The sequence below is a fragment of the Ischnura elegans genome, chromosome 8, assembly GCF_921293095.1.
Source record: "Ischnura elegans chromosome 8, ioIscEleg1.1, whole genome shotgun sequence".
In the NCBI taxonomy this organism is placed as follows: Eukaryota; Metazoa; Arthropoda; class Insecta; order Odonata; family Coenagrionidae; genus Ischnura; species Ischnura elegans.
Window position 1 is genome coordinate 83,026,902 of NC_060253.1, and position 144,179 is coordinate 83,171,080.

The 144,179-nt window shown below is 38.2% G+C and overlaps 3 protein-coding genes across 4 annotated transcripts; 1 reads left to right on the forward strand and 2 right to left on the reverse strand.

Moving 5' to 3' along the window:
• Nucleotides 1-12,301: 12,301 nt before the first annotated feature.
• LOC124163406 lies at nt 12,302-16,977 on the reverse strand. The gene is made up of 2 exons (XM_046540291.1): nt 16,315-16,977; nt 12,302-13,286 (listed from the first exon to the last, which is right to left on the reverse strand). Exons 1-2 carry the CDS (start codon nt 16,771-16,773, stop codon nt 12,957-12,959), a joined length of 789 nt encoding a protein of 262 aa, XP_046396247.1. The 5' UTR covers nt 16,774-16,977; the 3' UTR covers nt 12,302-12,956.
• Nucleotides 16,978-17,046: 69 nt separating this feature from the next.
• On the forward strand, nt 17,047-91,826 carry LOC124163408 (E3 ubiquitin-protein ligase MIB2). The gene is made up of 17 exons (XM_046540293.1): nt 17,047-17,167; nt 20,912-21,205; nt 27,667-27,838; nt 29,046-29,161; nt 29,968-30,156; nt 31,665-31,879; nt 34,788-35,003; nt 39,662-39,836; nt 48,180-48,313; nt 53,763-53,911; nt 57,598-57,754; nt 58,104-58,258; nt 63,981-64,173; nt 68,729-68,884; nt 75,896-76,104; nt 80,034-80,482; nt 87,963-91,826. Exons 2-17 carry the CDS (start codon nt 20,980-20,982, stop codon nt 88,193-88,195), a joined length of 3,144 nt encoding a protein of 1,047 aa, XP_046396249.1. The 5' UTR covers nt 17,047-17,167; nt 20,912-20,979; the 3' UTR covers nt 88,196-91,826.
• A 10,548-nt stretch (nt 91,827-102,374) lies between these two features.
• On the reverse strand, nt 102,375-104,434 carry LOC124164187 (prostaglandin E synthase 3). Of its 2 annotated transcripts, none has more exons than XM_046541395.1 (4): nt 104,304-104,434; nt 103,514-103,700; nt 103,235-103,420; nt 102,375-103,163 (listed from the first exon to the last, which is right to left on the reverse strand). In XM_046541395.1, the coding sequence occupies exons 1-4, from the start codon at nt 104,417-104,419 to the stop codon at nt 103,050-103,052; spliced, it is 603 nt and encodes a 200-aa protein (XP_046397351.1). In that variant the 5' UTR covers nt 104,420-104,434; the 3' UTR covers nt 102,375-103,049. The 2 variants fall into 2 exon arrangements, with proteins under 2 accessions (XP_046397351.1, XP_046397352.1); XM_046541396.1 differs by lacking the exon at nt 104,304-104,434 and adding an exon at nt 103,921-104,140.
• Nucleotides 104,435-144,179: the final 39,745 nt, after the last annotated feature.

A 144,179-nucleotide genomic window follows, 5' to 3' on the forward strand; every position in this document is an offset into this window, starting at 1 on the left:
TGAAGGGAAGTTTCCTTAAAAGAACGTAAATTGCTTTAACAATGACTGGATTTCCAATAGCAATGGAAATTTGCAAGCACATTGAGACCATTGTAATCTTGGATTTTTTTTCTTTTTATGATGAAATTATTCTAATTTCTGCGTGATTTGACAAGGTTCTGATTGACATATTGGTATAAGATGCCAGTATGTGTAAGAACTACTATGTCAAGTATGATCTAAATGAAAACCTGACTTTACCAGCATTTTGGCAGAAAACAAAGTACGTACATAGTAACTAGTTAACATATAATGCCTAATTTGACCAATATCATTCAGTTGAAGTATTCATTGTATCATACATAAAACAACAGCTCGAGATCAAACTAGTATGGTTGCAGTTAGAGCCTTGTCAAATTACTGCAGCAGCTGATGGTATGATGAATTAAATTAGGGCACATGGATAAAAATTCATCTCATACATCATGAGGATACACAACCATGAAGTTCAGGTATACATTCAAACTAAATGTATTAAAATGTTCTGTCCTATAATAAATGAAAATATGCTGATATGTTCATAATCTAACCATACTTAAGTGACTGCAATGGAAGTGAAATCTTTTCACTCATAGACATGTTCTTCCATCAGCAATCATGGAGGGTTATCCATAACAGAATTAACAGCTTCTGTTCACAATTTTTCACTCCGTTTATTCTGATGGGAACAAAAAAATTAATAGGAGTTGATTAAGTAAATGTATTGCACACAACGATTCCTGCGAATCTCCTGCTCCATCTTGTGTACAAGTTCCATATGGGACTCACTTTGCGCATATCAGTGGTGAAGCTATAGGAGTGATAGGGGGTGTTATAAATCATTGGCCTCATAAAAATTAACTCTCATATTTCATGTGTGTAAAATAATAACCATATCATCACAATTACGTGCTATTTTTGATCAGCTCATCTCTCTGGTCAGTTCATCAGGGATGTGGTTATATTTTTGTTTAAATTATTATAATTCCAAGGAATCATATTGAATAACAGGCTGTAAGTAACCATAAGTACCTATGCGACTCATCTGAAATCTCTATAAAATCTCATGATAAACTAGTGCATTAGTAACAGATCATAAGGCCTGGCCACAAATTCTGGCTCCCTTGTGGCAGCTCCTCCTCCCTCCAACTATATAAACATTGGAGTAAAGATAATTTGTCAGCGAATAATGAAGTAGCTACTGCATTGCCTGAGTTCATTATAACAATAATAATAAGTTTATTCCACCATTGGCAGTACATACGTCTGCAAGGCTTAAGTCTTATAATAGATTAAATAAAATTACATGCATACATGAAAAGTGAACATCATCAAGTTCTTAGGTTTCCGAAAGATATTAATTTAACTAAGGTTGAAACATTGATTGAACATTGAAACAGAGTGCAGAGGGTTTACACCTGGAGCAACCACTAACAGGGCATGGCAAACACAGAGATTCCAGTTACTCTCCACGAGTTAACCTGTAAATGCATCCTCCAAATATTCTGCAACACTATAGTAGCAATTTTCAGCTAAGAGAAGTTTGAATCTCTTTTTCAACAATGAAAGTGAGGTGCTATTTGGTGCATTTATACTCAGCAGCTGACTGTGGACTCGAGGGGAGTGAGCGGTTGAGTGCAGCCACACTCGGTTAACGTTCACTGCCGCTTCCGTCATAATGACCGAAGCATGTAATTCATTGCATGGTATGATGTACTGAGGAGGCGGCCGATAGCTGAGGTCATTTGTGCCATGAGGGAAGGGTATGGAAGGAAGGATGGAGAGAAACCCGGCATTGGCATTAGCCTGCTCTCAACGAGAGGCGCCAAAGGGACCACTGCTTAACGTCCCATCCGACGGACGGTGTGTTACGCTTGAAATGTCCTCCACACATCACTCAAGCAGGGACCGGCAGTGTCTGAAGTTCTCTGCCACTGCCGGGATTTGAACCCGAGCCCACCGGGTGGGAAGCCAACACTATAGTCACCACACCAATCCGATCCCCATGTAATTCATCTTCACGCCTTTTCGATCATAATGACCAATGAATGAGTCACTTTTTTGGTCCTCTCATAGCATGCCATTGGTTGGTACTTCAGTGCTGCATACATGGTGTGACCGACACGGTACACATAGCTGAATACGCATGAAAACTTACGAATTTAAAACAAAAAATCAATATTTTTTTGTTGTAGAAAAACTTTACTTTGGAATTCAAATGGTCCATAAAGTAACAATCGGGCAATTAAAGTCAAATTACTATGGTAAAATGGGAGATGAAGGCAACAATAGTATGGGAAACCATATCGATGGCTAAGTTCTAACAACACGTATCACAAAAATAGCAACTTTTCAGGAGAGCAAAAAAACTATTAATTATTTTTTTACTTTTACACTGAAATTAAAAACCAAAAGTTCATAAAACGGAAAAAGAAGCATTCATTTGCAAACAAAGTTGTTTTTTTCTTGTATTTTATTTTTTTAATGTTATTACACTTTGTTTAAGATACCTGTCGAGATACGAGTTGTTAGAACTTAGCCATCCATATAATTCAGAATTGCATTTATCAATTATAATAATATTTACCTAAAGTGCCACGCCACATCACTAATTATGAAGTACCATGCCATAATGGCAGAAGTGCATTGGTCATTATGGCAGAAAGTTAAAAACTATTACCTAATTTTTAGGTCAACAGACTTATCGAAATACACTCAAAGGGAAAGGATCCGAATATTAAAGCAAAAGGAAAAACACTCTGGTGCAGTAAGGGAATACATATGTCTAAAAATCCACAGCAGGAAACATGGCAACTTGAGGCTGGATTGTATACATTTGATTTCACAGCCAATCCCGCGAAATTTGTTGACTTTGGAAGGTGCTTTGCAGGGTTTTAGACAGAGAATGACTTCCAAATATGAATTCCCACTTGGTGATACAATTTCTCTGACAATGTTATCAATTCATCACCTTGCCCTCCAAGCGCAAAGGTATTATTCTACTCTCGCTCTCTCTAGTTGTTGGAATTTGTTGAACAAACGAAACTCCTTACATGAAAAACTGAAGTGCAATGATTTGGCTAAAAAAACTAAGGGCCAATCAAATGCATAACAGGCACCATATTTTTGTTCAATTATGAGACCGGTGATTTTTAGCCAAAATGGGTAAATAGTGGAATACCTCCTTATTTTAAATCTTTGGCCAGGCCTTTAGGCTGCATACATACGTTGTACATAACATATATACCATAACCACATACAATGAAGAGTTTTTGTGGTAACATGTGGTAAGTTCATGTGTGCTTAACTGAATTACAAGGTAGTAAATTTGATGTACCTGTGAAAGTTAACTCTTTCAAACAAAGACAGGCAAGCCACCAACTTACTTGCAAGGCAAAAGTGAGGCTGGCTATTTGTTGTTTTCACTGTATGAGAATTGTTAAGTGGTACATATAGCATTTTACTACTAAAGCGATTTTTTTACCCGTACAGAAAACTATGGAATGTTAAATGTAGCATATTTAGTATGGAGTATTCGTAATTCAATGGTGCACGTAATAGTAATGTATTTTCTTATTTTATTTGAAGTTGATGATGCTAACGGCCTATTATTGCCATGATCAAGTGCATTTCTGTTTCTGCACCAAAACCCCAAGCAGTTAATGTGAATTATACGGAATATCATCACTGTTGTATTTTCGTAAAATAAATGGTAAATATTATTAAAATAAGCTTGCTTTTTTACTTGTCACTGAGAGAATATAATATGTAAATAGGTACATATGTGTAACCAGTGAAATCCTTTCCATTTTACAAACTCATTGGTGGTGTTGTAACCCCCAGCCTGTTTCTTGTATTTTCCTCATTATAGCCATAATTTGATGTTGAGTATTCTATCAAGATATGCATTTCCCTTGAAAGTAAACAGATCCCAATCATTACTATGAGAAATGACGATGGCAGGGTTTGGATTACAGAGGGGTTGCCTACCACATAAAAAATGACTTGAGAGCCTTCAAAAGTCTCCAATGGGGTCATTAATGCAGACTATGCAAATTGCCATTCATTCAAAGAATTTGTAAGATGGAAGGGTATGAAAAGTTATGATGGGAAAAAAGTCCTCAGCCGTTTTGCTGTGAGTGTAAAATACATAAAATGCACAAGTCGCAGCATGCTTTCCATGAAGTGAAGAGTTTGGGCCTCATGGATAGTAAGGGTCTAGGAGAACAGAGAGGCTCAAAATGCATTCATTTTACTGTTGCTAGTACACAAGATTCATACCAACTCCCCATCTTCAAATTCCCTGATTTCTAGTCCAAATTTTTAAAAATTTCCCTGACGTTTTATCAATGGCGGAGCAGTCGTATATAAGAATTTAAGGAAGAATGCAACAAGGTGTACATCTTCATACAGCCCGTCAAGCTGCCTCAATAGGCATGTGGACAGGATAATGGGACACTAGCCCTTTACGAAGAAAATGGAAGAATAAGCTATAGGTGCTGGGGTGATTTGACTAACAACAAGTCCCATCTAGCTTTATTGAAGCCCTTTATTGCCCAGGGGAGAAACAAATTTCTATGCCTTGGGCAAAATATATTAACCCCCTTGAGTGCTATTCTTCTTCCTGGGGTATTGGCAAGAAATGTGGAGGGTATTTTAATAAAATGTAGCGGCTACGAAAAATACAAAGCTATTTCATTACATACATCCATAAGCGGTTTTTTATAAATTGATGACAATAAACTGGTCAATATAGACAAAATATTTTTATATTTATTTAAAATAAGTTATAGAAATGAAGTACATCATAGCAAATTAAATGAACTACGTACAATAATGGACTACACAATATGAAATACGTACAATAATGGACTACGCAAGAGCCGATATATCGGCCTGCCACACTTTTCGCCCAAGCGGCAAAAGCCGACATATAGGCCAGGGGCCACACTAAAAGGGTAAATACCCCAGGGCCACACTAAAAAGGTAAATACCCCAGGGCCACACTAAAAGGGCAAATACCCCAGGGCCACACTAAAAGGGTAAAACACCTCTCCTACTTCACAGTTTCTGTCAATAAACGTAAAGAGGTTCTAAGATCATGCTCTCCATGTAGATCTAAAAGATGTAGGTAATAGCTCAAGCAATATAAGCCATGCAATGTAGCCCCTGAGTCTCTAGCTGTTCCCAAACTAATCACCCAGAGGTTTTTGACAAATTGCATCGGGTTCATTTATATTTCATCTATATTACGCTCACGGATCAAGTTTTTGAGAGAAAAAGTATTCTGTGAAACAAAGTCTAAATGCCAAGTCAGCACCAGCCTGTGCTACACTGCCAGGATGGCAACAAAATACCCACCCTAGCAGCGTGAACACAACAATGCTCTGCACATTAAACCACAATTTTTGTCTTTTTGCTCCGCCTCTGGAGTTTTTCCGTGACTATAATCTAATGTCCCTGATTTCTCCAGCTGGTATGAAACCTGGAACTCACATACATGTAAATTTTCAGCATTTTCATAAGAAGGGTGAGATATTTCTTGAGAGATACAAGTCATAAATAAAATATATGAAACAGGCGATGAAGGATATGACAGAGAAGAAATACATGGGTGTGAAAAGATTAGCTGATAGGAAAATCGAGTTGAGAGTGGTATACAATCAAACTATGGATTTTTGACCAGTGATGATAATTCATAATGACAAAGAAAAATTTCACACAATTTTTTATTCAAATTCATGTATGAAATACTCATCAACATTTACAAAATATACATTTGCATTCCCAACTACATGATATAGAAATAGGTAGGAACATACTCAAAGAGAAGTATTCCCTATATAATGTCACAGCATTCAAAGTAAACCTGATAATCCACCCAAAATTGATTATAAAAAACAATGTAACTGTAGCATTTGTTGCACAATTTTTGTGGACAACAGCTCTACCTTATAAATACAGATTGGCCAATTCATGATCACATTATGTCAAAATGTAAGCAAAAGTGCAGATACAGAGTGAACTAATTGAAGAAATTTTTGTTTCTCTTTAATAAAAAGCAATCTCCACAGGCATTATTCATATCATATAAATAAACAAAATTGAGAAAGCATTTTACAATTGAATTAGAATTACCCTCACTAACTCAGGCATTCAACCCATAGTTTGGTATTGAGAGGTGAGGGCAGAGCTCAACTCAGACTTAGAGCATTGCAATATTTACAGTGGATTTCTGGGGAAATATGCAATATCTTATTTAACTAATGTTACCTAAATATCTTCGCAATCGCAAGCTGAAAGTTTTGTGGGAGGAAATGGGATAAGGGCCCTCCATTCATCTCTCAGGAGAAGGCTTTGGTGACCCCTAAAACAAAAATGCTAAAAGTGCGAGGTGACACATGAAAGTTACCTATTTGGCCCCCCCATCTCGAAATCTTGATATTGCCATGCCTGTGGCTTATTCTGGGGTGAGCTCTATCCTCACCTATTCAAACCAACCTCGGGGTTTTATCACTAAGAGAAATTTCTCCTAATGATATAAAAATAATTCTGAAATTTTGAGGTAGCTTGTAAACAATCACTTACGGTAATGTCAAGTTCATACATAGTGTATACAGAGGAATAGTCCACATGGACACCCCAGTTGGATATGTATGTAAAAAGCAATGGCAAAGTGATCACATCAACAGGCATTTCATCACAAGTATTCCACCATGCCATGATATGTATTGCTTAAAGGAGCCAAAAAATATAGTACAGTCTATTTAAACAGTTGAACACTGATTATCCATCACTCTATCAGCAGTCATTGGAATACATATCTGCCCACTACATAGTTTCCTATCCAGTCACCCAAAACACTTTGAAAATCTCCCTTCCCTCCTTTTCTACGCTTCTCTTTTATTTCCCCACCTCCAAACAACTAATTTCTCATCGGAATGGATTCTAAGGATGCAGAAAAAGCCTAACAGAGAAACATTGGACTGAAAACTGCTGAGAATTTGAACGTGAATGGATTATCTGTCTCTTCCTATTATAATTACATATCTATGTATTCGGATTTCCTCCACTAAGAAAGATAATCAAAGCTCTACCATAAGCAAAGTTCAGCAAATTCCTGGATACCATCAATACATGCCGAAATGACCAACACATGATAAAAGACTCATTAATAATTATACTCATCTTCAATCCAAAATTTAAAAGTTTTCTCTTCCAATTTCAATGCACTGCTAAAATTATCACTGTGGATCGGTAACGACCATTCTTCAAGCTGATCTTAATAGAATAGAAACTTTCGAGACCTGGTGCTGGTGTTGAAGATCAAACAGATGATAGCTTCCCGCGAAGGTTTCCGTGGCAATGTTAACGATGAGAGCAGTTTTCTGGGTAAACCAGCCACGTTCGTCCGTTACAAGTGACGACAGTTTCTAAAGCCATTCTGCTTTCGTCTTCGACCTGAAACTTTTGTCACTCACAAGAGACGAATTTGGCTGGAGTACCCAGAAAACTGCAACCATCAAGACAGATAGCTTGAGAAATGAAATGGTGTACCGAAAAATAGGAGAAGGGTTTTGTGGAGAATCAGGAAGGACTATGGAAGGACCCCGAGGATATGCCATGTTATAAGTCACGGTGATTAGGTGAGAAACATAACAGAGAGAAAAATTTAAGCATAAGTCCCTAAAGGAAGGCCAAGATACCTGTAATAGGAGTATAAAGAGATATACATAAAGAGGAACAAAAGGGTTGTTCACCAAGACCTATAATCGTGATTTATTAAGATAATTCCATAGATGGATTGGAAAGATGAGTAGTCATAATGAAAACAGAAGTCTTCCTCATTTAACCATTTCCTCATAACTTTAAAATGAAAAACTGCAAAAGTTTTTGCCCACTTTTGATCAGTTAGCGATGTCATTTAACTTCTGGTTTATTAAGTCACTAGCAGGCCATATGCATTGCTCGGGGAGGATGTTACCCATAGATTCAGGATTTTTAAGTATATGAACCAAACAGGTACGATACTGGTATATCGATATCAATTTCCATACACTGCGCAAGAGATCAGCTTACACCCCACTCCACAAAATTGATCGTTATGTGTGTATGTAAATGCATAGACAAAAAAATGTCATGTAAGTGCATACCCCAGTAAAAAGGTTAGCACCGAGATGGTAAATTGGTGAGTGTATTATCCTTTGCATTGTTTTGCCTTTGAGAGAGTCAAGACGTGTGTCTACCTGGCAGGATTCCCAACCACAGAAGTTGTATAATGTACCATGAAAACAGTAATGAGAAAAAGACGCAAAGGACACATCAGACGCAATCGAAAATAGTACTACGAGGTTTGATAGTATGAGATGCACCTATGTACTAACTTTGGTCACAATGTGTGCAGCCGTATGGAAAAACACAATGGACAGACAAACAGACATCCTCTTTTGCATATGTATATAGATTCAGCGAGACCTGATCCTAGATAGAAAATAATCACTCATTTGGGTGTTAATGCCAACAAACCATACAAGATGAATGTGCAAGGCCAAGAAACAGTAAAGAATTGGTGAGCTATTCAGCAATACAGGAATATCTGAGTATACCTAGTTAAGTTCCTTTAAAAAGCAGTCTTGGTACATAGATGGCCAATGATCATCTCCATAGGAATTTGAACACATATCAATTTTGCATCAGCACATGAATGAACTGCAAGGAGTAATGAAGAGTAAAAGGACAATTATTTTGATTACAGGAAATAATTGTATGGAAATCACAAGAGCACATGCGTGCTGCTCCCTGCTTTTAATCAGAAATCTCTGATCAGTTAAAAATGACTACCAACAAAAATGGATTAACATATTTAAATTACAATTAAAATACATATTTTGGTACAAAAAGAAATCACCTCAATCACAAATACAATCTCATAATGAATGATTTTACTATTCTTTGGTAACCAACACTCAATTAGTACGCCCACGCAATGCTGATATCTATACCAAACCTTAACATATTAACAATTCCAACGAGGCCATTATCGAAGTGAAATATAAACATATAATGACTGGAACATGAAACAATTAAAAATACTGAGGGACCATTAATTAATTAAATAAGGCATTTAGGAGGGGGTCAAGCGGATTCTCACCTAACCTCACATAGGAGAAAGAGGGGGTACTGAAAAGTATCACGCAATTTTTTTTCTGCAAGAAACATTGTGAAATTGCAAGAAATCTGGGTTGAATTGACTAAACATAAATAAAAATAATCAAACAAGTCGTTTTTTTATAAATCCAAAGCAATTAAGCGTAGATTAATGTACTTACACTGAACATACACAACAATCAATTTGAACAATCTCACTAAGGGGAAAAGGGGAATATAAAAATCGCAAAAATCACATCACTTAATTAATGGACGTCCTCTTACAATTTACAGAAGAATGCCATTTAATTGGCAACAACAGAGCAGCAATCATGAGTTTACTCAGGAACTTTCATACAAGGAATGAAGAGACGGAGGTCACGAGTTGAAAGGTATGTGTGAACAGAAACTCCTGCAATGCCAAAAACGTTCTTAGAGATTGCAACAATGGGTTTTAAATACCTTTGCACACAAGCGGATAGGGCTGAAAAAGTCGAAGGAGAAAGAGGCCTGCGATTTTCCCAAAATCAATCATATCACAACAAACATGGCATTGGGCCTTGGAAATTCAGTCAATCTTAGACCTCCACTGCTATAACTTCATGATCCTACCGACTGTAATGTGAAACCTAAAATTTCCCATCAATGTTCTCTGACTTCCTTTGCTGTTTTTCCTTCTAAATCCATATTATAATTTACTCATTCAGCCAAGTTTCGCACAGACATGCCTTTCATCTACTCACGGTCTGGTTTAAATGGAGTTGCTGCCACTTTCCTGGATCACTGATCATCCTAACTTCCCTCCAAATAAGAGTCCTTGTGCACATGTTACTTGGCACAGGACCTCTGTCTTTTTCTTTCAGCACCCCTCTAAGTCCTCAGCTTGCGTACAAAATTGAAACAGCAGAAAATACGTCAACAATACAGGGATTTACTAAGAGTACCTCTAAGGAGGTGGTAAATGAGGTGAAAATACATAGAGGGAAAAAAGCAAAAATGTTAATGCAAATCAGGCCTAGTTCACAATCTTTCTCTAAATCTGCTAAAGGAAATTTCTTTTCGCGTTGAAGTGAATATTAGTGAAAAATTACATTTATGACAACGTTCAAATTAAGATAAAAATCATGTAGGTTCGAAGATTTCTGCGGGGTTGATCAAATGATCTCAGCATTTCTTTCCTGTTCTCACTAAAGCCAATGGACGCCATGAGAACCCGGAGAAAATGCAGAGATCATAAGTCATAAATCAATCAGTCAACTTGTGTATTATTTTTTCCTAAAGAGACAAGGAAATCAATGTGTTTCCAGGCTTTTATTAATATGTCCTGCTTTTGATAATTTTGATCTGGTGGCGTGATACTGATGGCAAACACAAAATTTCAATGCAAATGATGATGAATGTATTGTCTGTATTTATCATTATCAGTTTCAGCTTCTTTCACTATTACCACAGTTTATAGGTACTACGATGCATATTCCAATGAAAGAACTCCGTTATAAAGTAAGTCCACAAACGTACAAAGGCTACAGGTCATTACAGACACCAAGTTAACAAGCACATATGGTAATCAAAAGAACAGTATCGTCTAAATTCGTCATTTAGACTCCAAATATTTTATGAAAATCAAGAGAAAAAATTAACCTTGTTCGAGGTACTTTAATTAACAGAGAAATGTATCATACTTTGAACATATCCTACCTTATTTTACTTATAGTACAACTCATGAAAATAAACTCAGTGCACTGTACATTAAAATTCAGTCTTGTATTTTTATTCTGTTCTGATTACATATATCCTTTGGTCAAACAAAAGGTGAGTTTGTGCTAAATGCTTCCTTGAAACTTCTGCACGGATAAGTGGCCAATGGAGAATAAAATTGTTAGAGGGAACACATCAAGTTAACCACCAAAAGAAGTTGCACATATTTTCAAACTAGTTAAGAAACAACATAAGCAATGTCTTGGTAGAATCATTATTTCCATAAAAAATGGGTATTTTCAAAATGTACTGCAACCTGAACATGCTGTCTTGAACACACTGATTCTCGCCACACAAAACCTAAGTGGACTAGATGTTAAGCCTTCATAGACAAATTCATTGAATTACTGGCAGTTTCAATATAGAAGATTCATAACCTATTACAGGAACATAAAAACTAATGATATTCATGCACTGAAGTTTCTGTCTATCCAATAAATCATTACAAAATAAAAATTTCTTCTTCCTGTATTTTTTAACAAGCGAAATCAAATTATGACAATTTTTCTCAGCAACACATTAATGATCGATATATCTCATATATATCTTTGCAACGTTTTTACCAGTGATTACTAGTTCACATAGTGAACAATTCCCCTCCAAAACATCAAAACCGATCCTTTAGCTGGTTTTTCATTAAACCCAATCTTATGAATGTGAATTGCATATACAGTACACTCCCGATTGTCCAGGCTAATGATGGGGAGAGACGGCACGAATAATCGGAAAACACAGATAACCCAAACTTTCACTTAAATGTCATGCAATGTTCAAAATTTACCTAAAACAAACAATATATTATTATTTATGCAGTAATTCTGTTATTTTAGAGTACTTCCCGGACTCAATGAGAGCTTTCTTTGCCAGTTCGCGATCTTTTAAGCGGCGATAACAAGGTTGTACTCATATTATTAATGCTCCATGTAAGGGCTGGTTTCGAAAACCATACATCGGAGGCTGTGTGATCACGGATACAGAAAAGTGGTTGGCACGATTGCTTCAAAACCACTGCTCGACGTCGCAAACTACACTGTCGGGCAGCACGCCACGTAGTCGCGTCTCCCACAATTTGCCCGGGTTGCAACCGCTGCGGGACGTGTATCCGGGATCGCACAGCACGCACTGCGAGTCTCGGAAAACAGGAACATGGTGCTCCCGTGAATGCAGCTAGCGTGTGATTGCTTCCGCTTTATGAAGGGGAATCTAATAAAAATTATAAGCCCAGTGCATCCTAGCATTAATGTAGAAATTCCAATGATTGTGCATCCGATTTTATTTTTTTATAAAGACTGCGGAAAAATTGAGCGAGAGTGAAACTCATGCACGGATAATCCGCAACCCGGATAAACCGCAGCCGGATAATCGGGAGTCTGCTGTACTACAAGAAATGATGGTCGCATCTCATAGTCCAGGGGACTATGTTAGCCGTGTGGATAGAGCATTAGGTTGATGAACAAAGGATTCTGAGTTCAAATCTCACACCTTAAGACACCCCAGGCATTAAAAACCCTTGAGGTGCAAGATGGACACCATTGCTGGCCCCCTATTGTCTGAGAGAAATCCCATAGGCCTGCGGCTTATGAGCTTCACCCACACCCTTTCAAATCAACATTTGCACTGAAGCACTGGATATTAAACAAACTTTGAAAAACTTAAAGATACCATCATGAATATAAGATATTTCAATTAAGCGATACCTGGTGATCACATGAGGGGCTGAATCCAAGCTATTATTTCAGGGATCAAAATACTACCGATGCAAAACACTCTTCAATAATTTGTTTCCCACTTTAATATATACTGCAAAGAACAAGAGCTTGACTTATCTCTTGTGGTTAAGGAACTTCAATGACAGGAAAAGAAGGATTTCTTACACCTGCCAATACAATTACAACACAACTCGGAGGAGAGTCAGATGCTTGGGGAAGACAATACCTGAGGCTTGGATCATTTGGAGCTCATATTCTAGTCCCACAGTTAACGGATTTAGGCCATGGTAAACTCATTCCCCGTGCATTTATCTCCAAATTGACTCACGGCTCCTGACTAGTAGGAGCTGATCGAAATTTCAAAACAAGCTCATACATGATAACAGCAACTAGTCGACCCAAAATGGGCCTGTGGTACATCTGGTGCATTTCAAACCCTTTGCTCATCAAGAGCCTGCGTGCAGCATCGTGGCACTCGGAGGTCACTGCTTCCGTACGCGTGTAGCCACAGGAACGGCAAAACGACAGGGCAACCTCAGTGAGTGCCGTACCAATGCCGTGGCCTCGATACAAGGGGGCCACAGATAAGCGCCTGAGACGAGCGCAATCGTCTGGATGTGTTCGGCTCTTTGCAATTGCTACAGTTCCTACCACCTACAAAAATAATAATGGTTGATTAGTAACACATGGAAAAGAGTAAGAAAACTTGGTTTGACCCCACACAGAAATTAAAAACTGACACGTCCCCAAAATTTATTATCTTGGCAATCGCATAAGTAAATTGCTGAAATATGAGTTGGTAAATTTTGTACAAAGAAATTCGATAAATATTAACGTAAGCGCAAATTGGAGTGTTGCCCCAATGTTCAACTACACTAATTGTAAGTACACACATCCACAAGCAAGACTAACATCTTATGACACACATAAAGCAGTTCTGACAGTGAGTAAATTATTCTTGGGTCTAACTAGCCCTGAAGATGATAAGTGAGTCTTCCATCAAAAATACAGCCGAGATGGAGGGCCTGAACTAGTTAAAGGCCCAAGAGCAATTCCTCTGTGAATAATCCATGCAAAAGAAGTTTCTTCAGTCCTGAAATTGACAATACAGTTGAGGACCTCTAATCAGGAATCCCGAAACCCGGAAACCCCGAAATCCAGAACATTTGAAAATTCGTCTGCATAGTGTTTTGACTTGCCACCTCGTGGCACCACTCTCCAAGCCTTGTTCTGGGATGAGTAGGAATTTAGCACATACTATGGACATTAGGGTGGGCCGAAAAAAGGTTTTTTTTTCCTGATCAAATTTTCCCTATGCGGGAAAGTTGCGATATGATATAAGGATCTCGCACACAAAATTTTTTTCAAATCGAAGAATATTGCGATTGTTTCCATGATATTGAATGATTCGTGTAACAATTTTCCTACATCCAACAACTGGAATAGAGGATCTATGCCAAATGTCTTCAATGGCATAAGCCACTGTCTCCGCGATTCCCGGGACAGAAATAATGTAATTTTAACTTTCTTCTTCAATGTACCGAGAGTACAAAAACATTTTCATCATCTCTTCATAAGTGGGCAAATCATTACCCCTGAACTTTTCGGGTGCAACAAATATAACGCACTCCACTCCACACCTGGTACGCTTTTTCTCTATTTTCTCCATTGTGTCAATCCTCCCGTAATCGTTTGGAAGGTTGGTTGGAGGGACACGAGTGGAACTCGATGGTAGCCTCTTCCTCGTGGTGAGTGAGTTCTAGGTAGTTTCTTCACAAAACTAGCAAAGAGTTACTTAGTGAAATGCTTGGTGTTCAGGTTCTGTTCTTTCTCAGCCTTGGCTGAATTTCTTGCTGAAAATAGCTCCACAGTTACGCTATTCGTCATTATGATTGATGTTAATTTAAAATAATTTACCTTATTTTTACTTTTTGTGGGATTATTTACTACCATATGATGACTTATTTGCTAAAAAATTAAATTCAATCGAAATAAATATTATTTTACCTACAATTTAGCCCCCAACATGGAATTTTATAAACGTAGGCAAAATTGAGTTGTGTTGTGCGGGTGGTCTATACTATAATTTTGTTGTTAATTCATAGGCATTGTTTGAACCATAGATTTTGTCAAATAAACTTCAAATTTCATTTTCATAAACTATAAACATGTATCTACTCTTAGATATTATCCATTATCCCATATTTTCATAAAATTCGTCTTCATAGCCGTTTAATTCTGAAATCAGCCTGATTTTTCGCAAAATTTTAAACTTTAGAGCTCGGGCGGCAGTGGTTAATATCATTCGATTTGAAAAAAATTTTGTGTGTGAGATCCTTATATCATTTCGCAACTTTCCTGCATAGGGCAAATTTGATCAGGAAAAAAAACCTTTTTTCGGCCCACCCTCATGGACATACCCCAAGAACCTTGTCAGGGACACACAAGGATATCAAATATCAAGTACAAGAGCCTGAGCACATGTATAAATTAATTAATTTACTAAATATACTATGAAGACCAGAAATCCAGAAGCCCTTCGGTCCCAAGCTTTCTGGATTTGAGGTCCTCAACTGTACTTGATTCAGCTGCCATGAGAAGGAAATAAATGAGGCTCATGCACCCCACCATGGAGATTTTAGATGTTGAAGAGCAAGCATATTTTTTTTCATGAGTCAACAACTGTTTTCACTTGCGATGAGAAAAATTCATTACCCTCAGCCCATCAGTCTCCGTAAAGCATCAGCAAAAATATTAAAGGGCATGTGATATTTTTTATACTGCAAGGTACTTAATATGTAAAAAAACTTGAGTAACAACAATTTTTAAGTAGATTTCCCAAATCAAAAGTCCCTCTCCAGCAAAAAAAATTCCAAAGGAGTTCCTTCATGACAATTAAGTCAACAACCAAAACAGTGGCACAGATAGCATGAACTAGTTTAAAATTCATAATGGTTTTATTCGTAAGAATTGACAGGATAATACATTAAAATTTGCTTAGAGTTATGCAATGATGAAAGCAAATCTGAAAATATATAACATAAGAGGCATTTATTGGAAATAAATAATCAATACAGTGAGATACTAAGTGAGACTAAACAGACAATTAAAGCAGGCACACAAAATGTTTTCATTTATTCCCACAGTTTCGAGGACTTTTAACGCTAAACGAGTGAGAGAAGTACTACAGAAGCTTCTCCTCTCACGGCAAAACAGAACATGCGATCAGACAACTACAACTGCAGACTCCACTCAAATCTAGTTTCAATTTTGATGGATCGTTACTAGGGCACACTAAGACTAGTATATCTACACTGCTTTCATATTTAAGCAATAATTTTAGGAGCGTGCACACATCAAGTTGGATTGTTAAGAGTTAATAGTTTTACCTATGGTAGTCAACTTCATGTGAAAAGAAGAGGCGTTGTCGTAACCAGTCACTTTCCATGTCATGGAAATGATAATTAGAAATATAATTCGACAACATAACAAAGCTATTGGTATCAAGTAGGACGACACATTATACAAATCATCATTATTTAATTCACCCCACATTACCCACTATGAGTAGTGTACATGAATTTCAAGGTTTGAGGAACAAAAAACGTTATACAAATAGAATAAGCAGCATCATTTTCATACGAATATACTTTAATACGCCAAACTCGATGGCGATACATACCAATTTTTTTGAAGAGTTGACATTTATATTTCTGGTAAGAAACTCCTTTTCAGTGACAGTCTCGAACCTTAAATTCTTCTTGAGGCCACCAAGCAAAAGTGGAGGGTCATACACCTCAGCCACCCAAAATCCAGTATGTTTGGAGGACATGTACATTCTTGCAATATTATTCATTTCCTGCGTCAGTTCTATGGCCTTCATTGTATGTCCAAGCCAAATAAATATGTACATTAAAAACAGAAACACTGGTATCGCCGCCAGACAATAACTTAGAGGTACGCCGAGAAAAATAAACATGACCGCAGCACATATGACTATTCCCTGAAATGTTATTTCTTGAGTCAAACCAGTCATGAAAGACGCATTCACAGTGGACATGGTAGCTTCACGTACCAGCTCCTTACAATAAACATCATCTCCTGGCTGGAAGTCCCTAATTACAACAATCGTATTGGACATTATTGTAACACAGTAAAGTTTCGTTTTACTTCAAACCTATTCCGAGAAACATGAAAATGAGTTCCCATAAATACGTGGCATATAGAGAAATTAACAAGGCAGAGGGATTACAATTGTAATAGTCACTTAATCCAATCACTAATCCACAGCTGCATTAGATGTGAATCACAGTATACGAAAACCGACGTAAACAACCACCTGCTCTTGCAGATGACAACAAACGCGCGCTGATGGGCGGTCGAAATTTTGTTTCGAAACGTAACAGCAGGGTGCGTTACTTCAGCGCACAATCGTGGATTTTCGGGAGAGACTGGTAGCAGTTGTTACTGTCAAACTTCACGTTCTTTTGAGTTTTTGTTGTTGCTGTTGATTCCTTACGATTTCGAAGTTCAAGGTAAGTTTGAGACGATATCGAAATTTATTATTTTGACTCTTTAGCTTCACCGTCGTCCCAGAGATTGGTGAAATCGTCATTTTGTTACTTAACCTTCATCGTTGTTACACAAGTTTGTTTTAAGTTTATGTTGATTTATTCATTGCTTTCGTGAAATTTAATTATGCACGAAGAATATCTGACGTCAATACTCATGAAATATTTTCTAATCGACTTGCTATGTTGTCAAACGCTGGTATTGGTGGGACCTTTTGAACGTTTCTAAGTTCACCGACAAACGAATGAAAATGTTGTGTTTATTCATTGATTGTTAAGTTTTGTGCGATTAACCTGTAAAAATATATATATGATGCTTCTATTCAAACCTTAAGCAGGCTGTTCGTTGTGTTTAAGGCCCAAGTTCTCAGTCCTTAAAGAGTATCGGACTGCCACGAAGAGTTCGTAGACTTATTAGATCTTTCGAAAGTCACCTCAGGCTACATCGACAGCTTGTATGAATATTCTCGTTCCGTTGTCGTTTTCCTTGTGACTGCACCGTCTTACAAAAACAAGTGTTGCAAAGTTATACATTTTAGTCCAATAGTAAAGTTGCCAAGCACAGCTTACTGATCAGGACAATATTTTTACTCTTTGCATTGCGTCTGAATAGCATCTTTCAATACATTAAAATCGGTTGATATGTATTTTCTGTGATGTGAAACTACTGTTATTTATCATTACCGCATCTGCGTGTTTGCGTCCTCGAATGATTCTTACTGAATACTTAGTTTGAGTGTCGGGGCCCCTGTACTGTTGTCTTCCCGTTTATCTGCAACCTCATCTGTGTTTACAATCCTCTCAAACGCCATTCTCCCGGATTCTTTTTCTCCACTACTGTTACCCGGCCCCCTACAGATTTGCCCCGGTTCTTATCGCGAATCCGCCCCTAATAGCCATATAACTCGGCGAAAGGGGTCGTCTGGGTAGAAGACCCCCAAATCTCTCTCCCCCTTCGATTTCACCTACCCCTCTGCGGCAAGCACCGTTTACCCATTTTTTCGCACGAGAGGGGCTCTGGTTCCGTGTCCCCCAGAATCCATTCACTGTGCCTGAACTGTTGCTCATGCCTTTGTTTCTTCCCACTTACTGTTGAAGGGTCCATGTATACATAGTATCACTTAATGCATCCGAGCTGCAGGTTTTTCTGCTTTAGGCAAATGGAAAACTTCCCCCACCGCCTGATTAAATGTTTTAGTTCCCCCCAATTCTTAAGGGTTTCTATTTTGTATGAATTGTTCCCAGTAAGTATTAGCATCATGAGGAAGGTTGTATAGCCATTGGTTCGATGTATTTTAACTCTGGATTGCCAAAGAAGACGTTTTTACTATTTCCTCAGCCTTAATTATATTGCTGCAATTCAGCACTCTGATGTGGTTCTTCAAAGTTGTTTCTTACACTCCTACCAGTATTAATGAATGACTTTTAAAGACATATATAGGATTTCCAAGTCCTGAAATAGTCATTCCATTCTCATGGATAGGCTCCACTTACGTAAAATTATCAACATTTTAAGATTTTGCACTGCCAATATTTAACTCCTCTTCCTGTACAGAGAAATCAAATCCTGATTATCTGGCACAAGGGCCATCACATTATAACTAACCTATCTCTCTGTTTAAAAAATTCCCCCTCGGTAAGCAAGCCATAGAAGTAACATCAAGTAACTGGTCAGGTATTATATTTGTTATAAATTTCTCCTGTCTCGCTTAATGTATGGTATTTTTTAATATCTATGTGTTTGTGATAGCAGTTTTTTTAGGAAAATTTCAGTAGTATTACTTTTATTTTTTGTGCTGTTCTTATATATTAGTGATTGACTGATTACGCACTTGAGTCATTTACAAATCTGACTTAAAGACATTCTCTGGATTAAATTAAGAAAGAAGAACTTTGTACTTTCACATTAATATACATTAATGAGTACATTCTCTGGAGTCTAACTAATCTGTAACCTGCCGACTGCCAGTATTTTCTTCCTGCACAATTTTTTTATTTAGTGCAAATTATAACCTAGCTGCAGAAGAGAATCATAGCAATTTTCAACCTCCTTTTAACTTTACTAGTGGGTAATGTAGTGTGTCCTACTGGTAAAAGACATTTGATGTAGTTTTCAGGTTTGGATCCTTGCCTTCAGGGGATTCACAATGGGAATGCACTCATCAACTTGGTTAAAGTAATTAAGTGAAAGGCATTGCAGGAAGACTTAGCAATCGAATGAGTCTGAGTAACAGGAGTGTGGAGGTGGTTTCAGAGTCATTGATAAAGATAATACTGATGGGCCAGATGATTGAATGAGACCAGTGTTCAGCTATGATTAAGAAATTCTTTTTTATTGGTAAAGCTCAGCTTTTCTTTAAGTCCAATATTTTCAATAGGACAAAGATTTGGTCATTAGCTCAAAATCTGGCTGTTCTGAGAGTCAAGGCTAAGGCAGCTACTGAATAGGCTGCAGAAATAACCACAAACAATGGCCAGATTTATGAAATAATGGCAATTAGGATTAGTTTGGTGTTTTGTAATCACATGTGTGATTTTTCACAGTCTCAGATTTTCAAGCAGTGATGATTATTACTGGCAGTAGTTTTCTTTTGGTCAACAGTCCACGAGGTTTTCCTTGAAGATGATTTTAATGTTGATAACTGTCCTCAATAACATTCTGATAACCTCCACATAACACATTCTTTGGGGAGAGCATATTAAATCGATGGAAAATTTTTTATTGCTGCTTGCAATACCATTTAGTGCCCAGCAAACTTCATATTGCCTAACAATCAATGAACAGTTTAGTAATACCATTTATAAATCAAGAGTGGCTGTACTGATGGCAATAATGTTTGATTTATTATAAGGAAAATAAATTCAATAAAATTTTTAAAATAAGTATTACAATGGAGGAAAATTTTGACAGGAACGGGGCAAGTTTACGCAACCTATGCTTGACTGATGCTCAAAATTTGTGAGAATAACCCCTCCATTCCAATAATAACCAATCATTTGAAACAAAAATCTTCGGACATGGAGTCTTGCTTCCTGCCACTTGTGTTACTGAAACACCTGCGTTGTTGTGGAACTGAAACACCGATGTTCGAATTGGTTTGAGAGTAAAATTCTTTTTTCTTTTCGCTTTTTCTGGCTGGTGCTTTGAAACTACTTCTCTCTATACTACGCCTCTCTAAGGATGTTGTTATTCACCTTGCAGTGCTCTGATTGGGTAACTTCAATCGCAAATAGCTCGGAAATGGTGCAATGAAGCAAAAAAATTTTTAGGTAATTTGTTGTATAGGTTTATGTACTCTATAACGTTTATGGTAGTGTGTCACTGAATTTCTGACCACCCTGCATGTCGTGGAGCGTGGTATAAGCTGATTCCATGCATATCATACGGAAATTGATTTTTCCATTGTTTCTATTATCTTTGTTATTTTATTCCATTCAATTCCTAAATTTTAATTTTAAGGGCAAATGGCAACTAAAAGCAATGTTTCTGACGAATGAATATCCCACGTGTTAGTGTGAATACAATTCGATGAAATCAGAATCGGGATTCGATTTGAAAGAATCACAATTTTAAAAATGGAATAGACTCATCCCTACTAAAAACCTTAAAATAAAAAGGCAGGTCCTTCTTTTGTGATATTCTGCATTCCTCCCCGAAAAAAAACTTTAGTCAGGATTCTACTGTAATTTGTTTATTTCTCTTTGCAGAGAGGGCATTGTGGTGGGTCTCGCTTTGTGGATGAGCCAGCCGTGAGGGGTGTGGAGGGGAGGGGGTGATGTTAGACGTGGGCGTGCGGGTAGTGCGTGGCCCGCACTGGAAGTGGGGGAACCAAGATGGCGGCGAGGGACACGTCGGCACCGTCGTGGAGCTTGGCAGGGCCGGCAGCCAGACGTCTCCGGATAAGACGGTAGTTGTGCTCTGGGACTCTGGTACCAGGACCAACTATCGCGTTGGCTACCAGGGATCGTTTGACCTTCGGGTGGTAGACAATGCTCCGGCTGGTAAGGCCCTATCAACTCCCTGAGCTTTTCATACCATCTAAGTTCTTCATGATGAAAATTCTTGGCTAATTAGGTATTCTGTATTGTTGTTACACAGCATCTCTGTATGCGTACTTCTGTCTTTCATGTGGTATTATGTGTTCCATGAATTATTTTCTTGCAAATTGATACAATTAATCAATGTATGGCGGTTCAGTAGTTGAATTAATAGAATTCCTCAAGGCCCTTCACTTTAACAGACATGTCAAAGAATTGGGTGTAGAGAGTGGGATTGCGTGGAGAAGGCAAAATAAAATCAAAGTACGACAACAAGATTACAATCAAAACAAACAAAAAACTCAAACTTGCAATAACTCTCGCTCACCTACCAAAATTGCCCTAAAGGCCGCCATACACGGCGAATGATTTCATTCTCCTGATCATTCACCGTATATAACAGAACAGCTCGCGAATGAACCTTCATGCTCATGATCATTCAGTGAAAATTAGAACCTGTTCTATTTTGCTCGCATGATCCTGTGAATGATCACGTGATCATTCAGCATGATCATTCGCATGATCATTCACCGTGTGTAGCAGGCTTTGATAAATTTCCATGTGGGCCTCAAGCACACACATTCAGATTCGTGAGGATTTCCCCCATACTGATTACCATATTTTTATCAATTAAAAAATGTATGAAGGCTTCTGCAATGAGTCGTGGATGCTCTCATGTTCACCAGATTTCCACTGTGCTGTTGTATGCCTGATGCCTGACAGTCTCCCTTGCAAACCCTGCAGTATCTGAAGGTCTGAAGTGGAGTTCGATGCAACTTCCTCTTAGTTTGCATCAAACTCCACTTCTGACTTCAAGATATTGGCATGATTGCGTGTGAAAATTTGGACATCATATTATTTTTTGAGAATTATATCAACAATCCCGAGGATTCAAGTGGGCGAAGCGAATGAGCAACAGAACTAGCTCCAGCTGTTTATGCTGAAAAATGAAATCACTCTTTGCTATCTCACTTGTTTTAATCGACCATTGGCAAAAACCTCAACCGTGAACATAAACGAGACCCTTAATCACGCACATATATAGTGCTAATTAGATAAAAGATGGCACCACTTGTACCATCATGCACGGTAAAAAATTGGCATAGACCACTAAAACTCAAAGTTACGTATCATTTCAAAGAAATCTCAACTCAGATATGCACGAACTTGGTGAAAACCTGAAAACTCTGAGGGAAATAGAATAATACCAACGATGCAATATGAAAAGAACACACATACTCGCCTTTCAGTTTTTTTCTGTGGAACAAATTTCCTGGTGTATTTGTAGCATGCACATACCCAGCAGATTTTTTGTGGATTTCTATCATGCTAGTGGCCTCACTCAAACCACTGAAAATATGTTTAATATATCAAAGGAAAGTTGCACAATCGGAAAGTGAACTTGAGTAAGGCTTTAACTTTCTTTTTTTTAAATTTTGGTTATCAACTCTGATTACATGGAGTTGTATCTTTACACTCACCTATAAGAGCACTGGAAATGCAATGAATTCCTTGAGGAAAAATCAATTGCTTCGATTTGGACCTGGTGAGGATTTATTGATAGGGGCTTTTCAACGTATAAAATGGTATCCGGCTCGATTTTGTGGAAGTTCTTTATATCCATGATAAAAAGAAGGACACAATGGTAATTTCCACACTTTTAATGTCACAACTCAGCAACCGACCATGGTTTCAACACTTAAGTGTCATTTTCAAGGTTGCACAACCTTGGTTTTTCAACCTTGAAAATGACACTTACGTGTTGAAACCATGGTCGGTTGCTGAGTTGTGACATTAAAAGTGTGGAAATTACCATTGTGTTCTTCTTTTTATCATGGGGCTTTTCAAATTAGTGGAAACCCTATTAGAAACCTTTTTATATACATAATTTCAAATTTTCAAATCATCTCAATAGGCATTTAAGTTTGTAAATGGAAATTTTCAATGCAATTTCATACTAAGAAAGAGTAGAGATTCTAAATGCATACAATTCTTAATATGTACCTGTAAAATTATTTTTTTGTAATGTTAGAGATCTTTACAATCTTTACGTACATATATGAGGGCTCGTGATAAATTTGGGCATAAGCACTGTGTAATTGCATTTTAGGCTAGGCATTCTATCATTAGCAGTAGTGATGGGTCATAAAGAACCGTACTGCCAAAATGAACTGTTCACTGAAATGAACCAATTCGAAAATGAACAGTTCTTTAAAACTCCCTGTTCACTGTTCATGTCTGCTTTGAACGTGTGAGGCGTATATGGTCCTACAGGCATGCTCACCAAGAGGTATTTTCAACTGCAGATTACTCCTGCAAGTGCATTGTGGTTACAACAGATGGCGGTTACAATGCAGACCACCCAAGACTGCCTAAGTGCATCATAGACAACCAAGCCCCTCCCCTTTCTTCTCTACCATTCCCCTTCATCCACAAAAACAGTTTCACCGCTGAACATTTCTAATGCCCCAATATTTGGATTGGGTATCCAATTTTCTGAAGCTGTTTGTTTCCCTAGGGCGTTTATTTCTCGGAGGCCATTAGTTTCCTCGGGGTGTTCATTTTTTTGGAGGCTGTTAGTTTCCTCTGGCCGTTCATTTTTGATCATGCATTCATTTTGATTTCGTGTTCATTCAATTCATACAAAATACAAACCCTTAAGAATTGGGGGGAACTAAAACATTTAATCAGGCGGTGGGGGAAGTTTTCCATTTGCCTCTAGCAGAAAAACCTGCAGCTCGGATGCATTAAGTGATACTATGCATACATGGACCCTTCAACAGTTAGTGGGAAGAAACAAAAGGCATGAGCAACAGTTCAGGCACAGTGAATGGATTCTGGGGGCACGGAACCAGAGGCTCAGGTTCGCGGTCATTTTTACAGGTCACTTATCTGTCCATAATTTTTGCTATGGTTCTAAGTTAATTTTAACATTAGGTTAAAACTTTTTTAGGGCAGCATCGGTAGCGTAATCTGAACTGGCCTACAGTTAAGTGTTTTAATTTTAATTATACAGCGTACTCCCGATTATCTGGGCTAATGATGGAGAGAGGCGGCACAAATAATCGGAAAACACAAAAAATCCAAACTTTCGCTTAAATTTCATGTAATTTTCATAATTCATGAAAATCAAGCAATTTTCTACTATTCTTGGACTTGGTCTATTATTGCAGGTTGCTCTCCGGAATCATACATATGTATCTTTTACTGACCGAAATCATTTTAGCGGCGATAATGTGATTGTACTCATATTCTTACTGCTCATTGAAATGCCTGGTTTCCAAAAACCCTACACCCATGTCTGTACGATCACGGATTCAGCAAATTGGTTTGCGCAAATGCTTCAAAACCGCTGAACGATGTCTGAAACTACAATGTCAGGTACCACATTGCGGAGTCGCGTCTCGCGCAAGTTGCCCAGTATGCAACTGCTGCGGGACGCAGTTCCATGATCACTGAACGCAATCGCTCACCGTGATTTTTATATAACATGAACACTGAGCTTCCATGAAGGGCATGCAATCACCTCATCGCGCAGCAGCAGTTATAGGAAACCAGGACTTTTTTTCAATTTGTCTACGCAGGCGAGTGTCCGGCTATGAATCATGCTATCTCTACTCCCACTTCCCCAGCTGCCTACACTTCTGCTATTCCCTTCCTCTCCAGTTTGACCTTGACTAGTCGCGGCATTAATATGTTCAAGTGCGATGAAATCTCCGGTCCCTTCAGTCCATATTCAACTGATTTCATGGCCATAGCAATAATTGTGCATTTGCGATATGAAATATATAGAATCATAGATTGTAGGCAAAATTTATCTTCATTTGCGATTGGTTAACCATTGAAGAATATTCTAAATTCATTCAAATGTTTTTTTCCTGCCTCTGATCGTTGTCTGCATGCAAGAGCAGACGTCCAAGTAATCTTGAAACATTCCTTGTCAAAAAGTGAATAGAAAAAATTCAAAAAATTAGAGGATTCTAATGGAAATAATAAGCCTGGTCAGGGTTCCCACTCAACCGTGAAAACCTTAAAACCGTGAAGAAGCCGTGAATTTCATCTACCGTGAAAAAACCTGGAAATAGCCGTGAAATTTGTCATGAAACCTTAGAAATCTCTCAAACCTATTTGTAGAGCTACGATTGGTGGATTAAAAGAAAAATCCATCTTTCGATCATGTTTCAAAGTGGAGTCACGTGCAGATACAGTCCACACATTCATCTACACCCGTGTATTCAAAGCGCAATTATTAATTGGTCCGTGCGTGTCATGACAGCACATTGACCTTAAGCCTGCGATTGGAAGACTCTGTCAAAAAAATCAGGCACTTCTTCACTTCCCTGCCACCCTACTCTCTTCATTTTCCCACTTACACCCTTTTAGCCGGACATGAATTTTGCTAACGATAGGTGACGTCATGAGAGATAGCACTTCCATTGCTGCGTTTGCATTCAAGGCATCAGTTGCGTTTGTTACATTTTTAGTTAGCGTGCGGCCGATGATTGTTACGTGATCAATATTTCTGCCTAAAATGCCTTATCTATTCACCGTGAATTTGATGACATTTAGACCGTGAAAACCTGGAAAAAACCGTGAATTTTGTGATGTAGTTGGAGTGGGAACCCTGATTAATATTGCATGCCGATCGCTGCTAACGTATGAGGTTACTCTACACTCATTTCTAAGAAACCTAATCGGCATCAACGCTTTAGTCTTCGAGTGATGAAAAGCTAATTTTTACTTTTTAGCTCATATTATACTTTATTTGGATAAAGTGTTTTGTAAAAATATTTATATTCTATTTTTTATTTTAATTTGAAGAAGTGTCATTGGAAATTTAATGCAGGACTTTAGGTGACATATTTTCATTTCCTTTGTACCCCTGTGTTCATGACCCATATGTTTAGTTAGACCGTTGAATTAATTTTCTTTTGCCGCTATGCTCTTTCTGGTCGGGAGAGCGTGCTGAATTCTGGTAGCTTCCCCAGACGGTGAATTTCAATGTAAAAGCTTTTGATGCTCCGTGGTGTTTCGCATCTCGCGCCTGAAAGATCTTAAGTATGTCCTCCGCCCGCCAGAGGACGTCGCCATCGGAGCGCATTAGTGAAACTCGATGCGTCACCCGAGACCCTCGTTACTAGGGCATCTAGGGCATACGAGTTGACGTAAACACAAGAGCCAAGAGTCGTGCGCCAGCGAGCTGGTGTAGCCTTGCATTAAAATGCAAATATCCTGTTGCTTTTGCATCTGATTAATTTTTTTATAAAGATCGTGGAAAACGTGGAACGGGTGAACAAACATTAATGGACAAGCCGCAACACGAATAAACCACAGCCAGATAATCGGGAGTCTGCTGTACATTTTTTAGTTACAAAATACTTCCAAAATTCTATTACCAATTCAGAATACAAATTGTCAAAGTATGGATAATATTTATACAGTAAAACCTCTATGTAGTGAACCTCTTCACATCGTAAACCTCCACACTTCATACCACCCCTACGGTCCCGTCTGATTTACATGTAAATTTATACGAAAATCTCATTGTAGTGAACCTCTTTATCTCATAAAACCTCTACTTATCATACCGAGGAGATACCCCCAAGACGGCCTAACTACCTCCGCAAATCGTACCGAGGCAACAAGAGACCATTAATGCAGCCGTGATTACATACATGGAATGATATTTTCAGCAATAAATGTTTCACGCTTATTTTTCTTATATTCCTTATTTTGTTTTAATTTTCACGTTAATCATGTTGTGGCCATTTTGTTCCATATGAGAGTATACCTAACAGTAAATAAGAAAAAAGGTATCCAACTATCCCAATCATTTTAAGTGACTGTTGAATTGAGAAAGATCACATCATTTTCTCTTGAATCATGGTAAAAATTATGCAATAGCGTTCACTTTCTGTAATTATTAAATAATAAATACATGTTCACTAATGCATGCATGTTTGTTTAAACACATAAATATAATGGTTTAAAAGACAATAGTGCCTTCATTTCCAAAGGATATGAAAAAATGGTACCTATCACTAAAACCTCTCTATAGTGAACATACATCAAATTGCCCAAATTTTGGTCCCTTCCATTACGATGTAAAGAGGTTTTACTGTATCTAGTAGTTACATGTGTTTTTGGTCCCGCCCATCCCTGTGTTCCACAAGCATTAACAGAAGCTGGTACTGAGTCATCAAATGTGTATCGATCTTAATGGTGATAATTTGGAAAAAATTAGAGCTTATAATGGCACTTGCCCTTTAAATTTTAATTGGAAGGTGTTCCAATTCTAAAATATTTTGTACTTTCTTTTTGGGCGTTCCTTGTACTTTTTATTAGAAAGTGTATTATCCATCATCTGAATAATGCAGTGAAGTGAAGGTATTAAAATATTTTTGTGCATCTGCTTTCATTCACAGGAGTGAAGCATCCAAATATTATTTGTGATGCGTGCCGAAAGTGTGGCATTGCCGGAATGCGCTGGAAGTGTATCCAATGTGAAGATTATGATCTTTGTACAGCATGCTATATGAGTGACATGCATGACCTCACCCATGTGTTCCAGAGATTTGAGACGGCCAACTCCCTGGGGTATGCTTTTACACGTATTTGCTTGGCCTTCATTTTCATCATAGTGAAAATTCCCTCCTGGCCTAAGGGCTCATAAATCTGTTATTGGAAGTAGCTTGATGAAACAGTTGTGTTCTGTGGGTGAGTTGGTTTCAAATTACCAAAGGCTGCCTTGAATTAGTCTTTCCCGGGCTTCATAGTGTTATCGGATTTAAATTTCATTGAATATGTTTTAGGAATAATTACTAGGTTTATTTCTAAACTCCTGAACTCTATATCTTTTATCCTGTTACATATCAGCGGTGAACAACTAACTACTCACTCAACAATAAAGTACAAAGATACCATACATAGATACTAAACATAAATATTAAACATAAACTTATGACTGTCGCCACAACAACTATAGCAGTTAAAGAATGCTTTCCAATTGCGTATCTGCACTGATCTTTTTTCAACTGTTTAGCTCAGAGCGTGTTCCAATCGCAGGTGTGACGTCATCTGCGCTAAACAGATGGGAACACATCCTGCACCATTGTTTGTCTGCGCTAGTGTGTTTCAATCTGTTGCGATGTGAGCTCATCTGCGCAAGGTGATTGGAAAGCACCCAAAATATTGGCTGTTACCTAGATTTATATATTTCAACATATGTTTCATAACTTCTTCTGTGTGATGAGATAGATTCCACCTGGATTTCACGAAAATGGATAGTGGGTATCTAGAGAAATTGAATAATTACATTCAATCTATTGAGAATGGACTGGTGAAGTTTGTGACATGACAGATTGCTCGTCCTATACTTATTTTTCCAAATATAACCCACCTCTCTCAAAATATTAAGTGAAAGTGAAGTCATTTTACTGTCTCACCAGCGGAGTTCTTAGTATTATAGTTAACTGAAACTATATCATAAAACATGAAATTAATTATTGCAGTCCTCATATGCGGCTGTGTGATAATATTGAACCGGAATTTAACTTTCAAATTATGAAACTTATGCAGGGTGGTTGTATGTCCGGTTGTATTCTTTGGTTTCAGTTGTTGATGTAGTGTTTTTTTATCTTAAATTAATTTTTGATTGTATGGCTGTTGTTAAGTGAGAAAGAAGTGTTAGAACCATCATATTTTGTATCTCCATTTTTGGGGAAGCTGCCTTTAAAGGTACCAAATTAGTGTGTGCATGTACATATCTGATGCAGATAAATAATCTAAGAAATCAATTTTGCAGTGAGAATCAAGTTCCGAGGATGGGTTGCTTCAAAATGCAACTGAAGGGGATATTCGTTGGAGCAAAGGTGATGCGAGGCTTAGATTGGGACTGGGGTAACCAAGATGGTGGAGAAGGTGGGTGCCTCTCATTATTAGCTATTCTATGACTTTCATTTCTGTTTGAGGTGGATGGAATGGTAATTGCTAGTCTCTGTAAACCTATAGAATAACTGTTTCTCTAACATACTGGGTTCATGGGCATGGAAAATTGCGAGTTTGATTAAATAAAACTAATCTTCCAACAGAGGAATCCCGTGATGAAATATATATTACATGTTTGTCTTCCTTAAAACATGATTTGGCATAATTGTAATCTGTGACTTTTGCAAAAAATTTTTGTAAAGATAATGTTTTTGATCAGTGAGCTAGGATGATTTTTTTAGGGAAGCTTCATGATTTTGTGTTGTACATTGAATCTTACTTGGAATGAAATATGTTTTCATAATTGAATTTGCGGTAATTTATCTCTCCTTTTCCTTTAGACTATATGTTAATATGATATTTCGTAACTATGAAATATAGTATGTGGCATGTAACTTTTTACCAGCTTTTGACGGTTCTGGTCAATGTCCAATATGATGACAATGATACAAACTGTATCAAACCAGCTGTAATCAAGCCTTTTTATGTGGAAAATTGCCAGTCTTTTGTATTAATAAGTATTGATAGTTTGTCTTTAAATTGGTGAAATCTAAAGAGTACCAATTTTTGTTGAAATCAAAGTTGGTGGTGGTAAGGTCTGATTTAACTGACATGGAGTAAAAAATAGGCATAAACCCCAGTCTCCCACTTTTCAATCAGGGTATAGATTTGTTGTTACCATATTATGGTAGTTTAACATTTTGATAGCTCTGTAAATATCTCTATATTTTTATTTCCAGGGAAAACGGGTCGTGTGATTGACATTCGTGGGTGGGACAATGAATCTGGAAGGTCAGTGGCAAATGTGACGTGGACGGGGACTGGATCGACCAATGTGTACCGAGTGGGTCACAAGGGTAAAGTTGACCTCAAGTATGTCCAGCCTGGATTAGGTGGATTCTACTACAGGGACCACCTGCCCGTCCTAGGTGAGTCTCTCCTATTCACCTCTGTGCATTCTCTTCCATTTTGTGACACTGCCTTAGGGTGATTTAATTGCTTTCAACATTAAGTCTGAATCATGCGACACTTGATATTGGAAAAATCAGAAGATTCTGGTGACTTCAAGATTTCCAGTACCATGCTTAGAATTTTCAAAACCTACCTGAATTACATGATACTCGGACTTGCGTGAGGTTTGTTGTTATGTTACCATGAGAAGCTTTGTATTTACAGAGCAGAAAATTGAGAAGTTAAAATAAAAATGGGCTTTTAAGTCCTGTGAAACTTCACTTCATTTCCTTGCTATAAACTGTTTACTATTGTCATGCAAACACTAGGAAGAAAAACTTAATTTATTGACGGCTTTGGTGTAACCTTAGTTGAACAACCTTCAGTTGTATGACTCTCTCAGTTGTAAGGCAAAAGTCTGTTTGCCTTGTGTAAATACGTGATTTAATTGGGATGTCACTGAATAGTATGACCTTCAGTAGTTTGACTTTCCCAGTTGTGCTGTGCAAACAGTCTAACCATGCTAATCTATTTACACGTAAATCAATCTTAGTTGAATGACGCTGCTAATCAGCTGACAGAAATATGTACCTTAGAGTAGGTCTATGGTGAACTCTCATATGTTGTTTCAAGTCAACAGTCTTCAATCATGGATTATTTGAGCTTTTGTCAAGGAAGGTAGTCAGATAGGTAGGATAAATACTTTTGATCGATGCTCATTGCTTATTAAGTAAATGCTATTACTCTACAAATTGCTAGGCAAACTCCACACATACTGACTTATTATGAAAATTTTGACTTCCAATGTCATTGATGACAACTGTGAAGAATGGTAGTGGTGGTAGTTGCATTTTTTTCAAAGAGATGTCTTGTGAAATGTGCACTGTTTTTTTGGGGAAAGTGGTAGTGTATCTATAATTATTATAGTTGATAGTATAGTAACAATTGGATTATTCCATGTGTTATTTGTCTCTGTCAATTTTAATAGGCATCAAAATTTTCGAGAATCGTATTTTGAGCATCATTAACTTTTTAAATTATGCTGCTGAGCTTCAAATCTTTTATCATTTCATTTAAATTTGTATTTTAATGGCAAATATGAAATATTGTAAATATGTATTTAAATCGCTTGGAGTACTAACCAACTCAACACTGGGGCAAAGGCTACGAGATGTCTGCCTGGACCCATGAGCCTTTGCAAGCCAGCATCCTTTTGGTCATACGTTAAATACCCAAGTACAGATATGTATATGACATTCAGTTTATAGTCTGTATTTAATGCTTTGCTATCACCCTGCTGTTGGTGGCCCTGAATTTCTGGAAGAAAAGATAGGTAATTGCATTGGCATCTAATGAACCCCTTTGAATAAAATCTGATTGACTAATTAAACTGTGCAAATACCTATGTGGGAGGAGTTTGCTTTCCTTGATCTTTAAATCTCGATTTTTTAATGTCTTTTATATGTTTGTATGTGTTTCAATGAAGGCCAAGACGTGGAGCAGCAGTTGGTGAATGCCAGCATCCAAAGCCCAGGGGGTTTGTGCAGCGGCGGGGGGGCCAGCGGCACCCCTGGTGTGGGTGGGTCGCCCTCACATCACCCTACGTTCAGTGTTGGCGACAAGGTCAACGTGCTGCTGAGCGTGGAGAAGCTGAAGCAGTTGCAATGGGGACATGGAGGGTGGAACCCACGCATGGCTGAGGTTTGTCTATATTTAGGCAATTGGCAAGGAATATCATGAGAATATTTTATTTCATAAATAATTTTATTTCAGTTTATAATAATAGTAATAATTTATTCAGTCTAAAGATCTTTCAACCAAAGATAGGTTAGATTTGATTAGATTTTTTTTATTTGCCCAGAAGAAACATTACAAAAGATTTACTAATGCAAGTACATATATAAGGCATGTCATGAAAAAAATATATCCAAGTACAATCTTATGAAAAAATGTGTGTAAGTACAATGTAATGAACAGATGAAAGATAGTCATTTACTGAGTAAAAACACTTTTCGAGAAGATAATATTTAGCTAGATTTTTAAACTTGTCTTTTTTCATTTTTTGTAATGGGCGGCAAATGATTATACAATTCATATTATGGTTAATGGCGTCAGAAAGCAGCACATGCAGTGAAAAAATTCATGATTTTCACAAAGAAACAATTAGGAAATAAGCCATCTTGTTTGTCAGGAGGATGTGTAAACTGTGTTCACACGATCTCTACAAAGTAGCCAAAATGCCATGGGAATCTGCTGATAGACTTAATAAAATTGCTGGAGGGTTCAAAGTAACCTAATGCACAACACACATTCTATAGAGAGTTAACCCTTTCGCTACTTATTATTAAAATAAGACATTGTAATATTTCCACTGAGTATTATTATTACACAACTCATTTTGTCGTTACAAACAACATTATCAAGTGTGATGTTGTAATAATGACAATAATATTGTTTGTAACGATGAAGCGCGTTGTGTAATAATAAAACTCAGTGGAAATATTGCAATGTCTTATTTTAATAATATAAAGAACTTCCACCATATCGTGCCCAACATCATACAAGCCTTATCGCTACTAACGACGAAAATACGTGGCAGGATATCTCTTGACTTGGGAGAGGAAAGCTGAAATTTTCTGTTCTGTCATCTGAGATTTTCCTATGCCGGCGGGCGAATGCCGAAAATATACGTTTCCTTGCTCTCCTCCTTTTATGACATTCGTGGGTTTGCAAAGTCTTGGTTTCGGGACCCAACACAGTTGAACACAGGCAGTACCACTGAAATCCGGGAGCATGTACCCGAACCCCTCGTCTTATTTTACCCCTCTTTGTGGCAAGGGAATTCGCTGTCGCAATCGAAATCGCTGGAAATCAAGGGAAATCGCTGTCACAATTGTTCATTCAGTTAGTTTGAAAAATATATATTCTCTCAAAAAATATAACCGTAGAATTTGATTCTTTGTCTTTTGAGCACCGTTTACTATTTTGAAACCTAATTCTACCATAAATATTAACATGTATCTCGATTTCAGTATAAAAATCAACCTGGAAATTCTTAATCCATTAAATCCATTAATACTGACGGTAGAGCTTCGTTCAAAATTTGGAATTTCTCAGAATAAAACGAGGAATTTAATTGGAAGTCTGCAATATACGTGCAAGCAACAATTACCCATATAGCTAGTTCATATAAACAAGACATGAGTTTACAGCGAACCAATGCTGCTGGTAGGGTTATAAACCACGAAAGGAGGGAGCCCAACTACCCTCGGGGTCCGAGAGAATGCGAAGTCCCCACTAGGAAGGATTGAAAAAGGTTGGTGTGTTAACAGACAATAGAATAAATCTAAAAGAAGACAATTATTGTCAAAATAGTAATATTTCATTTGAAATTACAGACAGTAAAAGTAATTTCTCTCTTTTTGTAAGCTGGATATATGGATATGCGAAGGATAAAATATATAAAATAGGTGAATTCAGTCAATGCTGCATGTATATTATTGCTTAAATTATCCCCGGTTAATAATATCCCAAATTTAGGGCAATCGGTGGGCCACTGAAAGCATGGCTCTGAGTCTGCATAAAATATTTTTCCGTTAAAATAACACTGATTTCAGTACAAAACAACATCGCTTTTGTAAAAATATATCACCACTTCTGGCAATAAAATAACCCCACCTTTTGCATGTCCCTACTCATTACACATGGTCCTAATCAACTTTTTTTTTATTAAAAGTATACTCTTCACTCTTGAGGAAATTACTGAAAGTACGACACCATATGAAATCAGGGAATAAAAAGTACCATAATGAAGGCGGAGGCTTTCATGGGTTGAAGAATGTCTCTCTCTTCTTAAATTGGTCATTTTATAGTTCGGGAATTGTGACCACCTCTTTATTTCCCATGTAAATCCGAAAATACATGATTTTTATGTAGTATAGACTTTATATGGGCATTAAAAAAATACGCTGGAGCAAACGAATGCTGCATTGCCAAGTCTTGCGCGCAAAACTTTGCTTCCCGGTAACCGGCACTGTTCTGGGGTGGCCCCGTTTGGCAACATGACATTAATAGAAGATGTTAACATTCACAAATATCAATATTTTTATAGATTATGGATCATAGAGAAATTGCAAATAAATAAAGAAGTGTTTTTATCAATTTTATTTTTTCTTTCGGGGTAAACTTGAGGACTAGATAATGTTTAAACATTTTCGTTATTTCACAACAAAATATGCATTTTAAAAATATACAAAAGCCATTTTATTAGTCTAAATTAATGTTTGCAACTTATTATGGAAGATGAATGTGGTAAACGTTGTAGTTTTCCCTAGGTTGAGTTACAAAGTTCATGAAGTTGACAAAACGGCTAATTTTACGGTGTGCAGAGTCATTTATTGCACTCACATGTCTACATTTTTGATTTTTTCGTAAAACAAAAAATATATCCGAATTTAGAATAAAATTTCCTATAAAATGACTTATAATCCATTATTATGGCATGCACTGAACTCCAGATATAAATTTGCAAAGTACAGCGGCGCATCATTTTGACGCCGACAGTAGTGCTGGTGCAAGTACTTCTGCTAAATTCTTCCTTTGTTTATAGTATATCGGGAAATTCGGAACTGTGCACCGAGTGACAGAGAAGGGAGACATTCGGGTGCAGTACGAAGGGTGCAACAACCGTTGGACATTTCATCCTGCCGCGCTCACCAAAGTCTACTCATTTGCCGTGGGTGATGTTGTTCGAGTTATCTCTGACGTTGACAAAGTGAAGGAGCTGCAGAAGAATCATGGAGAATGGATTGATGTCATGAGGAGTGTAAGTATATGTCTATTCCCAACTTTATTATTGTCGCTCTGTCATGAAAAATTGTTACATCATCTATTAGGTTTCATCCCTTGTTGTTTTATATGAGGGTTGTACTAAAAGTAAGGTTCCCAATGAGCTACAATGTTCAGGGAAGGTGCTAGGCTAAATCCCACAACTGTGTTGTGTGCAGTGGTTCCCCTGTCCTCGAGTCCGCCAGTCCATGATTCACTGTGTCGCTCATTATTGGCTTAGCGACCGTCAACAATGAAAGTGTTGTTCCCCGTTCCCATTAAGTGTGAGGATTGAGTAGTTATCCCATTTCTCCACGAAAGATACCGCCGGTGGAGTTTCAATGGCAACTGGCTGCAGTTTATGGTGAAGAGTGCATGTCCATTCAGCACATCCGCAAATGGTGCAGGGCTACTGATGAGGGTCGAACGGAAGTTCACCATGAAGAACGGAATGGAAGACCACCGGTTTTGGATGCGATTGTCCAGAAGTTCAACGATGAGCTGCTCAAAGATCGGAGGGTGACTGTCCGTGAATTTTTTTAATACAGTGCAACCTCGATAAAACGACACCCCACGGTGCACCAATAAACACTCGCTATAGCGAATTGTCGCTTTACCGGAGGTGGTGCAAATAATAGCCAATATACCTCATATTACTCCTTTATTTTTATTTTCTCGCTTAGACGTGTTTGGTGTTTTTTTGGCCATTACGTGTTCCATCAAATGCTTTCTATTCATGCAACTCATGGACGTGCGGGTATCCTGACGACTGCTTTCTGCCGCCCAAGGAACAAAAGAAGATCAAGCATTCGCGAATGCTAATGCCACAATATTTTCACCAAAATTAACTACTTATTTATTGAACGACAGTTTACCACATAAATTTGAGACTGCGCACTCCATTAATTTCATTTCTAACAGATCGCTAACAATTACAGAGAATAAGGAGTCTTGGTGTAAGTTTTTCCGGCTGTGAAACCCTCGCTATGGCGAGAGCCAACATCAAAAGGGCCTTGTAAAAACGAAATTTTTAACATCCTTATTATTGGGTCAATTGACGGTGCATTGGCTATCTCTCGTAATAGCGGGGGTCTCGCTATAGCCCGTACTCGCTTTAACGAGGTTCCACTGTACATTCCTGAAGCTACCGACGGCACAATTGAAAGAACTTTAACAGAGACGTTGGTTTATGTGTAGAAAAATATACTAGCTACAAGCATTTAGTTTTCTGCATCCTATACCTAAAGCGGCAATAGCTGGCATGTAAAAAATTTTCTCGTGATGCTATTTGAAAGGTGAAGAATGAGGTCCTATGCCGTTGGGAGAAATATTGAGAGAAACATACCCTGCACCTTCTATGTAATGGACACATTGACCTTGAAATGGAGGAGATTATGCATCGCTTGGGGAACTACATTTTGAATATTGCCCTGCCTTGGGTGAAAGGGAACTGGTCAATGGACATTTGATTTGATTTGAACGGACATATGTACTTCATGAGCTACATTTAACCAGCAATGCTTGCAGCACTGCATGAAACAAGTGACTTTGTACACGGTCATGTGCATGGGTGTAAATTCATATACACGTGGGATGAAGTTTGCCATGAAAAAGTGTTGGCTTAGCCAGGATTCGAACCTGGATTTCCTCAACAACACAAATGAAAAAACGACTTCGTTTTCTTCCACTAATTTATTTTGACGGTACGACATGTTTCGACCGTGAGCGGTCATTTACGAGTACAAAATTTTGTCAAAAATCGGGTAAATTTATACCAGGAAGGGACTTGAGAAGGTTGGAGGGGGAAGTGGGTGTTAGGAGTGGGGGGGGGAGGGTGGGGGTAATGTTACTCCCACTCCTAACAGCCACTTCCCCCTCCAACCTTCTCAAGTCCCTTCCTGGTATAAATTTACCCGATTTTTGACAAAATTTTGTACTCGTAAATGACCGCTCAAGGTCGAAACATGTCGTACCGTCAAAATAAATTAGTGGAAGAAAACGAAGTTGTTTTTTCATTTGTGAACTTCAACTTCCACAAAGTTGAGCCTGACACCATTGAACGTACTGGATTTCCTGATTGTGGTATGTTTGCCAGTTACACCACCAAGCCAAAATAGGGTTTTCTTTCTCTGACAGTGTCTTAATAAGCATGACTTTCATCGCATGTGTCCAACAGAGTGGACCTATTTTGTCAACACCTTGCGTGGTAAAACCCCTCCAGAAGTCCTGAACCTATAGCTCTGAGAAGATGGCTTGGTGGTGTAACTGGCTAGCACACCTGACTGGCAATTGGGAAATCCAGTTTTGAATTGTAGCTAAGCCAAATGTTTTTTTCATAGCAAACTTCCCTCTCAGTGGATATAGCAAGCTTATGTTTAGGGGCGTAGTCCAGTACAAGCTACCAGTGCTCCGAAGCACTGGGAGCAAGTCTTTGCGTGGTCCAGTAGAAGCTACAAAAGCTACCGTGGCGCTCTCGTACGTCACGCATGACGTCACTATATTCGCTTCTCTCTCGCTACAAACGCTCCCAAGAAATAGGTCGGGCGGCTGGAGCGAACCGGTTTTCAGCGCGAATTTGAACGGGAAGGAAGGCAAAAGAAAATGGTGTTCATAACAATTGTGGACCTGGCCGGCAATAATATGACCATTTGGAGTTGATGGAAGAAGTCGCTAAGAGAGCCTGGATAGTAAATGCTAAAAACAAATGGTTAAAGAACTATTCGGGGGATATTACGGTGAGGCAAATGGCTGTAACTCAATGGTTTCACAATTCAGAGTCGCCACGGGCCAGATCGGGCGGCAAGAAATTGAGCGGCAAGACCAAGATATCTTATAAAATTTGTTGTGATAATTAATTATATATAATATTATTTAATTATTAGTGGTTTAAGCTTGAGCTAGCGAGAAGGGGAGATAGAAAATGGCTATTCGAAATTAATAAGACATGTAGTGAGTGAACTTTCCGGTCGAAGCATTCCGTCCGTTACATAAGAATTATGTTAATTTTGTAAGTTATATTGATTTATTTGTTATTTAGATCAATTATTAGTTATTTGAACTTGATATTGCGTGAAATTGAGATAGAATATGACTTCTTAGGTTAGGGTACGTGAACTTCTAGTTAAAGCATTCCGTTTGTTGCTTTTTGGCGGCCAACCTAGGTTTTCTTCAAGCTTTCCCCATGAAGATTGTATTCTCTGTTAAATGATGATATCTTCCTCTAATCTTCAACTGAAGTTTAATCAATTATTGATGTTCGGTTGTATTTTACTTATGTAATTTTCTTAAGGTCAGGTTGACACGCATTGCATTTATGCTTAAGGCTCGTTGTTGACGAGATTGGTTCAAGTGTAGGACTGCTTTTGAGACTGTCATACAATGTCATGAGTGCAAATGATAAATCGTATAAAGGACACTCCACTTAAGGCCTTTTTACACCTACATAAATCCGCACAAGTCTAAATGTATGAACGCGAGAAAGAACACGAAATGTACCGTACGGTTGCGTTGTTGCACGTTAAGTGGTTACACGTGTAACCACTCAACTTGTGCAAATGCATGATCGGCAAATTTAACCTATATTAGCTAGGTTCAAACATTCGTACATGTTCCGTTTCGGTCCACAAAAATAATTCACGCAAACAGGCATTAACTTGTACGTGTATCGTTTAAACGCAGGCTTTTAGGTGAGTTCATAGTTAATTAGGCTTTTTTTTTGGTTTCATTGAAATTTCTCTAATAAGGTATTTAATCAGTCTTATCTTCTTTCATATGTATCATATGATCTGTTCTTTATAGTTTAAGTTTATCACCTTGTTGTTAGAGGATTTGCAAACCAGTGGGTAAAATCTTCAGTACAAGCATCGGTCTGCTGTGGTGCCAGATATTGGTATCCAATGAAGATCTAATATTAAATAGGTTTCTTGTGGTGTACCCCATGGTCATATTCTTTGTGTCATTTATATTACTGACCTCTCTAACAAGCTAAGTAAAGTACAAGGGGCTATAACAATCCCTAATTCAGACGATCTAATATCCGAGCAGACGATACTAGTAAAACAAACGACTAACAAATGCTACAATCGCTCCAGCCGTGATCCAGTAGGATAGCACTGGGAGCGATAGGAGCGAAAGTGGACCACGAATCTGTAGCGTCTGAAGCGGGAGCATTGGGAGCGTGTACTGGACTACGCCCCATGTCTGATAGAAACCTGGAAAACATGACAATTCCCATGGAATACCTGGAATTCTCGGGAATTTTTAGATTTCCACACCATGGACTCACTGAAGTTAAAAAAAAATAATATGAGTGACCTGTTTTTACCATGTATGTATAAAATCCTTATCGAAATATTAGATATGAAGTGATACCAGTGGCATATATATGCCCCTCCCTTCAGTATCCAATCTACACGAGATAGAATGGTAATTTTGTTCGGACCTGCAATACTACTGGGAAATTACCCCCTTATAACCCCCCCTTTTGTCCCTATCCTGGATCCACCACTTAGTGATACTGCCACCAGGTGAAATAAAGTTTTATATGGAAAAGTGACGAGTATTAACACTTGATATCTTGTAATGGATCTCCACAAAGTATCTGCTTCTTCCATTCAATTTATTTTTGGAGAATGATTAATTTTTTTCTATTTTCAGGCCTTGGGAATGGTTGGCAGAGTTATTAGAGTGTATGGTGATGGAGACTTGCGAGTGAGTGTTGATGGGAAGACTTGGACCTTCAATCCGCTTTGTGTTCGCCTTGTGCCTGGCTCTGCTACGGAAGTGAACAACACAATGGCTACGCATCCCGAGGGAAGAATCGACAGGCCAAGTAAGTGGTCAACATTGCTCATTGAAGTATCATCATGACACTGTTAAATGGTCATGTTTCATATTGTGATTGCGTATTTGACTTGAAATTTCCATTCAGGCTTTAGGGATGTGCGAGAACTCAAAAATTTAAGACATTAATTTTCATTCATATCCTATTTCTGACTCAATTACCATCAATATTCCTCATTATATTTTCCTTTTTACATCAGGCTAAGCATTGAGGATAGAAAATTCATTAGGAGATTGGACAAAATGATAATATGTTGGTTGGTGTGCATTGTTATATTGTCTGGTTCAGAAATTGCCATACTCAGCTCGATATACATGGATAGTTAGAGCTCAACTCAAGAGATCAAAAAGGACTACTCACACACCCCTACAGGGTTCCTTAATTCCCATGGCAATTTTACCAAGGTTCGAAGCTTTACCTGTGTGGCCCTTGCGGTCTAACAAGGATGGGAAAGCAAGGAAATATGGGCTTACAAGGAGCCACTAACATAGTGGTTTCAAAATTTGCACTTCGTGGAATTTCAGCTTTCAAACTCGATTCGCTTCAATTTTGGGAGTGGGGACGGAGTGGAAGGAAGTGAAGGATGAGGGAGCCATAAACAGATGATAATAATAATAATTACAGGCTTTTTTCGTCTGAAGATTTTCACAGCTTCTTTTATCTATGTTGGTGGTGGTTCTCGGGTATAGCTGTGTAGAAAACATTTTCACTCAACGTTTCACTCCTCCTACTGGGAGCGTTATCAAGAGAATGGAAGGAATTTATTCTTGTCCCGAGCTTATATATGTTTTTCGTTACCCATTGTTGACCCGGATTTGAATTTTAGGCTATGGCCGTTGGTCATTATATTGGGCTAGGAACCCTCTCCATATATGGCTGAGGTTATACCCATCCTCCCTATTAAAGTTATTAGGTCTTTTCGCTATCTCGATGGATTCACGTATAAGACACGGATGATGTTCTTCCACGTTGTATTGGCGAAGACAAAAGAACATCATCCGCGTCTTATACGTGAATCCATCGAGATAGCGAAAAGGCCAAACAACTTTAATAGGGAGGATGGATATAACCTCAGCCGTATATGGAGAGGGTTCCTAGCCCAATATAATGACCAACGGCCATTGCCTAAAATTCAAATCCGGGTCAACAATGGGTAACGAAAAACATATATAAGCTCGGGACAAGAATAAATTCCTTCCATTCTCTTGATAACGTTCCCAGTAGGAGGAGTGAAACGTTGAGAGAAAATGTTTTCTACACAGTTATACCCGAGAACCACCACCAACAATAATTATAGGCACTGAATTTTTGCAAAAATCGAAATCTCTTGGTTCATATAGAAAACAATTTTTCTTTACACGATGGTGATGTAGATTACATGGAAATGCTATCCATACTTGCAGGGGGGCAGATTTCTGGGTTCCGTCTGCATTGTCATTTTGATGGTGCCATTTCACATACTGTGCAGTAGACATCCTCCTCCTTGTCCTCAGGCCAAGCTGAAGTCAGTGGCCTGAGGATGCCAACGTCACAGCAGGTGAAATGTCGCCATCAAAATGACAATGCGGACTGAACGTGGAAATTTGGCCTCCTCCAAACCTGAGCGCCGCAAAAACCTACATTAGAAGCTATCCATACTGTTTAGACATAGTTTTTTATGCCTTATTACAACTATGGATTCTAATATCGTTGAAATTAACCGAAAAAAAATTCACAAAATCATTATTAACTTTGTGGTATTCCATTATAAGTTTTCTTGGATATCACGCTATTACTTATACAGTAAAACCTCTTTACATCGTAATGGAGGAGACCAAAATTTGGGCAATTTGATGTATGGAGGTTCACTTATAGAGAGGTTTCAGTGATAGGCACCATTTTTTTCATATCCTTCGGAAATGAAGGCACTACCATCTTTTAAACCATTATATTTACATGTTTAAACAAACATGCATGCATTAGTGAGCATATATTTATTATTTAATGATAACAGAAAGCAAGCGCTATCGCATGATTTTTATCATGATTCAAGAGAAAAAAATGTGATCTCTCTTAATTCATCAGTCACTTAAAATGATCAGGATAGTTGGATACCTTTTTTCTTATTTACTCTTAGGTATGCTCTCATATGGAACAAAATGGCCACAACTAATGATTAAAGTGAAAATTACAGCACATTAAAGGTGTTTAAAGTGAAAAAAAATAAGTGTGAAACATTTATTGCTGAAAATGTCATTCTATGTACGTAATCGTGGCTACATTAATGGTCTCTTGTTGTCCGGGTATGATCTATGGAGGTAGTTTGGCTGTCTCGGGGTTGTCTCCTTGGTATGATAAGTGGAGGTTTTATGAGATTAAGAGGTTCACTACAAAGAGGTTTGCCTATAAATTTACATGTAAATCTGACGGGACCGTAGGGGTGGTATGAAGTATGGAGGTTTATGATGTAAAGAGGTTCACTACATAGAGGTTCTACTGTACCACTTCTTTTTTACATAGCGCGACCTGGGTTATGATGATAATTCATCGAAACCCGGTTCACGGTATGTAAAAAGAAGTGGTAAAAGTAAAAGCGTAATATCCAAGAAAACATGAAATTAGGTAACTGAATTTATTATCGCCATTTGTATAAATTGGTTGCCCCTGAGAATGATACATGAATGGTTTGATTTAATTTTGGGCAGTTAGTGCTTTACAGGGATCAAAAATGGCATTTGTTTTTGTTTTATTATTAATCTATTTGTTTATAATAGAGGGTGAAAGGAGAAGATGGCTCCTTTCACAAAAGTGTGACTTAGAGCTATTAGGTACTCTTTAACCCTTGTGGCACCTTGGTAATAACTTCAGGCATAGGGTGGTGTGTAATTATATCATGAATGCAATTTTTCTTAGTGGTATGAAAATCATTTAACTCCATCCATTATCCGTTTTAACTCAACCAGTTGCTTCAGTGATGCAGACTGGAATTAATCTTGTAATTATTGCATTTTTCGTGGTTCAACTTAAGTATTTGTTCCATCTTGTCATCTCAAGCAACTGTTAAAGTCTTTCCAGGTTTTACATAACTCATTGATTGAAATTCAGTGATGATTTTATAATTTAGTGCTTTAATTGGAATTCTTTTGGTCCATCATGCTGCTTCCATATGTATGCAATGTTTTAATCTGTTCAGCAGATTTCTGTATGAAAATTTGTGTAATTATACGCATTGGTAATGGCCTACATGCTATGCTTCTTTTAATTGTGATATTTTTCCCTTGCCTTTGTTGTTATCTAAGTTGCAATCTTTTATTCTTTGCAGAATACACCTTCGAAAAAGTAAGGGTTTAAAAAAATATATTTTCCATATTTTTTTGTTCTCACCTTTTGCACTATCCATTAATTCCATTTATCCCATTTGATTAATTCATATTTCGTTGCACATATTTCATACATAATTATTTATATTAGACATATCTCTCAGTCCAAAATACTATATCCTTCTATGTTTAAATTTACATATAGCATGAGAAGGTGATATACCTAATAGATAATCACCCTCAAAATGTATTTCAAAACCTTACCATTCACTTTTACCTACTAGATGAACTGTGCACCTGGTTAAAAGCTTAAATGCTTGTACAAACAGGAATACACTGAAATCCTTGCTTTATTTATCTTGGTCAGTGCTTAACTGTAAATAATAGAAAGATTCCCTTTTATTTCGTTCATCTTTGGTAGGAAGCGTTGTACCTAGTATTGCACTTTCTGTTTTAAATGTGATGAACTGCATGTAACAGTGCAATATTTTCTGACCTATTGTAATTCGTTGGAGTTAGAATGAACTTAGAATGTTTTTAAAGTTAAGCTGACTTCCGTATTTTTATGTAATATTAGAGGTCAAGGAAATCTAATTTCACCCAGCATTATTTTTTACTTCTTATTTTTCTAATTTGTGGTGACCTTGAGGAATGAAATAACAGTGATGGGTATACTTCTTAATGTGTTGTGAATGGCTAAAGTAGTAGTTGTTATCGAGAGTGGCCAGATCCAGCTTTTTTATCCGAATCTGGAATAAAATTGGAAGGTCAATTTGAAGAGTGTTCGTAATCCTCGAAAAATTCCTCTATAAATAGGTTATTCTTTATATCCAAAGGTGAAGGATGAACCCCATCAGTAGCCATATTAACACTTAATTATCACTTCTTCATGTCGGTGCTATTTCATAGAGGAATAAGATCAGTTTTTGCATTAACTTGCATATTTGTGTATAATTTTGCTAATTTAATTGGTAAAAAAATTTTTGGCTCTGGTTTACAAAAAGTACACGTCTGTGGCTACGTTTTGCATGATGTGTAGCGATGAGATCAAGGATCATCTGGAATTGGTAAGAAGCATCAAATCACTGTGCGACAGTAGAAACCGTATCAGAGTTCCCACTCAACCGTGAAAACCTTAAAACCGTGAATAAGTCGTGAATTTCGTCTGCCGTAAAAAAACCTGGAAATAGCCGTGAATTGCGATATACAGTGGAACCTGTTTAGTACGTTTCTGAAGGGACCACAAAAAATGAACGTACTAACCAGGAAAACGTGCTAACGAGGAAAGTAAAAAATAGCAGTCGGGGTAATTGCAATCTGTGGAAAAGTCGTCACAATTACAATTACTATCGGTAGTTCTCGTAGGATCGCCTTCCTGAACTCTTTTCACCTTTAAAATAAAGAAAATGGGCGCTACATTGAAAAACAATACCTTGTGAATAAAAAATCACTATGTTTCATAGATTTCCCGAAGACAATTACATGAAAACGGCGTCTTTCTCCCGTAATTTATCCCATATTTATTTATAGAAAGAGGACAAGTATAGCTAAGTCATTTCTTTTTTGTCACAGCATACTCGGAGAATATAAAAACAACCCTGAGTATGTCAACGGGTTGTTTTTAAACATCATAAAAATTGGACAAAATTATATTAACCTTAAATTACGGCAACAGCCGTACACATTCGCGCTTCTGGAATAAAGCCATATCGATTGTTATAGCGATCGATATATCGCATAATAACACGCAAGATTATTAGATTACGAGGTAATTACAAGAAGATTTTATATTATACAATCGAAATTTACTTTTAAAATTTGTTTAATGTCGTCTGCTTTCGTGCCGAGATCAAGTATTTTTAAGCTAAGCTTCGCATGGAGATCCAGAGCATCGTCTGCTCCCGCAGCAGTAGTCAAATACGCACGTACTACGTAGCATTGACGTCGTGCAGTACTGCTTTAGCTAAAGTGGGAATTGGATAAGACTCATTTCTTTATCATGATAACTCATGCAATAGCAACAATTGCCCACTCGTGAAATTTGTGCGCAGTGGGCACTGCAGAGGCAATAGAAGGTGAGGAGCTCGGGGTGGGGAAAATTGCGGCTTCTCATTGGCTGCAGTTTTGCATAGTCAGACATTCCTGATAAATGGCCATATTTTATTATTCATCGCATCATAAAAATTGAGAAATGCATTTGGATAAATCACGGTCGAAGAAAGATATGTGGAACGAATGCAAGAATTTTAATGGCTAGTAATAATAAATTAAATCATGAATTCGGAGCTTTCAGCCCCTTAAGAAGATACTGGAGAACGAATTGCGGGTTGCGTCACGGCTAGCAATTGAGCGTACTAACCAGGAAAGCGCAATTTTTTCAAACGTACTAACCAAATACTTTTACCTGTATTTTGTTCCGATGGTACCGGGACCGAGAGAAATCGTCGTACTAAGGAGGAAAACGTACTAAGGAGGAACGTACTAACCAAGTTCCACTGTATTACCTTAAAAATCTCTCAAACTTGATTTTAGAGCTACGATTGAAAGAGTAAAAGAAAAATCGATATTTCGATCATGTTTCAAGGTCAGTCATGCACAGACACTGTCCATGCATTAATCTCCACACATATATTTTAATCGCAATTATTGGTCCGTGTGCCGTGATGACTCATTGACTGGTAACCAAAGTGTTCATTAACCCTGGCGAAAATGCAGGCACTTCTTAATTTCCCTGGCACCCTGGTCCCTCCATTTTCCCACTCACAACCGATTGCGGGAGCTGAATTTTGCAAACGGTATGTGACATCATAAGAGATTATAGCACTTTCATTGTTGCATTTGCATTCATGGCATATGTCGCGTTTGTTAAATTTTTAGTTAACCTGCGGCCGATGATTGTTACGCGATCAATAGTTCTGCCTAAAATGGTCTATCTAAAAACCGTGAATTTGACAACATCTAGACCATGAAAACCTGGAAAAAACCGTGAATTTTATATTTTACTTTGAGTGGGAACCATGCCATATTCCAGACACTGCTCCAAACACAAAGTTGCATGAGGCTATCATAGTGGGATGCAGTTAAATGGGCATGCTGTTTAATTGCGCTGTCCGCGATACTTGGATGCTCATTCAGGCAAATAATGCGAGTTCCTGGCATTGTGCATTATCCAGCCACAGATGAGCGGAACTTAGATGCAGCCAGTTCAAGACACAGATACTTTCAAAGGCAGCATTGCCCTTCCTCATTGTTATCAGCCTCTATTGCCCAACTTTTCTTTTTACTCTTCAAGATTGAGAGTGACCTTGACAATTATGCATGGAAACACCTCCTGAAATCAGTACATGAAAATGTCTCTATGGCACTCATATTTTATTTTAACTTTCCTTTCTGAGCCCGAAGACTTAATTTCCGAGCTAGGATACTACTACGATATCATTTTCTTTATTTAACACTTTCAGCCTGAAGGTAAAAATTTCAACTTAGGTGTGATCCGAATTTTTTTTGTCATCATTTAGGCTGAGAAGTGTTATATTTTATCAGAAGTGATTGAAATAAGTCATTATGCTTAAGAAATATTTATGTTATTTAAGATTTTTTTGTCATCATCTATAGATGATGCTCAGATCTGGCTGAGTGAAAAGGCTGTGGTGCTCGCAGTAGTGTTGTGTATATCGTCCGTGGCACCTTTTTGAAGTCTTTTTTAAAACTATTTCACATTTTTTATTGATTGTTTCACTTGAGTGTGTTTTATGCCCTCTTGCATTCATTATCATTGCATTTAATGTTAAATCAATTTAATTTTTGACCCATTGCTTTATATTCTTTACATTATATTCCTGTCCATTATTTGCTATCAGTTTCTTTTCATTTTCATTGAAACAAAATTTAATACCAACTCTACTATTCTTAAGATAATGAAAAGTTTTTTTGGAGAGCAGGATGACTAGCTTTAGATTATGATTTTATGAAAGCAAGTTTGGATTAAGTGAGAAAGTGGACTCAATGTCCTCAGAAATCATGTGGAGTTTTTAAATCATGAATCCAATCGATGCGACACAGGCTTCGAAGTGTGACACTTGTTTATTTATTATCTCACCAAAAGTAACACTCTTTATCATCCAGATGCTAGTGTTAAAGTGCAATCTGTAACATCGAAGTAAGTGCTATCATAATGGGTTTTTAGCTGAAAATATTTCCTGCCACCCCGATTTTGGAATGCACTGTTGCAAAATATCTGCAGGTACACACTTCACCTTCTAGCAGCAGGGGGGTGAACTGCATAATCTACGTCGTACTTATCTCAAATATTTTTTCATGGCAAACTTCGTCCTTGGTGTATGTATATAGATTTGCACCATGTGCAAGACTGCATACAAAGTCACTTGTTTCAATCAGTCTAAAATAAATCAATCAAGTGAACTCACTCATGCTGAACCAAGAAGAAAAACTTTCTACACTTCCCCCGAACGATGTATTTTACTGCGTTGTTTCGTCAAACAGTCAGCATCACATCACTGATTGACGAAACCATGGCCGTGAAGTGCATCATCCTGTGGAAATGTACATGGTTTTTCTAGTTGGTTCAGCATAAATTATAGATTCCACAAAGTTATTCCAGATACCATCACATTAACTCATCATTGGCATCTACTCACCATTTTGATTATCCTATTTCAAGTACTGCCATCAAGAAAATTAGTTTACCCTGCTTCTGCTTGATCTTATTAGTTGTTGATTTGTGTGTGTGACTTGGTGATTTCCTTGACCTTAGAGATTAGCAGTATTTCTTTATTTCTATGTGTATCATTTTACTTATTGCAAAGTATTAGTCTGTAGGTGTGAGTAATTTGGAATGCAATTGATGAGGGACTTTGTAAAATTCCCTCTTCTTGTCACTGATGCATTTGATTCATTCCCTCCCTTTGTATGTATCCTCATGTTGTCCATTTGTTTCTCTCCCTCTCTCTTTCTCCTGTGCCTGACTGACCCCTTGGCCTTGCTCCCTGGATGACACCCCACCCCACTCTAGATCCGTTAGCATCATTGTTGTCAAACCTCCTTGAAAAGAAGTTAGAAAGCACCAGCATCGATATGTTAGTGAGGGAGGCGGCTCAGGGTCATTTGACTGTGGTCAGGGATTTTCTTCTCAAATTCCCTGAAATGGTGAGTACCTCAAAGGGCTAGTTACATTCTTAATTGATGTCATACAGGGTTACAACTTTTCTTTTTTGCAGAATAATTATGAGAGGTAATTCACTGGCCTTTCCTTGCTGTTAAGTTTTCATTTTTTTTATGCCTGTAGTATGATCCAACTTAAATGGAATTTATGTCTTACAGCTTTGGTATTTACTTTGTAGAACTTGATGGCATTCAATTTAGAATAGCTTTTACATCAATATTTCTTATTCCCATTGAAATAAATTCAACCAGCCCCTTTATATCATGCTCTGTTATCAATTTAAAATTTGTTTAAGGTTAATGATTTTTTTATTCATTTTTTTACAATATTTCTTCTTTTATTCCTGTACCTTTATATTATTTATTTTTTGATATTCTAGATTAATATTAACTGCACATTGAAAATGATATTTCTTGTTAATCTAAATAAAAAGATTCATGTAAACCTTGATGATTCAGAAAGGCACCAAAACAGGTTGAAGAAATAATTAAACTGTATAAGACTACAAAATAGTAAAAAGGAATGGCATGCTCTTATTTGCACAGTATTTCTTTTGCTAACCATATGGTTAGTATATATGTTCTTAAAAAAAATCTGCCATTTTCCAATCAAAATAGGGTCTGAAATTGGTTAAGTCAGATCTGGAACTGGTAGAATGTATGGAACAGATATGGAATATAACTGCATAATGTTCTCAATTTTTTCCTTGAATCCTATAAGTTCAGTATCTTCAATTCCATATATATTCCGAATCTAACCAGACTCTGATCTGATTTAATTGGTTTCAAGTTTGAAATATTATATCGGAAAATCTGATTGATTTTCCAATGAAAAGACTTGTGTTTTTTCCTTTTTCCGTGAGTGGTTGCATGCTATTTAAATTTCCTATCCATTGTAATTTTTTTTTATTCATGCAGAACTAATTGTCTGCTTTTGTCCATTCTGTTTGGCAAAATGGTAATGGCAAAAATAAATAGGTGATTCTGAAAGCTTGTAAGATGTTAGTTTTGTTATATAAATGTATAAAATGATGATATTTATTTGAATCTCTACAAGGGTTGTGAAATGTAAAATGTTCTAATGAGTAGCATGGATCTTTCCAATGATGCAGAACATAATTGCAAACATGGTAATGTAGAGAATTTGAATGAAACTAAGTGTAAAGTGGATGTTTTATGGTCTATGGATAAAAATTTCATTGTGAGACAACCAGCACTAGCCTGACCTCTAGGTGGCCGATACATATTTAATTGATGAATACATTTGTACTTTTTCAAAGTTAGGATTTTTATTGTCCTGTACTGTGTTCAATGTCCTTCAGCTTTTCATAGAAAAGAATGAGGAGTGTTAAAAAGAAGAGATTAGGAAGTGAGTTAGGATTCAATTTGTTAAATTCCCTGAAACGACCCACATACAGTGAGTCCTTGTTTAATATTGTTAATTCATTCCTGAAAAACTTGACACTAAGCAAAACTACATTAAATGATGCAGTATTTCCCATAAGAAACAATGTAAAAAAATTTTATTGGTTCTTAACAATCCATTTCTTTGTTAAGAATCCAGAATTTCCTGTGTGAGAATCCAAGGAGGCCACAAATTAGAGCTGTTACTTTAAACAGACATTGCAGTTCTTCTTCACTTCTTTTAATAATGTCTAGTTTTTGTTCTAACCTCACTGTTTTCCATTTTTCTTCACATCTGAAGAACCACCAGAATCGCCACTCCTCTTTGTGGACATGTTTTTCAGTTAGAAACAGAAAAATGTACAGATAATAGGTTAGTTTCCTTCATCAAAGAAAACAAAAGGCAACAATTGCGATTCGTTACCCACCATTAGTGTATTCATAATATACAAATTATTTCGTTTTAGGAATGCCGGTTTAAACGAATGGCAATGGTCCATTTTTATCCTCATTTGAAAAGGACCAGATTGGCGCCCATGCGATGCCACTCCACGTGACGTCACAGGGACCTAGTTTCTATAGGAGAAGATAGGAGTTTTGCATCGTCTGAGGTTACCAATGCATGCATGAGGCGCAGAGCTCAGGGAAACATGTCTTAATAGTCACTTATTAAAACTGGCTAAGGTCGGAAAGTTTTCCTCGTTTGATAAGGTATTAATAATCCTTATTTAAGCCAAGCGCTACCAGCCAGCAGGGTACTCAGCTACCCGCTAGCAGCCTGCGTCGTATCAGCGCTAAGCCTCGCCTCAAGGTCACCTCACCGGGTGGGAGGGGGAACCAGAAATACGACGTACGGAGAGATTTCCCGGCATTCATACTTATGCGTCGCGTTTTCGCGCGCTTGAAATTTTTCACTTTTCATTTAATCGGGAAAAATAGATATGGTCATTTAAAAATCTAAAAGCGTGAAATACGTACTCCAGGAGTAATAATCTTTCGATTTAGGCAATAAAAAAATAATAGGAAACCACCCTATTGATGATGAGGCAATAATTATTCGCTCAGATGAAGATTTAACATACCCTATACCCGCCAATCTTTTCTGTGGAATGAAAATCATCAATCGCATCGGATGCGCTGGTGTCCTATTCGCTATTCATATTTTTTTTTTTGGTCGCACATAATTTGAACAATGTCATTGCGAAGCACTGAGGACATTGAATGATCAAGGGTTTCAATTTTTGGACAACGTTATCGTGAAAAAACATGAACAAAATGGACGAAATGACATTAAACGAGGACACACTGTTTATTTACCCCGTGCACTGAAATGACAAGTCTAGCTCATCATAATCTCTCCATACCAAATCGCACAATGATGAGTTTAGTTTGTCATCAAATTTTCATAATTTTAGCACTATTTTGGGGAACAATTTAAATATTTTGAAAGTTTAATAATTTATGTAGATACTTAACCATATGAAGTAATAATCACTTTTTATTTCACTGTTCTCTGTTGACTACAAACTAAAAATTATCATTTCATTACGTAGCATTCCATTTGAAAGTAACCTCAGAAAAAAAAATAATTAGAGGATAGGAGCACAATATTCTGAAAATGAATTGAAGTTGAAGGGGTTAAGTTTGTAGCAAGTTAGTCTGTCTGCCTCGAAAGTAAACTATGCGCAGGAAGTGAAATCATGAATTGGAGTCGAAGTGCATTGAATGCAAAAATAAAATGCAGTCTGCCGACGGAAGATAGAGCGATGCTTGGGCAACAAATGTTCATCACATCACAGCAGTAGGAAGGTAATTCGTGGCTGGGTCGAAGTGGTGTGGTGGCATTGAATACAAACAAAAAATTCTCGCCCGTATTAGCATGCCATGAGAAAAGAAAATTTGTGCTCACATGGCACAATGCATGTTATCGAAAATACATCGCATAGTATGCGTTCCATGCAGAATCTCTGCGCACTTGTTATAGACGTGGTCCCAGTGCTGTAGCTCGACATTACGTAAAGTTGCAGGCGAAAAATGTGCAACACTGTGACAGGTGACATTGCCACAACGATAGGCAACAAGGCAACGACCGGTTGTGCGGCGGAGTCAGCCTGTCTGTGGAACAGGCAGGTTGGCACTGCCAGTTCAATTTGTTGAGTTGGGATACAGTGATGAGAATTTATGAGAGAATCGAAATGCAAGGGCTCTTAATGGGCCCTTGAGGTGATTACGGAGAAGGAGCTGGTATTAAGGGAAGGGGTATTTATTGCATTAGAGTGACTTAATTTAGAATATCAATAAGTAATTCAAGCTGTCTTTGACTCTCAGTCCATGGACAAATTATGTCATCAGTGTATCTAAAATGAAATAAAAGAGCAATCAGAACTGAATAGTCTTTATTTCTCAATTCTCTAGATGGTTGTCTGTATATATATTGGCTAGGAGATACTGATATAAACTTCAGGTAGGACCATAATTTAAATATAAAATAGGAGTGGAAGTAATTCAGATTAGCGGATGTTTCAAGGAGACTGTTGTGCCCTTTGATCATGAAAACAGCGGATCATTGCTGGGGCAAAATATTGGTCCTGACTTAAAAACTATATCGTTTGAAGTCATGATGATGTTGTCCTAGACCATTAGCATCATTGCCTTATGCTGCACATGCAGAGCACCAAAAAACTTTTCATAACTAAAACCATTTCATAAATGGGCTCCCTTCACGAAAATACAAGGGCATGTGTTTTTTCAACCGTGAATGGCCCATAAATAGAGGAAAACTTGAATGATTCAAATTATTTCGTAGCGTAAAAAATAGGCACCATTTGGCTACTTTTCAGCATGATTGCCTTAACAATTATATCTGTGAGCAAGCTATGATTGAAAACTAGACTATAAAAATTTCACTTTTTTTAGATTAAAGGGCCCTCAGATTCACAGGGCAGGACAAAGGGCAGTTGAAAGGGCACAAAGTCTCTTTGCAGAGATTGTTAGAAACTTCAACAAAGTTCATGGTGTGGGAAACAATATCTATCATTCTTATTTCGAGAAAATGCCACCACTTTTTTCTTTAATGAGATAGGCTTCCCCGAAAAAATGCTATCTTTCTGATCAGCCGTATTACGTATTTCTTGGATTAGATTGGATACTTAGATGAGTTTAAGGCTCATATTTCTTTAGCAATGAAGAACATATCTTTCAGAGTGAAAGGGAGAATATCATTTTGGAGCCACAGTACACTTCGAAGTACGCCAGAAAACGTACTAAAAGAGAAATTTTGTCAGGTGGATTGCTGAAGGAATTCGTTTTTCCAAATGCTAGGTCGAACTTTGTGTAATTTCTCACAATGTGCACCCTAATTATTTAGTATTCTTATGTAGATTAATTGCTGATATCCTTCTAGATTGTCAGAGGTAGCTGTAATGCACTTAAGAATCAGGTACACCACACTCACGCTCATTTCTTTTCACGGAAGAAAAATTACTGCCCAGTGGTGGTACCTGTGATTTGCTGCTGACAGTGAGGCATATCCTTCCCGAGTGTAAGCAGTACATTTTTTTGTTCTGAAAACACAAGCACTCTGCTGGAGTATATTTTAGGATATAATAATGAAACATTGACGCGTAATACATTTTTTGAAATAGTTAAATCTCTTCAATAGTGTATAGATGTAGAGAGGAATTGATGAATAAAAATATGGAACAAGTAAATATATGAGAGGCAGTGCAAAATGACTCATGGCGTTGAAGTACCTTTTAAATTAATTTTACTTCTAGTTCGTAGCACCTTTAGACACATGTGTATCGAGGCAGTTTTCAGAGTTGTGTTATAATGTAGACAAGAGGCCATAATGCCATAGGTCAGGTTGTGCACAATGCCCTGTATTCTTTGGTTGTTATGAAGCAGACTTTTGTAGTCTTAGTGCTAGTTAGTCTCACTTCCATATTTTATCTGATGGGTGTGTATGGGGGCATGTGAATGTGTGCATAAATGCATTATTTCACTGAATTTGTCTTTGCTTGTGTTGCAGCTTGATCAGAAGAGCAGCGGGAAGACATGTCTGCAGGTGGCTTGCCACCAAGGGCACATTGACCTAGTGAGGTTGCTGCTTAATGCTGGCGCTGTGCTGGAAGTGACAGATGACGACGGAGACACCGCACTCCACTACTCGGCTTTTGGGTAACTTTTCATGGGACAAGTTCAATTTGTTTCTCCTTCATTTTATGCATCCAATCATAGGCGGATTTGAAAGAATTCATCTACAGTATAAAAAACTTCACTAAGTAGGTTTTTTTGTTTCCTTTTAACCCTTAGGTGCACGCACCTGCAAGTATAGTGTCAGTGCACGCTTGTGGCTTTTTTGCCGCACTTTTACATTTTTGATTTTCGCAAATATACATTCAAATTTGAGGGTGTTTTAACATATTTGGGTAAATTTTAATAAATAAAAGCACTTTAAATATTTTTCCATTCATTTATAAACAAAAATATTGCATAATTATATGCAAACGTCTTGATAAATACTTAGACTAATTTTTCTGAAGGAATTGCAGACGATATTCTATGCACTATCTAGTCAAAAAACACACACAAAAAAAGGAAATGGATATGCCAAAATGTTAATGCAATCATTAAAATTATAAAAATAACAAACTTTATAAATAAAATTAATTTTTTCATCCTTATTGGCCATCACTGTCTCTGTAATGACATTCATGACATTTTTTGACGCAGGTGGAATAAAAAGCGTGCATAACTTATTTTTCGGTCACTAGTTAAGTGTAGATAATGCATTTTTACGCCAATGTAATTCATATTTGAGTATGAAGATGAAATTTTTAAATTACGACTTGTGGTTTGAGGTTGAGATAAATTTTACAAATAATAATAATAACAAAATAATAATGTAAATGCTCACAAAAAATATAATAAATACGAAACAACATATTAATATATTATTGAAAAAAGAATTATGCTTCCAAGTTTCCACGGTAGCGACAGATTATCAGAAGTTCCTTAGTATCGTGTGAACGCCATCTAGCGGCAAATCACACGAAGTCGTCGTCGTTCTCACTTTGTAAGATTCTAATGCAATAGTGGGTCGTCACATTGACGCAAACATATGTTCTTGGTAGAGGGAAAAGTACAGAAATAGAATACCAAAGTGTACCACCAGTGATCCATGCGCAATAAACGCGCTATTTTGAATTTTTGAAAAATGCTGCAAAATCCCCGCTTAGCGTGCATCTAAGGGTTAAACTGCCCAAGGGGTGTAGCATTCCTAATACTCTGTAGTAAAATGTTGTACAATTTTATTCCTTTATAATAAGGACCATCACTGCAGAGTTTTGTATTTCTCGGTAATACATGAAGTTTGTCACCAGATCTAGTTTTGTAGTTACGGCACTCTTTGTTTTTAACAAAAAAGTTTACATTTTTTTTTATAAATACCAGAATGTTATAGATTTGTAAAAAAAGGTAGTGTTAAGATTTTTTTGTTTTTAAAGTGAATTCTGCATGATTTTTTTATAAATACCAGAATGTTATAGATTTGTAAAAAAAGGTAGTGTTAAGATTTTTTTGTTTTTAAAGTGAATTCTGCATGATTTTTTTATAAATACCAGAATGTTATAGATTTGTAAAAAAATGTAGTGTTAAGATTTTTTTGTTTTTAAAGTGAATTCTGCATGATTTTTTTATAAATACCAGAATGTTATAGATTTGTAAAAAAAGGTAGTGTTAAGATTTTTTTGTTTTCAAAGTGAATTCTGCATGATTTTCTATTTGGTAAGATGTGCCCTTTCTATTCCCTCTTAGCCAAAGTGATCAACAAGGTAGCGCTACTTGAGCTCAGTCCCCCTCTCCTCAAGCCTACTAATGGCTTTTAATATGGGAATTTCTATTGGGAGTTAATTATTCAGAGTGTCCAGCAACTGGTAAAACTGGCAATAGGGTAGTTTCCTTCATCAAAGAAAACGAAAGGCATTGATTGCGATTCGTTACCCACCATTAGTCTATTCATAATATACAAATTATTTCGTTTTAGGAATGTCGGTTTAAACGAATGGCAATGGTCCATTTTTATCCTCATTTGAAAAGGACCAGATTGGCGCTCATGCGATGCCACTCCACGTGACGTCACAGGGACCTAGTTTCTATAGGAGAAGATAGGAGTTATGCATCGTCTGAGGTTACCAATGCATGCATGAGGCGCAGAGCTCAGGGAAACATGTCTTAATAGTCACTTATTAAAACTGGCTAAGGTCGGAAAGTTTTCCTCGTTTGATAAGGTATTAATAATCCTTATTTAAGCCAAGCGCTACCAGCCAGCAGGGTACTCAGCTACCCGCTAGCAGCCTGCGTCGTATCAGCGCTAAGCCTCGCCTCAAGGTCACCTCACCGGGTGGGAGGGGGAACCAGAAATACGACGTACGGAGAGATTTCCCGGCATTCATACTTATGCGTTCATACTTGAAAATTTTCACTTTTCATTTAATCGCGAAAAATAGATATCGTCATTTAAAAATCTAAAAGTGTGAAATATGTACTCCAGGATCAATAATCTTTTGATTTAGGCAATAAAAAATAATAGGAAACCACCCTGTTGTGCGTGAAATTTTAGTCCCTAGAATTATGCATGAATTATTCATGAATTTTTGCTCCAACCAGTAAATTTCAAAATATTTTATTTCAAATTCATTTCAAATAAAAAAAAATTGCCTGTTTAACATCCATTTTCTAGTCAAAATTGTTTTTGTCATAATTAAACTTACAAAGGGACACAACGTACCTTGCTCCGCCTTTTTCGATGAACGTATTTTTTATGACATTCGGAAAGGCGAACACACATCTGAACCAGTAGTGGTTTCCATTGAATGGGCCTCAGTTTGGCTGTTATTAATTAATTTTCATGCGGTACCTTTAACAAGCATTATATAATTCCAAAATAGCACGACTCACCACAGATGGGTCAGTTGTTGTAACGGTTAGCGTCGTCAACTCCCAACCAGGGTCCTGGATTTGGGGCTTAGTCACAGCAGTATATATTGTAGTCTTCATTTTGGTCATACGGCGACAATGTTTTCATAAATTTTCATTGCAGCAAGCATATGCGTGAGAGAAATTTTTTACCATCATAATGGAGTTTAGGTAATTAAGCAGTGTAATTTTGAACGCAGATATATGACGACTACACTAGCAAGGGTTGGTGTGCACAAGAATGTTATTTTTTTATTACTTATAGTGATCAACTTCCAATTTAAAAATGAAAACCACTTCGGACCAAAAGGCGGAGCAAGGTATGTGGTGTCCTTTTGTTGGTACAATTTTTTCAGCCACAGCAAAATGTGGAATGTCAGACAAGAAAACGGAATTGAAATTTATAGCACTCTAGACTCGGATAAGTTTAAAAAACATTAAGAATAGAATGTCAGGTGACGTGAACATCTACTTCTTAGGTCGAAGCAGGGTCTTGGCTTGCATTGAATAAAGTTAAATTTTAAATACGTGTGCTAACTAACGTATTCCTTGTCCTTGTAAATACTACATAATTATAATATCATTTAAATGCATTGAAAAAATGTGGGTGGTAAAAATTCTTATCTATCTCAGTAATCACTTAAGAACAACCTGGAATTTTGTCAAATTTACTTGGAAATCCGGGAATTATGCATGAATTTTTCTCATTTGATTGGCTCCACACCCTGTTATTGGAAAAATTAAGTGGAAATACTGTATTACTTGCTATTTTTACAAGTTTATATTGATTCTTTTTCTCATCCAATTTATTGCGTAACTTGGTCCATCACTTACACTGGATTAGATTGTGGCTACTTATGAAAAAAATGTAATGTATATTTCCCCAGTAACCAGCCAGAAATCATGGAGCTGTTGCTGTCGAGAGGAGCCAATGTGGATGCTATCAACAAAGGCCAGTGCACAGCTCTCCATGTGGCCGTTAACAAGCAGTATTTGGAATGTGTTTGCCTTCTGCTGAAATATAAATGCAATGTCAATGTACAGGTGAGGAATCTTTATCTTTTGAAGATGTTGTGTATGATTGATTGCTCTTAAGCTAGCGTAGAGGAAATTTCGCTTGAGATATCATTCTGGAGGGAAAAAAATAAGCGTGTGATTCAGGTTTAAGAATAATCTTGGTAACTTGGTGGTCTGAGCATCTGCCTGGAAAGCAGATAGTCCGTGGTCGATTCCTAGTTGAGGTGAAATTTTAACATGTGTTTTCTGTCACCATTCCATCTCCACTCTACCCCACTGTTAAAGTCATGTGTTGGTTTTCTTTTCCATCTCTATGTACGTGTATAAATATTTAAGAAAATTAAAGCAAGGGGTTAAATGCCTGCCTTTTTTTCAGGATTCATATGGTGATACAGCTCTGCATGATGCCATTAGCAAAGAGAGCCTAGAAATTATCAGGTTGCTGTGCCGTGTTCCTGGTGTGGACTTCACCTTGAAAAATGTGAGGGGCTTCAATGTCCTTCACCATGCAGCTCTGAAGGGAAACAATTTGTGAGTGAGAACAGTTAAAGAAAGAAACTGACAAGAGTTAATTTTCATTAATATTTGCAACAGATCAAGGGATAATGGCTTTAAATGTTTAGTTGGCTTTTTGGAAAATAGGAGTAGCTCAGTTGCTAGCTTGCTTTCTAAGAGCTAGCTTACTAAGTTCTAGTAGTCTTATTCATATTGTGTGGTGTGCTTTGTATTCTTCTGTAAGGCATCTACCCTGCCTTCTTTATAGAATGTATCTTAATTTTAGAATATCTTATGAAGGTTCATATTAGAAGGAGTGTTTTTTCTCATAGTATGCCCACTACGGAGTTATACGTGCCTATTTATGTCTTCTCCTAAAAATCTCTTTCAAATCCTCTAAAAAATTTACCCATTGGCTCTAAATAGACTTTTTGCACGTAAGTGTGGGAGTCTAAATCAATGGTGGATCCAGAGATGCGCTGAGGGAGCTATAATTTGCATTAGATAGAATGGTAATTTTGTTCGGACCCCTACTGCTGCTGGGAGTTTACCTCCAAATCCCCACCACCTATACCCCCTTGTCCTTATTCTGGATCCCCCACTATCTAAATCTACATGCTTTTCAGAGACATATAACTTAAGTTTTTAGTAATGAACTTAAACCCAAAAGAAGAAACTAGCAGCGTGACAATAAACACTGCCATATTTTTGCAGTACGCAATAATGAAACTTGTGGCGTGGATTAAACCTCTAGTTTTAGCATATACAACTTCGAGTCACATTATTGCCAACAGCCTAAAACAGTTGTGTGTACTACTGTGGGGCGATTTTGTTCTTTGTTGTCTATATTAAAAACTGAGCAGCTGAGAGTATCAAAATTTCCTTTCATATCAATGAATATCTGAAACCACTAGTTATTAAAACAATTCTTTAGATGGTAGGCGAAGACAATTTAAGATGGAAAATCATGTCTACCTTCTTATCCATTCTCTCGTTAGTTGATAATAAAAGAGTACGAAAGTTGCTTGTCCTCTTTTCATGAGTTGGTTACATCATTGGAGTTTTGGCTCATTCCCCCATTTGGATAGACCCAACCCTGGATGAAGATAATCACAAACTATAGTATTCATTGCTACAAAAAATGTGAAATGGATGTGCGACCTCTTGTAATAGGGAAGTGCACTAATTTTTTTTTATTGCTGAATTTGAAAGTTTAGCCTAAAAAAGAAACATTAGTATAGTCACTTTTATTTTCTGCATCTGGGGTATGCACTTTAAAACGTTTTGAAAGTCGGAAAATTTCATGTTGCGCTGAAACACAGTGCCTCCATCTTGATTGAGATGTGACGTCACAAGGCAGTAGTCACCAGTGGAGTATCGCTGTATTCCGTCGCCTTCTTTAGCGCGGCGAGAGTTTCCGGGAATCGGTGGAGTTTGCTTCCTAAAAATGTCGTCTAGTACCGAAAACATGAATCCAAAATAGAATTATAAATGATTTTTTGTTCCAAATTTCATCTCGACGTCGAAACAAAAGCCTGGAGAAGATATTCATTCCCGTGCCTTAAGCACAAGCTATACGGAATAAATGGTTCAAGGCTGCTCCTGACTCTTACCTATCGATGATATTCTGTTTTGAAGATCATTTGAAGGTATTGTAAGATCAAATTGATATTCATATTATAATAATTTACTTAATAGGTACCTCAGTCACATCAGTAAGTGTGTTGAGTCAAAATATAGCATCTTCCGCGTAGACCTACGTAATTTATAAACTGAAAGTAGTTTGGTTAAAGAATTATGGCGCGACTGTTTTTTTACGCGACCGGGCAAAATGCGTACTTTGCCCATGATATGTGCATATATGATAACAAACGATTTTTGTTAAAGTTAATCTTTATTTGTTGAAATTATTACATTTATAGGTGATACAGATATAAAGGTACACGGCAGGTCGCGCGGCGTAATTTGTACTCCACTGGTGACGGGTTCATCTTGCTGATCTAAAAAATTAGCTACAATACCTCGAACTTTGAAAACTCGCAATATAGGTAGTCAGAGTACATTGTAAGAATACACGAGACCATTATAGCCCAGAATGTACGTACAATGTCGAAATCCTTGGTTTTCAAAGACTAACGTATTTTATACGCCAGCGCGCCCGGTCCAGGGTTATCAACTTTTATTTCATCCTATTTGTTTGTTGACATTATATTTCAGAATGGTTCTTTTAGCACTGCTACTGAGGTAAACTGGTAGGTACTGAGTACAAGGTACTGAGGTATGTACTGAGTAAGTAAACTCCCTTTAGAGTAATGTGAATTACAAGTGTTCGAGATATATGGCATTTTATATTCGCTTTGTGTTCTTATTAATTATGCCTGTACGCATATTGTTGCTTGCCGCGAGCCTTTAATGGTATGTGCTCTTGCAAGAGTGGTTTTCATTTTTAACGTGGAAGTTGGTCAGTATAAGCAAAGAAAAAATTAACATTTTAGCGCACCTCAACCCTTGTAGTCATCGTATCTCTGCGTTTGTAATGACACTGCTAAAATACCTAAACGCCATAATGATGATTAAAAAATTGTCTCATGTCAATGATTACTGCAATTATAATTAATGATAAACTTGATGCCGTATGATCACAATGAAGACAACAAAAAATAATGCCATAACGTAGTCTTGAACCACGGTCCTTCGGGTGAGATCTTTCCTTTTAATCGTGCACGCTACCACTATCCCAAACGACCCATTAAGAAATTGTGGATATTTTGGATTTATATATATAACTTGTAAAAAGTAACGCATGAAAATTAATTAATTACAGCCTAACTAACGCCCTAATTGAAAAAGATGCAGCAAGGTACGCGGTCTCCCCTTGTTAGCCTTAACGTCTCGCATTTCTATGGAGCGTTGAACCTGTCCTCCACATTCAAAAATTCAGTAACCATAAATACATCAAAGTTTGGTATACCATTTATAAATCGTTGGAATTTTCCTTCTCCCAACCAAGATTACCTTTTCTTGAACCCATCCTGGACAGCGAACCATTGCAACAACCAGCCAGCTCGGAAATAAGGCTATCATCCCATGATTCTAGTTGCGAAGGGCGAACGTTCCGGCCGGCGTGAATACATACGCAACGAATAAGTCTTGCAGCAAACGTCTCAAATAGGTTTATTAGTTTGACTCGGTTCTTACAAAAAAAGTTTTGGCATGATAAACGGCATTGTGCCAAAATATACCCAGCGAAAAATAAATGCCATCATGCATTTATTAAAGATTCAATGTGCTATTCGTACTACTCTTTCCAAACTTGAAGTTGACACGTAAATGAATATTAATATATTACGCAATGATGAAGTCGTTTAATCAAAAGAGAAGCAGCCACATATATATTCTGAAGATATTTTATGACAGCAAAAAACGGATACCCTCAAATTCTGTAATTTTTCTATGCAATAATAGTGGTAGAACTAAACGGTGTAGAAGCTACCTTCTGCTACTGCCTTGTGACGTCACGGCCAATATTCAACATGGACACCCGTTTTCGCGGCCTTTGAATTTTTCCATATTTCAGGCGGTCATCTCGAATCAAGTATTCACTATTAGGATTTAAACTGTGGTTTTACGACATTATGTTATTCTGAACTCTAATTTAAAAAATGTGTTTGGTGCATTTGAAACACTAGTGCACTTCCCTATTGAGAAGAAGAGGTGATCTGCTCAGCTTGAGTCTGTGACATGATCAACTTTTCTGCAAAAGTGTTAGGGCTCTGGATTTTTCACCACGAATTGCCTGAAGAGGAGGCGACGGATTGAAAAAGGGAAAAGTATGGACTTATTGTTCGCTGTGTTCAGTAAACTCAGTGTGAGATTTGCTGTAGAATAAGATGGCTCTGTGGTGTAGCTGAGAGCATACCTGACCACCAATCGAGAGATCTGGGTTCTACTCCCGATTAAGCCAAATGATTTTTTCATGTCAATTATAATCCTTGGTGTATGTAATTGGTGTTCTAATGATCTCTGCAGTCTCTTCAGGTTATCACCGCATCCGTTGGGCTTTGGTGACAACAGTTTCGCTGACATTGTGGTCAGCGTCAAAGGTCCTTTGACCTGAAGATGCTGACTGCAATGCCAGCAAAACTGTTGTCACCAAAACCCAACGGACGCGGTGAAAACCCGAAGAGAATGCAGAGATCATCTGACAGATGGCCTCATCCAAAGTACATACCTTCACACTTCTACCTTCACAATTTACAAGCTGAGAACTTTTTCAATTTTTTTAAATCTTTTATAAGCACGTCTTTAATCATAAACGTTTTAATCAAATTGGATTTTTCCCATTAATTGACCCCTTACTTGACAATGCATCATTTCCAATGATGCCAACACATGTTCTAAAAAAAAGTCTGTGTTGCAATGTTGCTTACATCCAGGGAACAGATCTGTTCACTAGAAATCTCGTTAATCTGGTACACGTCAATCTGGTTCATGCTTTCTTGGTTGTCACTCTTCTTCTGTATTTTCTTCAATGTATGTAAATTTTAAAATGTTTAGAAAATTGCACGATAAATGGATCTGGTCTTCTTCTCGGTCTTCGTCCATCGGGGTTTTCTTTTACAATCTTCTTCGTCTTACTTCTGTCCTTATTTCTCTCCATATGGCCAAACCATTTCATTCTGTCGTCCTAATTTCACTAATAATATCATTACTCCAGTAGAGTTTTCTGATCTCCTTATTGAATTTTCTTCTCCACCTCCCTTGTTTTTTAGTGGGTCCATAAATCTTACGTAAAACCTTATTTTCAAATAGTATAAAATATTTTTCTCCTCTTTCTTTTTTAGAATCCACATCTCTGACCCATAGGTCAGTATTGAGTATATTATTTTTTTGTATATTCTTATTTTTGTTTTAAGGGATAGGAATTTTAAAGAGAACAGCCTATGGCTTGCGTGTAGACATCTGTTCAGTTCAGTCTATTTTGTATCTCAGTTTCTTCTGTATTATCACGCAAAATAATCACTCCTAAGTATTTAAAGAGGTCTATTTTATCGAACATATGTTCTTCTATTTATATGGGACCTTGATTACCTGTCTGGTATACAGTGCAACCTCGATATAACGACACCCCACAGTGCACCAATAAACACTCGCTATAGCGAATTGTCGCTTTACCGGAGGTGGAGCAAATAATAGCCAATATACCTGTTGCGAACAGATATACAGGAACAGGAGTGGTGCGGCGACAGATAAACATCTATCCGATAAACGTAAGCATAAATCCAGACGAAAGGCGATGTTTTTTTGCGTCACTAAATTTCCTTACTCAAATAACGACTAACTATTCAAACAATTTATAAGCGCCGCACTGAATAAAAATCATGCAAAGCATTGTTTCGTCAATCATTATATTTATCGAACGACAGTTTACCACATAAATTTGAGACTGAGCACTCCATTAACTTCATTTCTAACAGATCGCTAGCAATTACAGAGGTTAAGGAGTCTTGATGAAAGTCTTCCGGCGGTGAAACCCTCGCTATGGCAAGAGCCAACACCGAAAGGGTCTTGTAAAAACGAATTTTTCAACACGCTTATTATAGGGTCAATTGACGGTGCATCGGTTATCTCTCATAATAGCGGGGGTGTCGCTATAGCCCGTACTCGCTTTAACGAGGTTCCACTGTATGTAGCTTTTCTGACGTATAAAGCTTCTATATCTGTCTGATAATGCTTTTAATTTCATTTTCCCAAATAGTGCAACGGAACAGCTTTTGATGCAGGCTCGGCAGTTGGTTGATGTCAAGAAGGATGATGGTTTTGCTGCTCTCCACTTGGCGGCGCTAAATGGTCACTATGCAGTCGCAGAAACGCTGCTAACTCAAGGGCAGGCAGATGTTGACCTTCGTAACAATCGAAAGCAAACTCCTCTCCTCCTGGCCATCTCTCAGGTTTGTGTTTCTCATTTGAAATGATAATAATAATAATAATGATAATATTTATTAACTTCATTGGGATAATACATCCATGGGTTTCGTCAAGATAATACAGCATAAAATGTTAACATATAATAAAATACGATACAAACACACAGCTATCAGTGGGATTGAGGTCATAGGTTAATACACAACACCAGTTAAAAACTCATTTAGATTGTAGTAGCTCTTTTCAATTAACATATTTTTCAGTTTGGCTTTGAATTGGATTGATGAGGAAATGGAACAGATGGTGATAGGAATCTTATTGTACACAGTGGCAATGGAGTGGTATGGACCTTTTAAACAGACTCTGTAGGAGTATTGGAGGGAGTGTATGTTGTTTTTGGAGCGTGTGTTGTGATTGTGTAGGTTGGCGTTAACAGGGAAAAGATGAGGATTATTTCGAACAAACATGGCACAGGTAAGGATATAGATTGAGGGGAGAGTTAAGATGCTGGAACTTACAAAAAGTGGTCTGCCTGGTGTGCGAATGGGGACTCTATAGATAGCTTTAACAGCTTTCTTCTGGAGAGAAAAGGTTCTTGACAACAGAGAGGAATTTTCCCAAAACAAATTGCCGTAGGATAAATGAGAGTGTACTTTGGCATAGTACAGATCTTTGAGTGTGTTTTTGGACACTACAGGTGCAAGCTTTCTTATCATAAAAAGACCCACAGAAAGTTTTTTATTCAGTTCAGAAACATGTGATGACCAGTCAAGTGTATTTGAGAGGTGAATGCCAAGGCATTTTATTGTTGTTGAAAAGGTAAGCAGATGATTGAAGAGTAAATCTTCAGCTTGGTGAGGGTTATGGAGGGAATGGAATCTAAGGCTTGAGTTTTTGTCTTCAATGGAGACAGGTGTTAAAGAAAATTTATTGGAATTTAACACAATTGCTTTAACATTCTGTATTGATCTGTTATATCATTATGAAGGTGCAAACTAGGAAATGTCTGATATTTTAAAACTTTATCACAGTGTCGGACATGGTGAGTTGTCGATTTTATGCCATCAAAATTTGATATCGTTTAACTTTAAATTCCACTTTTCTGTAATTTATAACTGAAGTAATTTTAACTTTAGAAATGTAAATTAGTGAAGAAAAATTTTCTTGTGGCTAGTTTTTTCTAGTTGAAGTATGTATTTGGGAATTGTTTGCCTAGATATCATTAGTATGAGGAAGAACATTGTTTTTCTGTTCTTGGGCATGCTTTTAATGTTATTAGCCAAAAAATTTGAAATTGACCTTTAATCTAGACTATTGTTTTCCTTTTTTCATAATTGGAAGTGTACAGAAGTGGAGAATGCTCAATGTCATGTGTCAAACTTTATGGAAATACACTCTTGCGGCTATTTGTTCAGTACATGTCTCCAATTCAGACAGATATCGAAGGAAAAAGTATTTGAATGTAAATCAAATGTTTTAATCTGTTGTCTCGTTATTAAGGTACCAGCTTAACTTCAGCTTGAGAAGCATATTTCTATAGTTTTTACCTCTGTTGTCACGGAAAGAGTAGTCATATTTGTGGGTACTTCAGCAAAGAAATAACTTAGAGAACCCATAACTCAGAAACAAGACATACTACTACAACAAAATTAGAGTTCTGTTTAGATTAGAGATGTGCGAATAGTATCCGCGAATACTCGAATACCTCGAATACTAGAAAGTATTCGATATTCGAGGTTTCGAATAGTTATGCGAAAAGTACCGCCTCGAATACCTCTAATACAGTGAAACCTCTATTTTACACTTTTGAATGGACCACTTACATAAAGTGCAAAATTGAGGAAGTTGTAAAATAGAGTATCATTTATTAAAGGTGGTATTGTTTGGGACCTGATAAAAAGTGTGCAAAATCAGGGAAAACGTAAAATGGGGGAATGTAAAATCGAGGTTTCACTGTACTTTGAATTTCGCGTCATACACTGTCGCACGCACGTCGTTGGTAGTTGACTCGGAAAAATGTAGAGAACTGTAGTAATTTAGTGCTCGCAGCGCCGTTTTACGCAAGTTGACGAATTACATCAAATTCGTGGATTTTAGCGGTGAAAAGAGTTCGACGAGGGGAACCGAAAATGATCGGGTGAAAAAATCCGAAAATCCCCGATTCCCCCACCACGAGAACCTCAGTGCCGTGGGATAGCAACCTTAGGGCATTTCCCACGATCCGCTATCCCCCTCCATTCAGCACTCGCCTCACCCACTCTGCCGCTTTCCTCTTCTCCGAAATCAAAGAAAAGGTCCCAGCTCCCGCAGGGATCGCATTACGAAGACCCCTGCTTCGAAAAAAATATCGAGTTACGAGAACAATAAAAACGTGTTCTCACAAACTGACCTTTTTCTGGCTACCTGCTTCGAAGTTCCCCGTTTCTGGAGGTCAACTGCTGTGTGAGTACCGTGGGATACTTACATTAGCGCATTTTCCAAGATCCGGTATCCCTCTCCACTCAGCACTAGCCCCCACTCTGAAGCTTTCCTCTTCTTCGAAATAAAAAAAAAGGTCACAGCTCGCGCAGTGATCATATTACGAAGACCTTAGCTTCGAAAAAATACCAAGTTACACGAGAACAATAGAAACGTGTTTCGGGCCCTCCCTTTTCTCCCCCACTGACCTTTTTTTTCCTACCAGCTTCGAAGTTCCCCATTTCTGTGGAGGTCAACCGCTGCATGAGTCATCTATTAGCACAAAAGGTGTCTAAGAATGACTTTCATCAATTGATGTTACACCTTTATTAAATTGGAATATTAGTAATGTGCGCGTCATTTCAAAAAGAATAAGACCAAACACGACGTATTTCTGAGTTTATTTAAGCATTTTACGCAAAGAAATAAATGTCAAAATGCGACGTAGACTTAGCATTCTGGCGAAACTCGATATGAGCAGCAGAGCTTCTCGGAAGTTGATGCGGTATTTTTTTCCGAAAACATATATCAAGTTACAATTTATGAGTGGTGCTATAAATCTTTATTGTTACAGTCCCAGACAAAGGGATATTTTCTCAGAATATTTGGTTTCTCCCTGATAGCAATTCCAATTCATCTTCTTATCTCGTGAGAACTCCCAAAGATGGACTGAAAATAATTGAAGAAAATCCGGTGGAGAAGAGCTTGTATTTTACAAACTGCCTCAGATTGTCAGCTAACACTAGGCAGCAACAGTGGGGGTAAAGCGATGTTAGTTGAATTAATTATATGCCCAATTGTTTCCATAAAATTAAAATATTCCATTAATCAGCTTAATTCCTGTTCGAATCTTTTAAAGGAAATCAAAATTACTCCCCAAAATCTTGTGTTGCTTGCTGCATATTCAACCGAGTCAAACATTCCAGCATTCATCATTTAGTATTCGAGGTATTCGAAATTCGAGTTATTCGAATATTCGAGCAATGATTTAATATTCGAATTCGATATTCGAATTCGAGAAATCTGCTATTCGACCCATCTCTAGTTTAGATATACTTCTTTGCCACTCCTTTGCTACCCTCTGTTGCGGTTCTACTTCCCGCTTATTACGTAAATATCAATAGAAAAATTACCTCTAAATTCAAAATACTTAGTTTTTTTTTCTCAATAATTTGTTCTAGAGGGTACCTCTCTATGCTTGAGGCCCAAGCGTAGACTTTGTTGTTGGGAGATTTCGTAATTGGAGAGGTTTGTTACAGGAGGTTTTTCTGCACGCATTGTCCTTAGGACGGTCCGATGACTTCAAAAAAGGGAGGTTTCCTCGAAATTTCGCAGTATGGTGGTTTTTTGTTTACAGGTTTTATTTACAGTAGACTCCCAATTATCCAGCTGTGGTTTATTCGAGTTGCGGATTATCCGAGCATGATTTTCACTCTCGTTCAATTTTTTCCATGATCTTTATAAAAAAAATAAAATCGGATGCACAATCATTGGAATTTCTACATTAATGCTAGGATACACCGGGCTTATTATTTCTGTTAGAATCCCCTACGTAAAATGGAAGTGATTGCGCACTAGCTGCATTCACGGGAGCACTGTGTTCCTGTTTTCCAAGCCTCCAAGTGCATGACCACAATCCGTGAGCACAGATACATGTCCCACAGCAGTTGCAACCAGCGCAACTTGTGCGAGAGACGGCTACGTGACGTGGTGCCTGACAGTGTAGTTTCCTACGTCGAGCAGTGGTTTTGAAGCATTCGTGCAAACCACTTTTCTGTATCCGTGATCACTCAGCCACCAGCATTAATAGTACGAGTACAACCATGTTATCACTGCGAAAAAGATCGCAAACTGGGCAAGAAAGCTGTCATTGAGTCCTGGAAGCACTAAAATAACAGAATAATGGACTAAATAATTATATAATATTTGTTTTACATAAATAATTAATATTACAAGACATTAAAGTGAAAGTTTGGGTTATCCGTGTTTTCCGATTATTCGTACCGTCTCTCCCCATCATTAACCCGGACAATCGGGAGTGTAGTGTATTTTATTTCAAATTCTCCGCATGTTTCCACAATTAGTGAATGATAATGTTGTGTGTGTTTTTTATGCTATCCTCAGGGACATTGCTCCCTGGTGGAATTGCTGGTGTCACGAGGTGGTGCATCTGTTAATGCGGAAGATGAAGACGGAGACATTGGCTTGCACCTTGCACTGATGAAGAAGGCCTTTATCTCTGCGGAAATCAATGAACTGGAAGCTCCCTCCATTCATGAGGTAAGTCTATTGTTATCTCTGGTCACTATATGAACGAGCTATTTCACATCTCCAGATTCATGAACCAATGATAGATGGAGTTCAGCCATAGTTGTGTGTGGTGTAATCCTCATTTACTGCTGGCAATGGTGAAGTCAGTCTCTACTTCTCTCCTCAGAACAAAGTTCAGTGTCAGTATTGTGGCATCCCACCCCCGACTCGCCCGGATACCACAATAGAACCCGGGGGAGACGTCGCACAAAAAAAAATAAAAAATACAAATCCGCGAAGATCCCTCCCGCATGGGACCTACGGGACAAAACTATGCCACTCACTTCTCGTAATTCAAATAAATAAAGAAAATATTCCCCTTCTGTGAGGATGATTGCAGGTGGGGGGTCCCCGATTCAAACTGATGGGTGACGTTCGGGCGCTGATGCACTCGTCCAACACGCATTTACGGGAAGGAAATCAGACGGGGTGAAAGGAAGGACGAAGGATATTTTCAATGGGGTGACCTGTGGAGGAATCAGGACAAAAACACTCTCTCAAACACTTTCAATTAAACAAAATATAATTCACACAAATAAGATTGCATATGACAAAACAAACAAAATGAACCCTCTTATACGCTAATGAAATATGAATTGGTGAAAGCCACTTATGAAACATCGATGATAAATTACAATTAAAAAAAAAACAACAATATAACTTGGTTTCTAGATGAAAATCAATATAGAGAATGATGATAACAAATAAAAGTTCGGTGGTGAACACGTAAATATGATACAAATTCAGTGATTTCTTGACTGGGGAGGTAAATGATAGTCCATCCCGTCTCTTGTAAATTTGGGGTGCGAACGTTAATTGTACTTGGTGACTGATTTCACTTTCACTAATGTAATGGGTGCGTTCCGTGACTGTTTGTCTTAACTTGGCTTGGCAGGAGACACAAGGGGGCTTTGGGGGAGGGATAGCTGCAATCTTACTTTATCGTAGTCCGAGTCTGGACCAGGTTGGATCCAACACTCTCTCGTTCCATTTACTGCACTCCTTTCTCCCTTGTTGGAGGAAGCTGCATCCGGAACGGAGATAATGCGTCCTCTTCAACTGGTTCTTTGCTCCTTCGGACGGGGGGGGGGATTCTTCCGGATCAATCTTTCTGGAAACGCTTGGGCCCCTTGTCTCCTCCTGCCGTGCGTCGCACTGATTTTGGGCATAGGCTCCGCCCGACAGTCACTTTGGAATTCTCTCGTTCTCTTTCGTGCACCACCTTTTTATCATACCTCAACTAGGGGTGGGGTAATGCACAATGAAGGGAGGGAGGAGTATTACGCCACTCATTCAGGGAAAACCCGAGCTCCCCTCCTCCCACACACACACACTCACACACAACCATACAAAAATCGACGGAAAACACATTCATCCCCTCTGACTCAACCCACGCCTTCCTCCACGGGCCATGGTTTGGGGGTGGGGTTTTGGAAAGGTCGTGGAACGAGCGGGTAAACAGGTAGGGAAGAAAATGCGCCGAGTAAAATGTATTGTAATGGGGCTTGAACCATTACAGTATTGACAAAAGTAACATCCACAGTCCGATAGTTATGGGAAGTTTTCTTTAATTTTCTGGGAAATGTTAGAGAAATTATGGTCAAAGTTGGGAATTTTGAAAATTGGCATTTTAAAGCAAAAAATCCTTAGTTGCTACAATACCATTGTAATAAAGTCAACTGTTATCATTCTAATATAAAACTTATTTTACAACTGCTGGTGATGTCATGGACTAATTGTTGACGTGGATAAATAAATATATTGAAGGCATGAAAATAATGCAGCTCAAGATATCATTAATGTTATGTGGATCAGGGTTGTTAACTGATGTAATGTCTAGTTTTTTCCCCGGAAGGTCCTCCATATCTCAGTGAACTCTTCACAGGATTCATACTGGGTTAAATTCTCCAATAGTGGAGACCGAGCCAACCAAAAACAAACAAAACAACATTCAGCAGCCCTGAGGATGAGCCCCGAGTTGGGTGCTTGAAACATTGGGTAAAATGGAGAATTTAACCTGGTGGGAATCCCGAGAAGATTTTACCCACATAATTCGCTGGGAAAGTATCAAATCTTATTTCTCCTCCATATCGATAGTTAAGTTCTAACAACATGTATCTCAGATTCAGCTGGTTTGAGACAGGTATCTTAAACGAAGCGTAATAAAATTTAAAAAATAAAATACAAGCAAAAAACAACTCTTTGTTTGCAAATGAATGCTTCTTTTTAAATTTTATGAACTTTTGGTTTTTAATTTCAGTGTGCAAGTAACAAATATTAATAATTTTTTTGCTCTCCTGAAAATCTGCCATTTTTGAGATGCGTGTTGTTAGAACTTAGCCGTCGATATCTCCTTTCAATGTTTTGATGTTCAACTTGTCCATTATCCTCAGGGATTTAGGAATCCAATGGATTGGATTTGTCCGTTTGATTTTTTCTTTGATATGCAGTGGAACTTGGTTAGTACGTTCCTCCCTAGCACATTTTCCTCCTTAGTATGGCAATTTCTCTCGGTCTGGGTACCAACCGAGCAAAATACAGGTAAAACTATTTGGTTAGTACGCTTAAAATAGTGGTGCTATCCTGGGTGGTACGCTCAATTACTTGCCATGAAGCAACCTGCTAGTCGTTTCCTAGTATTTTCCGAGTGTGTAAACCTTCGAATTCATTAATTAGTTAATTATTATCAGCCATTGATCTTCTTACATTCATCTCACATCTATCTTTCTACGACCGTGATGCATCCTAATGCATTTCTCAATGCAAAGAGTATGGGCATCATTACTTGACAAGTATTGCGGGAGCAGATGATGCTTTGTATCCCCACGCAAAACTTAATGCAACAATACTTAATCTCAGTACAAGAAATAGAAAGCAGACAACATTAGACAAATGTTTTAAGGGGATATAAACTGGAGAATATAAAAATCTGCTAATAATAATCATTAAATGTCTTATTAATCGTCATATCAATATTGATATATCAATCGATAAATTCCTTGATATGGGTTCATTCTGAGAGTGTGTACGGCTGTTGCCGGGATTTATGCTAAAGGAAATGTTGCCCAATTTTTTTGATTTTCTACAACAACCAATTGACATTGGTCAGGGTTTTTGTCATTTTCTACTAGTAATCTCTGAGAAAGAAGAAATGACTTACAAGGGGAGACCACGTACCTTGCTCCGCCTTTTTCAATGCCGTATTTTTTATGGCCTTCGGAATGGTGAACACATCCCTGAACTAGTAGTGGTTCCGTTGAATGGGTCTTAGTTTGGCTGTAATTAATTAATTTTCATGCGGTACTTTTCACAAGCTGCCTATAGTTTCATGATATCGCACCACTCGGCAGGTGTGTCGGGTGGGGTAGTGGTTAGCGTTTACGGCTACCACCCAGGGGTCCAGGGTTCGAGGCTCTGTGAGGGCTTTATATTTTGTTGTCTTCATTGTGATCATACGGCGTCAACTTTTTCATTAGTTTTAATTGCGACAAGCATAGACATGAGACTTTTTTATCATCATAATGGCGTTTAGGTATTTAAGAAGTGTCATTTTCAACTCGGATAAGTGAAGGCTCCACTTTCTACTCTCCTCAAAGACATACCGAAAGGTTAACGGGTGGCTAAAACAGTGGCTTTTTTTCGAAAAAATTACATTTGTTGGTGGGCATCTTGTTATTATAATGGATGGGCTACGGAAGATTTTGGGAAGCGGCGAGCATAAGACACATTTGGTGTAATTGTTGCTTTTAACACTCTAGCGGGCGCGATTGTTATTTCTACACAACCGGGAGAATGGCGTACTTTGCCCATGTTATGTGCATATATGATAACACTCGATTTAAAAAAAAATTAATCTTTATTTGTAGAAAATAATTAAAATCTTGTACATTTATAGGTAATACAGATATAAAGGTACACAGGAGGTACACGGCCGGTCGCGCGGTGTAATTTATACGCCACGTGTGACGGGGTTCCTCTTGCTGATCTAAAAAAATTAGCTACAATACCTCGAACTTTGAAAACTCGCAACATAGACAGTCAAAGTACATTGTAGGAATACACTAGATCATTCTAGCCCAGAATGTATGTACGATGTTGAAATCCTTGGTTTTCGAAGATTGACGTATTTTATACGCCACCACGCCCGGTCCATGTCTTCAACTTTTATTTCATCCTATTTGTTAATGGAAATTATATTTCGGAATGGTTCTTTTAGCACATAGGTACTGTGTAAGTAAACTCCCTTTGGAGTAAAGTGAATTGCAAGTGTTCGAGAAGTATGGCATTTTATAATCGTTTTGTGTTCTTATTAATTATGTCTGTACGCATGTTGATGATCGGCGCAAGCCTTTAATGGCATGTGCTCTCGCAAGAGTGGTTTTCATTTTTAATGTGGAAGTTGATTAGTATAAGTAATGAAAAATTAACATTTCGGCGCACACCAACCGTTGCTAGTGTAGTCGTCGTATCTCCGTGTTTGAAATGACACAGCTTAAATACCTAAACGCCATTATGATGATAAAAAAATAGTCTCATGTCTATGCTTGTCGTAATAAAAACTAATGAAATAGTTGACGCCGTATGATCACAATGAAGACAACAAAACATAAAGCCCTCACAGAGCCTCGAACCCTGGACCCCCGGGTGGTAGCCATAAACGCTAACCATTACCCTACCCGACCCACCTGACGAGTAGTGCGATATCATGAAACTATAGGTGGCTTGTGAAAAGTACCGCATGAAAATTAATTAATTACAGCCAAACTAAGGCCCATTCAACGGAACCACTACTAGTTCAGGGATGTGTTCACCATTCCGAAGGCCATAAAAAATACGGCATTGAAAAAGCCGGAGCAAGTTTCGTGGTCTCCCCTTGTTAGCTTAACTTGTCCTCTTAGTGCATATACGACAAATCACTGGAGAATGATGGTGTTTTTATGTAATATCTTCTGGGAAATCTATGAAAACATTGTGATTTTAATTCCCATGGTAGTTTTTTGGCAGCTTAGTGCTAATTTTCTTTATTTTAAATGTGAAAAGAGTTCAGGAAGGCGATCATATAAGAACTTCGGACAGTATGTGTAATTATGATGACTTTTCCATGGATCGCAATTACCCCAACTGCTATTACTGACTTCCCTGGTTAGCACATTTTTTCTGAATAGCACGTTCATTTTTTGTGGTCCTTTCAGAAACGTATTAAACAAATTCTACTGTATTTGATAAAAGATTGTAAACATTGTAAGATCATAAACGCATGGCCTTAACCCATTTGCATCCACAAGCGTATTGGTAAGCGGCCTGAAGTGGGCCACAAACACCCGAAGCGTACCAGTACGCAGTGATATCTTTTAGTTGATCCTGCTGCTATCTTATGAGTTTCTTTGTAAGTTTTTGGCCAGATAATGTGCCTGATAATAGCTGCCATCTGGTGGTTATTTAGAAAAAATTTTCCATTATAAATCGCGTTAGAAATATTTATACGTCTATCAAATGCAAGAGCAGCTAACTCTCAACAACGCATCAAAATCAGTCAAAAAATACTCATATCAAATGTTTTATTTAAACCAACACTACAAATGTGTTCAAATTCTTTAAAAGTCTACGGTGTTTGGGGTCTATTTCAATGATGGTGATGGATGCGAATTTGTTAAACACCCCTAGCTGGTGCCAAACCTGAGAAGATTTTACCTTCAATATATTTATTTAATAGATACCTAACCCAACGTGAGACCAGAGAAATCTTTACTGTGAGGGCTGTTCTCTGATCCACTACTTTTAAGGACACCATCGATGCCACATTCAGCATACCTTGTTTAAAATGGTGGATTCTTGCATTACATCTACTGAAAGAAATAGGTTGCTAATAAATTGTAATGAGTATATGATTAAGTTTTTAATTTTAGTAAGGAATTTTTATAACTAAATCCATATTCGACGCTAAACTGAAAAAAACATCTCGTGTATCAATGAAATTATTGTGGATTAGTAAATGATGTATCACAAAGATAAATTATAACCACTAAACATTTTTTTAGAATTATGAATGCCTTTGGAGAAGCTGCAGGTGCTTGTTTGTGGAAGAGAAATTGACAATACATATTGGAAAATGTGGCAATTGCTAATGGAAAGCAAACCCTACTGTCAAGTGCCAGTTAAGCTCACTATGTGTGTAGTAGACCTGGAAATTCAACCATTAGGACAGCCATTACAAAATTTCTGTGAACAGCATTTTATTTTTATCACTAAAGAAATCACGTGTTTATTTACAGTTTTGCTTGTATTTAAATAATTAGCCTTCGTTGGCATGAATCAAATGCCAATGTTGCGTACCATCACTCAAATGTTGCTCAAATCTCTCAAAAAGCCACTCAAGGATGTATACTTGGTCTTCCCTATTCCTGTGATGTGGCTCACTGTATTACTGACACCACTGCCTGTAACTTGCATCGCTATGGTAATGACTCCAACTTCCTTCTAACCGCATCAAATGTGAATCATGCCAACCCAGTCAACACAACAATTGTGGCCACAATGTGGCCGTACTGTGGTCATAGTGGGTTGCCATTATGGCCCCATAGTGGTTTTGACCCCCGGCCATAGTATGGCCAAGTGTGGCTCGCCATAATGCGGCTTAAGTGTGGATAATACACTTTCTTTATATCAGTTGAATCAATCAACTTCCGTTTTAATAACTTACCAACTAACCTGTATCAATAGCAACCGTAATATACTTATGTTTACAAATTTTTGGTTTTCCGATCTGTGGCATTCCTGAGACAATCCACAGTTTGGCATGTTTGGCAAGCCATAAAATTCTCAATTGTTTATATATTTCCTGAGAATCTAATCCAAAGGGTCTTTCTTTCATTACCCATTGAAATTCAGTAGATATGATCTGATATGGTGATGTAAAATATTTTTTGTGGTGAAGAAATAGGAATGATTTCTGTGTTCTAGATTGTTTTAATTCCTTTGCAGATTTTCACACAGCTTCAGAATAGGACATATGAAGATGAGGATGGCAACACGAAACCAATAGAGAACAAGGTGGCATTTTCGATTGCGTGCTACCTAGTTCAACAGGGCTGTGATCTCAACAAGCAGAACCGCAGGGGACGCTCACCCTTGCAGCTCTTGCCTGTTCCTGCGCTCATCTCCATCCTGAGGGAGTACAGCGCAAGGAGAAGGTTGGTGGTGCTACAGTCATTTGTTTCCTCCATTTCCTCCATTTATGAGTATCGTAAATGACAGCATATAAGACCGTGCCAAAATAATACCACAAAAAAATCACCTGCATCTCATATGTGAAGGTCCAACTATGATGGGTTAAAGTTTTATACCAAATCCATTATATTTATACCAATTGTATTTACTAATATATATTTGTCATTCAATTGAAGAATGTTGTAGCTGTTATTGTTGTTATTAAGCTCATTGCTATTATTGGACATTAATTATTTTTTATTTATTTTATTTTATTTAATTATTGTTTTGCCCTCTTCTGTGATGTAGAATGCACGTATTTGTGTTTGTTCATTATCTAGTTCAAATAAGTATTTGAGGACATTGATACTTGCAATGATGGAAACTGTAGTTATGACGATTTTTTCATCTTTAATGACATTGATAATGATTATGACAAAGGTTTTCGTAGCTTTGAAAGTAACTGAAGTCTTATTTCGTAATTTTAAATTTTTTTCCCCAATTTTGTGCTTTGTTTTGTACCATGTGCAGTTGTTTTGTGTACTTTCATGGTCAAATTAATATATTTTTGAAGATTACATCAATGACTGTGCCATGTGTTTGGCTTTTCTGAAGCATAGTAACTAAAACGAACTAACTTAAGTTGTTGGGGTGCCGCCTGTTTGTGCGGTCTTTTTTTCTTGTGCGTGCCATACAGAAATAAGGGTGCCTCTCATATGCCGTCAATTATGATAATTGTCTTATCCTTTGAAGAGTTTCTTGTGTTTTTCCCTCCGAAAATGTTATGGATGTTTGGTGTAGCTTGTAATAACCTCCCTCATCTCTTTTTTATAACCTTGAATATGATTACAAGTGAAACTTTTTATCGGTGCTTAAGTTGACATTCCACTTCTAATATACAGTGGAAGCCCCTTATAACGAGTACGGGATATAGCGACAAGCTCGAATTAGCGACAGCTACCCAAGGAACCATTTTAAACCCTATGATTTAAATGTAAAATAAATTCGTATTAGCGATAATGGCTCGATTCCTCTCTTGCGCCATTCGTAATTACGACAGGTTGACTTTTTGACCACGTGCCACATCTCTGGAATTCAATGCTTTTAAAACGGCATTTTTTCCGCCAACGTCGACATGTTCCGTATTCTCCTATTCTTCTTTCCTTAAATTTTTCGAGAACACATTTCATTGCTCTTTTGTCATCTCCCTCCCGCGCCTCCACAGTGAGGTTAAAAATTATTCCACCCGTCTGCTAGCACCATGGCTGGTAAGCGCAAGTCCTTGGATTTAAAAACCAAAATGAGAATTATTGCAGATTGTGAAAGTGGAGAGTGTTCAAAGAGTGAAATAGCGAGGCGATTTGGAATTAATACATCGACATTGTTCACTATTTTAAAGAAAAAAGAACAAATTCGTTCGGCAGTGCTTAAAGAAGGGCGTCCAAGCACTCAAAAACACCTGCGGCCCGGAGAGCATCCGCAGCTAGAAAGTGCTCTTTTCTCGTGGTTTTGCCAGCAAAGAGCCGCAGGGATTCCTATCACCGGCCCAATGATGAAGGCTAAAGCTGAGTATTTGTGTGAGAGGCTTGGTGAAGACAATTTTAAGTGCTCGGATGGATGGTTTGCACGATTTAAAAATAGGAAGGGGATATCCCTTCACAAACTATCCGGTGAATCATCAAGTGTTGACGTTAATGCTGTGGAAGGCTGGGCTCCGGTCCTTAAAGACTATTTGGACAATTACAGCCCCTACGATATTTACAATGCGGATGAGACGGGCATATATTTTAACCTTCTCCCGGACAAAACTCTCGCCACTCGAACGGACCCCTGCAAAGGAGGGAAGAAAAGTAAAGACCGCGTAACTGTTCTTTTATGCGCCAATAAGGATGGTTCAGATAAGTTAAAACCGTTCGTGGTGGGGAAATCCGCCAATCCCCGATGTTTTAAGGGAGTTAAAACTCTCCCTTGCACTTACGAAGAAAATAAAAATGCTTGGATGATGGCTGCTATCTTCACGCAGTGGTTACGAGCGTTTGATGCCAGGATTGGTGGAAGGAATAAAAAAGTACTATTATTCATTGACAATTGCCCAGCCCACCCACCAATAGAACTAAAATACGTTAAAATTGTGTTATTGCCGCCTAACACTATGAGCATTCTTCAGTTCCAGTCAGCATTCCCATCAAAAAGTGTGCGCTACTGCCGCTAGAGGTCTCTACGTCCGCTGATATTGCGTCTGATTGCGTGAATCTCTACGAAACATAAATATTGCTATCAGACAGACAAAGAGTGGACTTCATTTATCATTTGTCCTTCTATTTATTTGAAACAGTTTTTCACCCTTTCCACCGAAGATAATTGATATGACTAATATGCTTTTAGATGCCGTAATGCTGTTCGGTTTCATGATTTCGATAGCATTTGAGTCGGCTGTTTTGAAACACGATATTAAACCATTCATAAGGCAGACTTGAAGCACAAGAAGATTACTTCCACCTTCATTCCGCCGTTAACCTGAAAAAGATAGAATTGCAATGCTCATGTGGAACCCTAAAATTTTATCACGCTCCTTTCGTCACCCAATTGCAGCAGCCACCCATCATTTTCATTACTACTCGGAAAGATAGAAGGTATGAATTTTTGAACAGATTCCGAAGTTTTAGCATTTAATAGTCAGATGCATAGCCATAACTGGTAGTTATGACATGTATATTTGGAGCATCCAAGAAATAAGGATAATAATAGCTCATAATGCACAGTTCAGTACGAGTGAGTCTGAAGCTGGGACTTTTAAAATCGACTTCTTAATGCCTCGGCATATAGCATCCTGCATAATTACATATGATTTGATCATAGATTGCAAGTGAATATGATCATTAGTGAATTAAATGTTCAAAATAATGATTTAAAACGGCTATCATGCCGCAATTTTCGCCTCTCGGCAGATACAGCCGTGGTGACGCCTGATGAGTGATTTTTTTGTGACGATGTAATTGCATTCGGTAACAATGACAACTCACTATAGCGACAGATTTCTCTGTTCCCAACAGCTGTCGTTATAAGGGGCTTCCACTGTACATTACAAATAAAAAGACGCATCAAGAACCATAACAAAATGCAGTTGTTGAACCCTCACTCTTGTTACCTTTAAATTTTTACACGTCGTTTTCCCTGGCGGGTGACATCTCATCACAGCGTAACTCGGGATTGTATACATTTCGCATGTTATTCATAAAAGACAAAAGACAGACGGAATTCGGAAGATATTTTGTGCAATATAGTTGCTGAAGGTTTAAATGACGTACATGAATGAAACAGCACTCAAATGGAAAAACACTATTAGAAAGAAGCATTTTTATTTCTTAATTTTATTGAATGCTGTGTGATGGCGTCTAGTCAACAATTTTGAAAAATGTCTCCAATGAAGGCTGAACTACAGCTTTCTTCTTTTCTTGATGTAGGACCTGTAGCAAGCAATATCTCTCTCAAAAAAATCACCTTGATTAAAATCATTACTGCTCTTGATCGTATACGTTCGTACTGTCCGCATGTACTGCCATATGAAACAGTTGAATGCTGGGATGCGCAGTAAACATGGCAGAAATTTCAAAAAATTACAATTAAATGTTCAAAGGCTGAATTTAGTGTACGAAAGACAAGTAAAAGGTTTCAATTTGGAATGTACGAAAGTGTGAATTGTACGAAAGTCAAGTGTCTGAAGATGAAGGACCACCTGTAGTGTGTAAAACTTTTATCTTCATAATTTCAAATGCTGCCCTATTTGGGAATATAATGTATCATAATATATTATTATGATGCAATTAGATTGCGCGTGGTGCTAATGGCCTTAATCGTCTACGTTCACGTAACCCCTAAACCTACTACAGAACTACTTTTGCCTTGTTTGCAGCATATCAGTGAATCCTTCGGCTAGCCACCCAACCACCAGCAGTACTCCCAGCCCTGCCCTGGCAAATAGGCAGCCGAGCAGCAGTGCGGCACCCGTGGAGAGGCAGATGGTGGTGCCCGGGGATGCCGTGGTCCCTCCTTTGCTGATGACAGTGGCGGTGTCAGACGTGGTGAATGGTGGGGGGGCATCATCCCGTGTGGGATCTCCCCTTCCTCCCCTACCTCCCCCCTCCATGACCACCCCAGCATCTTCCGCCAGTCCTCCCCTCATCACCGGGAACAAGTTTGGCCTGCTCACGTCGATTGAGGCGGAGTGCACCATTTGCTCAGAACCCAGTGAACTGGTGGTGTTGGAACCGTGCGGACACAGAGTGGCATGTGCCGACTGTTCGGTTCGAATGAAAAAGTGCCTGAAGTGTGGGGGAGTGGTGATACAGAGGGTTACCATGGGTGAGTAGTCCACCATCCTCGTCTCCTCTCAGCTTCCTGTTTCCTCTTGGTCATACCCTTTTTTCTTGCTGAGGCCCGTTTCACATGGACGCAGACGGTTCGCTCTATGTGCGCCGATAAGGTTCTATTGACGTTAATGGAAGCTTACTCACGAGTGCGGACTGTCCGCATGTCTGGAGCCATCCGCGTGGCTCCTCTGCCCCGGGGATCATCCGTGTGCTTACGGGCCACAGAGGCAGGTTTGTGCTTACACATGAACGTGGATGGCTGATGCGGACCAAGCAGATTGTTCGTAGAATTAGAGCGAGCTTTGAGATAACAGTGTGAGTACGTCTTTTCACCATGTACAGTGAAAGGGAGTGGACGTGCGAAAATAATTGAAAAACTTTCATCAGGACGAATCACGAAAGCTGGTTTTAATTTTCTTAGTGCCACAATAGAGTGCACCCTACACCTCCTTTTACCGGCACTTGTCGTCCGTTTTTTCTAACATGGTATACATCAATTGCTTGAAAAGCACTTGGCAGTATGGCATTCTTCTACCTAGGCAAGCTGATATTGCACAGATACAAACAAATTTCGTACGTGTACCGCGGCGACCGCTCTCCACACCCTGCGCGAGTCACATGGAACGTGGACCATCTGCATCCATGTGAAACAGGCCTTAGGTTGATTGGAAGGCTTGGTTGTGGATTGGATTGGTCATAAATCGGTGATGACGTATATATTTACTGCTATTAACCCTTATTGCGCTAGCGAGCCAATCCATCAGCCTGGGGGGTATGTGCGAAGAGTGCCTAGGACTGATCTATCGGCTGGGTTTTTTTTACACTCACACCTTTTATTTTTTGTGTTTCATGTAGCTTTGGTAACTATTTTTAGTATTTATCATGCTTCAACATACCCGTAAGTTTGCGGAGCAGATTAAAAAAAAAATAGTCTCTGAAAATACATATTAAGCTTTGTGTAAATTTTTAAGCTCAAACCTACAAATTTACCAAAAAAAGCCATGGCATTCTTCAGCATACCGAGAAAAATAGGCTGGCATTGACACGGAAAAATGATCTACTGGCCAAAATCTAGCGTTTAAGTTAGGTGGACAGTCGTAATTTGAGGGTGTGCTCTAATTAGCCTGTGAGTGCACGATTAATACAGTAGACTATCCTTAATATGATCAACATTATTACGAAGTTCTCGTTATTACTAAGCAAAAAGGACGAAAAGGCCTATCCAAGCTATAGTAAAAGAAACGTTATTACGAAATTTTCGTTTTTACTCAATTACGAACCTCAGTCCTGGTCCCGGCAGTTACAAAATGAACTTTATTACGAAGTTCCACAGATAAGGAACAGCATTTAGGTGGATATTCACTACACCAAGTTTTAATAATCGTGCCACGTTTAAGTTCTTCTCGTGTACTGTGCCCAAGAACGTCAATTATGGTTCTTTATTCAGTTTACACTCAACATCACATAATAAGCTTCTTTCCTGTGGACTCATGGTGACCCACTCATAAACGCTTGTAAATTGGACGTACAGTTAGTCCTCTTCCTACGCACATTTGATTTATGAATTTTCAGAGATACAAGCATTCAAAATTTCAAATTTCAAATTTGGCACGTTTCGATTTGGCCGATGCTACGCAGTGTGGCGTTGAGAAACTCTCACTGTGGGCACAATCTGAACGTAGTATCATTGAATCTGGTGTGAATTTAGGAACTGTTCAGCATTTTGCCCGTTCTTCATCACTGCGGGAAGTGGTTTTTTCAGCTCCGAATACGTCGTATGCCAAGCTAGATCAGTTCATCACAATCGTAGGTAGCGCATAAGAGTAATGCCGTGTTGCATTCTGCAGGATAACCATACTCCTGGATTCCTTGCATACAGTCCGGCCGGCGAGAGTTGTCCGATGACGGCACAATAGGAGGGGGAAACAACCCTGCGCCAGCACGGTTTACAGCAAATCGCTGTCCCCCAAATGCACCTCACACCCTTGCCTAGTCATACAACGTTGTCACATGCATATGAAGGACTGAAACAAGCCTGAGCTGCCAAATCAAGCCCTTTCTTTGAATCACCAAAAGAAATTATTCTTCCTCTGGGTCCTTCACGCTCGTCGTCCCTTCCGGCTCCTTTCTTCACAGAACCCTTTGTAGGCGTTTCCCATTCTTACCTGGCGGCCTTGCCCCCTACCCTGACCTAGACCATTCTGCCTGTCATCGGACAACTCTCAGCGACCAGACTGTAAGTTAATCAACTTAGGAACAAGGTCTTGGAATGCATCTAGTTCGTATATTGGACTTACTGTATTCGGGAAGATAACAACCCTCGATTGCGTCATGCTGCATTCTTCTGTTGGGAAACTGAAACGAATTTTCCTGTTTTGTATATACAGTAGAACTTGTTTTGTACGTTTCTGAAGGGACCACGAAAAATGAACGTACTAACCAGGAAAACGTACTAACGAGGAAAGTAAATAATATAGCAGTCGGGGTCATGGCAATCAGTGAAAAAGTCGTCATAATTACAATTACTATCGGTAGTTCTCATAGGATCGCCTTCCTGAACTCTTTTCACATTTAAAATCAAGAAAATGAGCGCTACATTGAAAAACAATACCATGTGAATAAAAATCACAATTTTTCATAGATTTCCCGAAGACGATTCCATGATTACAGCGTCTATCTCCCGTGATTTATCCTATATATATATTAACAGAACGAGGACGAGTGAAGCTCAGACAAGCGAAGACAAGTCATTTTTCTTTCTCACAGCTTACTCGGAGAATATAACAACAACCCGGAGTAAGTCAACTGGTTTTTTAAGCATCATAAAAATAGGGAAAAATTATTGACTTTAAAATTACGGCAACAGCCGTAGACATTCGCTTCTGGAATGATACCATATCGATTGATGACACACAAGATTATTAGATTACGACGTAATTACAAGAAAATTTTATATTAAACAGTTGAAATTTACTTTCAAAATTTGTCTAATGTCGTCTGCTTTCGTTCCAAGATCAAGTACAGTAGATTCCGGTTAATTGGGACATATCGGGACTTGTGCACTTTGCCCCAATTAAGCGGCTGCCCGGATTAGGCGAACTCTCTTGTATATGGGCATAAAAACTTTGAAATGGTAGAAAGAAGACTAAAGAATGGTTATAATGCAACATAAGTTTATTAAACTATTAATTTGATTAATAAATCAGCGAGTTTAGTTAATTTATTATCATTTTTAAGAATTATAACATTTTTGTTAAAAATATTTTTCACAGCCACGGGCGACGCTGAATGAATGTCTTTTACTAAGTCCTATTAAAGAAAAGTCCTATCCTCTTGCGGATACTATAACGACAAGAGCTTTCAAAATAGGGCAAGAATAGGAACATTTGTGAAAAATAAGAGTAAATCAAACGAGGAAAATATAAAAATATAGTATTCTGAAAACAAAAAAAATTAATTTCGTTGCGAGTATAGAGTGTATGTCGCCGACTCATGGCCCAATAAAGCAGCATGCTGCCCCAATTAAGCGGAGAATACTCTGGGATATTCCTCTAATGGGTTCTGTTCTTCAAGATCTGCCCCAATTAAGCGGCTGCCCCAAGTAACTGGTGGACCCATTAAACGGAATCTACTGTATTTTTAAGCTAAGCTTCGCGTGGAGATCCAGAGGATCGTCTGCTCCCGCAACAGTAGTCAAGTAAATACGCACGACGTCGAGTTTATGGAGCAGTACTGCTTTAGATAATGTGGGAATTGTCTAAGACCGTTAAGACTCATTTCTTCACATTTCTTCATCATGATAACTCGTGCAATAGCAACAATTGTCCACTCACGAACTTTGTGCGCAGCAGTGGGCACTCCCAAGCGCTCAAAAGGCAACAGAAGGTGAGGAGCTCGCGGTGGGGAAAATTGGGGCTTCTTATTGGCTGTAGTTTTTCATAGTCAGACATTCCTGAAAAATGGCCGCATTTTATTATTCAGCACGTCACAAGAATTCAGAAATGCATTTGGATAAATTACGGTCGAAGAAAGAGATGTGGAATGAATGGAAGAATGTTAATGGCTAATAATAATAAATTAAATCATGAATTCAGACGTTTGCGACCCTTAAGAAGATACTAGAGAACGAATTGCAGGTTGCGTCACGGCAAGCAATTGAGCGTACTAACCAGGAAAGCACAATTTTTTCAAACGTACTTACCATTTGCTTTTACCTGTATTTTGTTTGGATGGTACCGGGACCGAGGGAAATCGCCGTACTAAGGAGGAAAACGTACTTAGGAGGAACGTACTAACCAAGTTCCACTGTATTTTTGCATAATTTAATTGCATTTATCCTGTACGGTTTTTTTTCGACGATTCCTAAGAGAAACGTTCATACGAACTTCGTTATTACGAACTTCCTGTTTTTCAGTCCCGTGAACTTCGTAATAATGAGAGTCTACTGTAATAGCCTGAAAAATTCTTAAAAACTATGGTTTCAAAAGAATTTACACAAAAAGGTATTGAGGATACAAGGGCATTTGGCCATTGAGCTTGAGACCTGAAAATGGGAGCCATGGGAATATTGGAAAGTAACCGTGAAGTGTGTGTGTCTTGGTCAGGTGGGAGGAGTGAAGGGACACAATCTGTAGAGTTTGCATGAAAAGAAGATCATCATGTCCAGGGACGTGAAGTTTGTGGAGAATATTTTCCCCTATTGGCCCAAAATCCCCATATCCATGCCAAAACTTGCTGTAGGAAACAACACATGTGGGTCTGAAGACAATGAAGAAAGTGAAGATGATGAAAATCATTTCGATAGCAATACTTAAATATCCTATGACCAATGAGGGTGAAGTGATCAGGACATTGCTGTCAACTTTAGGGATTCAAGAGCTGTAAGTACATAATGAAATTAATGTTGAGGTGAATATGGATAAATCAGAGACCAAAACGTTGTGTAGATCACTGAGAGATAGAAAGTTGTAGGAGTGATCATGTTGTGAGGCTAATTGTTTTTGTGAAGGCACAGAGCCACCAGGTAATGTATTCTCTGAACCTCTGACCGTGGAAGAATAACTATGAAGAGATTATAGGGAGAAGTGGATAGCTGCAATGAGAAAAGAGGTTAACAAATTGGAAAAAATCGAATTTGAAAATTAACAGTATAACCTTGGTTATGCGACCCTCAGTTATACGATGACCTCACTTATGATCTGATTTTTTTTGGTCCCGTGAATAACCCCCATATGAAACCATGAATTTCCAACCTCTATTATGAAACTTTTCACATACACAATGACCTTGGTTACGAAATGTATTTTTCCAGTCATACGACATGATGTATCTCACTTAAACGACTTGACAGAACTGTTCTATGAGAAGAATGTGGCCAGCATGCCGATTTTTGTCGCACGAGCGGGCATACTGGTACACATTACTCAGAGATACCATTAAAGAACAATAAGTTTTAACCCTTAACCGGTGATGTGCGGTCTGAGAGACCGCTGGGTTTCTAAAATAATGAATTATTATTTTAATTATTATTATTATTATATTATTATGAAATTACTATTTCAAATTATCTGTAATTTTCGATAGCTTCATATATTTATATGATAAAGACATTGCACTTTTAAAATTGGACGTTCCTATTATTAATTTCTGTAAATTTGCAACTGAATTCAATTTGCGGTCTGAGAGACTGCACTAAATTGAAAAAATCAATAAACGTCACTAAATTGGAAAAATCAATAAATGTAATGCTGGTGGAAATTATTCAAATAGTTGTGAAAAAAAAAATTCATGGTGATTTTTCAAGTACATATAAATAATTAATAATTTGTTAGGAAATATTTGTAATCACACAACATGGATAATTGGGAACGAAATTTTTCATATGTACAACATGTAATAATAAATAACTATTCATGTCTTTGCTGAAGGCGAACGCAAAACAAATGAAATCTGTTTTTTTGGAAATATCACCCATTTATTTCTTTCAATGTTTAGATTTTTATAGATGTTATCAATAATTAGAATAAAACAGTAGTAAATTTTGCATTAGCAGGTACTACGCATATAATGCATTTTGTGATTTGGAACCAAATGAACCCCCAAATTTCGTGCACCCACGTCTGGAGTGTATGATTCATTTGTGCTTATCTTTGGAAATTCGGTCTCCTTCTAAGGTCTCCTTCTATTTTGTGCGATGTGGGGACTCATTCCACCTGCTTGCTCTCCGTACTCCAGCTGCCTATTCCTAGAATCTTCCTGACCAAGCGCTCACCTTTATATTGCCTCTACTTCCGTCTAAATGCATTCCTTCCTCCTATCAATCTTTTTTAATATGGTGGTTTCCTTCATCAAAGGAAACGAAAGGCATTGATTGCGATATGTTACCCACCATTAGTGTATTCAGAATATACAAATTATTTGGTTTTACAAATCCCAGTTTAGACGGATGTTAATGGAAAACATCATTTGAAAAAGGCCAGATTGGCACCCATGCAATGTCACTCCATGTGACATCACAGGGGCCAAGATGCTATACAAGTAGTCGGGAGTTTTACATCTTCTGAGATTACCAATGCATGCATGAGGCACAGAGCTCAGGGAAATATCTCGTAATAATCACCTTTTAAAATTGTCTGTGATCGCAAAGTTTCCTTCGTATGATAGGGTATTAATAATCCTTATTTAATCCAAGCTCTACCTGCTAGCAGGATACTCTACTACCTGCTAGCAGCCTGCATCATAGCAGCACTCATAGCCTTGCACCAAAGTGGCCTCACACGGTGGCAGCCGGAACCAGGATGACGTCACGCCGGCTTTTCCCAGCATATATACTTAGCCGTCACGTTTTCGCGTGCTTGAAAATTTTCATTTTTCATTTAATTGCGAAAAATAGATATTGTGATTTAAATATCGAAAAGCGTGAAATACGCACTCCAGGAGTAATCTTTCAATTTAAGAAAAAAAATAGGAAACCACCCTATTCTCATGGAAGAAATTCACTGCACAACTTTGTTCCATCTGTCTACTAATTTAATGCTTTCCTTTCTCTACTGGTTAAGTCTTTGTTAGTTTTTATATTGTTATTGTATTGTGTCTAATTCATATTATTTTTAAAACTTTTCAGTCTAAATTGGCCACATGGCTGTAAGTGAAAAATTACTTAAATAAATTAAAAGAAAAGGTAAAAGTGGTAATATTCAGGTATTCAAAGCCAGTCTAGTAGCTCAGGGATATAATCAAATTCATAGGTTTTATTATAGGGAAAGATACAGCTCAGTGATGATATGAGCTACCCTGAGTGTCCTACAGGCTATATCTACTCAAAAAGGATGGGCACAAAGCCAAAGGTCTGGTCGTGGTCCAGGGAAATATTTTCTTGTGGCAATTCATGTAAAAAAACCTGTGCGTGTACACTTGCAAAGATTTTCTACTAATGTAGAATAATATTGATTGTCCTTCGTTTTCTATTTTAGATGGACGGCCTGTGTCGTCAAAGCCTCAGCTTCCCGGGAACGATCGTGTGCAGTTTCTTGCGAACAAGTTGGCCGAGATGGAGGAGGCTCTCAACTGCTCCATTTGCATGGAGCGCAAGCGGACGGTTGCGTTTCTATGTGGCCACAGTGCGTGTGATAAGTGCTCTCATACCCTCAAAATCTGTCACATGTGCCGGAAAACTATCACGAAAAAGATAAATCTCTATCCGTAGGGGAAAGTAAGTACGTAATTAAACGGGAATAATCTTGCCATTTTTAAGATGAACTAGTCGTGCAGGCATTTAATGACAATATTGCGGAGGAAGATCTGATCGCTTCCATTTTTAATTCACCTGCCCATGTCAATTTTGGTGTATAATACTATCTTTCTCTCTAATCACCACCATGCATTCCTCTATCCCATTCTATAATATTCCTTATTTGGTTTTGAAGAGTGAAAAGTGGTGGAAAATATATATAAATATATATATTTTTTTTGTTGAGTTGTTTGAATGGGACCTTGATACTTAAGATTTGCGATTTCCCAATAAGTATTCTAGTATACCATGCGTTAGGTATGTTGTTTTTTGTTGAATCACAATTTTTTCCTTAAATCAATTTCTATAGTGCAGTTATATCCCTTCTGTAATCTGTGTGGTGTACAAATCATCATGTATTGATGCTATGAAATTCTTTGCTGGAATTTCATACTCTTAATTAATATCTGAAGAGTTGAGAATTGAGCATTTACTATGGTGATTCTCTCTTGATCTCATTGGAGAGCCATTAAATGAACTCCTATACATTATGCCTTTAAGTAAGGATGGGTCAAATCTGCATTTTTTTGTGAATCCAAATCCATAATCGTATATTTCAGGGATTTGCGTCAAATCCGAAATCCATATTTATTCACCTCCTGGAAGAAATGTTTCAAGAGGGAGGTAACTTAGCAATGGGGCTGCTAGTTGCCCACATTTTCCTACAGGAAGCACTATTTGTGGCTCTAGCATAGACCACAAGAGAAACAATTTCAGAAAGCACCAATGACGAGTCCATAAACAAATTTTCAATCCCAAAGCCAAGAAGTAAGCCCCGGTAAGCTCGATGGAAAAAGTAGCGACTTTGTAGTTGTATTATTTCCCGAGTAGGGTAAGCTATTTTAAATTGCACTCCTAGATCTTAGTTAATAAAAGAACAATTGGGAATATTTATGTACGAGTCATTCACGTTTTAACTGTAACAAAGATAGGCTGTTATTTGGAACCCTTCATGTTCTGTTTGAATCTCATCGAGTTTGAATCCTCGTATCTTGCGTGTTTGATGGATTTGGTAGGGTTGGCAGATTTGTGGATCCATCCTTAGTGTTGAGCTAAATTCTACATGTGCTCAAATATGTTTCTTCCAATAAGTTGCATTTGCTATTCCTTTTGTCTGAAGAAAATATTTACCGTAATTCGACACACTTCATCCATAATCATGTTACTTTGTATGAAAAAATGCACCTGCCTTACCTTATGGATATCTCCTAGTTGAATCACAGTTATATAAAATAGTGTTAACGCTATAAAACTGAGCAATAGTAATCCCCTTAGTGTTGTTCAAGAAATGGTTAGATGATATTTTACAGTTTCATGACCTAGTATCAGGATTCCTTAAATTGTTTATTATTTGCTTAAATGACACTGGTGATGGATGAATGAGGGTGGCTTGTTGTTTGTGATGTGTATGAATATTAGTGCCTCCAAGTGACTTCTTGGCATTCCCATGAAGTATCTTACTCAGAAGGGTCTCAATAGTCTGTTAACGTAAAGATTATGTTCACATTGGGGTCAAGTATCAAGAAAAATGTTGTTGTTCCATCATTGTTTATCAGTCTTTATGTTTTGTCAGTCATTGATTTGGGTGAATGCGGAAATGTGAGGTTTGAAGAAATGCCTGAAACAGCCATGTTTGTTCACACATGACACAATCGTATAATGAATTTATTTTTGTTGAAGGATGCAGTATTGAATGAAATGCATTTTGTACAGAGAGAGATTGTTCTCTAATAAGAAAATGTACATATACTTTATTTTGTGCATATTTACCTGTGCAATATGAACTTGTAAGAGTAAAAGGTTGCATTTCAGTTCCACCTAGGAATTTTTTTGGGTGCGTGAAGGTTTTAACGAGATTCTAAGAGCTTATACTAAATATTTTCAGTGGGGATCCATTAGTTGTGACTTGATAAATTTACGTACTCATGTTTAGTGAGATCGGATAAAATTCAGGATTGCTGTGACAATAATGATGCCATTATGTACCTATGTCAAATGTTTAAACAAATTCTTCCTTATTCCTAATGTTCCTGCCAGAATTGGATGCAAGGCAGAAGTTTCAGAATGATATTTACAGGGATAACTTCAAATTTTGAGTATCTGTATTGCATGTTTGATCAAAATTATTTATCAAAGTTACATTTACAATCTATACGAAGCATTATCTTATTATTAGTTCCTTGCCTTTCATTAAATAAATTAGATTTCTTGCCTTAATTTGAAACTCTGTGAGTTTTAATGATGAGAATTGCTGTGGGTTAATTTGATTTGTTTTAATGTGGCAATGATATGAAATTAATGAGCACTCCCAGTTCCTGAGATTTAAGTACTACATGTTTTTGAAGGAGTTACTGTTTCCAATGTTCTGTTTAGTTGAAATGTCTTGGAACAATCCCTCCAGGTGCTATATGTTGGTATATTTGGCTGTTACCAGGAGTTGTGTTTTCATTAAGAGATACTTTATGGTAAAGACTGCTTCTTACAGATTCTATTGTGATCAAATGAATTACTGTTTTGTTTCAGTAGATGGTATGAAGAAGCATGTGGGTTTTTTCTATCTTGTAGATATGTAATTGCATCATGATAGGCATTAGTATTTTAATTGAGAAGCTTTGTAATGGATCCCTACTGTAATTGACATTAACTTGTGTGTTGCTGTTGGAGATAGGTCTGTGTACATTAATCTAACGCCAACTGCAGTTCATTAGCATGGTAATCAAATGAAATGGGGGGAAGTACACTTGGGTCTTGATTGATTGATATATCCAGTTGGGTTGTGAGTCGTTAACTGTCAGAAGTGGGTACCAATTGAAAGAAACTGCCATCAAGCATGAGGCTATGTTGGCTCCCGCAAATGTTAGTCCCATTCTCATAGCATATGTAAATTATTTATGTTATAAAGTCATCACATATAGTTGATATATTTGTATGAAATGCATTTTGTACAGAGTGGTAGTGTTCATTCATCCACGGATGAATTTTGTATACTTTTGTACATTGTTATGCAATAATTCCTGTGGAAGGATGCCCAACTTAGTATGTATCTAGTTTTGTCGATTGTTGAGTAATTCAATCAAAAGGAATTCAACGATATTTTGGAAAGTATATGAAGAACTCCTTTTTTATTATTGGGCATTACATATGTATTGTATGAAACACGTATGTACACCCTTCTCCACACAGATTTTGTTGTATTTTCACTGGCATCTAACTTTTCTTGTTCCTCTTTTACTTTGAAGAATCTGTGTGATGGTACTGAGGTAACCTCAAGTGAAAATTTGAGGTGAAAAGTGTGATTTTTGAAAGTGGTGAGATAAGGCAACTTGTGTGCAGAAATGGTGCTGTAAATGTGTGGTATTGATTGTCTTAGTTCTCTGACACACGACTGACATTGCCTGCCTCATCTCATGGAGAACGTACTTTTTTTATAGAACATATCCTGCATCTTCCAAGGAGATCTTCTAAATATAACTTAATGTTTCAACATTAAATCCAAGTGATATTATATGATATACTACAGATGCAATAAAATTTTTTATGCATTTAATTGTGACCCAGGTCTGCTGCTTCAATGCTCACCATGACTTGAGCAAAAATATCGTATATTCCACAAACTTCTACAATATTCACTAAATTGGTTTCAACCACTCTCGGCTATTATCAGGAGTAAAATGGAGTGTGGAAGTCAAAGTTAAATACCATTAGGTACTAACTTTCTGCATAAATTTAATTAGTTGACCTACCAACGTTTTAAGACTTGGTGCCAAAACCTTGTTCGCTCAATTTTCTGTGGAAAGTTACCTATGGATTTTAATTTTGGCATGGATATAACTAAGGATGAGTCGATTCCAAATGTTGATTCTGGACTCCACTGATTCTCGGGCACGGTATTGGATATCGAGAATTGATCACCTTAAGTCGATTGCGATTCCATCGATTCCAGTAAGATAATTATTTTGAACATAGACTATAAGTTTGGGACATAAAGGCTGCCACTTTGAGCGTGAGCCATTGTCACTCTACATTATTAAGTTAACAATCTATGCCTGATTAAGTTAGAGTGTTTGTATTCTATTAAAGCTGAGGATATATTACGATAATACTAATTCGCTATTAGGTGCGCAACTAAGTTCTCGCTGTTTTTTTTAAATGAAAATACAACTTAATGGTGAAAAAATGCTTATATATGAATCATTCAAAGTATTGTTCATCGCTAGCTACAACTTTTGCCTATCATTGTGGCAGAGCTGGAATACCGTAACAGGAAATTGTTTATCTTTTGAGGATAACCTCGAGTCATGCCATTTTTTGATGTCTTCATATTATTCTCGAATGTCATACAATATAATTTTTTGGGGCTCATCCCCTCATGCCTCCAAGGTGTTCACATTACAAAAACGTGCAATTAGAATCATTGCAAAAAAACCTTTTGATGCTCCCTCCAAGCCTATTTTTAAAGCACTTAACATTCTTCCACTCCCGTGTGTATATTTATTATCAATTTTAATTTTTGTACGTTATAATCTTGATTTGTTTATGCTCAATTGTGATGTTCACAAATATGAAACTAGGAATTGTAATAACCTTCATTATCATTCCATTAGGACTAACAGATCAAAGCTGGGCCCACGCGAGCTGGGCCTCAGAATTTATAATAAACTTCCTGCGCATTTGAAATCAATTCAGTCAATGGAGTCATTCAAAAGGAAGTTAAAATCTTTTCTTCATGAGAAGAATTATTATTCTGTTAACGAATACCTATTTGATTCCTCCAATTAAGTATTAATATCCTGTGAACATACAATTATTTATAATCTATTATATATATATATATATATATATATATATATATATGCATTTTTTCCTTTCATGACATGTCTTATATCTTTTGCTGTAAGGTCTCTAGACAAAATAAATTATTATTATTATTATTATTAGTGCAGCTGCTGATCAGCCAGACTATGTGCCATCGACCGGAACAAGTAATAATCGGACTGCACAATATCTGAGGAATGTAGCCGAAGGGCAGCAACTTCTCATTTGAGCATTTCAAGGTAGGTATTAACAGATTAGGCAGCATGAAGTCGAGTGTTCTCATGCTGTAAGATCACTTTGTCGAATCATAAGGAACTCAAGTTCCTTGCTATTGCATGAAATGGCTTGGCACCCAAGTAAGCTCTCCTTGAGGTTGACATGGATCTGCATCGATTAATACCTCCAATTCAGTGTATTCGAAGGTTTTTGGTCTTCCTGCGCACCGACGGGTGTCAACATTGAAATGACCAACTTTGAAGCGACGGAACCAATCGCGGCACGTTGTTTCACTTTGAGCACCATCTTTGTAAACTTTTTGGTGCTCTATATGCGTGACAGTCACCATTTTCTTCAAGTGAAAGAAGAAAATAAACACTTTCCGCTAATGATGGTTACTTGGCACGGACTCGGACATCATCATCATCACTGGGCAACAATCCTAGGATTGCCTTGATGCAGATCTCCACTCAGTTCTCCTATCAGCTAATCTTTTCACACCTACGTACTTCTTCTCTTTCACATCTTTCTTCACTTGTTCCATATATTTTGTTCGAGGTCTTCCTTTTCCATTCTTGCCTTCCACTTGTCCCTCGACGATTGTCTTCATCAGGCCATCATGTCTCAAGATGTGGCCTATAAGGTTGTTCCGTCTTCTTATTAAGGTTTTCATGAGGCTTCTCATCTCTCCTACTCTTCTTAGGACTTCCTCGTTACTAATACAGTTGATCCATTTGATCTTCATCATTCTTCTGTAGCACCACATTTCGAAAGCCTCTATCCTTGCTTTCTCCGCTGCGGTTATTGTCCATGCCTCACTTCCGTATAGGAGCATACTCCAAATATAGGTTCTTATAAATTGTTTCTTTACTTCCATATTTAAGTTTCCCGCTGTAAGCAGGTCTCTCTTTTGGTGGAATGCTCTCTTCGCCTGAGCTATTCTGCTGATAATTTCTTTCTTACTTCTCATTCACGTAAAAATTGGGATATGATGCTAGAACAAACTCACTATTGTCATAAAGCGGTTTGTTTGCCAATTGTCAAAGCTTGGTTCATGACGTTTCCAGTATGACAAAATCGACCTGCAATCGCAGCTAGAGTCCTGTATTAAAAACAGGGGGTACTTAGTTGCGCACCTAATATTTTTAATAAATATACTTTCTGGTCCACTTATGTGTCTTCATTATTTTATTCCATTCAATTCTTAAATTTTAATGATGGCGATGCTACTGACAAATCAATATCCCACCTGTTAGTATGATTAAGAGTCAATTAAATCGGAATCGATTCGAAAGAATTGGAATTGACTCATCCCTAGAAAGAACCAAACTCCACTAAGCTAGTCCAGACATCCTTATGTATAGGGGAGGTTTGGTTCTCGATTACAACAGTCGTCACTGGAGCCAAAAAGAATCTAACCAAATAATTTTCACAAAAACTAGATTGAAAAATTTTTATTGAGCATCATGTACATTTGTTGGCTTCATTGGGAGAGGGGTAAAGTCCTCTTGCCCTCCAAACCAGAGGTCATGGACTCGAGTTCTGCCAGGTCAGTTGTTTGTGGTCGTACACAGTTATTTTATATTATCCCCAGGTGTGAAAGTCTTCATTGAGATATTTACTGGGTAACTGAGATGAGTATAAAAAATATATTCATTTAACCCTTTCACGTCGGGCGTTGGATGAAGCTGACGGGCATTTTCATGCGTAGAAGACCTGACGTCGAGTATAGCTGTTGCAGATTTTTCAACGCAAACGACCGGACGTCAGCTCTGGCCGATGCGAGGCAAGGGACATGACCGCTGAGGTAGCAATAGGGTAGTTTCCTTCATCAAAGAAAACGAAAGGCATTGAGTGTGGTTCGTTACCCACCATTAGTGTATTCATAATATACAAATTATTTGGTTTTAGAAATCTCAGTTGAGACAAATGGCAATGGTCAATTTTAACCGCATTTGAAAATGTTACATTGGCGCTCATGCTATGCCACTCCACAAGACGTCACAGGGACCTAGCTTCTATAGGAGTAGATAGGAGTTTTACATCGTCTGAGATTACCAATGCATGCATGAGGCACAGAGCTCGGGGAAAAATCTCTTAATAATCACCTATTTAAACTGCCTATGGTTGGAAAGTTTCCTTCGTTCGATAGGGTATTAATAATCCTTATTCAAGCCAAGCGCTACCTGCTAGCAGGGTACTCCGCTACCTGCTAGCAGCCTGCATCGTATCAGCGCTCAAAGCCTCGCCCCAAAGTCACACATAGCCACAGCAGGAACAAGAATGGCATCACACGGGCTTTTCCCAGCATTCATACTTAGCCGTCGCATTTTCGCGAGTTTGAAAATTTCACTTTTCATTTAATCGTGAAAAATAGATATCGTCATAAAAAAATCTACAAGCATGAAATGCGTACTCCAGGAGTAATAATCTTTTGATTTATGCATTAAAAAAATAATAGGAAACCACCCTATAGTCGGATGCATTTAGGCCCGGCCTGAGACCCAGCTTAGCGAGTCCTTAGGGCCACCGCTCGGCAATTAAGTCAGACCCTCCCCTCATTTCTGATCATTCTCACCTCAAGAATCCGTTGCGAGGTGGTTATATTGTCAATAGTATTTTCAACGATATTTTGTGCATGCTACAATGTTTTTATGCTTTGAAATGAATGCTTTGTGTTGTTCTGTGCTCAAGCAGTTTTTAAACAAAATTTTAGTGTTAATAATAACAGACTTCCGAAGTTATAGCCTTATTACCTTGTATTTACTAGCTTTGTTGTTATAATCGCTAGAAATCCATTTAAAATTCCACAATGCTTAAAAAATATTATTAATTCTTTTAGAAGAGTAAATTATCGAAAATCAAAGACAGTGTTTTGTTGAAAAAAACACTGGTAATGCAATAAGTTGACTGCGGATTCATGCTATGATAGGGTTAGAGGGTATAGTCCAGTGGCCTGGGGAAGGAACGGGTGCCCCCATTGAGCTGGGTAACAAATCTGAGGGACGAAAATACCCAGGCAACTCCCCCCTAAAAATGAGCTCCGTTCAGAGAGGTTTAAAATATTCTCATGCTACTCTTAGCACAAAAATGTTTTCCTATTGTAGGCACTGTCAGGAAAGGGATGATAGAGTTAGTGCTTTTATGGTAACAATTAATAGTGGGAGAACTTGGTGTATTATTTTAGGCAGCTTTCAAAATGTTGGAAAAATTTCTGTATTACTTTTGAAAATCAAGCAATGATAATGAAAGCTTTTGATTTAGAGCTGTAACTAAAAACCTATAACAGGAACCAAACACGAAATGGAACTTGCAATCTAGTGGAATGGCCAACTCATCCTTGCATGTATGCTTAGACAGAAGCTTGAGATGATAACCAGAAATTTGAAACCGGTGGAGTCGAGGCTGTCTGTGAAATGAAATTTTATCGTTTTCTTATCGAAATTCCACCAAATATCCCTGCGGAACATCTAGTCAATTCAGTGCATGATAAGTCCATTAGTAATGATGTTAGATAACTTTCTAATGCATGAAAACTATCCAGAGAAAAAATTGTTTGCCTTGACTGGGATTTGTACGCCTGGGATGTCCTGAATATGCGCCAGGTGTACTTGTGAGGCATCTCCTCCCGTGGAGTTTTCTTGCCTTAACCCTTATCCGGGCACCTCAAATTTCTAACGTAACCGGGCAAGCAGGGCCCAATGGACCCTCCTTGTTAATTTTTTCTTTTTTATTTATTTATTTCCATCGCCCCGAAAACAGCTCACAAGGCCTTTTACATCGGAGGGTATAAAATGAAACAACAACTATCACACACAACCATGCCCTGGATAGGGGCAACCTACCCAGGCGGGACTCGAACCCGCGACCTTCGGTTTGGCAGGCGAGAACTTTACCCCGCCGCCACCGAGGCCGGCAATTTTTGCTCTAGTAGGCCAACCTGCTAGCATAAATATCATTTTTTTGTCATATAGTGCAATTTTATGCAAAATCAATGATTTCAAAATATTTTTTAATGTTCATAAATGAAAATTTTACATGTTAATTAGTGACAAAAATTTGAAATCTAAAAAAATTATGATTCATCCTTCATAAAATTGATCTTTGGTGGAAATAATTTAAATTTAGAGGCAATTAACATAAGAGATAATTGAATAATATATACTTACGAAACGAGACACTGTACAACATCAAAACTTATTGTTTGGGGGAAAAAACAAAATTTTATCAACGAGTCCAGGATGGGCTACCCCTCAAAGCTTTTTTCACTATTGATTTACACGTTTTACGTCACTATGCTCATTGCACACCGATTGCTCACAATTGTTACACATTTGTTTTTGTTCACAATGTTTTTATTATGGACATATGTATTATCTCATTTTTTGTTATACTATAATTTGATGAATCAGAAATTCCTTCATCAAAAAGTCCTTAGCCTGTGTTCCAAGACAAACCCATGTCGGATCGTCTTTCAATGTGGACCTCAACCAGAATCTCGGATGCACTTTGAATTAATAGTCTTCTTGAATAATGTTTACCAACATTTCAATTTAGATCAGTATTCATCCACACCACTTACGCTGCTACTCTACTCACATCCAAGTCACTCATGAAAAACGCAAAAGGCCAACTATTCTACTCCAACAACTAGGCCAATTTTTCATCTTTTTCATCGACTTTGTTCAAATTTGTTATCTGCCACCGAACACAACCCCCTTGCTGCAGCCCATAGATCAACAGATCATTTCAAACTTCAAGAAATTGTAAACGAAAGCCTTACTCAAAAAGTGTTTCGATATAACGAATGATACCAACTTGGCTCTGAAGGAATTTAGGAAGAATCACTTCAAAATTTGGAATTGTGTTCAACTTATAGATAGACGGAACCAAGTAACCTACCTTACCATGAATGCAGGATGGAGGAAACTCTGGCCAAACTGTGTTCCAGAGAGAGATTTTGAAGGAATCGAACCAGAAATTGTTGATGAAATCGTTTTCCTCGGCCAAAACACGGGGTTGGAGGTGGATAATAACGATGTTGAAGAGCTTGTGCAGGAGCCCAGCAATGAACTCACTACTGAAGTGTTGCACTACCTTCAGACTGAGGAAGAAAAGATTTGGCCGAGGATATGTCTTCAAATGGGGAGGGGGAAGGAAAAGAGGAAGTCCCAAGTTCGGTAATTAAAGGAATGTGTGTTAAGTGGGGGGAATTGCAATTGTTTATAGAAAACTCTTTCCCAAACAGTGCAATAGGAGCCTAAACATGTTTAATGACTATGTGATGTCATATTATTGAAAAGTGTTACAAAAAAAGACAGAAGCAACAGACACTGGATAAGTTTTTTCCTTTGACCTCAAAGCAACAGAGAACTTCCCCCTCCAAACAGTAATTCCACCCCTTCCTCCATCCACTCACGCCATCACATGGCAGTAAAAACATTTAGTTTTCCTATGTTTCCTTATGTTTTAATGCTTTCTTAAATGTTTTTATTTATATTTACCTCAATTTGTACTGTATTATAACTATTCTCATTTAAAAAAGCATACCTATATAGCCTGTAGCTTTCATATAATAGCGAGTCAATAGGAGCTAGGAACCAACTACTCCTATTTCCTTTATTTCTTATGAGGAAAATTGTTTTGGATAACGAACATTTCGGATAATGACCAGCGTTCTGGAACAGTTTGTGGTCGTTATCCGAGGTTCTACTGTACTTTCATATCTTCGGAGAATATTTTCTATATTAATTGCAGTATTTTTTTAAATTTCCAATATGAGAAGACCTGTCAGACCCTTGTGACCCCCCCGAGAAAAAATCCTGGATCCGTCCCTGTCCATATTACATCATATCTTAGATATGCAGGAATAGTTCTCGGGTTTCCCTGTGGGTTTAGATTTGGGTCACAGGTCACAAAGTTTCGATGACTAAGTCCGCTGAAGACGATGGCGGACTTAGTCATCGAAACGTTGGGACCTATGACCCAAATCTACACCCAGTGGGAAACCTGAGAACTATTCCTTCAGAGCATACGCCAGGAAAAACTCAAAATTCTACATCTCTTAGATATCGTCGTAACTTCTAATGAGTAGATAATGGGTGTGCTTATTATGGTTTTCTGTAATCCCCAGACTTACAAAACATCTGTGCTCCTCAATTCTATACAGAACATATGCTAACAATGAATATGCTTTGGGATAACAATTTCTTTAACATAATGGACATTACGACTTGGATATTTATGAAACATTACAACTCATCGTGGATGTCACCAGTAGGATATCAATGTAACGTTGTCAAAGTATCCATCGTGCAGTGACGTGTTTTGGATATATCAACCTTATTTACATATCCAACAGATATCGTCTGCTGCTTGGGATGTGATACGGCTTATATACTGATTCATATGGGAAATGGTGCTCCATTTCAACCCTCTCCTAATCTTCGGTACATCTCGTCAATAATTTCATGATCGTTTCTTTTTGTTTTCATTTATAATCCATCCAGGTGTGATCTTCCCATAGATTGTCTTGCCACAGTATCAGCAGGCAATAATCTCAGCCAACTTTTTTCGTCTTTTCAGATGAATTTGAGATGAGGCCATCCCACTACAGTTTCTTTGGCTTATCATACCTGGCCTTCAAACAGCTTATCCTGTAAACATCTATGAAATATTAGTTTGAATTGTACCAAAGGACATGTACCTTTTCACTATCAACATACCAGTTAACACATCTTGGTTATTCCCGTGGCTTCCTTCCTCAAGAATTCTCATCACTGCATTATGACATCCAAAATTCACCTCTCCTACACTGAACCCTTTGTCACTACACATAGACTCCCAATTCCAGTCATCAGCTCGTTATCTTCTGATACCTCTCAAGTGTAAAATGCAAGCGAAATTCCATAAGCCTCTACGCTATAGTTTTCAACCTTATAAGAATAAGCAATTTTCATTAAATGAATACTGTCATGCATGCTTAAAGAAAAGAACTAGGATTGACGTCGTGAAACTATTCCAGCATTTACTTGCATTAATACTCTACACACATTCATCAGCAAAAAAATTACTAAGTGGGTTGACAGTTTCTTTGGGAGTATCTATATTTAGTAGAATGTTTTCTGTCAGTTGTATGGATTCACAGGGAAATATGGAACCAAACATGTATGAGATTAGTTGAGCGCTTAGTAGAATGTGGAGTTGATTAAATATTTGGGCGATGTTGGTTGAGTTTTGTATATGGTATCAAGTTTTGAAATTGGTCACTTGTCTAAAAATGTAGTCGTAAGTGAATACAAATTATGCGTCTAGAATGTATCCCAAATGAGGGGTTGGAAAAGCTTCTTGCATTTCCTACAATTCTAGAATAGCTGAAAATATAATTCTGTCCCCTTCCTTGTCTTTTCTTGCCATTATATCTTGTAGCTTTTTTTTTTTAATTTCAGCATTAAGACATTACCTGGAACTAGTTTTACTTCACCTAATCCACCCAAGCTTGTTTTACACAAGACATGTAATTGTACAACCTGGTACTCGTAGACACACTATGCACTAAGTTGTGCATTGCATGCTAAAGGTTGGAAATCAGCCCCTACTCTTATTCTCATGTGAAAAAATATGGAATTTTATGTGTAAGTTCATGCCCAGTTTCAAATAAATCTCATGTCATTAATCCAAGCAAAGTGGCTCATACATGCAATCTTAGAAATACTCTGGCTATATTAAGGACCATATTCAACTTCTTTTTGTCTAGCCCCTCCCTCCCATTAGCATTTCAGGGAAGTCTCATTGATTACATTTCCCAATTTCAAGTAGATAACTGAGAAATATTTGTAATTTATGTGTGCCACAAACCACAGTCCAACCATTTTCAATGCTGCATTACTCATCAACAAAAACATGCATACGTTCATATCAATCTTACAAAATACATGATTCATATAATTGCTTTAATTATCCATCATTAGATAAACTTTTTATCCACTTTAATCGGATTTATCTGCTGATAATTTCCCTAGCCATTCCCCTCAAACTCACTCATACGATCCTTTTCTAGTTTCCCTTTCCTTAGTTACCAAATTTCAGAACTAGTACAGTCAACGAAATTTGTTGAAACATGATTGAATTCACAAATTTAAGAAACAAAACTACCAGCCTGCATCTTCTGCAGTGAATGAATTCAGACCATTCAACTCAGAGCACACTCCTTTCCGAACTACTCCAAAATTTCTTACTTGCACAAGAAGATTTGGAGTTGGCTTAAATTCCTATTTAGAGTTTAATATTTCACAAAGGAAACATTGATACTCATGCCAAATTGAACTCAAAAGAGAGAACAAATAAAGTGCCAAAACATTAATATCAGTCACAATTATGAGGAACTGATACGAAAGTTAACTATGGTTTTCAATTAGTGATTTCTTGCAGATTTGCATTGTTACCCATCTTTCACCTTTGATACATAAAATTAATGTTTTGCAGGCAATAACCTTACATAGTATAGTGAGAGAGCACTATCATCATCTCTTACCAACCTGTTCAGGTCAAGAGGCTTAAATTACAAGCACTTGAACTGCCATCTTCTTCTTCTATCGAGGACAGCCATGATGGGAGGGAAAAAAGTCCTTTCCAATTGCTGACATCATCTTGACCAACAAGTAGCTAATAACTGCTCTGATGCAAGTTGAATGCAACTGTGGCAGATGAGTACAAATAGGCTTCCCTTCAATGAGCTAAAAATTCATTCACTTAATTCCTTAACTTTGCAACTGTCAGTGCCTGAGAGAATGACTGTAGTAAGAGTTGACGACTAACATTCATATGAAAAGAGGAAGTTACCAATGAGAAAACCACAGAATAGCCATTTTTGTTAAAGAAACCTTACCCACGCCTTCAAAACACTAATAGCTTGCCTTAATTCCTCTTTCTATCCTCCCCCCACAATTATAGGTACATTCTGATGCACTTTTGTGTCATTCAAGTTATACAAACCATCTCCCATTCAGTGACCATGTTAGGTAGCACCTTACCATCTTATTTCACCACGAATAAGAAACATGCATAAATTTATACCTTTATTGTGATAATGTTTTAATTGGCTCCATGAGATTTACATAATACGAAAACGTCCTTAGGTGCCATCGCACGATGCCCTTAAATTGCTCTAACACAAATACATGGAAGTTCGTCACCGGCTGTAATCACTGATAACTGCTGTGCATCCAAAAGTTTGGACTCGTATTCCCTGGATGAAGAATACAACGAAAATCTTACAACGAATATGCACCCCCAAATATTCTATATACTTCCAAAATACGCATAAACGAGCAGCACAGCATTAGAGTGCTTAGGGTGCTGATTACTAGACATACAATTTAATACAATTAGAGATACATGAACATAACAAAAAACGGAATTAATGAACGAAAAAACACAATCCTTCATTCTCTTTACTCAACAGCCGAAACGTAGCGCTTAGATGACTCATGCCACAGCGAAAATTAAGGTAACCATTAAGTATTTAGTGAAGAGCAAGTACTTCAGAAGAAGGCTATTTTTGGTCCTTTTTGGCAATTACACAGCGCACTTATACAATCCCACCATCCATATTCCCGAACTTTTCACGAAAATCAACCCCACTGGCACGGGTGAGGCATTACTTAGCGTGAGATAAGGAGTCTCTTTGGGGTGGGCAAGTCTTTAACTGTAATCACTCCTCTTCATGGTGGTTCGAACATCACTCTAGGTCTGGGAGCCCTTCGTCGTCAGAGTCGTCCGATTCTGGTTCCAGATCATCGAAGGCCGGCTTACCGTCGTCCCCGGCACCAAGACCACCCATTTGGCGCATCATCTGCAAATAACATAATTATAGTACATCGTCTTCAAGCAGACATATACCACATAAACAGATAATAAACTTACTTCATCCAATTCATCATTGCCACCGAGCTCATCTTCGCTATCGTCCTCATCCTTCCATTTGTTGAAGTCGACCTTCAGCCAATGATACTTCTTCTTATCCTTCATCAAGTGAGGCCAATAGGGGCCGGGCTCCTTCTTACGAAGCATGAATTCTATGTTACGATCTCTCTTGAATTGAACCGACTTCTACAAATAAAAATAAAACAAATTTTAGAAGATAAAATTCCACATTAGTAAAAATTTTATTATTCCACATTATAGACATGTAAAATGACTTACATCAGCGTCTACTTCCTTGTAAAACTCAATCGTCACCTCGTGAACTTTCTTGTCGGTTCCTCCGATGCCATGGAAATATACTTTGTCGTTTTCTAGCTTTATTTGGGGCTCCTTACAGTCTTCCAGGCATATCGTGAGGAAAACAACATTATTCCTCTGCGCCCACATCACCGGCGGGGGGTGAATTCTGGAATACAAGTAATAATTCAGGTCAATATCTACCAGTCACCGCACTCACAGACCCTCGTTACGTGATAACATTAAAACGATGGAATGATCCACGAGCACATGTTAATAGATGACAAATTCAAATTCTCTATCGGCATTCAATACGCGGCGAGGTGAGAAAATTAATTCTAACGTCTTTGCTTAAGGTTCTGAACGCTCGGTTGCAAGTTTCCACTTACGTTTCACCAGAAACCATTTTAACGGTGATAACACAATCGCAGGTAGAAATTAAAGCTTCCAACACTTCACAGAGTGAACCAGTGAATTTCAGGGGTTTATAGTACTGTAACACACAGCGGTAATGAAACAACTGAACTCCTAACACAAAATGCACACCGTAGTTCTTACACCGAACGATTGTCTAGAAGTTTCGGCAATCAATAGAACTGAAATGCATGTTAAGTCAAAGATGGCGGCAACCCGAACGGCATGCTCGCATAGAAACGTTTAACATACCATAAATAATGCATTACGGCCATTCTCCAAAACAATGCTCGACAAAATTAATCCACAGAGATTTACCATATTATTAGAATAATAAATATATTAAAACATTTCTTACTGATCGTCTCCTGACATCTTTGCGTTCACGCACTGCAACAACTTGAAAACAAAAGACTGACGATGAACCGCTGAGGGATCTGGGTTGGAGACAACGACAGGCTTTCCAATCGTCATGCGCGTAGCAGCCGACGTTGGATCGGTTGAGGCGCAGTGGCCGTACGGTTCCCGAAGGAACTGCTGGTTCGAAAGTGTTTGAACGTTGGTGTGTTCTTTAAGTTTCCTTTCTGAAGTGGTTTGTGTATCATAGTGAACGGATTACTTGGATATCGCTAAAATAGCATCTACTCAAGGTAATTCATAACGTATAAGTGGGATCGTTTGTGAAAAATCACTGTAAATTTGAGTTTTATCATGACTGCGGAGCAACCTGTTGATGACCCAAATGTAAGAGGTCCTCCGTGAGAATCAAGGAGTCGTTTGATATCGCCGTTATAACTCTTAGTTATTACTTTTTTCTTGCTTCCCGTACATTATGATCATGTACCGCACTCAGTTACTTGATGCGGTGTACGTCTTACGCAATTAATGTCAGAAAAAGTACTCATGTATTGAGCGTTTCATTGAGATCACTATTTTTCAGGGAAATATGAACCGGAGTGCCTCACGAAAACATTGAAGATTTCGAGAGAACATCCCCACAGCAATGAGCGGATTATTCAAGGATAATTATGCGGTGAGTTGTAAAATATTGTTGTCATTACTTGTCCTGTGACAACATCGCAATGGTGTGTTTAGTATTGGGTCTGAGGCCCTTGTTAATACTTACATTCTTCAACTTGTAATTGCATTGCAATACTATTTCCGGCAACCAATCGTTTGGCTCCGATTAATCAATGATCAAGAGTAAATTGCGCGTGTTTCTTTTTCGGCGCCTTTTAATTGGCAGCGCACTGCAATCATAATTACCGTGTTTCCTCAGATGGTGATTTTGCTCTGTTTTTAGCAATCATTTTTTAAAAGTATTTTTATTTGTTTTACTTTACTAAAGATTGAATCCTGGCTGTACCTAGTGTAACATATACTGAATGATCAAGCCGATGATTCGGATAAATTATAATTCCCGCGTATCTTATACCATAGGCAAGTTTCAAATCTATCGAATCGGGGTGCGCCGGAAGGTCCAGGCAAAGTGGCATATCTGAGGGCTCGGTAACCTTCCTCTTGTCTCCGTTTTCAGGTTTCTTTTTTGATGTTTGCGCTGGCCCCCGCATCTGTAAGTCATATAAACCATGTGTTTGGATGCACTTTGAAGTAGGAATGGTTAAAAAATATTTCCAAACCTTTGTCGCGCGGGGGAAACTTTTTAAGGGGTACAATTTCATTTGATCTATCGGTGCCTACAACCTCACGACACTTGAGTTCTGAGGTAGGATGGGCGGATTCAGCATCAAATTGGGGGGGGGGGGGGTCATGAACTGGGTTCGGGAAGTATGGAATACCCCCCCTGGAGAGAGGGTCGTTTCTACAGTAGGGAGTACTACGCTCTACGATAAATACAACTCAAACTCCTCTCACGTTTGGGACTTGTAGCCAATCCTTTGCATTTACACTCCCTTTCCTCCATTACTAGGAAAATAAACTATTAACCTAATAAAAATTAAAAAATTTTGATGAAATTTGGGGGAGTCATGACCCCTGTGACCCCCCTATCATAACTCTTGTTTTTATTTTTATAAAAACGTTTGTGCTATTAGGTTCTACCACACGGGTGAATCTAGGATTTCTTTCTTGGAGGGGGGGCACAAGCACGGCCGTATCCAGGATTTTGTTCTGGGGGAAGGGGGGACACAAGGATACCTCGTTATATAAAACGAACGGAATGATGATGGGACCGCATTAAAAATCTTGCATATTTTTTAAGGGCCTGGAGGGGCACGTGCCCCTCTAGATCCGCCTACGTTCTACCGTCCTGATTTAAAAAAAAAATTTGACTGAAAACTAAAATTTTACGTAAGTTTGAAATTTTCAAAATTGAATTAAAATATTTAAGAAAAAATAGCCACGCCGAAAAAATATGCATATTTTGTCATTGGGAAATACATAATGTTTGATTCACATTCAGTTTATATTATTTACTTTTCAAAATATCTGGGGAACATTTTATCATCTTGAAAATAAGGAAGTGCTATAGTAGATGGATGGGAAATAGTAAGATGCATTGTTATGAGCGGCGCGCCGCTTGCGATGGTGGACAGCATGAACGCTCACCGAAAATTTTCCACATTTCGGGTAGGTTATACATGTATCCGCCCCTGCTTTGTGGTTCGAATATAAATCCATTTAATTATTTCCCACGTCATTCAATAATATCATAACCATTCACGCGGTAGTTTCGGATTTGCCATTTCTGTAAATGTATTTGCAATGTTCGACCCATAAGAAATGCTTACTCACCTGCGATCAGGCCTCGAAATATTTGCTCTCCTTTGACGTACTATTTCGCGGTTAATCTTTGAAAAATCATAGCTGCGCTTTTGAAGCATGATCTTCAATAAAAGAAAATAACCTTTAAAATTAAACATATGAAAAGGTTTAAAAAAGTGTATAGGAAAAAAAACCGCGGTGTTTCTGGAAAAAAGAACATAAGTTGAAAAGAGTGAGTCTGAATTCATGAGTCTAAAAATTTATTGTATAAGGCAGAATATTTATTCTATTCAGAATAAAATCTATTGAACCAAGGCTGTAGTGTAAGGGGATTCAGGGGTTTAATTACCCCCCCCCCAGAAATGTTTGACAGTGAGAGATGCTATCTATCCTATAATTTGCTCCATCCAAAATGTACACTCCTCAAACACCAATAATTCTTTCCAATTTTTTTTCTCGCTACTGCCTTGCGTTGAAATTCTCCACTGCAAGATCGTATCCAGAAAATTAAAATAATTCAGGGGGTTCGTAAGGTATGAGTATATATCAGGGGGATCATTAGGAGGCCGTGCTCTTAAGACCATGCCTCAAAATTATTTCGGTGTATAAGGGGGTTTATTGAAACCCTTGCCGCCATTTCTTGGTTTTCCCAAGTAATCTCCTTTTCAAAGTAAACGTTTTTAATTGATGGTTCAGTCTTGTTGACCTCTATTTAACTTATGAACGAGGAATATGCTTATTTTCAAACCCATTCGCCCGCTTTCAAGTTGCACTGTTCAAAAAGGTACCATACCTATACGAGCATCCGATAATATGGTGCTTCTATTTTGGTCTTTGTTTATGGCCTAGAGTAGCATACAGCAATCAAATTGTGTTCAGGAGCGGAAGTGCCCATTTGCTACTTTACATCGTTACTATCACATGCTTAATTATATTGGTAATATAATAATATATTTACTTAAATGCATAACTTCATTTCATAAATCGCAGATTTTTATGTTTTTTTTATTGTAAACCATTACTTTTAATGTCATTTTATGTAAATTATTTTCTACATACAGATTTTAGTGTAAATTATTTTGATAAATTACACGGAATGTTTTCAACAGTCTTGCGTCGTATTATTGTACTCATAAATTAAATAACGTAGTTTTATGCTGTAAAAATGGTTGGAGTGATGAAAATTGACTCAAGTCGTCTAGGCACCCAAACAAACTAATACTGCTTCTACCACCCCTTGCTCGCTATGGCCTTGGTTCTCCACCTTCGCAAATATATCTTTTTTTATCCGAGAACCGGTTCACGAAATCAACCACCGCCTAGCGCATGGCAATTCTTTTCAATTATTTTTTCATCTTCGAGCCGGCCCATTTTTTCCACTTCCCAAGAAGATTTCGTGGACGAAAAACAGTCAGTCGAGTGCGTCAAAAATCCAGAGAAAAACGTGATTTCGACGTCCATTTTCTTAGATGTACGCGCTTATAATGAGCAGTGTCTCGTAATGACTGCGCAAATTCATCCTTACCTTACGATACCCTGAAAAATTCAAGTGCAATCAATCGGCAAGGTTAAGTTACGAAATAGGAAATCGTGAATTTTGTGAGGGGTCACTTTTCATCGTGGTATTAATATATGCATATTGGATTTTGTGAATGGGTTGTTTGATTGAGACGACACCTATCTGCTATGGTATTGGGTGAGGAAAAAACGGCAGCGACCGATCTATCGCTGTCTTCAGTCACGTTTTCCGAGGCGTGAGATCTTCTTTCAGTTGCCGCGTACCTTTCATGCTCTCAGAGCGAATTCTCCGTTCATTCATCGGGATTTAATGTCGATGGTATGATATGCTATTCGTTCTGTTCGGTATTTGTCGATCACGCACCTCATCTTACCTTTCTTGATGTCACATGCTGTGATGAGGAATGCTGCTGACTGATGCAGATGACGTCTTGCCGTGACATTCATTGTTATCGAATCATTGTGAAGTCACGGTCTAACCCTTGCACTGAATATTTCCACTCTTTATTCGCCAAAATTTGCCAGCCCGATTCCGATAATTAAAACTATTTATTTCCTTTGTAAATACTTCTCTTCACAGTGCCGCAACACGAAGGTTCAAATGAAAAAGCAAAGGTAAGCGGCGTGATTGGTCTAAACTGCTACAAGAAAACCGATATATTTTCCGAGCTTGTAACAAAAATTAGGTTGGTAGTCGACAAGAGGCTCGGATACTACGTGTTAGGCTTATTGTTTTATTTCTTGAACAATTGAGTACAGGTATATTTCAGAGCGACACGGAGAACATAATTTTTGAAACACCCTTTATTACTTGTTCCGACAGAAACTATAGCATAAGAGAGATGTTTTGCCGAACGGATTGGTACAGGAATTCGTTTTTCATCTAGTCTTAATAGCCTAAAAATTTCAGGGTTAATAATTATAATTATATGTTATTATTATTATCATAATTATTATAATCCCAAATGGTTTATTCTGCGAATAGGATATAGTCATAATTTAGGTTGGAAAATCGCCCGTCTAAGGGTCATGCTATCCAATCTTAGCAATAATTAATACATTGATGATAATTGTGCATTTAACTATTTTCGCAAAGTGCCTTATCGATGAATTTCACGGGACAGGAACATTTGAGCCGGTAATATCGAATGTTAAACGTAAACATCAGTTAAATGAGACATTGCGGCATTTTCCACCTAATTCCACAATTTCCTCACGGCACGTTTCGTTGTTACAACAACATTCTCAAGTATTATTGTAGCAAAGAAACGCACCGTGCGGAAGTATAAAAATTTTAAACAATACTTGAAATAACTGAAAAATATTTCTATGTCTCATTTGACTAATATTAATAGCTTTCACCACACCGTGCCACTTTTATATCTTGCAAGGCAAACATCATTGTTGACAGCATTCATGTATTAGGGAGCCTTTGATCATTACTACACTTCCTTATCATAGCTGCCTTAAATCTGAACGCAATTTCGGTGTGTGAAAAAAATCTGTTTATAATGCTGAATTAATTTTAACAATGCGCCGAAGGAAGCTGTGCTCGAGTCTCGCACGCGGGCAACTTGGTAGACACTGGTCCCTCGCTTTTCCCGAGCGAGGGCAATGTCGTAAATAGACTCATCTTTATAGGAGCCATGACCTCCCGCGGTTTCGTGCTCCGAATAGGCACACTAGTTTTTTTTCTTCGTCGTGATTTCATCTTGGAGGGGTCACTCCAGCTATTTAAAGTATTTTCTTCAATAGTACAGTAGATTTCGCTTAATGGGTCCACCGGTTACTTGGGGCAGCCCATTAATTGGGGCAGATCTTGAAGAGCAGAACGCAATAGAGGAATATCCCAGAGTATTCTCCGCTTAATTTGGACAGCATGCCGCTTTATCGGGCCATGAGTCGGCGACATAGACTCTATACTCGCCACGAAATTAAAATTTTTTTTTTCAGAATACTATTTTTATATTTTCCTTCTCTGATTTACTCTTATTTTTCACAAATTTTCCTATTCTTGTCCTATTTTGTAAGCTCTTTTTGTTGTATTATCCGCAAGAGGATAGGACTTTTCTTTAATAGGACTTGGTAAAAGACATTCATTCAGCGTCGCCCGAGGCTGTGCAAAATATTTTTAATTAAATGGTATAATTCTTAAAAATGATACTAAATTGACTTAACTCGCTGGTTTATTAAACAAATTAATAGATTAATAAACTTAAGTTGCATTATAAACATTCATTAGTCCTCTTTCTATCCTTTCAACGTTTGTTTATGCCCATATGCAGAATAGTTCGCCTAATTGGGGCAGCCGCTTAATTGGGGCAAAGTGCACAAGTCCCGATATGTCCAAATTAACCGGAATCTACTGTATCACGAAACTGTTGAGCAGGGTCTACTGCACTTGAAAAAGCTGTCGTGACTACAAAACACGTCGTGCGAAAATAAAATCAGTGTAAATATTGCAATGTCTTATTTAGCTAATATTTAAAACTTCAACCACATCGTGACACACATCTTACAAGATATTTTTTAATGAATGTCTTTGTAGGCAATGAACCTTTTGTCTGCAGTCTTCAAGGGCCTTGCTTTCCAAAACAAGTTTGTGCATTATTCCAAGTTTTTGTTGTTAATGTTTACTTGGAGATTCCGTCGATGCGGATTTTAAAAATCCAAGTCAAGGTCGCTTGAAAGTAAAATTAGCGGAGAACTCAATTAAATGCTTCAAGAGCAATTCCTTTTAAGGTTCTGGGCTGCATAATTTTTTTCATCCCGTATTAATCGCTTGAAAATTAACCTATCCCTCAGATATTTTCTGGGATTATATAGTAGACCATGTTCAACAGATGATTAGTGATAAATCAAAAATTAACGAGGATGTTCTCTGACATAAAATTTTCGTAATTCATATACTTACTGGAAAATGTTTAAAAAGAATACACTCTCCTCCGCGTACCCGGAATTTTTCAAGATCGTGCATCAATTTTTAAACAATTGATACGTCACAAAATACAATCGTTCGAATGGGAGATATACGTCTTGTTTTTATCGTGTAAATGCAAACCTTGTTGATTTGCATTCACTGAGAAGCGGTGTGCATGTCAGTTTCATGTATATTTCAAATAATTTATCCAGTAATTTACTTCTGATCTGCTCATGAAGGTCAAAAAAATTATTATGTCCATGCTATGTTTTCTCAAAAATGGCCCTTAAAAATTCGCATTTGTGCTTCTTTTCCAAGTTTGTGGCTTGAAAAATGAGGTTCGACTAGAAAAGAACTGATTTCTCGTCACCTTGAGTCTTAATATGGAAAAAGAAAACAATCTCAAATTTATCACGAGTGAGCAAAATTGATCCTACAGGGAAAAGTCGAGGGCATTTTCTATAGAAGACATACGTACAGCATGCATATGCAGTTCCTGCCCTTCTACTTTTCCAAGGTTGAAATAAGTGCTCCTATGATGACTGGACTATATCGCTTGATGAAGTATAAAGCATAATTTGTGGTGGCTCACCCTGTATTCCCATTTGAATGGACCTACTTTGTATATTATCCCCATCCCTATTCTCCGACAGTGTTTGGACAAAGCAGCAGCGGTTTGCGTGTGTGTTTTATGGCTTTCGAAAAACTCGTTGGAGGCGCAACTTTCTCCTTCCGCGTGTCCATTAAATATGTGGGCACCCATCCCCTCCGAGGATTTTGTGGAAATCACATGTATAGCGTGTCTGTCTGTTAGGCTTATAAGGAACCGTTGTCTTTCCACGACGCTTTTTCACCTTTGATTCTTAAGCCTTTAAGACCGTGCGTTCCGAAACAAGTTTTATGCTTTATTCCAAGCTTAAAACATGGGGATTAGGTCAACGATAATTGTTAGCACGTAAGTGAAGGCGGGTTTTGATGATGAAGTTAAGGGGACACTAAGTGAAATACTTCACAAAAAAGGTTGGTGCACTTTTACTTTCTGGTGATTATTTTCTATCCCTATTATGTCTATTATCCAGATATAAAAGTGAATGAAACCATATTGCATCCACACGCTTGCCGCCGCCGGGCAGAATCGGAGTCGATCGCACGCTCGAAAAAACGATTTAAAATTCGGGGTTGCATGTTGGTGCAAGGTTTGACTTTAGATCCAAATTGCAGAAGCTTCATAGAACGACGTGGTATCAGTCACTTGGCGGAAGTCTGTGGTAATATCAACATTTTCTCTACGTTTATGTAAAAAAAAAATGGGCTGAAAACAGGCTCCGCAGTTTTGTTATGTATCTATGGTTATTGATGAAACAAAATCTTTAAAAACCCTTCAAATGGAATAAAAAGAAGTGTCAATTACCTTCACGGGTGTGGGACGTTTATTACGAGAAATGCCTCTTACTCAAAGCCACCAATCACTATTTTTATATTTTTGCGAACGTATTTTCTTTCACACGTAGTATCCTGGGTCTCTAGTCTGCGAACAGCTTTTTCCTGTGATTTTTGCACAATTTTGACAGGCAACGCAGTGCGAATTACAGTATTAAATTATTTTTTCATTTTAAATTTTCACCACATTACTTCATTCTATCATCTTTCGCTGTGGAGTGAGATTCACTGGGAAAGCTATACATTTACCGATAACATGTAAAATGGTTCGTGTAAAATATGCCGCGCAACATCTTAGAATTATGATTGCATTTTTTATTATGGCTTATGTGAACACAAGGATTTGTGCGATGGCCGTTATTTTGATTTTCAACGTTGAGGATGAAGTTATTTTGTTGCTAAAGTGTGTCATTCACCATATCTGGGAAATAAGAGGTACTCTTGGAATTTTTATTTCGTTTCACAAGGGAAGAGACTGCGTTCATGTTCTGCTCACTGGCTTTTTCTGCATTTCCAATTTCTCGTGTCCAAACTAGCGTGACTGCTTGCGAGGTAAGGCAGCCTCTGGAAATTCCACTGTGCCAAACGATCCAAATTCGAAGTCGAGTCGATCATATTTATTTGGTAATAATCGTGATGATAGCAATCATTATAATGATTAATGAATAATTAATGTAATAGCAATGATAATTTTAAAAAATAATACCAATAACAATAACTAACAGGATGACTTTTCACTAACCGCGGCTCTTATTTGCACGCGTTTTTGAGCCTATTTCATGAGGCTCCCAAACACTGGAAACACTGGTGGGGTCTAGCGAGGGAGAAGTAGCTAATTTCTCTCACTTTGTCTTCGCACTTTCCTAGTATTATTATAACAAACCCAATATACGATAAGCTTGACCCATTATTTTCCGAATATACCAAGTTTATTCCACGATAGATCATCATTGAATCTAACTCCCAGATATTTCACGGATTCTAGAGTCTCTAATTAGGTAACCTGAATTATATAGCTATGTTATATGTATAGAGTTTTTTTTTTCGAGAAATTCATTGCCACGCATTTTTTCAAATGTAATTCTAATTTCCCGGTACCGCTCAATGCTTAGATAAAAGCAAGGTCGTTCGTTAACTCATCCCTATCTTTACTGGAACGGATTTTCCTGTAAACTACGACGTCGTCAGCAAATAATCGTAGTTTACAGTGTAATATTTCAGCAATATCGTTGATTTAAATAAGGAATAGGAGTAGTCCTATGGCACTACCCTGAGGGACGCCGGAAGTGAATCTAACCTCGTTGGAGACTGCACCGTCTAATACTACTCTCAGCACGCGGTCGCTCAAAAGTTCTTTTACCCAGGAATTGTCATATTCATCTAAGCCGTAAGATTTCACTTTCATTATTAACTTTCCGTGGGGAACTTCATCAAATGATATTTTGAAATCAAGAAAAATTGCGTCTGCTGGAATGTTGTTCTCTCCAGAGACTAAAATATCGTGGGCGAAAAGCGCTAACTAAGACTTTTACTGTAGACTTTCCAGATTTTGAGGAGATTTCTCGGCCGGGTATGATGTGACAACGTGAGATAGGGTGAATTCTCTTCCTTGACATTCGAAATTTATATCCTAATCAACCATTTGGATTGGCGAACATTTTCAGTTGGTGTTAACCATCCGAGAAAGTGCAAAAATTCGAAAATAATAATAATAAAATTAAAGTTTTTCCACTAGTTTCGTTAGGATTTCATGGAGCATTTTATGAATCACTGTCTCCCCTCCACGGATTTAGCTTCCCTCTTACATTCACGTTAAGGCTTTTCACATTCATTCTATCTGTAATCTAGAATCTTCCACCCACTGGCACTTTTGCCTAGTTACGTAAGGAGAGGGGAGGATTTTGGGGCCTTCCGCCTTTAGTTTTTCATATTTATTACCTTGTGACATCTACCCGCGATACATCTGGTGGGAAGACCCCCTAGCCCAGGGGCATCTATCGTCTGACAATTAAAAAAAATATAAGTAGTTAACATTTTATAATGTCTGTCTTAACATGTATAGACAGTGCTGTAGATGGGAAAAAATTTAGGCGATACTCAACAAAAATTGCCAACATATGCCAAAAAGCTGCATATGTTATTATACATCCGGCCGCGATTGAGATGTCAAACTCCAACTCTTACATCAGTTCTAAGTTGTGCCACAAGATAACTCTTAACAAGTAAAAAATCATTTCCAATTTTCCTTTCTGAAATCCATTAGAAAATTTACTATGGGGCTATTTTTTTACAGATTTAAAAAGGTAGTTTAACCGATACGTTTATAACGAGTTTGGATTTTAGGGAGTATACCGTACCGGCCCAATTAAAGCAATGTATATCGATGGCTAAGTTCTAACAACACGTATCTAAAAAATATCAACTTTTCAGGAGAGAAAAATGTTCACAACTGTTAATATTGTTGGCATTATTGTTATTATCATTAGGTATTATTCTAATGAGCAATGAATTTAACTTTCTGCATTATCTCATTATGCATACGAAATAGCTGAATTTTTGCAGTGCCTTGTTTACCGAGGAGTGCGAACTAACTATAAATTATCGTTATAGGCAACTCACGTACTACCTCTAACGCACCCACTGTAGCGAATTTCTGGTTAGGCACGTTCATGTGTTTGCCTAACATTCTTCCTTCTAGCACGGTTTTCAACATCCCCTTCCCGCCCAGCACCCTGTGGGAATGTTGTGCCACGGAAAAATAATGCTTCATAAGATTACGCTAAATATTGCTTGTAACAAAAAATTCTTTTACCTCCATTATGTCAACGATATTCCACACATTCAAAAGGCGAAAACTCTGGTTTGAAATAACATGCCGCCGCACTTTTGCACTACTTATTTTTTCATTCAAAGTACTTAATTAAAATGTTATCCTTATAATTTTTGATAAAAGTCTTACGACGTTCCATATGACGGCATATTTGAAAGATCACGAAAATAAGTAGAAATTTATGGTTCAATGGCGTTTTAATGTAATTAAAATATTTTCATTGTCTGAAAAAGTTTGTGATAAAGATGTTTGACTGTTTGCATTACTAGCGATCTACCGAAACCCCTGAATACGCAGCGGCAGCGATAGGTTGGTCGAATGAAGAGGAAGCGACTGACTTTGATCAGGTGTTACCGCGCGCGACTCTCTCATAATGAGCCCAACAATGGTGGCGTGCCACGTGCTTCTTATTTGCAAATGGCGGCTTCCAATGCCAAGGACGATCTCGTCGCGAAAGCGGCGGGGAGGAAGGAGGTCGCCGCGGCTTATATTACGCGTGCGAATCAACTCTCTCTGTCTCGTCTGCAGATTTCACCCACGTCTGCCTAATTGGAAGGGAATCGTCTTTTAGAGGATTTAAAAAAATACCTTGAGCAGCTGAGAGCGTGCCTAAAGCCTGGATCATGCCATCTTTTATTCCGTCACTCGATCGCTTTTCGGGACCGAAAAAGGGATCGCTAGAATCATAACTTTTTTTAAATCACACGATTATTATTTCCATCCCTTTTTCCCATCACTCTTTTGGTAGGTACCTTTTCTTCTAAACTGCAGTTTTTACACTCTCATTCCACAGAAAACCGACCGTGGCGTTACAATCGCGCAATACTGGCGTGTGTTTTAATAGGCTAAAGATCGATGTTAGCGGAGAAAAGGCATTATTACGATTCGCGTAGTCGGTAGCGAATTTCAATAGAAGTTAGAAAAACGCGTGTTAGGTGCCATATTATATTTTCATGCAAAAAATATGTAGAATAGGTTACATTTTCATGATTATTTAAACAACAGTGGGTGCTTTCCATTCATCGACACACGTCGACACAAGTCAACTTGCGTCATGGTTTTCGTGTTCCTTGTCGCCGACTGTTGTGACACAAGTCAACAAACGATTACGCGCAGGAATTGGAGAGTTAAAAACAGTTACCGTGAGTCGACACTAGTCGACGCGTGAGTCGCATGAATGGAAAGCACCCAGTGGAGTTTTTCGGTTGAAGTTTTGAAAGGAATTATTGACTTATTTAGACTCATGGATCTAGTACGATTACGAGAATGTTCTTTGAAATTTTAATGAAAATAATATTGTATATTTCCTATCCACTACAACCTCCTGAAAAATGACAGATAAGTTGCTGCAGCAGTCTAATGGCTAGGCGTCAACTTTGTTATCGCTATGCCCTCTTCACTCGGCCCACAACTAGATCACAGTTGGCGTCTTTTCTTTCGAGATATGAGTGGGTGTGCGCTTGAGGAAGTGCTGCTGCATTTATCTTGCGGAAGTCCTGGAATTGTTTTTTATCCATCTTATCGTTGGGTAGGGGTGTGCACTACTTTTCTCGTGTGTAAGTGACAAGCTAAGTTGAAGATAGTTTTATTTACTCTGATTATGCGCGTAAACAAGACAATGCTATTATTATTATATTATTATAATGCTATCTTTCAACATTTTAACCAACAATGCTAATTTGTATTAACGTCCATGATGTCTGTAGTATAACTAACTTTGTGCAAACATTCAAGTGACTCAATAAACATTCAACTAAAACTTTACTGGTGAGCTATCACTGCTAAAAGGAAAAAAAATTAAAAATCTTTGCTCAAAAATTCAAAAAATGCATTTTTCAAGGGTCACTCTGCTGCCCACCCGTGCTTTCTTGGGTTGAAGATTATTTTTCTCTTCTTCAATTGGTCATTTAATAGTTTGGAATGCATGACCACCTCTTTTTTCTCACGTAATGATTTGCAATTGATGCTTAGGATTGTTGACCAGTAATGATGTTGGTCTGATTAAGTCAATTGTCGGAGGATTTGAGTGGAGTGCTGCGACAAACAAATCTTAGGATTGCTGACCAGTAATGATGATGATGAAGGTATTTTTGAAGAGGGTAAGATGTGGTGCTAAAGAAGAAGAATAGTCAGGATAAAATGCATCGACCGAATTAGTGATGAGGAAGTCCAAAGTAGAGTAGGAGAGACAAGTGGCCTCATGAAAACCTTGATAAGGAGACGTAACAGCATGATAGACCACATCTTGAGACGGCTTGATGAAGACAGTCGTCGAGGGAAAAGTAGATGGCCAGAAACGGAAAAGGAATACCTTGAACAAAATATGTGGAACAGATAAAGATGGATGTGAAAGAGGAGAAATACCTTGATGTGTAAATATTAGCTGACATGCGAATTAAATGGAGAGCTCCTTGAAACCAATCTTAGTACTGCAAACCAGTGATAATGATGATGTATACCTTCTGTATGTCCGGAAAATTTCGTGATGATCGCATAAGTTTTGAACGAGAAGGGAATAGGCCACGGAATATGGAGCGGTCCAGCGTTGAGTGATGCGAAGTTGTTGTTGAGTGTGAGCCCACATCCTCAGGCGGCGGCCGCGGCGGTTGCGGAGCGACCCCCCGAGGCATTGTTGTGCCGAGTCCGGCGGCGGGGGCGGAAGGAGGGGTGGAGAAGGAAGAAGGCCACCGCTTGGCCCACTTCCCTCGGACAGGCAGATGCGCGGGGCAGTCGTGCTGTGGAAGGGGAGGCCAGTACCTATTCCTCCCTCTTCAAAACACCCCCACCCACAATCGCGGAGGGCGGAAAATTCGCGCGGTTCAATAACCGCCGGATGCCGGCGATCCGGCAGACGCGCGGCAACGAGAGAGAGATTTCTCCCATCGCGAATCGAGTATTTGCTTACTTTTTGGGAGAGTGCGTCAAAAAGAAACGTGTACCAGCCTGACAAAATGCTTAATTTCAACTCTTACCTTCATAGCAGTTTAATTCATTATTAATTATTGAAATTTACGATATTGCAATGTCGCGGAAACACACGACCTCTACATTTTTCGACATGTGACGTCAACTTGCAAGCACAACACGGAGCTTCCTCAATTTCATTCGTTTGTTTAGTTTCGCCGTTTAGGGACTTGTGATTCTATATTGTTGTAATGGTGCACTGATTTTTATGCGCATTTTTATAAAAATGAACACCTTTTGTGTGAATGTACATGCCTAGACGCTAAGATATTTTTGTTTGTCTGTGCTGCCATGTGTATCGTATGGCAACCTCACCAAGAAAGTGCTCTTATGGGGTGCCTAATTTCATTCTATTATATCTGATACTAATTGAATGCTATGGGTTATGTGAACGAATGAATAAAATATATTCATTATTTTATCATCATCATAAATCAACAATCCTAAGATTGATTTAACGCAGCTCTCCATTCCTCTCTCTCGTCCGATAGACTTTTCATAGCGACGCATTTCTTCTCTTTTACATCCAATATAACCTGTCCTATGTGACTCATTCGGGGCCGTCCCTTGCCCTTCTTCCCTTCCACCTGTCCTTCTACGATTGTTTTCATCTGGCCATCGTGCCTCTTAATGTGCCCTACTAAGTCTTCTTTTTAAGGTTTTTAGAAGAATTCTCTTTTCTGCCACTCTTCTTACGAGGAGAAATTGCGAGAGTGATGTTCGGGATCTGGATGCCGATGTTCTTTTCTGAAACTATATAGGTAAGGTAGAAAAAGTGTCAAGGCTTTCTTCCACATATGCCCGGGTTCGATAGATATTCGCCCTCCATATTAGATCGCTACACCACCCAGGTAGTTGAGTGTGAGCGATTACTCAAGCGAAGTCATGGTGCGCAAAATCTGTACCGACGAATATCTCTCGAACCCGGGTCTATGTGGAAGAAAGCCGAGACTTTCCGATAGACATCCGATGTCATCTTGTTAGCACTTCCTCATGTTTTACTAGGTTATCCGTTTCATCTTAATCATTCTTCTGTAACACCACATTTCGAATGATTCCACTCTTGATTTTCTGCTGTCAACGTCCAATCCTCGCTTCCAAGGAGAAACATGACCATATGTAGCATCTGAGCATCTTTCCTTACTTCTATGCTTGTATTCTCAGATGAAAGAGGATTCTTCTTTTTGTGGAAAGCACTCTTCGCTTGCGCTATTCTACTGTCTATTAATTTCTTGCTTCGTCCGTCGTTGGTTATTCGGATTCCTAGGTAACAAAAATCTTTCACCTCTTCAAGCTTTTCTTTTCCTAGCTTAATACCTCCTGGCCTCTTCTCTATTGCTGCAGACTAATATCTTGGTATTTTTTGTTGATTTCGAATGTTGAATGTTGAGTTTGGATTTTGGTTAATTGGTAGCCACGATGAGTGCTTTTGTGTGTATTAACCCCTGAAGCCAGTTTAATTCATCTACATATACATAATACCCCGCCAGCCGCCTAAAATGCGTGTGACAGGGGTGTCAGGACGCCAGCCGTTTACAAATAAAAATTAAGTGCTCTAAGGAAATAACGGATAGCATTTATTAAAGTCCTTAATCGTTCGGGGGAAAAAAGAATTTCGCATATCTATCCGTTCGGCAAAATATCTCTCTTAATTCATCGCCTCTGTCGGACCTGGAAATATAACGGGGCACTAATATTATGTTCTCCGTTTCGCTCTTCAAGACATCCATTCTAAATTGTTCAAGCAATCTAAGCCTACCGCGCAGCCTACGAATCAGACAATAGGATAGCGCTTGGCTTAAATAAGGATTATTAATACCTTATCAAACGAGGAAAACTTTCCGACCTTAGGCAGTTTTAATAGGTGATTATTAAAACATATTTCCCTGAGCTCTGTGCCTCATGCATGCATTGGTAACCTCATACGATGTAAAATTCCTATCTAATAGTATAGAAACTACGTCCCTGTGACGTCACGTGGAGTGGCATCGCATGGGCGCCAAGCTGGCATTTTTCAAATGAGGATAAAACTTACCCTTTTCCATTCGTCTAAACCGGTATTTCTAAAACCAAATAATTTGTATATTATGAATAAACTATTGGTGGGTAACGAATCGCAATCAATGTCTTTCGTTTTCTTTTATGAAGGAAACTACCCTATTCGGGAAGGGGCGGGTGGTTGCCACCGGGTGACCGTGAAAAGTGCGCCATGTGTCACATGCTGCTTTTTTCTAGTGCTTCTGACGGAAGGAGGTAGGGTGGAGGATGGGTTACAGAGGAGACGGATAGCTCGCAGTGTGAGTGCGATGCTAAAAAAAAGTGGTGGACGCTGAAAGCAATCTCTCGTAGACAAGAAAAGTGATAGATGGGAACACTTGCGAGGACCATTTCTTTCTCATTTTTATCTCAGGGGTGGCTCAAATTCTGGCCGTTTTAGTGACGTCAAACTCTCCCAAAGTGTTCTCGGAAGTACCCTTGCTTCCTCTCAGTTCGTACACCCAAGAGGGAGAGTACTGCTCGTGGGACAAGTAGATGGAAAGGGAAACGGATCCTCAATAGTGTTCAAATGATGTTTATGCGGAAACAAAAATAAACTGTTTTTTACACCCGTTTCATCCTTATACAAATTGAGCATGATTGGAATGAAAATTATCTGCAAATACATTATCAAAAAATCTACACTTTGCTATTTTTCAAAACGATTTTTGTAAAAATATCTGTGGATCTGATTTTTGTAAAAAAAAACAAATTTTATAATCAAAATTTGACACTGTGAGAATGTAGGTGTTGCAATGTTCTCTCCAGGATACCACTCCAAAGCCGGGTCCGAATTGGTTAAGTTTTTGAAATTCGCTTTTAGCTTTAAATCATCATTGCTACAGCGGGGATAAAAGTGACCGCGTCGACACAACCCGCAGAGAAATGGTACTCTTCGATCATGTAAACAGTAGATGCATTACATGAATTGCCGTGTGAAAACATTTCCGTGGACCGGGAATCGAATAACGGACCTTTGGTTTTCCGGACCGCTGTGCAGACCACTACGTTATTTAGGTTCCTAGTTTCCCATGGTAATAGGGTAGTTTCCTTCATCAAAGTGAACGAAAGGCATTAATTGCGATTATTTACCCACCATTAGTGTATTCATAATATACAAATTATTTGGTTTTACAATTCCCAGTTTAGACGAATGCTAATGGTCAATTCAATTTCATTTGAAAAATGCCAGATTGGCGCTCATGCGATGCCACTCCACGTGGCGTCTTGGAACCAAGATTTTATGCGAGTAGATAGGAGTTTTATATCGTCTGAGATTACCTATGCATGCTTGCATGAGGCACAGAGCTCAGAGAAACATCTCTTAATAATCACATAGTAAAATTGCCTGTGGTCGGAAAGTTTCCTTCGTTTGATGGGGTATTAATAATGCTTATAATGTAATGTAATGCTTGTAAAACCTAAAATCTGACGATGTAGCCAAGTTAGGAAACCCTGGTTAATTAAATAGCAGTGAGCCTTACAAAGTTTTTATATGGACAATATGGACAGGTTTCACAAAGTATAGCCTGAAGTTATCAGTTATATTTTAGAAGAAAATTTTCTTTGGACCGGGAATCGAACCACGAACCTTAGGCTTTCCGGTTGCTGGTCGATGCATTTCTAGGGAAAAATACGTGTCCTGACATCAGAACTGTCCTTTGAGAAGTCAAAAGTTTGCCGTTAACGACTCGAATCTCACGCCTCGTGATTCGCGCTGCGCATGGACAATCCCAGAAAGAAGTAGGTAGCCGAAAACCATGACCTGAATGGGCTTCTCAGGTAAACATTTAAAGTGTTAGTCAGTGGTCCGGCTTGATGCTGGGAAATACGCGTTGGGACCAACTGCGAAGTACATAAATTTTTATATCTGTTGTATATGATCAAAGATGTCATTGTAAAATAAAAGTGGTTTCACACGTCGAAGTTCACTTCGATATCAGTCGACTGTAAATGCCGATTTGTAGAAAAATGGAAATAAATTATATTGATATAATAATAATTTATTTACTCCCAGAAATATTTGTAGCACAAACCAGATACAGCAAAGGAGAGGGAGCTTTCGGTGGTCTCTAAAGACTAGTATTTTGTCGCCAGGAAACAAAATGTATGCCATCAAATTGAACTTAGCAACTGTTACGTAAGTATTGTTACGTACGGTGAAATTCCATCAAAATAAATGCTCAATTTTTTCTTGAGAAAGTAGCCAGTCTTTGGAAAATTGTAATTTTTTTTAAGATTCGTTTTTATTTCTTCGGGGAGTATATTAAGTATCTTTGTGCCCACAAAGAGAAACCCACGTTTGCGAAAAATTAATCTTGATCCGTTTGCTACTGTGTTTGACCCATTCATTAGAATTATGTTCACATTTATCGGATACACTCGGCATATTATGGGATAGAACTATTTTAAGACTTTAAATAAATACAATGCCTTAGTTGCAACAATTTGAGGGCCACGAACAACGAAAACGACTGTTCGAGTTTTTGGCGATATTACTCGAGTTATGTATTATCCGTATTATTAATTAAATTATCCGCAGGAAGCTCTTATCGTGAGATTCCAGTACTAATGTGCCAACGGGGGCGTTGGCAGAAGAAATTAGCGCGGGGATTGGTTGATTTTTGAATTAAAGGGAAAATTAGCGTAAAACCTTGGAACGCGCATTGTTGTAGTCATTTTTTTATTTCCTGCGCTTTGCGCCAGTGTTTTGTTAGTTCTAATTGTTAATCGTGATAGAAGTAATCTCGGAGTAAAAAATGATGTGGATATAAAATGAAATTGAGAAGTGAACTCCGGAGAAGTCTTTGATGCCTTAAAGAAACAACTGAAACCCGATATCAATTTGCGGCAGTTTGCTACGTAAGCGGTTCATCCGTGCTCCGCACATTTTACCAGCCTCAGTAAATGAGAACGTTCGTTTTGCGCACAAAGCTGTTTTGACCCCAACTGTCTGTGTTCCGCACATAACCCCCGAACCCAACTTTCCTGACCGCGAGCGTCAAAACTTCGCGTATTGCTATTTTACATATGGCAAAAGGTCATATCTCAAATATTAACTAGATATATAGTTAATTAACATGAGGATCCCATATACTGTCAGCGTACCCTGAATGACGTCTCACGAGGGAAAAGTAGCTCGTTTCTCTTATTTCAAAACCCATTGGTATCTACATTCCCTTGTGTAAAACATAATAGGCCTAAGCCAGAGACAAGTTGGAAGTCTTAGGAGTTAGGTAAAAAAAGTACATTTTTCCCCCCTGGAGGTGATGAGCCGTTAGTATGGAAGAAAACCGTGATGGAGCATAGGTAGATGCTTGAAGGTACTTGACCGAACGAAGTCTTGTGCACCATGATAAAAAAGTTGTTCTCCAAGGTGGAGCCCTTACTTGGGATGTTCCGCGTGACCAAACATTCTTCCGAGAGAGACAAGTGAGTTCTTTTCCTTTTCCATTCGGTGGTCGCTTGGCCTTCGAAGGGTTACTCGAGAGGTGGGGTGGGGGCAGCCAAAGCACTTTCCGCACTTTCCAACCAACGAGAGAGGCGCTCAACCGCAAACAACTCTTTCCCGCTGCTCGGCTTCCGAAAAACAATGATGAAGTGGAAGGCGCTTCGGAGTGAGAATATGTCATCCACGAAAGATGAGATGCACGCCAGTTCTGTGCATTCTCAGGGCTCCACCGCGCTTCAAGACAAATATAAGTATATCGTTCAGCCTTAACTTCACCGGGGTTTGCGATATCATATTACAGAAAGGTCTTATTCTGTCATTCCGTACATGCTCCGTTAATACTGCACCTACAGTGATGAATGAGGTATCATTTTAAACATAGAATCACTGGCTTCTGACGAAAAACACAATCTTATCTCAAACTTCACTACTTACCCATTAATTTTACTTAAAAGTTTCGATTTTTCCATGTCGATTATTCGCTGGAGGTATATCGACTCCACACATTTTTTATTCTGAACTTAAAAAAAAGATGCTTAAAAACCCTATAAATCCATAGCTAAACCAAAGAAACGTATTATAAGTAGGCAAAAATATTAAAAATAAACTCTAAGAAGTAAGAAGCATTCAAATTTTCTGTTTTTTGCTTTTATTTGCTCTATGGTTTACAAGGAGTAACTTTCACATCGTTGTTTAAAAATGAAGAATTTTTAGTCTTCTCCAAAAGAGAAATCGTGTGTCTTTTAAGGAATTTAAAAGATAACATGTATCACGAGGACAACATTGTTACTTCCAATATTCTCTTTAAAGAAGATTTGTAAATTGCGTGCCATTATTCAGTAACAGACGACGTGATTATTCCCCCTTGTACCAAACTCTCTTCCCTGTATTATATTTACATATTTTGTATATTTTTGCCAGAAAACAAGCATAAAGAAAATAATTCTTGAAACAATTTTTTCTCTATTTTGAACCCAATTACACCGTTTCCTTAACATGCATTCCCTGATAGCGTCAAAGTGCGCATTTTTCTCTCGGGTTACCTTGTTTATTTTTAAAGCGACTTGGTTCTAGCTCACAACAATTTAATACAATTTAACAAAAATACCTGAAGTGGCGGGTATTCATTCAGTTGAAATGCTGAATGGATACGATGTAAGAGGGGTGGGATTGAATATTACGTCAATTAGAGGGCAATTAGTTCTTGAATCTAATAATCCTTAAAACTCATTTGTCTGTGCACTTTTCCCTAAAATAAATCTAAACATTATTTTCACCGATTGATGATATAACTCAGGATATCGAAATGTTTATCACGATTCAAGAAGATTGATTCACATCTCGCTGGGTCGTATTACGAAGTTTCCCGGCCAGACATTATGATATAGAGTGTTTGAGGGATCATAATCTTAAACAATACTCAGTGTTCGCTATTATTTCTTTCTTATGAAACCATTATTCATTATCACTGTAATTTTTTTGTACTTTTTGTGAACGTAAGCAAGGGCGTACCCAGGATCAAAACTAGGGGGGCAAGCCATGGTTGTTAAAGTTATAAGTAAAATTTAAGCATGGAAAAGGTGAATGAAACCAATATTTTAAGGAAACTTTAAGAGCTCTTTATTAGTTTGTAAAATTATTTGCTTGAAAAAATATTATTTTACTTAAATACATTTGCGATTTTTGCTTCTGGGGGGAGGGGGCAGCTGCCCCCTCCTGCCCCTCGCTGGGTACGCCCATGAACGTAATTTGGTTGCTTTACTGAAGTGAGTTGCTTTGTATTTGTATTTATGGCTATCTTTACGTGAAGATAAAAATAAAACTGACTAATTGGTTAAAATATTTATAAGGAATCCCATAGCCCATTGGGCGCCAATGGCCACACGTTACTTGTTGGCGAAAAAAAAAAATCTGTAATTAAACAGAATGTTTCAGGAGGAATTAATATCTTATTTTTTCTATAGGCACCCGAAACCTATGAAATTAATTTTTCGTCGAGTTCAATTCGTGCTATATGTTTTATGTTTAAATGGACGGGTGCTCCATCGCCATCAGGGTGAAAAAATAATTTCGACTGAGGAAAAAAACGTGGAGATGTAACTATAAACAATTACAACAATCTGCTTACTCCTGGTCGTCCAGAAATATTTAGTAAACTCACATATAAAGGAGGAGTTCCATCAATTTATGTTTTCTTTAAAATGGTATTCCACAAGTTAATACCCTGTGTCTTGATCAAAAATAATTTTACTAAGTATGATCTCAATACCACTTTACATTCGAAAAAATAATTTGATCACTTCCATTTGTTATATTTATGGCACAATGATGTCATGTTCAATTGAAGATATTGATTGATAGTTCACTGGTATGTTTTTCACCGATATGCGGGGAAAGTCATCATTTCAATTAGATCATACCTCAAATGCGAGCTTTACCACATAGCGCCGTTATCATCTCACTGAGATGAACTCAGAACAATGGAATGTTAAGCGCTTTGCTCTTTAAATCACCTATAATTTTGGATATTGAGTAATGAGGAAGTGCTAAGAAGGGTAGGAGAAAAGATAAAGTCTTCTATAAGGTGGAAAAACTTAGTTGGCCACGTTATGAGGCATGATGGTGTGATGAAAACAATTGTGGAAGGACAGGTGGAAGGGAAGAAGGACAAGGGACGGCCCCGAATGAGTTACATAGGGCAGGCTATGAAGGATCTTAAAGAAAAAAAAACGTATCTATAAAAAGGCTTGCGGAACGGAGAGCTGCGTCAAACCAATCTTATAATCGTTGACTTATGATGAGGAAGAATTTTGGATATGTAAGTTGAGTCTATTATATGTTTGGGTGACCTTCGAGTGATTTTTACTTACCAAATGTGACAGTGGAGCTCTTATTGTATGTGAAATGGTCATGGCGTCAGTGATTTTTTTCAAACCTTATGGTCTCCAGTCAATATAATTGATACACTGATGGCTGCTGTCCGTATACGGCAGTTAACAAGTTTCTTTAAATAAAAAAATGAGCATTCCTTTAAACAGCCGAAGGGGGATGAATTCTCTTACGGTTAGAGAAAACTCTCTCCCATCTGCAGATGAGAGAAATGGAGAAAAGTCCTCGCCCCCGTTAACATTAATTGGTCGAATTATACGTTTTAGAGGTCGCGCTTCCAGAAGCTCGGATGCGTTTTTTTTCTCGTAATGACGGGAGACAGCCTTTCGAATGGTGACAAGCGGCTCCTGGATGTAAGAGACACTTGTCTCCACAATGTCCTACATACCACATCGGCGTACCGACTGATAGGTAGGTAAGTTCTTTCATACATGCCTCTTTCCCGTTTAGTTTTTTTTAATCCATCCTTTTCGCCTTTTTTTCGCGCGGTGGCGATCCTAAGTGCAGGAAAAGACCTCTAGATAACGAGAAAGTCGCTTCTGTGTGTGCACAAGACATCATCCCTTTGGCGGCGAAGGCTTTCTGAAGCAAGCTCACTCTTGTATACATTCGTTCAAGAAATTGAGGAGATGAAATCGACTCTTGTGCGTAGAATTCAAGTTTGCTAATGGTGGACCACTCTCTCTCTGTCCACATTTTCATTCGGACTTGATATTTATCTTTTTTTTTCATTGTGTGTTGGGGACGTTTGACTGCATGACATGGGTTTTTTTCCTCTAAAAAAGAGAGTCAAGTTCAGCTTTAACAGATGTTTTAGCGATGAAAGGTCACAGGCATCCCGGGTAAATGAAAAAAAACCCTACAAAGTTGATGTAAAAGCCCCGAATAAGATAATTCGAGTTCGGCTCATACAATGGTTTTGGCGATTAAAGGTCATGGTCTCCCCCGGTGAATGAAAAATAAACTATATATACTTTTGATATAAAGTCCCCGAAAAAGAGTGTTTCAAGCTCAGCCCGAGAGACTGGTGGTATTTGGAGGAGGGGACCGACAGCTGAATCCATTTGCGCCATGAGGGAAAGGTATATTACGAAGGGTGGAGAGAAACCCGGCGTATGCATAAGTCTGCTCTAAACGAAAGGCGCCAAGGGGACCACAGCTTAACGTCTCATCCGACGGACGGAGTGCTGCGCTTGAAATGTCCTCCACAAAGCACTCAAGCAGGGATCGGGCAGTCTCTGAAAAATCTCTGCCACCGCCGGGATTCGAAATCGAGCCCACGGAGCCAGTTATTGCGAAACTCCTTACCTACGGATGTTGTACCGAAGAAAGGCCGCAGGCCTCACCTATAAATTGACTGGATCAGTGGCGTAACTAGGAATATGCTTTGGGGGAGATAGGATGGCCTGGGGTGGCGACCCGCCCACCCCCCAGAATGGGGGATCCGGGAAAATATTTTGAAAAATGACATGTCTAGATAAGCATTTTACATCATTTTGGCGCTAAAAATTTAACTTTAAGTAGATGCCGTTAAAAATTTTTAAAACTAAACAATAGTTTTAAATAACTTTTTTATTTCTCTTAGGCTTTGGGGAGGGGGGATCTATCCCCTCATCCCCCCCATAGTTACGCCTCTGGACTGGGTGAACTTTTTCAGATGATTTCCAACCAGACGATTTTGTTCATTTTAATATTTTTTGCACTGATAATGAGGAATGATTCAAACTTCCAAAACGTTCCTTATCTTGAACAAAATCACTCGGTTGATGGCTCGAAAATTATCGATCCTGATAATATAACAATCCAAGAGGTGTACGTGATAGGTGTCCTAAAGTTTAGGTGGTGACCTCAGGAATAATTTTCATTTGTCATGACTGTAACTATAGAATCACTCCTGCTAAGTGGCCGCATATAATAAATACCTAGCCATATAATTTTTGTTTTTTTCCCGGCGAACAATTGCAGTGAAGTTTTATCGGGTTTCGCACCGGGCCAGGTCCTCCATTTCTCCTTCCAACGTTTCGATGGACAACTCGCCCATCGTCATCAGGGATTCAGGAATCGTTGGATGCTTCGCATAAGGGATCAGGAATCCAATGATTCCTGAATCCCTATTGACGATGGTCCAATGATTGGAATTCCTGAATCCCTGATGACGATGGGCGAGTTGTCCATCGAAACGTTGGAAGGAGAAATGGAGGACCTGACCCGGTGTGAAACCCGAGAAAACTTCTTAGCAAATACCTAGCCGTTCGTGTTGTGATTTTCGAAATTGTGAATTAATTTGACCAAAAAAACGGATGCATTCATAAGGAAAGCTTCATCCGTTAATGGGTTGGGTCACCGACTTCTTACCAAGGCGACCAAAGCTGAGGAAACTGAAATCAGCTCTCTCTGTACATCAAGCGTATGAGCGAACCACTTTCTCTCTTTGAATTCAGGTTCTATTTTTTGCTCTTTCGGCGCATTTCATGATGGAGACTTGGACTTCGTGGCATTGATTTTTTTGCTCCTATAAAGGAGATTCCAGTTCAGCGAAACCTCCTATCATCAGAAATATCGTTGAAATCACTAGAGGACTTGCGAAAGGAACAACCCCTTCCCCATGTGAACAACAGCAGCTCTCTTCTGCGAATGAGTGAAATTCACTAGTCTATGGCTTAGTCCGGGATGAGCTCTATCCACACCTATCCAAACTTATCATTGAGGTGATACGTCTGAGTAAGTCAGTTTATCAGCCAAAAGCTACATTTACACTGTTTAGCATGCTATATGAACAATTTGTATGTTAAATGTTATTCAGTGTAAACGTAACTTAACCGTTTCTTTACCTTAGATGACCAAACTGTTTGTTCTGTTCTCAGTATCGAACTTATGAACAGGATAAGTCCCAAAGACGTGGTCGTTGGTCGAATTAGTCGGTTGTCGGAAATTACTTATATGTGCCTACGGGCAGGGCCGGAACTAGGAGTGTTTTCATGGGGGGCAAAGATTAGTTTTACACCCTCACTTCTCTGATCTCGCTCACTCTCTCCCATCCCCTCCCCCATAATATAAATATCCATAAGCTACTTTTATCAGATGCGGTAGTTGAAATTACACACTGCAAATTTTCTATTTAGAAGTGTTATTAATTTTATTGTTTAATAATTTATAAATTAACAATTATAGTCAAATAATTTGATTATACATATTTAATAACTTTTTTTTAATAAACTTGTCAAATTTGGTCGCCCCCTGAAATCTGCACCCCCCCGGGGTACGTGCCCCATCTGTCCCGCCCTACTTCCGGGCCTGCGTACTTCTAAATATAAATTTATTTACAGGCAATAAACGTATATGCGCCCAGTGACGAATTTCGTGGAAGCAATACGTGATTACCACGTGTCAAGAAAAAACTATGTGGAATGTTTTATTTCCTGCAGTAGGAGGCTGAGCGGTTTTCAGGGAAACAGGCTGCCCTCAGTATGATAGACCAATCCTGGCACATAGAATTTCACCAATGTTTATTTAAAATCGGTTTAAAAACTAGATATTTATATTCTTTATTCGCCATTATGACAGGTAAAAGGCAATAGTCGCAATTCAGGCCGCATAATTGATAGCACATACAACGAAAAGCGCTGCCTATCATATGAATGGAAAAAACATTTTTTTCGCATTCCCTTCAAATTGAAACAGACTTTTGTGTCAAATATTTTAAACGTTCCTATGCTCCCATTTCTAACTACTTTCTTTTCAGTGAAAAAAATAACTTTTGAAACAGTTTCATTGCCTGGTTCCAGAAGTAGCGGATACAGAAAAAAGTCGATGGGGGGCGCAAAAGATATTTTGAGCTACCTATACTTTTATCGTAATGAAAAATAATCAAGTCGAATGTAAAGTTTAAGAAAGTCTTATTTAAACTGTTAAAAGTATACAAGACAATGGAATCTTATGATATAAAAAAGTTACAATTGTGGTTCTACAATGTCAATCAATGCGAGCGGACCCGCCAAGGGGGAGGGGTTGGACGCGCCCCCTATATGTATCCGCCACTGGCTTCCAGACCTTTAGACTGTGTCAGTGTTATTCGCGTAAGACTTCATTCGGTTTGTCGCATCGCGAAGTCTCTCACTGGTATGTTTGGGAGACTGAGAATTTATTACAAAGTGAAGTCTTTGTGGAGCTCACAAAAGTACACTCGTAGCAAGAATTTGAAATGTCAAGCAATTTAAACTTGAAGATCATAGGTATCACTCGCCTTAGGCGGGAAGTTCAATTTATTTTATCCGAATTAACTTCCGTGAGCATAAAAGACCAACGTATCGTCGTTGAAAACAGAGAAACACTACATATTCTTTTTAAATTTTATTAAAAATAGGAAAAAATACATGTTCAATGAGCCATTGATGCTGAACAGCAAAAAAAGTAACCAATCACGGTATTAAGTCAATCGGAAATATCTAGAAGAAGTCACTCTCTAAATTTCACAAAAAAAAGAATTTTTTCCAAGTTTCTGTCAAGCATTTTATACTTTTAGTTTTTCAAGGGGCCTATTTCTAATTCAAAAGAAGGAGGATGTAATTTTTTGCCGCCATAATATTTTCGATTTGTGTGAACTTTCAAACGCGTGTGTAATTGATGTATAGTTTTAATTATTTTAGGCGTGACTTAGGGGACTTTTTTTATATTTCATTCTAGTTTCCCCGCACATATGTGATTTCTTTTGTAAGGTGACAGTTAATATTCAATTATCTGTATCAATCCCTTGCCCAGCGAACAACCCTCATAACGACCATTATTTCGTTGGAACCATCCGTGGTCGCTGGATGCAGGTGTCACTGTACATGTATTCCTAATTCTGCTCTATTGGAGCGCGGCCTGGTGGAAGTGACACCTAGCGGCGATGACTCCGCATGTTGCGTCACACACCCCTCCCCTCAAAAAGCAGCCGTGACCGTCCCCCTCCTTCCCCGCAAACAATCGTTCACGACTCTCCGATTAGTCTCGATCGCTCATCCGAAAAAAAGACACTCTCACTCCCCCTATTCTTTCTCGCGTTCCTATAAAATAACGCCCTGACGTCTGTGCACGATGTGAATATGAAATGAATCGCAGAATTTTGGCTTATGTGTAGTTGAACTCTCCGATGAAAAATGAGCAAGGACGCTCAATGTGGCTCCGCAGTATTTAATGGTTGAAATCTGAAATAAAAACCCCCGATTTCAATTTCGTTATATAGGAAATGGAAGGCTTTTATCGATACGTTTTATCTAATTACGGATTCTCTTTGGATTCTAATACACGGGGCACGGAATTTCGCTGGTCAGAACTTTATTGATTTCTAAAATGGCGTGGAATTGTGCGAATGCATGAACGAAATTAGAGCAGGGGCTATTTTGCCATCTCACGTCCACGCATTCTCGCATGCGTTCTAGTAATTCATCGCTTTACAAGACGCAATTTTGCTTGCGACTTCGTACACTCATCCGATTTTGCAAGTACGTGGCCCGTGTAAATCGGCCTTTCGACGGTGTAAAGATGGTATGGAAAAGGATTTATTCGGAGTGAGCATCTTGTAAACGACTGGACAAGCGCTACTGGGATACACTTTTCGAAGTTGCGAGGAACGAGAAACAGCTAGGCATATGGGGCGAATAGAGGAATCTTTTAAATGAGATACGGAGGAGACAGCTAGTGTGAATAAAGCGAGTAGATTACATACTGAAGAGGCAGTTGCACTAAACCGTGGTGGAGGGAAGAATGTTCGGTTGGCGGTGAAGAAAAAGAATGTAATATGCCAGGGCCGTTTTTTTCAATCTCCGATGGGTCATGTACAGAAGACAAAGTGATTGATTAAAAATTATTTCATCGCTAAATGTAGAGCACACTTGTGGTATCCTTTTGACATAATCACCTCGCCGCTTGAGGAATTGATCGTGCCTGTGGACAAGCTCTAGGACGCCGACTTACAAAAAATATTGGGGGGGCCCAAACCGGGATCTTGCCCCGGGAAATTATATAAGTAGCGAGTTTGAAGTTTTTTAAGCATTTTAGAAGAGTCAAATGATCAACATTAGAACCCTGATAACTCGAATCTCGATATCTGGACACTCCGGGGAAAAGCAACAAGCCTGACACATTTTTTCCTCACGCTTATAACGAATTTTTGAGGGGGCTCAGGCCCCCTCGGGCCCTATGGAGTCGGCGCCACTGGACAAGCTGTACTATACCTTCTTCATAGAAAGTTGCCGCCAATGACTTCCAACGAATTTAGCCTTTGCCTTGAAGCTCATCGCATTTTGAAAACGCTTCCCTCCAAGTATCTTCTTCATTTGAGCGAAAAGATGGAAAATTGCATTTAAATGTAGCGAAAAGCTCTGAGATCCGTCCCAAGATGGTCGAATGTGCTATTTATTAGCTTCACTGGCGAATCGTCATTCCCTTGAATCTAGTTAAGCGCAAGTCTTATCATCGATATGGAATAGCCCGTGACGTGTCTGGGCGACAATAGCTTAGATAGTTACGTCACTTTCCAATTATGAGGAGTCATCCGCTAATACTCGAGTAGTGGGAACATCATCAGATGGAAAGTGTGTGTAATTGTTTTTACCGCCATTTTACTTTCGATATTATGTGTAGTATTTCTGAACCTGCCGCGTGAACGGCGGTGAAATATACAAGAATTGCCATGAGAAAAAATTCCCCTGGACCGGGAATCGAACCACGGACCTTTGGCTTTCCGGGCCACTGCGCAGACCACTACGCTATCCAGGTTCTTTAATTCTCATGGCAATTATACCGAGGCTCATGGTACTAGGTGTTAGGCCCTCGCGGTCCATCAAGGATGGCAACGCGAGGGAGAGAGGACTTCCAAGAAGCCACAACCGGTTGAGAGCCTCAAACCTGCGCTAAAGCCGCGCAAAGCGGTATGTGTAATATTTCAAGCCAAAAGCGGAAAGCCAAAGGTCCGTGGTTCGATTCCCGGTCCAGGGGAATTTTTTCTCATGGCAATTCTTGTATATTCGATATTATGTGTTAAATTTCAAACGCGTTTTAACGTTTAATTTGTCGCACCCCAAAACTTACGCAAATGGTCGCGTCGGTTCATTGTGACCCGAGTTGAGTTTATTGCGATTATTTAAAAAATTATGCCAATGTATCGGTGTCATTTTGCCGCTACTCACTAAGTAAGTTGTTAGAATAAGATTTATACATTTTTATTGTTAAATTTCCTGTTAGATACACAATAAACATTGCATAAACTATGGCCGATGCAAAGAAAACGATATCAATATTTATGCAGAGAACATATATAGAAACGTTAATTTTATAAAAAGAGGAAAATTTATTGAGCTTAACAAAATTTGAAGAAATCAGCCTGCTATGTAAAACAGACCAATACTAGAATAAAACAGAATAAAGCGTCGGGCCAAAGGCGGAAAAAATCTGATACGCTCAAGGTCGCGTCAAAACATCGGTTGCAGCGAAACAAAGCAACACTATGAAAATCCAACGTTACTCAGCAGTAGAATAGGGTAGTTTCCTTCATCAAAGGAAACGAAAGGCATTGATTGCGATTCGTTACCCACCATTAGTGTATTCATAATATACAAATTATTTGGTTTTAGAAATAACCGGTTTAAACGAATGGCAAGGGTCAATTTTATCCTCATTTGAAAAAGGCCAGCTTGGCGCCCATGCGATGCCACTCCACGTGACGTCACAGGGACATAGTTTCTATACGAGTAGATAGGAATTTTGCATCGTATGAGGTTACCAATGCATGCATGAGGCACAGAGCTCAGGGAAACATGTTTTAATAATCACCCATTAAAACTGGCTAAGGTCAGAAAGTTTTCCTCGTTTGATAAGGTAATAATAATCCTTATTTAAACCAAGCGCTACCAGCTAGCATGGTACTCTGCTACCTGCTAGCATCCTGCGTCGTATCAGCGCTCAGAGCCTCGCCCCAAGGTCACCTCACTTGCGGCAGCGGGAACCAGAACCACGTCACACTGGAGTTTTTCCGGCATTCATAATTAATACAGGAGTAATAATCTTTCGAATTAGGCAATAAAAAAATAATAGGAAACCACCCTATCACAAGAAATAATTGACTAGAAAGAATTTCTATTTCGACGACGTTAATTTATTTAAAATATCATTAAAGAAAATCCAGACGGGTCAATATGACCCTACGCGATCAATTAAGGGATAATAATTGGTCCATTTTTTACCATTTTCGGCGTGAATATGAGGAACTATTTCATATCCATGTCATTCTTTTTTATCCGAAAAAATAAATGTTTTCATGCTAGTTTCAGCGCGCAAAGATGATTTCTTCCAGCAAGGTAGCAATTAATATTCAGTCATTAAGTAATAAGTATATTTTTTGTTGTAATTAATAGCTATATTAATCATTTTTGTGAAAAAGTACAAACAGGCATCATGAATAGGTACTTTTTTCTTCTATTAAATGAGAAAATCGCTCAAAAAATACGAATATATCTTGTACGAATATATCCTTCCAGGTCATCGCCGTGGCCTGCTAGTATTTAATATAATAAAAATCCCACATATTATCTTATAAGCTAATTTTGATAGCTTTGATACGAATATTGATGTAGCTACATTGATGATCATAGGCGGATTTAGGGGAGAGGGAACGGGGGACGTAAATGGACAAGAAAAATAATACGGTTATCATTTAACGGTTTCGTTTTATTTTGAGTAATACGGAGCTTCAATCATTTAATTTAATATTAATAACTTTCAGATCAGTATAAAGAGAATATGTTCCACTGCAATTGTTATATTTTGTTTTTAATATCAAATATGAAAAGATCTGAGAGACTTTTGCCCCCCCCCCCCCCCCTCCAGAAAAAATCCTGGATCCGCCCCCGGTTGTTCATGATCTCAAGTAAAATCGACAATATTTTCGTATTATAATTATCGTTGAAACGTGTTCAAATAATTTTTCCTTCCATCATGGACCAGTAGTGAGTCAAATTGGATAAAAGAGTAATTTTGATTGTGTGAATGTTTTAAGAGATCGAGAATTGTGTGCAATAACTTTTGACCCTTGGTATCTCTCGCACACATTGACCGACAATGTATAGGGTGCCTACTTTTTATTCTTTTGTGCCTTCCGACGATGCGTTTTTTTTCTGTCACTTTATAATTACGTCCAGAGATTTCGGATTCTGGAATGTTTTTCGTAATGGAAGAAGACCCTTCGTTTCACGCTCGAATTATTTATTCCGTTGCCATGGGAATCGGCTAATGCAGCGTCCTTCGAATGATTGGCCGAGCGACTTTCACTGCAAGGACTCGATTAGCCAGTCGTTTGGAACACTTTTCCCTCCTTCTTTCTTCCAGTAACTCTTCTCAATCTATTCTACCGTCAAATGTTACATTCAAGAATGCATTGCTCTATTAGAGTGCCCCACTGAAGTGGGTGTTTGCTACCCGTCCTCTGCTAATTCTTACGTCTAAAGCTGTGTCTCAACTCGGTAGGCATTAGGGAGCGTGGATTTGGGCGGCTAAATTTTGGTTAGCCAACCCAAAAGGGAGCCTGAATTGGGACATCCTAACGCAGGTTTTGCCATCTCCTGGGCACTTAACCAATGAAAAAAGAGAAATTTGTTACGAATTGAACAAATGATGAACGGAACCCTTCACATTCCGCAGTTAGTATGATGGTCTCGGGAAATTGTGTGTTGGACGAAGTGATTTTGAGTTTTGATGTCAGAGAAAAGCGTTGAAGTAAATTAGGCAACATTTATGTTTTAGTAGCGGGCCACCCGGCGTTGAACTGGAATGATAGTACCCAGAGAAGTGGGGAACTTGTAACTTGGAATTAATGGTCACACTGTAGGATGTTTATGAAGGGACAAAGCAGGTGTAATGATGGTATACAATGTAACGGCATACAATGGTGAAACGATTTCCGAATACCGCGCGAGGCATCAGCTGATACTCTGCTCCACAACATTGATCATCATGCGTGCGTACGTGCGTAGACAAAAATAAAATTCAGTAACTCTTGGTTTACTTTGTGGTATTCCATTATAAGTTTTTCCTGTATATATACAATTACTTATACCATTTATTTTTTATATCAGACGCGACCCGGGTATCAATGAATTATCATCATCTTCAGGAGCTAATTATGATTTGTTTATCTTATTGTTACCTAGTTTTGTTAGTTATAGTACCTAGATGAATTTTAAAACGGACGCTCGAATAGGGGAGAAGGATGGGTAGAGATATTCATTTATTAGAGTACTGTCTTGACTTTCAATAATTTTTAAAATTTCTAACTGTTCCCGAGAGTCCAGTTCACGGCGGTCATTGCAAAATTTTAAAATTTTCATTTTAAAATCGCTTCTATGGCAGTTGCATATTAAGTGTTTAGCAAAATTACTTTTTTCATCTTTTTTTATATTTGTAAGCACTTAAATGTTCTTTCTTCCTGATTTCAAAACTCCTTCCTGTCTGTCCCACATGTATACACCATTGCAATCGCTGCATTTCAATGAATATACTCCACATCTATCCAATTGGTCTATCTAATCCTTACATTTAACGATCAGTCTCCTTAGAGTGGCATAAGGTTTAATAGCCATGCGGAATTTGTCCTTGGGTAAATGATGATCCATTTTCAGAGAAAGTGCATCGAGGTACGTCACTGTGCACCACTGCTTCTTTTTATCCTCGTCCGCCGAAAACATTTGGTCGATAGCCAATCTTCTCTGTTTTTTTTTAAATCAGTTTATTTATTAAATTTTGAGAATTACGTTGGCTGAAGCAATTTGTTTAATGGTGATGACTTCTTTCTTAAAGTCTTCTTTAGGGTCGCGCTCTGATAAAATAAGTGGCATAAGTAATTGTGTATATCCAGGAAAAACTTGTAGACAAAAATGCTCGAGCTGGGGCGGTCTTCGGTGATTGGAGGCCCTTGTCAGGGGCTCATGATGAGGCCCTCCTTACTGGGGGGATTCGGGAAAATTCTTGGCAATTCCATGCCCAGAAATGGATTTTGAGGCTATTAAAAACTAGATGTAATTTAATAAAAAATAGCAATATCGTAAGAAAAATACAATGAAAAATGTGAATTACATATCTTATAAAATTTATTATGTCTTATGGTTCTAGTATAATCTATTTAGTCAATTTGTTCATTTAAAATGCTCTGAAATCTAAAAAAAACTCTAAAATAACTTTTACGAATGACCTCTTTACAAAATCAATCGGTTCTCATTTATCTTCCCACTCCTTTTTTTTAACATTTTTAATGATATTTTTACCGTCTAAGCTGTAAATTAATCGACTAATGAAAAAGCAAAAAAACTTTGGTTCAACAAATGTGAGTTTTTAATTACGCGTTTCATATTTTGTTCTTAACCCTCTATGCCCCAGGGTGACTTTGAGGTAACATACCGCATTTATGCACTTTTTGTTATTTTTTTCATTTCTTGGCCTCTGTATACCATTGTGACTTCAAAGTAACAGTTAGCCTACCCAATTCCCTCCCATGTATTACTTTTAGTTTGTTTTTCATCCTCCTGAGGGCGTTCTCTGTCAGATCTCTGCACATGCGCATGTAAAAAATTGGGACATAGAGGGTTACTTTAATCTTAAGTTAGGTTAATCTTAAAATTTTTGCTCAGAGAGGAATTACAGGCGAGTGTAGAATCCTTTGAGCTATGTTTTCCATCTGATATTGTCAAGAAGTGTGCCTACCCGGCAGGATGTACAACCAAAGAAGTTGTATGACGTGACGTAACAAACGGTGATGAGAAAACGACGCAAAGTACGCGTCTGATACAACCAAAAGTGGCACAATAGGCTTTGGGAGCATGAAATACACTTATGTACAAACTTCCGTTGCAATCCGTGCGACCGTATGGGAATGAATGGCGGACAGACAAACAGACATTCTCTTTTAATTGTATAGATAAAGTACGGGTATATTTTAATTCGTAGCTTAAGTTCAAAATTTAGTAGTTTTTCACATTTCTTTTGTAGGTAGTAGCTCATTTTGTTCCTTAAGATAAGCTTACAATCCTCTCTCTGTAGTTGATAGTTTTCCCATAATTCACAGACGCTTCCCACGCTTTGAATAATAGGAAAAGGATGAACTCGTCGATACACAAATCTGGCAGCCATGAAAGGTACCTAAATTCACTCCCTTATGCTGATATACTATAGTTGGGACACCCTTCTAAGACGGCGTTCTATCTAAACCCTGATATTTAGGTACCTCACTGGCGAATTAGGACACACAGCGTAAGGATGTGCTTTTAAAGTGAGCCGATACCGCGCGCCGCAGGCGGTCATTTGGTAAACTTCCAAAAAGATTGCGAATTGCAAATTATTGCTAAATAGAATCAACTGATTTGGGCGTTACTTGATGGAGCGATGAGATACTCTTGGTGAATCAAAACCCAAGTACTGTTTCAAAAACTTTAATTTGCCGTTGTAACTAGTCGACTGTAAATAAATGTTTTTGGAATAGTACTTGGTTTTTGATTCACCATGAATTCCAAAAAGATGCCCATATTTGTTTTGGGAGTATTCATTTGTTTGTATATATTAATGACTTCATCCAAGTTTTATTCAAAATTCGGATAAACAGAATATCTATCCTGATTATAGGATCTTGACTATTGCTTCCCTCATAAAAAACCCGTTCAGAACTTAACCTTCACCTCATACCGAAAGCACGTATTAAACAATGCCTAAATTTCTTCCTGATCACTGAATCCAAATTTTGGAATTCATTACCCGCCTTAAATAAATGCTCCTCCACCCCGGAAACTTTTTAGAGGAAATTGAATGAATATTTAAAACCGTAAAACTGTTGTTTGGAGTTGTAGGAGTCTTTCGGTTGATTAAATTGATTTTTTTTTCAATCTTTGTGTTCATTTACTCTTAATTATGTTATGCTTATGTCATACTTATTGTATTTTGGAACAGAATGTAACAATGGCGTAACCAGGCATATGTTTTGGGGGGGTTGGGATGGCCTGGAGTGGCGACCCCCCCCCCCCAGGCAACAGGGGTTCCGGGAGGACTTTTGAGGAACGACATACCTGGAAATACATATGACCTCATTTTGGCGCTTAAAATTTAACTTCAAGCAGATGCAGAAATAATATGTTCAAAACTAATACTAGACAATAGTTTGAAATCATTTTTTTATTTGTCTAAGGCTATGGGGGGGATCTATCCCCTCACCCCCCCCCCCCCCCCAAAGTTACGCCACTGGAATTTAAACTTTCTTTAGGTTGTTTTTCGCTCTTATGGGTTTTCCAGAGCATCAATAAATCATTCGTTATATCATTCACACACTTGTCACAAAAAACTCGCTTGGTGAGTAAATTTACAGAATTACTTGGATGATTCACTTTTATCGGAGAAATTTTGAATACTATCAGCAAAACTTTTCAACTTGGATTCATGATTTAATGCATTATTTTTCCCAAGCGCTTAGTATTCCATTTGAGAATTTGGGTGGATCCTTTGTATTGTTCGCGGCCAAATAAAATCGTGATCGTAGTGCGCGGTTGACTATGGAAATTAACTGGCCCCCAATCCTTTAATGGTTGACATTCACACGCCTGCGGTTTACCTTCGATGCCCTCAACTCACACCAATCGTGATCAACCTTCGAGTCGAAGCACTAAGTGAACGACTGCTAACCTTGGTATTTATTTAGCTAGCCCATTTTTTTAAACTCTTCTTCTTAGTTGAGTACACTGCTTGCCTTGTTATGAAGCTGTTAATTTGCCCGCTTCCGCAATTTCAGTTCAATGCACACTCAGGCTGTTCCTACGAATTTATAACTATTTTGAGAGAAACTGTTAGATATGTTGGCAATATAATATTCAAAACCTTTTTATTTTCAAATCTAGTGGCAACTTTGGAGATAATTACGGAGTTTCACTAACTTCCAAGAATGTGATATTTTATGTAATTCGTATTTTAAAACTTCCATCATTTTGAATTTGGAGTGGAATTTACACTTGGGTGCTAATCAACATTGAATCGCATGGATAGTGTGATATATATTCAAATAAATCATTCTGAAAATAACCTGTATCCGCAGAGTCTTCCGTTGTAATCACGTGACTTGAAGCCCTGTTGAGTTATTTTTTGGTTGCATCCGTCGACGATTGTTACTGCTCAATATGGCGCTGCGTGAGTGGGTACCAGGTTCGTGTCGACTATTAGTTACGTGTCAGTGCAGCAGGGGATTGTGGGAAGGATTTAAGTGGCCGGGTGTAGGGGGAATTCATAGAGGATGCGGGTTTGATGTGGTGAGGACAATTGAACTTCCTCGATCACGTGACTGAGGGCGAGGCTCGCTTCTCTTCGATGAAGGCCACTCGAGGTCGTTGCGATTTAAAGAGTTTGAACTTTCGGTAAGTTTTCAAAGCGTCGATTGGTGAACCATTACTGGATTTGCAATGGTATTACTCTCCTCTCGTACATGTCGGGTGTTTTTAATGGAGTGTGATATAGCTTAACTTAGCAGCAACTTAATTAAGCTTATGGACAAACTTAATAAAATGCAAAGGAAAGCTGCGCGATTCGCCAAAAACTTTTTAGGGCGTACAGAGAACTTTACATAGATGTTAAAAGAATTAAGCTGGGTTCCGCTAGAGACTAGACTAGGGAGGCGCTAGGCTTAGATTGCTTGAAAAATTGAGAATAGAGATCGATGGCTAATTTCTAACAACACGCACCTCAAAAATAGCAACTTTTCAGGAGAGCAAAAAAAGATTTATTTTTTAATTGTATATAATTTTAATTGTAATTAAAAACAAGAAATACATAAAACTGGAAAAGAAGCATAAATTTACAAACAATGAGTTGTTTTTTGCTTAATAAACACTCGCGCTGTGCCTATCAGATCCATTGCGTTAAGGTTCAATGAAGGTTAAGGACAGTGGTGTAGCCATAAATTTCGTTCGGGGGGTCCAAAACCAGAGAGGAAAATTTTTGAAAAATAGGGTACTAAGTAATGGGTTTTAAACTAATTTAAACACTTTTCATAATCGAAAAAACTTCATTTGTTAAAGAAATATTTTGTAAATTCATGATTTTTTCAATATTTTGTTTTCTTTAATGAAGGAAAATAATTCTGTTTTTATATTTCGGGGGGTCCGGAACCCCTGCACTCTCCCCGGTTACGCCACTGGTTAAGGGAATTTGCGTCATGAGGTAAGGGGTCCCAAAGAAGGGTGGAGAGAAATCCGGCGTCAGCATTTGTTTAATCTTAACAAAAAGCTTTAACGAGACCTCGGCTTTACGCCCCATCCTACGGAAGGAGTACTGTGTTGTACTAGAAGTTCCATATGCGAAGCACTCAATCGGAGCAGGGCTCAGGGATCATGCAGCCTCTGAAAAACTCTGCCTGGAATGGAGCTCTGGCCCACGGGGTGGAAAGCCAGCACTCTATCCATCACACACCAGCGCGTTTTGTTTTGTTTGCAACGTTTATTGATATTTATTATTAATAGCATATTGGCTAATTTAAATTCGTATGGCCCATTCAGTTCATAATTCCACTAAAACACAAAAATTCACCTACTTTATAAATACGTTTAGTTACTTTATGCAGTGGCACCAGTCGGTGTCTCTCGTCTTTTTTTAGAAAAACTTATGAAAATTTTATATTTAATTTGTAAAATTTGACTACAAGCTCTTTTGTGTCTAAGTGTTTATATATTGGTGCGGCTTCGTTTGAAGATACGCAACTTGTTAATGCAATGTTGCCAGGGTTTTGTTTAGGTTGGAAGGAGGAGATTGTTAAACAGATGCATGACAGACTACGTTTTTGGAAAATAATGCCGTGGTTCTAGTTAAAATAAATTTCTATTGTCGAAAGACAGGTGTATGTGTCCGACATTACAAGTAAAATATAAATTCTTTTTCTGCGAATGGTTTTCACTTTACGATGGATAAACTGCGAATTTTGAAGTCGTATTTTGTCTGAACTTCAACCTCAATGACGCACGGGTTTAAATTATCGATTTGGAGCTGAAACCTTGCCAGTCCCAATTTTTAGGCCAATTGGCAAATTTAGAGGCGGCCATCGGATCATGAATGGAGCGTAGAACTATATTGTGACTGCCGTATAGCACATTCTTCTCTGAACGTTCATCGGACGGTGGCAAAGTCAATTGGTCCACAGTCTTAGTGCTGCGTACCTAACGCATCTCACCGGATGTCTTGCTATGGTATCGCAGAATGGAAAAGTCTCAAGCTATAGCAAGATATATATAAGGATCTCTCTCCGTATTCTTGGAGGCAGTAACTGTCTGGAGTGAGTAAAAGCGAGTCCTTAATGCCTAAGATGTGCCTGTCTACCTAGGGATGAACCGATTGCCTATACCTCCATGCGAATCCCATTTACGAAAGACTATGGATTCTCTGCAGAGCAGCATCGTACGTCAAGAATTGCCGCTACACTTGCCTATTCTGCCTTTCAGTCTTAAAAGGGTTGAAATAAACCCTCCCCTTCGACCGGTTATATGTTGCCATTTTTCATGGCTAATTGCCGCTGAACTGAAAACAATGGAACGTCGGTCGCTATGATAAATATTGAACTCTATGGTCGCTATGCACCGCTGAAGCCCGTCCCAGCTCTCCAAACAACGCCGACTCCCATACATTTTAATTGGGAAAATGCGCAAAATTCTTCCAAAGTGATATTCTTCGTTAAAACTTTCGCGGGTACTTGTCATGTTGAATAAAAACTATTGGTCCAATCGCCGCGTAAATTTTTGGGTGGCCCCAACGTTTCCCGACCGATGTTGGTCGCTTTCTCAAGGGATTCTGAAGAGGAGGGAATTTAAATTCATATATATAGGTATCCGTCTCAGGTGGTGGGGGTCCGCTCCCCTCTATAACTCCTATCTACTCGTATGAGATTACCAATAGCTACTGCTAGCAGGGTACTCTGCTACCTGCTAGCAGCAGCATCGTAGCTGCGTTCGTAGCCTCGCACCAAGGTGGCCTCACACGGTGGCAGCCGGAACCAGAGTGACATCACACGGGCTTTTCCCAGCATTCATACTTAGCCGTCGCGTTTTCGCGCGCTTGAAATTTTTCACTTTTCATTTAATCGCGAAAAATAGATATCGTCATTTTAAATCTAAAAGCGTGAAATATTTACTCCAGCAGTAATAATCTTTCGATTTAGGCAATAAAAAAATAAAAGGAACCCACCTATCGTAGTGTGAATGCCATTGCTGCGAATTTAATGTTAACTTATAATTGTATGTTCTCATGGACTGAGTATTTTATGGGCCTGGTTGTAATATGGCTCTTGCTGCCCAGCAATTTCCGTTCCAGACACCTAAAGCCGAGTTGATGGGCAGTTTTATTCCTCCCTCGAGAGTTTAAGCGATTGCAACTGTCCCTCCTCCTTCCGGGTCCCGACATTTCATGCCAACGCGCTCAA

Bases quoted from the DNA above. Each gene is read 5' to 3' on its own strand.
- LOC124164187 (XM_046541395.1), bottom strand. From the start codon at position 104,419: ATGACGATTGGAAAGCCTGTCGTTGTCTCCAACCCAGATCCCTCAGCG. The intron at 103,701-104,303 runs GTAAGAAATGTT...CTTGTATTCCAG, and splicing joins AAGATGTCAGGAGACGATCA to AATTCACCCCCCGCCGGTGA. The intron at 103,164-103,234 runs GTAAGTTTATTA...TGTTATTTGCAG, and splicing joins GCAATGATGAATTGGATGAA to ATGATGCGCCAAATGGGTGG.
- LOC124163406 (XM_046540291.1), bottom strand. From the start codon at position 16,773: ATGTCCAATACGATTGTTGTAATTAGGGACTTCCAGCCAGGAGATGAT. The intron at 13,287-16,314 runs GTATGTATCGCC...TTATTTTTGTAG, and splicing joins TCAACTCTTCAAAAAAATTG to GTGGTAGGAACTGTAGCAAT.
- LOC124163408 (XM_046540293.1), top strand. From the start codon at position 20,980: ATGTTAGACGTGGGCGTGCGGGTAGTGCGTGGCCCGCACTGGAAGTGG. The intron at 29,162-29,967 runs GTGGGTGCCTCT...TTTTATTTCCAG, and splicing joins TAACCAAGATGGTGGAGAAG to GGAAAACGGGTCGTGTGATT. The intron at 64,174-68,728 runs GTTTGTGTTTCT...TGCTATCCTCAG, and splicing joins TCCTCCTGGCCATCTCTCAG to GGACATTGCTCCCTGGTGGA.